Raw genomic sequence first — 144,179 nt, forward strand, 5'->3', positions numbered from 1 at the left:
CATAATACAGACTAAAATAATGTTCAAGTCTTTAAAATGCCGTCAATATTTTTATCATTACTCTAAAGGATGCCCACATGAAACAATCTACACAGAAGGAGATGATGTCCTCTCTCCTTTCACTGTGTAACAGTTTCCAGCAAATAGGCCAGTTCGGGGAACTTTTGAACCATCACAACACACTAAATTCCACTGAAAACGGCAACAACATCAACACCACTCTTGCCTCCCACAGGTTGCACATAGCCCCACACTCTTCCACGTCTAATTCTGCACCCTCCCACCCTGCTGTAACTCCCTGCAGTTATGGGAGAACATCCAATTCTATTACTTACAGTGCCAAATCTAGCTCCTCCCGGAGTGAACTCTCCACAGCTGGATTCAAATTACTTGCAGGTGCCTCTGTAGTCTACACATTAACTGACTCCCCATTCAGTTATTGAGAGGGCATCACCTTTGCCATTTTGAGGATCACAACTGGTGTAGCATACCACTTGGCAGGAATTGCGTTAGAGCAGCCCACCAGCATGAATCTGGGAACTACCAACAAAGGACTTGGTAAGTTGTTACGTGATTGCAAAGGCCACAGAGGATGTTTTACAAACTTTTGTGAATACAGTGGGGAGAAGTATTTGATACACTGACGATTTTGTAGGATTTCCCACTTACATAGCATGTAGAAGTCTGTAATTTTTATCATAGGTACTCTTCAACTGTGAGTGATGGAATCTAAAACAAAAATCCAGAAAATCACATTGTATGATTTTTAAGTAATTATTTTGCATTTTATTGCATGACATAAGTATTTTATACATCAGAAAAGCAGAACTTAATATTTGGTACAGAAACCTTTGTTTGCAATTACAGAGATCATACGTTTCCTGTAGTTCTTGACCAGGTTTGCACACACTGCAGCAGGGATTTTGGCCCACTCCTCCATACAGACCTTCTCCAGATCCTTCAGGTTTCGGGCCTGTCGCTGGGCAATACGGACTTTCAGCTCCCTCCAAAGATTTTCTATTTGGATCAGGTCTGGAGACTGGCTAGGCCACTCCAGGCCCTTGAGATGCTTCATACAGAGCCACTCCTTAGTTGCCCTGGCTGGGTGTTTCGGGTTGTTGTCATGCTGGAAGACCCAGCCACGACCCATCTTCAATGCTCTTACTGAGGGAAGGAGGTTGTTGGCCAAGATCTTGCGATACATTGCCCCATCCATCCTACCCTCATTACGGTGCAGTCATCCTGTCCCCTTTGTAGAAAAGCATCCCCAAAGAATGAGGTTTCCACCTCCATGCTTCACGGTTGGGATGGAGTTCTGGGGTTGTACTCATCCTTCTTCTTCCTCCAAACACGGTGGAGTTTAGACCAAAAAGCTCTATTTTTGTCTCATCTGACCACATTACCTTTTCCTATTATTCCTCTGGATCATCCAGATGGTCATTGGCAAACTTCAGATGGGCCTGGACATGCGCTTACTTGAGCAGGGGGACCTTGCGTGTGCTGCAGGATTTTAATCCATAACGGCGTAGTGAGTTACTAATGGTTTTCTTTGAGACTGTGGTCCCAGCTCTCTTCAGGTCATTGACCAGATCCTGCCGTGTAGTTCTGGGCTGATCCCTCACCTTCCTCATGATCATTGATGCCCCACAAGGTGAGATCTTGCATGGAGCCCCAGACCGAGGGAGATTGACCGTCATCTTGAACTTCTTCCATTTTCTAATAATTGTGCCAACAGTTGTTGCCTTCTCACCAAGCTGCTTGCCTGTTGTTCTGTAGCCCATCCCAGCCTTGTGCAGGTCTACAATTTTATCCCTGATGTCCTTACACAGCTCTCTGGTCTTGGCCATTGTGGAGAGATTGGAGTCTGTTTGATTGAGTGTGTGGACAGGTGGCTTTTATACAGGTAACGAGTTCAAACAGGTGCAGTTAATACAGGTAATGAGTGGAGAACAGGAGGGCTTCTTAAAGAAAAACTAACAGGTCTGTGAGAGCCGGAATTCTTACTGGTTGGTAGGTGATCAAATAGTTATGTCATGCAATAAAATGCAAAATAATTATTTAAAAATCATACAATGTAATTAGATTCTGTCTCTCACAGTTGACGTTACCAATGATAACAATTACAGACCTCTACATGCTTTGTAAGTAAGACAACCTGCAAAATCGGCAGTGTATCAAATACTTGTTCTCCCCACTGTACTTTTAGCTGAATATGAATGTGAAACACAGTAGTTCTAACTATGCTACAATTCTTATAAATGTCTTATTCAATATACAGTTGTTCAGGCATACATGAGCCCTAACATAGTGGAAGCTTGTAAATTTGGCATTGATTAAGATATGAGATTTAGGTGTAAACTACCGTTAAAAAGTTTAGGTGTTTGGGGTCACATAGAAATGTCCTTGTTTTCCCTGAAAACATTCATGAAATTAGTTTGAATAGGAAGTTTAGGAAAATGAAAAGGACATATAGTAATTGAAAAAGTTCAAAATAATGATTTTTAATTGAAATAATAATTGTGTCCTTCAAACTTTGCTTTCATCAAAGAATCCACGATTTGCAGCAATAATTGCCTTGCAGACTTTTGGCATTCTAGTTGTCAATTTGTTGAGGTAATCTGAAAATATTTCACCATATGCTTCCTGAAACACCTCCCGCAATTTGGATGGGCATTTCCGAACCATATGGTCAAGCTGCTCCCGCAATAGCTTAACAGAGTCGAGATCCGGTGACTATGCTGGCCACTCCATTATAGATATACCAGCTGACTGCTTCTTCCCTAAATAGTTTGGAGCTGTGCTTTGGGTCATTGTCCTGTTGTAGGAGGACATTGGCTCCAATCAAGCGCCGTCCACAGGGTATGGCCTGGCTATGCAAAATGTAGTGATAGCCGTCCTTCTTGAAGATCCCTTTTAACCTGGAGAAATCTCCCACTTTACCCCCACCAAAGCATGAATGTCCTTTGTGATCTGAACACCTCAAACTTACATTCAAACCTTATACAATTCATCTGTCCATAACACTTTTTTCCAATCTTACTCTGTCTAGTATCTTTGCTCTTTTGCCCATCCTTTACTTTTTTTTACTGGCCAGTCTGAGATATGGCTTTTTTTTTTTAGCAACTCTACCTAGAAGGCCATCATCCAAGAGTTGCCTCTTCACTGTTGACGTTGAGACTGGTGTTTAGTGGGTACTATTTAATGAAGCTTCCAGTTGAGGACATCAAACTAGACATTCTAATGAATTTGTCCTCTGGTTCAGATGTGCATCGGGGCCTCCCACTCCACTTTCTATTCTGGTTTGAGCCAGTTTGCACAGTTCTATGACAGGAGTAGTACACAGTGTTGTACGCGATAATCAGTTGTTTGGCAATTACCCATATGGAATAGCGTTAATTTCTCAGAACAAGAATAGACTGACAAGTTTCAGACAAAAGTTCTTTGTTTCTGGTCATTTTGAGCATGTAATCAAACCCAGAAACGCTGATGCTGAACTAGTCTAAAGAACAGTTGTATTGCTTTTTAAATCATCACAACAGTTGTGCTAACAGAATAGCAAAAGGGTTTTAACCTTCTATAATGATAAACTTGGAATTGCAAACAGTGTGCCAGTGGAACACAGGACTGATGGTTGCTGATAATGGGCCTGTGTACACCTATGTAGAAATTCCATAACAAATTTGTCTTTTCCAGCTACAATGGTAATTTACAACATGAACAATGAAATACACTGTATTTCAGATCAATTTGTTTGTAATGTAATGGACAAAAAAATTGCTTCTGTTTGGAAAACAAGTACATTTCTAAGCGACCACAAACTTTTGACTGGTAGGATTGTACTAACCAACTGTGGAACCTCCAAAACCTTAATTGCACACAGGTGGACTCCGGTGTAACTTCTAAAGACAACTGTTTATATTTTTAATTGATTTAGAACAATAAGCATATTTTATTTTTCACTTGGACATTATGGACTTATTTCTGTTGATCAGTTGCAAAGCCGATCCTAATTAAACCAACATAAAAAAAATCTGAAAGGGGTTTTCGAATACTTTTGAGAACCACTGTACATTTGATCAGACCTATACAGCATTTCTTTCCAGTAACCATGACAAAGTTGTCTGGTTACCAGAACTATGCTAACACGAATACTAGAATTTCTGCCTGGTAGCAATTATTTTTTTCTTTCCATTTTAACAATAAAATAGCAATTGACAATTCCATCTGAAGCCAAGCTTCTTAAGTCATCTTTACCAGAATGTGATAGTTCTCCTGCATGTTGAAATTACAAGATTTGCAATGCAAAGGTGTAAGGATACTTAATTTTGACTGGTCAAGGTTCAGTTACTCCATTTATGTCCAGAAACAGTCCCAGTGTAACAGAAAAAGATAACATATTGGTGACCTCTTACAATTACTGTATGGGCCCAACACGCCTATATACTGCAGGCTAAGCATGCCCCACTAAGTGAGCATTCTTATACAAGGAAACATACATTAGCTACATAGAACACCCAAATTTACATTATAGAAACACATTCATACTTTTAAGGTGTCATTCTTGAACCTTGGTCCTGAACATAAAACTGCATGATCTGGTGAAGCCACAACCAGAGATCTCTGTTCCTAAGATTCTGCAGGTTTTTGCTCTTACATTGTACTTGATCTTTAACTATGCCACTAATTGGAAAGGATCTCCCCTCAGCTGGTTGTATAGGTCTTAGCTGGGCACCGATTGAATGGGAAAAAACATGTTTTGACACCCACATCCCAGCTCATTGTGACGTTCACTTGTTTAGCCCTAATCACACAAGTTGAAGACTTCAATAACATGACATGGCAGGGTTATGTTCCTAAAAATATTGATAAAAAGCAGAGCAGAGAGTGTGGAATCTGGAATTTATATTTTAAAGTGTTACACTGATTCAGTTAATCATATGGGTATATTTGGTTTTATATCCAACCTGGTCTCAAGGGACCACACAGCCTATTTTACATAAATCTTCGACAGCTGAATTTGTAAGATATATAACGTTAGGTAAAGTAACGTTCGAGTAAAAATCCTGAAAAGAATATGGTGCTCTACCCATGGCTCCTGCAGGAACTTGCTGTAACAGGAGGTAAGTAGTGGTGCTACAACATCAATATGTTATAAGTTATTTTCTTTCTAACCCTAAACCAAACCCTAACCATAATCTTGACCCTGGTGCTGTGATAACTAACCTTAACCCACATCCTAAACTTTTCATTTTCTAACCTCACCGATTCAAGGTTTGTGCTCATAATGTTTTTGAAAATATGACATATCATGCAAAAAAGTATTTTATTTAAGGATAGTGATCATATGAAGCCATGTATTATCACATTGTTGTTTGCTCCTTTTTAAATCATAATGATAACAGAAATCACCCAAATGGTCCTGATCAAAAGTTTACATACCCTTGAATGTTTGGCCTTGCTACAGACACACAAGGTGACACACACAGGTGGAAATGGCAGTTAAAGGTGAATTTCCCAAACCTGTGGCTTTTTAAATAGCAATTAGTGTCTGTGTATAAATAGTCAATCAGTTTGTTAGCTCTCACATGGATGCACTGAAAAGGCTAGATACTGAGCCATGGGGAGCAGAAAAGAACTGTCAAAAGACCTGTGTACCAAGCTAATGAAACTTTATAAAGATGGAAAAGGATACAAAACGATATCAAAATCCTTGCAAATTCCAGTCATTACTGTTCAATCACTTATTAAGAAGTGGGAAATTCGGGGATCTCTTGATACCAAGTCAAGGTCAGGTAGACCAAGAAAGATTTCAGCCAAAACTACCAGAAGAATTGTTCAGGATACAAAGAAAAACCCACAGGTAACCTCAGGAGAAATACAGTCTGCTCTGGAAAAAGACGGTGTGGTTGTTTCAAGGTGACAATGAGAAGATACTTTAAAAAATTAGCTGCATGGTCGAGTTGCCGGAAAGAAGACTTTACTCCGCCAGTGCCACAAAAAAGCCTGGTTACAATATGCCTGACAACACCTTGACATGCGTCACAGCTTCTGGCACACTGTAATTTGGAGTGACAAGACTAAAATAGAGCTTTATGGTCACAACCATAAATGCTATGTTTGGAGAGGGCCTTTAGTGAAAATTCTAATAATTGTGAATATTATTAGAAAATGCATGTTATAAGAAAATACTGGCAGACAATTAGCATTCTTCTTCACGAAAGCTGTGCATGGGGCGCTCTTGGATTTTCCAGTACAACAATGACCCTAAGCACAAGGCCAAGTTGACCGTCCTGTGGTTACAGTAGAAAATCACAGTCTCCTGACCTTAATATCATCGAGTCACTCTGGGGAGATCTCAAACATCCGGTTCATGCACGATGACCAAAGACTTTGCATGACCTGGAGGCATTTTGCCAAGACAAATGGGCAGCTGCAAGAATTCGGGGCCTCATAAACAACTATTACAAAAGACTGCACGCTATCATTGATCCTAAAGGGGGCAATACACAGTATTAAGAACTAAGGGTATGCAGACTTTTGAACAGGGATCAGTTAAATTTTTTCTTTGTTGCCATGTTTTGTTTTATGATTGTCCCATTCTGCTATGACCTACAGTTGAATGTGAATCCCATAAGAAATAAAAGATGTGTTATGCCTGCTCACACCTTTTCTTTACAAATGGTACATATATTATCAATTCTCCAAGGGTAGGGAAAGTTTTGAGCACAACTGTGCCTTGGAGCCCTTTACCTTATAATTTCCATACTCCACATGACATTACTTCTGCCGATATATTTTCCCAGGAAAAAAAATCACTGTGCGCTCCAAGTGAGTACCTGAATTAGGGAGACTGGTGCCATGTACCAGGCAAGACTAGAGGCCCGGTATTTGAAGCAAGATAAATACTTGGATTATCTGCATGAAGATGATGCTTTAGCCAGTGCAGCAGAGATGGTCCACCTTCACACCTGTGCATGCAGTTTGTTCACGCTATAAGCACATTAGACAATATCACAATACTACTCAAGTACATACAGTGCATGTACAAACCCGATCCCAAAAAAGTTGGGACACTGTACAAATTGTGAGTAAAAAAGGAATGGAATAATTTACAATTCTCATAAACTTATATTTAATTCACAATAGAATATAGATAACATATCGAATGTTGAAAGTGAGACATTTTGTAATGTCATGCCAAATATTGGCTCATTTTGGATTTCATGAGAGCTACACATTCAAAGAAAGTTGGGACCGGTAGCAGTAAGAGGCCGGAAAAGTTAAATGTACAGATAAAGAACAGCTGGAGGACCAATTTGCAACGTATTATGTCAATTGGCATATTGGGAATAAAAAGAGCCTCTCAGAGTGGCAGTCTCGATCAGAAATCAAGATGGGCAGAGGATCACCAATTCCCTCAATACTGCGGCGAAAAATAGTGGAGCAATATCAGAAAGGAGTTTCCCAGAGAAAAATTGCAAAGAGTTTGAAGTTATCATCATCTACAGTGCATAATATCATCCAAAGATTCAGAGAATCTGGAACAATATCTGTGTGTAAGGGTCAAGGCCGGAAAAACCATACTGGATGCCCATGATCTTCGGGCCCTCAGACGGCACTGCATCACATACAGGAATGATACTGTAATGGAAATCACAACATGGGCTCAGGAATACTTCCAGAAAACATTGTCGGTGAACACAATCCACTGTGCCATGGCTAAAACTCTATAGGTCGAAAAAGAAGCTGTATCTAAACAGGATCCAGAACTGCAGGCGTTTTCTCTGGGCCAAGGATCATTTAAAATGGACTGTGGCAAAGTGGAAAAATATTGTGTGGTCAGACAAATCAAAATTTGAAGTTCATTTTGGAAAACTGGGACGCCATGTCATCCGGACTAAAGAAGACAAGGACAACCCAAGTTGTTATCAGCGCTCAGTTCAGAAGCCTGCATCTCTGATGGTATGGGGTTGCATGAGTGCCTGTGGCATGGGCAGCCTACACATCTGGAAAGGCACCATCAATGCTGACAGTTATATCCAAGTTTTAGAACAACATATGCTCCTATCCAGATGTCTTCTCTTTCATGGAAGACCTTGCATTTTCCAACATGACAATGCCAGACCACATACTGCATCAATTACAATGTCATGGCTGCATAGAAGAAGGATCCGGGTACTGAAATGGCCAGCCTGCAGTCCAGATCTTTCACCCAAAGAAAACATTTGGCGCATCATAAAGAGGAAGGTGCGACAAAGAAGACCTAAGACAGTTGAGCAACTAGAAGCCTGTATTAGACCAGAATGGGACAACATTCCTATTCATAAACTTGAGCAACTTGTCTCCTCAGTCTCCAGACATTTGCAGTCAGTTATAAAAAGAAGAGGGGATGCCACACAGTGGTAAACATGGCCTTGTCCCAACTTTTTTGAGATGTGTTGATGCCATGAAATTTAAAATCAACTTATTTTTCCCTTAAAGTGATACATTTTCTCTGTTTAATCTATGTTGTATTCTGAATAAAATATTGACATTTGAAACTTCCACAACATTGCATTTTGTTTTTATTCACAATTGTACAGTGTCCCAACTTTTTTGGAATCGGGTTTGTATGAAGTATTGAACAGATTAATAAATGTTCAATAAAACACAGATTCATATCTTAAGGTACTTTGAAATTAAAGCATGGAACAAAAAAATAATTTGAGACAAAAAAATAAATAATGGAATCATTTTTTTTAGCAAAATGTTACTCTTCAAAGTAGCCACCGTATGCAGGCATAAAAGCCGAACAGACTCATTCATCCTACAATTCACCCCAAACTAATGCAATGGGGTTTAAGCCGTTTTGGTTCAGGGTACCACTCACTCTTTGCAAGTTACTCTGGATCTAGCAAAAGAACACAAGACCATCACACTTCCTCCTCCATGTTTGAAAGTTGGTGTCACACACTGTGGAACCATCCTTTCTCCTACTCAGTGGTGTACAAAAACCCAGCTTTGTGAACCAAAGATTTCCAATTTTGTTTAATTGCTCCATAAGACCTTCCAGTCCTCAATAGTGCACTGAGGGTGTTTCATGGCCCAGACAAGCGTCTTTTTCTTATTTTTCCAGCTTAATAATGGCTGCTGCTCAAAGTCTTCTCTACACAGTTGAAACTGAGACTTGCTTACTTTGACCAGTTTTAAGCTGTGGTTGAATCTGTTGTACTGTTGACGCTCTGAAACTTGCTTTGGGTCTGCCAGACCTCTTCCTGTCAGAGTTTCCAAGTATCTTTTGATGGTGTAGGAAACTGTACCAACTGACTCCATAGCTTTCTTTTGCAATTTCTCTTAAGGAAAGACCAACACTTTTGAGAGTTTTAATGGTCTGTCTCCCTTTGTTGATTGCCTTTTTCTTACCATTAGAATAGCAATATACTACTTCCTGCAATTAAATACTGTCCAAATAATTTGTAAGAGGTTGTAGTAACACATATGTTCTAACATTGCTATTATACAGGCAGGTTATATTTTTGTAACCAACAAAAATTGGGACAGCTTAAGGAATTGTTAACATAAACTTTCAAATCTTAATTTACTACCATTGCTGCAGAACAGCGGTAAGTTGTTTACCCATTACTTGTTCCCTGAAAAAGTCCTTTTGTGAAATGCAACATTTTTTTCATGTGACCTAAACTTTTTTCTTTTACCTCTTACCTCTTAGTTGACCGCTTACCTTTGAACCATTTCAGGTTATTTAATGTACTTGAAATGCTTACATTTTGATAAAAACTGGGAAAATGTGAGTGTTCTAAAACCTTTGACCGGTAGTGTAGATATTTAATTATGATTGTACCGACGTTGTGGCACAGGTGTCAGGAACGATAGGCTTGCTCTTCTTAAAAGCTGAACAATACAGACAGATGTTAGTCATTGTCTGTAATAATCTAAGGCACCAGGAGCTAGCCATGCATTATTTAGGTAAATATATTTTGTTAATAATAAAAAAAATCTGCATTGATCACTGCTTTGAACAATGAGTAATTGCAGAACAGTGACACACACATATAGGTTATGTGCTCTGAGTGATAGTGCAGTAATGCACACTGGATGTATGGCTTTTACCTACATATAAAGTGCACTTCTGAGTTTCCCACTCACAAACAAATGATTAAAAGTATCATGTAGAATCAAATAGGACAAATTAGGGCTCCATCTTAAAAATGTGACACTTTTCGAAATAAACCTTATGGGTCATAGTGGGAAACAATAAACAACACAATAAAAACATGTTTTTTATCCATTTCCTCAATGTTTCGCAGACCACCTAATTAATTGTAGTGTCTGCCAAGTGGTCTACGTTTTTATGACGGCAAAGGTCTTGCAACAGGATATGTTTCAAAATTTTTAGCCTGAAAACTATCTGGTCTTTAACACTCAAAACCCAAATAATATTTGTGTATTTTCAGCCAAGATTAGTAGTTTGATTAGCTCTGAAAAATCCATGACAAGCAAATGCTGGAATGTGCAGAGGAGACCCATGGGAATAAAACATTGAGGGAATGGATAAAAAGTAAATGACACTTTATACGGATTCTATATACCCGAGTAAGTAACTCTCGAATGCCATGTTCCACTTTACAAAGTCCAATTTTTTTTTTAAAGAGTCTTGCACTGCAGCCAATGGGGGGGTGGCTTAGAAAGTGCTTCTGGCTATGCCCTCTATATTTTCCCAGATTAATTGAATCTTTACAGGATTCTTTAAACCCTAATGAGTAAATCATGGCATTCCAGATTTACTCATTAGGGTATAAATAATCCTGTCAAGAATCCAGTAAAGTCTTACATTGTCTATTTATTTTTTATTAGGCAATTTGCTTAGGCCAAATTTGGGTAAAGAGGGGTGTCAAACCGGTTCCACGGAGGGCCGAGTGTCTGCAGGTTTTTGGTTTTTCCTATAAATTGGTTCCTAGTTCATACCTACACAACCAGGTGAGGGTAGAAACTAACCAATCAGTGACCTAATTAACCAATCAAGTACAAGGAGAGAGCAAAAACCTGCAGACACTCGGCCCTCCGTGGAACCGGTGGTTGTTCAAATTAATTTATTTGAAACTTACATAATTATAATATTATTTGATCTTTGCATTCATTAGAAAAAATGCCATATCTTTAGACGTTACCATCTTAAAAGGGAGTAATTCTGTATGCAATATATTGACATTGGCGCTTTTATTCTGAAGGTTTCCTCATTACAATACACTCATGACGTCATCGGCAGTGCTACTGGCAGAGTGCTTGTGAGCACAACTCTTTCGGTCCGCTTCAGTCTCCATTGGCTCATAAGTAGTAGTGGGGCCATTACCGCCATCACCAGCGTTAGCGATTGATTTGGAATACAGTAGCTGGGAAATACATTTCATTTTGAGAAAGCATTTGGTATGTAATCGTCGCAGGGCAATTTGAAGGGAGTAGCTAGCGGGATGGCTAGTCTAGTGCCAAACTTAACGAACAGCAGTATTTGCTAGCTAGCTACAGTACAGTTCGGCTGTCCGAGATGGCTGTTCTTACGAAATGAGAAAATTGGCATGTGGTTGTCATGTCCAAAAACCTAAGCACGACACCCTACACCACATTTCGGAATGTTCAGCTATTTCATCTTTATGGCAACGTTAACGTATTTACTATGTCTGTGTCAAAGTGCACATCTAGCGCATGTGTAGCTCGGTTAAAGGTTTTTCAGAGTGAAAGAGGCGGAGCGAGATCCGCAATATAAATGAGGATCTCTCCACGGGGTGAGGCTAAAACTGAAATGACAGGTTTATTAATTCTGTTAAACAAAATGCTTTAGATGCGAAACGTTTCGTTCAACAGATTTTCTATGTGGTCAATTTTATGTTAGTCTCTTTCTATTTTATGTTTACACAAAACAGGGAATATCCAGGGACCTACCTGTAAGTGTACTGTAGAAACTTTGACATGTAGAACATTAATTGAGGTGTATTCATTCCATTTTCCAAGTATATTCGTTCTGCATTTATTGACCAAATAGTCATAATACCCATAAACCCTTGCAGCATACATTTTTGGTTTAATGCCATTGTTATTTTTTTCTATTAACAATTTGTTTCAATGTCACATTTAGTTCAGGCTGGAATGCGTACGCACCTTGGATGCAAAATAATTTAGGGACCAATGCAACGAGTCTGAAAATAATTAATGGAAACCAATATGTTTTCAATATTCTTAGTAATGATTTAATAATCCATGTAACTCATAGGCACTTGTTCTATGGAAATCTTTCAGTAAAAAAAACAAGTCTTTCCTAACAAGAGATGGGAAAGATTGGAATATGAAGAAACCGTAGTCCCACTGTTAAGGCTAACTAAGAGTAAATGCTACACTATATCATGCTTTACAGCCATCACCGAAACCATGTTCTTTATGTTTACTATTCCGGTGAACGAGTGTCAAAGATCCGTGGATCATCGTTCATTTTTTGTCTCCGTTTCTTTCTGTGAACGAGATTCAAAGAGCAATGAATCACTGTTCATATTGTTAATCCTTCCTTCCGGTGAATGAGATTCAATGATCCAAAGATCCTACTGAGATTAATCATGATTCACCAAAAAATGTGTTAAAAAAGAATGAATCGTTTGTGAATGCCCCTTCAATACAACATTGATTCTCAATAATAGGTCTGGGACAAGGATGTTGTTATATCCAATATCTCTGAGGTACCCTTGACTATCCTGGCTGATGGAATCCACTTGATTATGGGGATTTATCCAATTTTGTCACCTCTTGCATCCTATCTTCCATCCTCCAAAGGAGGGTGAACATGGAAGGAAATGCCCATGTCCTGTCATCGCCATTCCACTTCAAGCAAATTTCATTTAGCTATGCAAGAGAGTTTATGGAAGGACACAATTCCACTAGGCTACTAACAAATTTAAGTCTACTCTACCAGTCAATCTATTGTTGATTTCGGGATCATGGAAAAGTGCTGTCTGAAGACTTGAATTAGGAAATGCAACAGAGCTAATATCAGATGAATGTTGGAATTCAAAGTTTTGAGTTCTGGAAATGGTCCTCTAATTGGTCAAATGGTTCAAATGCTTGATTATATTCCTGGTCCATATGTGTTAAGAGAAGAAATTGAAGTCCTTCTCTTTGAAAATTACAAGCAGGTCTATGATGTGAAATTCAGATTTGTCCAGAGTGAACTAATACCACTACAGTTAGCTTAAACACACAATTGTGTCATGACAGATCTACAGTTCTATCCATGTTTAAGTTGCTTGTCCACGAGAGATTTAATTTTATTTTGCACAAGCTTACATTTTCACCGAATGAAATTGAAAGTAATTTCACATTCTTTCCACTTCAGATTGGGGGTGTTTACGAATACACTACATTGATTTATCAGGTTTATAGCTTTAGTTTGTAACTGGTTTGTTTGTGTGTGCATATCCAATGCCCTTGTCATTTTCAAACTCAAATGGCAAGGTAAAATCATAGTGCTTTCTTTATTAAAATATCTATTCAGGCATTGTAAGATCTGGCAGGTGACGGTAGTGTCTTAGCAGGGGAACACGGCCAAGCAATAACTGAAATGAGAGACACACATTGTTGCTATTTAGGAAAATGTGTGGAGATGATCTGTTAAAATTATCCAATCAAAAAATTATTTTATTTTATTGGCCAGCTACCATATGGTCCCAAAAGGAGATGAGTTCACAAATGACTGCTATGACTTCTCATCTACCAACAGGTATACACTGAGCTAAAACATTACGACCACTCACGGGTGAAGTGAATAATGTTAATAATCTCCTTACAAGGTCTGGGTAGATTAGATGGTAAGCGAACATTAAGTTCTCGGATAAAGTCTTGGATGCAGCAGAAATAGGTGGGAGTAAAGGCCTGAGCGACTTTGACAATGGCTAAATTGTTATGGCCAGATGACTGGGTCAGAGCATCTCAGAAGCTGCAAGACCTTTGGTGTGCAGACCATTCAGAGTGAACATGACCCCTATCCACTGTCAGAAATGGGCATGCGTGCATTGGAACTGGGTCAAGCCATTCATGTGAACATCAATTTGATACGTGCCACCTACCCAAACAACATTGCAGACCATGTACACCCCTTCATGGCAGTTGTATTCCCTGACGGTAGTGGCCTCTTTCAGCAGGATAATTTGCCCTGCCACACTGCACACACTGTTCGGGAATGGTTTGAGGGACATGAAGAACTCAAGGTGTTGCCCTGGCCTCCAAATTCCCCTGATATCAATCCAATTAAGCATCTGTGTGATGTGCTGGATCAACAAGTCCGATTTAACTCACAACTTCCAGGACTTGAAGGATCTGCTGCTAATGTATTGGTGCCAGATACCTCAGGACACCTTTAAGTGTTCATGCCTTGTAAGGTTGGCGCTGTTTTGGCAGCACGCGGAGGACCAACAGCATATTAGGCAGGGGGTCATAATGTTTTGTCTCATCAAGAGTATATTGTTAAATTATGTTTTTGTGGTATTTTATAAGAGCTTAAATGGCACACGTAGAGGCTGCAAATTGTCCCAGTTCTATAAAATGTTAATGTGAGTGGTTAAACTACAAGCCAAAACGTTTCAGCCTGATAACTCAGTAAATGTTGATCTGCAGGCATTTTATATGGTACTAATTTAGTACCATACAACCAACCTAAACTTTGTGACACAATAAAATTTAATAAATTAGCTGACACCCTTATCCAGAGAAACGAATATACATTGTTGTTTGAAATCATTTAGTACCTATAGTATTTAAAACATTCATTTATATTTTTGTTGCATGGAGGAATGTACCCATTGGAAGCCTGGGAATATTAGGTGGTTATCATATATGAGGGCCAATTTGGGGTTATCACCTCTACTCTTGACATAATTGCTATGGGACTTTTAATAATAACAGTCAGGACATCCATTTACAGTCCCATATGAAAAGGTGAGCACTAGCCAGGATTCTTAGTGGGTCCCCATGTTGCATATCATGCGTTGATATCGTCCAAACAGAATTCAGTAGATGGTTCATGGGCTTTACCAAGTTTGAAAGCTATTTTATCAGGTAATTGCCCTTCCATGGTGTAGTAACCTTTGGTTTTGACTTTTAGTGATTGTTAAATTATTCCGTTTAATTTAGAAAGTAATAGTGTAATTAGTGTCACCTAGCTGGAATCTTCCTGTAAAAAAAAACGTAGTCTACATATCATAGTGTTCTAAATATCGATAGGCAGTGAAAAAACTGTAGTATGGTAGAGTTTCTGGCTGGCTGGTGTGGAGATGGGTTGGGTGGGGGTTGCACATTGTTTTATAACACCATTATTTTATTACACTATCATGCTCAGAATTAACACTGGTCATTTCCATTAAAATCATGACAACCACCCCCTTAATTGCTGCTCTCCACAAAGTCTTGATTTATAACATATAACCTACACTTTCTAATAGTTTTTGGTGGAAGTGCAAATACGAACACACACACACACTCAAACTGACAGAAATTCAAATGTCAAATGAGACAAAAAATTTATTGTTGACAAAGGGATGTTAGGTCACAATCAAAATCAAAGTGTCTGCACCTTTTTAAGAAATTAAATGCGAAGACAATGAGGTAGAAGTAGATTTGTATGTGATTAAATACTGAAATGACAAAGTAATATGGTCTCCCGGTTGAACATCAGTTGCAAACGTGAAATGTAAAGCAGATGTATTGAACTAAATTGAAAATCTAATTTGCTTCATAACATTTTGATGCCTTTCTCTTTTGCTAGCCTTTGACATGGGATCCTCTGCAATAGAGGACACAGATGAAGCCCGCACAGAGCACATATACTGCTGTGGTGCTGTCACAGAGGTCCTAAAATTTGGCCTATGTAGCCTACACTCTGGCAGAATACTTTTTCTCATTATTCCAGGTGAGTTTCTTTAAAGCAATTTCTTAAGTCATGTGAATGCATTTCTTAACTCATGGTATACTGAGTTGTATTATTCTTGGTTTGTTTATTGCAAGATAATTATTAGATATGGCTTTTAGTAGCCGCTGATGTTCAGTGCAGGCCTACAAGGTTTAGCATTAGGGCTAGATTTTTAAGTTGATCTGTAACAAAAAGATTATTGTAAGTTTAATTTTATAACTTGTAGTTCAGTCAAACTATTAAAATAATTCCTTGCCATTTATTCCATCTTGTGTAGTTAATCACAGTTATTTTCAAGTGTTGAAATTTTGCTCTAACTTTTCTGTTACAAAAGCACTGTATTTAAAGGTGTACTGTGTTTTATTTTAAACTATGCACCTTTTTCAAGGTCAGTCCAAAAGACCAGGGTGTCACAGCCCTTAAATGTCAGCCCCCAACTTACCACAATAACTGGCAACATCTATTTGTGGCACATGTAAATCTAAATTAAAGGTTGCTGGTCTTTGATCCCATAATTCTATCATCTCCTTCTATTGTGCTCTTGATTAAGTCACCAAGTACAATAGCTGGTAGTTTAGGCTATTATATAGAACACATATCAGCCCCTCTTATCTGGAGAGCTGCTGTGGCGGCTGGCATTTGATTCAACACTGAATCACACCTAAGCTTTCCAAGATACCCTGCCGAATTTGCAAGTTTTCCTACTTACAAAGCATGTAGAGGTCTGTAATTTTTATCATAGGAACACTTCAACTGTGAGAGACAGAATCTAAAACAAAAATCCAGAAAATCACATTGTATGATTTTTAAATAATTAATTTGCATTTTATTGCATGACATAAATATTTTATCACCTACCAACCAGTAAGAATTCCGGCTCTCACAGACCTGTTAGTTTTTCTTTAAGAAGCCCTCCTGTTCTCCACTCATTACCTGTATTAACTGCACCTGTTTGAACTTGTTACCTGTATAAAAGCCACCTGTCCACACACTCAATCAAACAGATTCCAACCTCCCCACAATGGCCAAGACCAGAGAGCTGTGTAAGGACATCAGGGATAAAATTGTAGACCTGCACAAGACTGGGATGGGCTACAGGACAATAGGCAAGCAGCTTGGTGAGAAGGCAACAACTGTTGGCGCAATTATTAGAAAATGGAAGAAGTTCAAGATGATGGTCAATTTCCCTCAGTCTGGGGCTCCATGCAAGATCTCACCTCGTGGAGCATCAATGATCATGAGGAAAGTGAGGGATCAGCCCAGAACAACACGGCAGGACCTGGTCAATGACCTGAAGAGAGCTGGGACCACAGTCTCAAAGAAAACCATTAGTAACACACAACACTGTCATGGATTAATATCCTGCAGCGCACGCAATGTCCCCCCTGCTCAAGCCAGCGCATGTCCAGGCCCGTCTGAAATTTGCCAATGATCATCTGGATGATCCAGAGGAGGAATGGGAGACGGTCATGTGGTCTTATGAGACAAAAAGAGCTTTTTGGTCTAAACTCCACTTGCTGTATTTGGAGGAAGAAGATGGATGAGTACAACCCCAAGAACACCATCCCAACCGCTTAGCATGGAGGTGGAAACATCATTCTTTGGGATGCTTTTCTGCAAAGGGGACAGGACCACTGCACCGTATTGAGGGGAGGATGGATGGAGCCATGTATCGCGAGATCTTGGCCAACAACCTCCTTCCCTCAGTAAGAGCATTGAAGATGGGTCGTGGCTGGGTCTTCCAGCATGACAACAACCCGAAACACACAGCCAGGGCAACTAAGGAGTGGCTCCGTAAGAAGAATCTGTATGGAGAAGGTCTGTATGGAGGAGTGGGCCAAAATCCCTGCTACAGTGTGTGCAAACCTGGTCAAGAACTACAGGAAACGTATGATCTCTGTAATTGCCAACAAAGGTTTCTATACCAAATATTAAGTTCTGATGTATCAAGTACTTGTCATGCAATAAAATGCAAATTAATTACTTAAAAATCATACAATGTGATTTTCTGGATTTCTGTTTTAGATTCCGTCACTCACAGTTGAAGAGTACCTATGATAAAAATTACAGGCAGTGTATCAAATACTTGTTCTCCCCACTGTGTATCCTTTGTCTTTTAGGCTGAATGGGATCATGTGATGGCTTGTAAACATTAGCTTTCCTTGTGGATTGTTTATTAATTTCCCAAATTCAACCAAACACAAGGTTAGGCTACTTGAATAGGCAAACTCATAAGGTAGTTTTTATGTTCATATGCAAACACGCTACAACCAAGGTATTAGCATGTGGATTCGTGCACACGTCGTCTCAGGACTAGTTAGATCAGAGGATCAGAGTAGGGAGGTGCAGTTGGCCTTCTTGTCAGATTGTTTATTGAGACAGACAAAGGTGCGGGGATAGTTATTCCTATTCCCGACAACTTGGAACAGCGCATCCATTTTACTAACGGATGTGTGGCCTACTGTCGTTAGGCAGGATTAATGAACTAGTGCAGAGTAAACACAATTTACATGAATGCCTATATTGAGAAATAAATGACCTGTCAAGCGCTTTGGCCAGGTTAAGCACCAAAAATTAGGAACAGGGATTTTAAATTATTTACAAAAGTTCACTTTGACAGCCCCAATTGCTTGTATTATGCAAAATATCACTTCACCATACAATAAATAATGATAGTGCGAACTCAGCTATGTTTAATCATGTGAGTTTGTGCAGGTAGGCATTTCTTCTGTGCAACAGTGCGTAACCATGCATGTGTGCAGTTTAGAGAGAGTGTTAAGCTTTCTCACTATCATGTTACTATGTTAGTGTCAGTTCAAATAGTAGAACGCAAACATAGGTCTTGTGCCTTGATATGATTTTTTATATAATCGTTTTTTTTATGTGCATTGCTATTGAAAGCTTAACTGGGTGGGATTTCCTATGGGTTAGGAAGTCTTACTTGGATTGTAACCCTGACCGTTGGGGATAAACAAACGGATTATAGCCAATTAATTATAGTTTTGAGTAGGGCTGCAGAATTCCTGAAACTATTAATTGTTTCCTGCTTGTTTCTTCATGAATTTGGAATTTTGGAACGCTATCGTGAGCACACTTTCCATAACTGCAGATGGCAGTAAATAGCCAACCATGTTATTATACCTTTCAAACCACATTGCCCAGGTGACCGTATACACACTCTTAGTTTGTGTAAAACTCAGTAGTTGAACCAGTTGTATTAAATGTTTTACTTAAATATTTAGATTGCCTCATTGGTGCTGGCCAGGCACACACAGACGTCACAGTGGGACTGTTACACCAGGGATTCCACAAATGAGTGGGTCAGTGATGTCTTGTCATACAGATCCATCATGATATGACACCAGAAATGTGCTGAAGTGCAGGTAGTCATATGTATATTTGACACTGGCTCCAAATTCGAGAGTTTGGTCCTGGGATGAAATGTTTTCTGTTGCCTTGTGTTTAAATTAGGAAATGTTGAGAACGATGAGCTTTAGTTTCAAGGGGAGAAGCTTACTCATGCCATTGACCTTTGAAAGGTCGCAGTGACTGGAGCTCGTTCATTGCCCTCTAAATATCACTGACCATAGGACTCAATAGATTCTTTATGGTAGCCAAAGATACCGTGAAGGCCCTGTTATTGTAGACCAGCTGCCCTTTCCCTGTGATCAGAGGAATGATCTTTGGGTCTACCCTGTGTCCAACCTTAACTCACAGGTGCATCTGTATTCTCTGAGGTGTGTGTGTTTTGATTGACAGTAGAAAGGTTGGAAACACCTACTCATTCAGGGATATTTCTTTATTTTTTACTATCCTACATTGTAGAATAATAGTGAAGACATGAAAACTATGAAATAACACATGTAATCAAACCAAAAAGTAGCCACTCTGCCTTCATGACCGCTTTGCACACTCTTTGCATTCGCTCAACCATCGTCATGGGATAGTCACCTGGAATTAGGATGGACACGGTTAGTCGAATATTCAAATTACTGAAATTAACTTGGTATTCAAGTAATTGTGTGTGTATTAATTTTGCCCCCAAAATTGTTTTACATGTATTTATTTTTTGTTTTTGAAATAAATAGACCTCAACATAATTTGTCTAAGTACTATTACAGTTCCAATCTATGATGATATACCATGACATATATATAAAACAAGTATACATACATTTTAAGTAATTATTTTATGACATGCACTCACACGTGTTTACTCTTTACGTTTGTCAATAAAATGCTTAGTGATGTGGTGGCCCCATCAGAGTTATGGAGTATATGCTGCATAGCCTATTGTTACCAAGCGGATGAAAGTTAGCTTGAGATATTAAGAGTCCAATTGGAATAATTTATAAATTTCTCTGGGCTAAATCCAGAGTCTATTTGATTTTTGACTAGGTCAAAAGTATGACCAGATGGACAAGGACAGGGATAGCAACGGGCCCCCCAAACCAGGAACTCCGCAGGTGTGGACCAGGACCTCATCTCCTCCTAAAATTTTAAACTGGAAGAGACTGAGAAAAGTTAGATTGCATTCCTCATACCCCCCAGCATAATAATATAGCAGCGTAACACCTTGGAACTGAGACGGGGGGGTCCGGCGACACTGTGGCACTACCCGGGGGGGCCCCGGACAGGGCCCAACAGGCAGGAAATCAATCCAACCACATTGCCAGGCATCAACCAAAGGGACACCCACCAACCGCAACCCCTCTGAATGAGGGCCGAGTATTGCCAGCAGCCTACAGCCCAATTGCACAAGTGCGCTACAGAGAGTCAACAACAAGCAAGTGACCCCCGAAAGGCATTGGAGGGAGGGCATCCCAGTGGCGACGAGAGCCCACCTGGCAAGACAGCAAGGGTGGACAGCATCAAGTTTTTAATAGACACTTGAAAGTTTGCACTGAGTTTGCATTTCTAACCTTAATTGGCAGATCATTCCACAGTAGTGGAGCTTTATGAGAAAAGGCCCTGCCGCCAACTGTTTGTTTAGAAATTCTAGGTACAATTAAAAGGCCTGCAACTTGCGATTGTAGGTTACGTGTAGGTATGTATGGCTGGATCATTTCAGCAAGGTAAGTAGGAGCAAGTCCATGTATTGATTTATAGGTTAAGAGTAAAACCTTAAAATCAGCCCTAACCCTAACAGGCAGCCAGTGTAAGGACGCTAGGACAGGAGTAATGTGTTCCAATTTTTTTGTTATAGTTATGATTCTAGCAGCCGTGTGCAGCACTAATTGAAGTATATTTATATTTTTTTCGGGATAACCAGAGAGAAGAGCATTGCAGTAATCTAGTGTAGAAGTAACGAAAGCATGGATTAATTTTTCTGCGTCAGTTTTTGATGGAAAGATGAAAATAAGCAACTCTTGAGACATATTTTATATGTTCATCAAAGGAGAGGTCAGGGTCAAGGGTAACGGCAAGGTTTTTTACAATTTTTTGGGATACGACCATGCAGCCGTCGAGGTTCACAGTGAGATCTGCTAACAACGCTATTTGTTTCTTGGGTCCTAAAACGAGCATTTCTGTTTTCCTTGAGTTTAAGAGCAAGAAATTCTCTGTCATCCACTTCCTAATATCTGAAATGCATGCTTCCAAAGTAGCTTCTCCATGCTTCATTGAAATATATAACATTGTGTCATCAGCGTAACAGTGAAAGTTTACATTGTGATTTCGGATTACATTGCCCAGAGGGAGCATATATAGTGAGAACAATAATGGGCCCAGAACCGAGCCTTGAGGAACACTAAAGCATACCTTTGACTTGTCAGAGGTATGCTTTGTGCTATTTTTAGTGAATTTGGTACACATCCGGAGGAAATGGAGCAATTTATTATATTCAGCATTGGCTGACCTAGCACAGGAAATTGCTCCTTCAGTAATTTTGTTGGAATCGGGTCTAGCTGAGAGTTTGTGGGTTTAGAACTCATTACAAATTTAGTAAATGTGTCGAGCGATACGGTATCAACAAATTCAAGTGTCCCCATTGACACCTGGTCAGGGAAGTTCAGGACATTTTTAGTACAACTGAGATTTTGAGGATCATAACTATTTAAGGAGGAGTCAGTTATTTTTTTTCTAATGGTGATGATCTTTTCATCAAAGTAGTTCATGTATTCATTACAACTAAAGTGAAGACCCACTTCACTTGTTGAGCTTTGCTTTTTAGTTAACTTTGCAACTGTATCAAAGAGACATTTTTGATTGTTTTTGTTCACCTCAATCTGGTTGGAGAAATAAGCTGATCGAGCAGACGTAAGTGATTTTCAGTATTGTAGTGTACCATCTATCCAGGCTAGTCTAAATACATCCAACTTGGTGGAGCGCCACTTTCGCTCCAATTTTCTGGAGGCTTGCTTAAGTGCTCTAGTATTGTCTGTGTACCAGGTAGCAAGTTTCTTGTTGCGTATTTCTTTTGTTTTTAGTGGTGCAACCGTATCTAATGTATTTGCAGTATTGAGTTTAGATCCTTGATTTGATCGTTTACAGATTTATTTACTGTCGTTAATGAGCGAACTTGTAAGAATATCAAGGAATTTATTTGTAGTCCGAGAATTTATAGTATGGCTTTTGAAACTCATTGTTTGCGGAGCAAGTGGATTTCTTGTTTTAACGGTAAATGTAATAAGACAGTGATCTGATAATCCATGATTTTGGGGGGAAATTTTTAGATCTACAATATCTATTTCTCGTGACAGGACTAAATCTAAGGTGTGATTTCGGCAATGTGTTGGACCTGAGACATGTTGGATAAAACCCATTGAGTCAATTATGGCTTCAAAGGCTTTTTGATGAGGATCATTTGACTTTACCATATGAATATTGAAATCACCAAAAATTAGAATACTATCTGCCATGACTACAAGGTTAGACAAGAATTCTGGAAACTCATTGAGGAACAATGTGTATGGCCCGGGGGGCCTATAAATAGTAGCTATGTAAAACGATTTATCGGCCTGGTTAACTTTCATTAGTAAAATTTCAAAAGAATGAAACTCAGTGATATGTTTGAGAGTACATTTATATTTACTGTCATAAATATTAGCAACACCCCCTCCTTTTCGGGATGCACAAGGGATATGATCACTAGTATAACCAGGAGGAGAGGCCTCATTTAAGGCAGTGAATTCATTAGGCTTTAGCCACGTTTCACATAAACCAATAACATCTAGTTTATGATCAGAGATTAATTCATTTACGGCAACTGCCTTTGGAGCAAGGGATCTAACATTTAGGAGTCCCATTTTGAGATGCGAGGTGATACAGTAATTTTTATTTTTATTTGTGACCGAGGTGGAGGTTTTATCTTAATAAGGTATTTTTTGTTAGCACTACCTTGTTTAACTTTTCTCAGCCTGGAACGAATCACAGTGGCAATAGGTAAAGCTGTACCAACTACTCTGGCTATGCTTTCGACAGACTCCACTATGCTAGCAGGCTGGCTATTAGTCTGCGGCCTGACCTGCACCCTATCTCATGTTAGAAATAATGTTAGCTTCGAAAAAATATATATTTTGGTCCGCAAAATGGTATGTAAATGTAGCATATTAAATCTAAAGAGCTAAAATCTAAAAACCTAAAGTTGAGAGTGCGGAAAATGGTGAGTTAACACTAGGACCGCCAAAGGCCTACGGGAATTGGCATTTGATTTTGTAATTAAAATAAAACAGCCAATTTGAAAGCTACACCCTCCTTCCATGACTTTTCCTAAATAGGTGTACAGTTGTGCTCATAAGTTTGCAGACCCTGGCAGAAATAGTGACATTTTGGCATTGATTTTGAAAATGACTGATAATGTCTTTAATTCAAGGAAAGTGATCATATGAAGCCATTTATTATCACAGAGTGGTTTGGCTCCTTTTTAAATCATATAACAGTTTAATGATGATAACCGAAATCACCCAAATGGCCCTGATCAAAAGTTTACATACCCTTGAATGTTTGGCCTTGTTACAGATACACATGGTGACTCACACAGGTGAAAATGGCAACTAAAGGTGAATTTCCCACACCTGTGGCTTTTTAAATTGCAATTAGTATCTAAATATGTGTAGAAATAGTCAATGAGTTTGTTAGCTCTCACATGGATGCACTGAGCAGGCTAGATACTGAGCGATGGGGAGCAGAAAAGAACTGTCAAAGACCTGCGTAACAAGGTAATGGAACTTTATAGAGATGGAAAATTATATAAAAAGATATCCAAAGCCTTGCAAATGCCAGTCAGTACTGTTCAATCACTTAGTAAGAAGTGGATAATTCGAGGATTTCTTGATACCATGCCAAGGTAAGGTAGACCAAGAAAGATCTCAGCTAAAACTGCCAGAAGAATTGTTCAGGATACAATGAAATACCCACAAGTAACCTCAGGAGAAATACAGGCTGCTCTGGAAAAAGATGGTGTGGTTGTTTCAAGGAGCACAATATAACGATACTTGAACAAAAATTAGCTGCATGGTCGAGTTGGCAGACAATTAGCATTCTTCTGCACGAAAGCTGCGCATGGGATGCTCTTGGACTTTCCAGCACAACAATGACCCTAAGCACAAGGCCAAGTTGACCCTCCAGTGGTAACAGCAGAAAAGGTGAAGGTTCTGGAGTGGCCATCACAGTCTCCTGACCTTAATATCATCAAGCCACTCTGGGGAGATCTCAAACGTGCGGTTCATGCAAGACAACCAAAGACTTTGCCTGACCTGGAGGCGTTTTACCAAGACGAATATGCAGCTATACCACCTGCAAGCATTCGGGGCCTCATCGACAACTACTACAAGACTGCACGCTGTCATTGATGCTGAAGGGGGCAATACACAGTATTAAGAACTAAGGCTATGCAGACTTTTGAACAGGGGTCAGTTCGTTTTTTTCTTTGTTGCCATGTTTTGTTTTATGATTGTGCCATTCTGTTATGACCTACAGTTGAATGTGAATCCCATAAGAAATAAGACTGCTCAAACATGTTTTCTTTACAAATCGTACATATATTACCAATTCTCCAAGGGTGTGCAAACCTTTGAGCACTACTGTATATTACATTGTTCCGTTTTGAGAATTCTAAACTCACAAACGGAAAACTATCTAGAGCCTTTTACCGTTTTTCCACTTCATCGGCTAACAGCCCACAGCAATTAACTTTGATACCCAATGGTACCCAGGTGCTGCTAATCACCCCTCACTGAATGCATGATGTCAATGGGTAAATGCGTGACACTCCCAGATGATAGTTTTGGTTGAATTTGAATGAACTTACAAGATTTCCATAATCATTCAACAATTTAATTAGACTATTATTGAAACATAAAACAAACAAGTGTCTACTTGACATTTCATCATATGTTCACAAGTCACATGGTCACAAGTCATATGGTCACAAGTTACCATTTTCCAATAAGAGATTCAGCTAATCTAAAGTGTAAATCTAAAGAATTATTCACAGAGGAAAATACCTGATAGTTTTTTTACCAATTCAACAAACTTATTACACCGTTTACTGAAGAGTAAGATTCTACAAATGTATTTAATGCTAAATAATTATTCACAAAACCAAATACTATCAACAGCCTAATAAACTAATGAAAATATTATGGACTGTGTTCTTAAATCGTTCTATGTATTCTTTTTTAGTTGTTTTTTTCGTATGATAAGACCTTCAATACCAACACATTCTTGCATATTTTTCAAATCTATTAACCATTTAAAACAAACAAATTCTGTAATTCATTTTTTTTTGTGACTATTCTATATAGTTTGTGAGAACCCAGTAGATTAATTGATGTTCTGGATGGATGGGGATGCTGCAGAGGAGAATGTGTATGCTAATAGGGCCTATTTGTATGCTAATGACGAGAAACAGCGTTCGGTCTATGATTCTATATGTGTTATTACATAGATGTCTTCCCTAATGTTCTACAGTGTGGAAAATGGTAGAAAATACACTCTGTTTTTTCCAGACTTTTGACTGGTTCATAAAAAAACTGAATAGGTTTAATAGTAATGCTGTACAGTACATAGGCCACCACCCATCAATACATCTACCCACCATAACTCGAGGCCAGCGTCCATCATCATCATCACAGGTAAAAAGGTCACCAGCATCAAGTAAGGGTATTGCAATCAAATGCTACCTCCAGGTTACAGTCCAAAATCATACCACAAAATATTTCAGCAATGTATGAAAAAACAAAACCAATAACTTTGGCTGACATTCCAGTCTTAGCCCTCAATCCACCTGCCACAATGCTATTAGCAGTACCAGACATGTCACTATGAGATGAAACATCTGAATTGAGCTCCTATAATAAAAAAATGATTAAAATAAGTTATAATTCATATTTAAGTAGTGACTACAGTCTGTAAGACAAACCACTGCTCATTGATAACTACATTTTGCAGAGAGGGCTGACATGGTTAATGTGTTTGGAAGTAACTCAATTTCTGTCAGTACTGTGGAAGTTTGAAGTGGGCTGCTGGTGTGGGACTATATCATTCCTGCTGTAATTCAGTCACCCTGCCCAGAGGTCAAAGATGCTAGCGAGGAAGGTCTGTTTAGTGCTCAGCAGGCCCTAATGTAAAGGTGCTGGAAAAGCACAATTGCTATTGAGGGAAGTAGGAAGGCCAGACAATAAATTAAAATGGTAAGAAGGGTTGGATTTTTCTTGAATAAATCAAGTTTAGGGGGATTCAACACTAGTTGAGACTGAGACCATTTGGCCATTAGATATCATATTTAAACATGATATCTTAATCTTTAATAGGCCAACACAATGTGCTGTTGTTTTATTGTGCTTTTAGGTATTTTCCTGAGCATATGAAATCCTTAACTATATCAAAAATGTATCATTCCACCTCAGGATGTATTTTCTTATTATTAGTAGAGGTTAGTGATGCAGTGATGCACCCAAAGTCAACTTCATTTTCTTACTTTGCATTCATATTTTAACATTTATAAATTCTAGATTTTTAATAGGACTAACATAATAATGATGAAATGTCCTTTTGTTGATAAAGGCTGTTTTGTAATTATGAACACTGAAGAAAATACTTGTTTTAATTGATTTAACCAAGGAATTGCAATCGATACTATAAGGCACGTGTAGTTACAAAAAACCCACCTACACTTAATAGGTGTGTAACTTGAAATTCATTTGATGGTGAAATAATTTGTGCAATTGTGTGTCCCATCTATAGCACCAGCTACACCGGGTGGTCCAGCTATGGCCATGAAGTCAGCTTTGTTTCTTTGTGATGGCGAATGAGGAAACCAAATGATTAGTTGGACGTAATGGCGTCTGGATAGGGCATTTATTGTTTGATGTAATATTTTACTGTTGGTGTGGGATGATAGGAGAATTTCATACCACGATTATCCTGGCCAAAATTATCCTGATTTACGATTTTTATCCCGATTAATAACAGTCCCAATAAAAGTTATATCTCAAAACGGCTGATCAGATATTCTTCCATTACATAAATATTGTTCTTGTGCATTTAAATAGCCATTACAATAAAATAATATCAAATAAGATCTTTTATAATTAGCTAATACTATAACATGTAAATCTCAATGTATTTGGTTGCCAGCTTGACAATACATTGCAGAGGATGTTTAGTGGCATTTAGTAAGACATGCGGACCAGCATTTAAATAAAACAAGTAGTCTGGAACACTTCAGTGACTGGGAAGACATTTGAAAATCTATTTATGAAAATGTATTTATTTTCGGTACTGACCTGTGGGTGCACGCACTTCTGTGCGCATTTTATGTGCCTTATTAGCTAACGATAGGCCTATTTGATTTGTTGATTCTTCATAATAACTTTATAATTCATTATAACAGCTTCCCTAATGTGTGTGCATGTATGTATGGTCAATTTATACTCTATTTATACTCTCTTGTCACTTTCAGTCAGAAAGCGTTAACCATTTGCCTACAATATAAACAAAATTATAATTAGAAAATCGAAAGAGATGTGTAATTATGTATATCCTATTCATATTCATAGTTTGTTAAAAAAATTATATAAGTCTTCTAGGATATCATTGGGTTGTTTAAGCTCAACATTGTTTCAACTGATTATTTTGTAATGGACAGGGTTTTGTAGGCTACTGGTGTGGTTAGGCCAGTACTGTTGTAAAGGAATTGAAAACTAGTTTATTTTTTATATCATTACAGTACAAACCCAACTCATGATGACATTTAAGAATTTAATTTAGATTTTTATTATAATTTAGAAGATTCTTCTTTTTACGCTAACAGAGCCATTCAGGTTAATTGACAATACATTGCAGAGGATGTTTAGTAGTGTAGTACAATGTGATATGAGATGTTCGCTCCACTTGTTAAATAAAACTAGCAGTCAGGGAAACTTCAGAGGCTGGCAGTTGGAATTTTTCCACCATGTCACGATTGTTAAGTATTTTTTATTGCGATTAGTGCTAACATCGTCTATCATCCCTATTCTACTGACAGATGACTGAGATTTATGTAGTTTGGCTGCGCTACATAGCTGCATTTTCCCTGTGGCCAAGTTGCGTAGATTTGTCACAACATTGATCTCTGGTGTTATATTGGGTTGTTTCTGTCTGTTGGTGAAGTGACTGCTTCAATGGCTAGCTCTTCTATGATCATAATACCTTTGTGATTAAGGTAATACCTTTTAAAAAGCTCAGTGTCATTAAATGTTTCTAAAACCTCGACCAGATTGAGGCGTCGACCAGATTATGAGTTTCTAAAATGTTGACCAGATTATGAGGATTGTTTGTGACATGGTTTTATTGATTTAGGAGTCCTCTTGACTACTCCTAACTTTTCCCAGATTTAGCAGTTGGTTTTAGCCTCAAAACACTTTGTGAAATACTTTTTGGCCAAAAATGTAGGAGTCTTAAAGTAAGGACTGACACGCCCCTTGTTTTTTAAGAGTTACTCCTAAATTAGCAGGTTTGAAACTACTTTTAGCCTTAAGATGTTTTGTGAATATGGCCCCTGATCTGTTCTCAAGAGTCAGATTAGCCTAATCCTGCCAGACAACGGTTGTAATCATGTTTGTAATTGACTTTTCCCCTATGAGAGACATTCATTCATTCATACGCAGTGGGTTTAGAAAGTCATAACCACCTTTCAAAATGTTCACCTTGTGTTGCCTTACAGCATTGTTTCTCACCCATGCTCCTGGACGCCCCCCTGCCTGCATTTTTTAAATCTTTCCCTTATCTGTCACACCTGATTCAAATGATCAGCTCATTATCAAGTCTCACCAAGACTGTACATCATTTGCCCATTGGCTAATGATTGAAATTAATTATACATTTTCAACATACAGTGGGGAGAACAAGTATTACAGTGGGGAGAACAAGTATTTGATACACTGCCGATTTTGCAGGTTTTCCCACTTGCAAAGCATGTAGAAGTCTGTAATTTTTATCATAGATACTCTTCAACTATCAATCAATCAATCAATCAAAATTTATTTATAAAGCGCTTTTTACAACAGCAGTTGTCACAAAGTGCTTTACAGAGACACCCGGCCTTAAACCCCAAGGAGCAAACAACAGCAGTGTTGAATTTCAGTGGCTAGGAAAAACTCCCTAAGAAGGTCGAATTTTAGGAAGAAACCTAGAGAGGACCCAGGCTCAGAGGGGTGACCAGTCCTCTTCTGGCTGTGCCGGGTGAGATATTAAGTGTCCAATTGGAATAATAAATAAATTTCTCTTGGCTAAATCCAGAGTATATTCGATTTTAGACTAGGTCAGAAGTATGACCAGGTGGACAAGGACAGGAACAGCAACGGTCCCCCCAAACCAGGTAATCCGCCGGTGTGGACCAGGACCTCATCTCCTTCTAAAATTTAAAATTGGAGGAAACTGAGAAAAGTTAGTAGTACATCCCTCATGTCCCCCAGCACAATAATATAGCAGCGTAACACCTTGGAAACTGAGACGGGGGGGTCCGGTGACACTGTGGCCCTACCCGGGGGAGGCCCCGGACAGGGCCCAACAGGCAGGAAATCAATCCAACCACATTGCCAGGCATAAACCAAAGGGACACCCACCAACCGCAAACTCCCTGAATGAGGGCCGAGTATTGCTAGCAGCGTACAGCCCAACTGCACAAGTGCGCAATAGAGAGTCAATAGAGGTGGTCTGTGGTTTGGAGACGAACTGCATTATGGGATTGTTGACGTGCTGTACTCTGCCTGCTGTTACCTACCTGGCTACCTGCCAAACTTTTTCGAATTTACTCGATATAAACTAATTGGTCAAAATTCTATTTTAGAGTTTTTCGAACGCAATATTTATCTGTTGACCTCTTACCCAACTTTTCTACACCGGGACTCTTTTTGGACATAATTAACAGAACTACTCACCCCTGAACACCGGAGGCTAAGTATCATTACAATGCCTTTTCACTGTAATTGTTGTAGCAACAACACGGAGGAGAATGTTCGTCTTAAGTTAAAGATAGCAGAGTTAGAGGCTCGGCTTCTGACGCAAATGCCAGGCAAGGATTATGCTAGTGTAGAAATAGAAAAATCTGCGTCAGTGCCACCAGGTAGAAACGATAGTTTTGTTAGCCCCCCGGCACAGCTCCTGCAGCCGGGCAATAACTTTCTCTTGGTCACTGGGAAGAAATGCCGTCGACCAGTTAAACCTGAATCGTTGCTAAAACCAACTGAGACTTTGAACAGGTTTTCCCCACTGGAGTCGGAGTCAAGGCCCGAGCCGTCTTCGGAGGGGAATGGTCGGCAGGCATGTTCTACCGGTGGACTTGAAAAACTGAAAACTTTAGTCATTGGCGATTCCATCACACGCAGTATTAGACTAAAGAATCAGCCGGCGATCGTACATTGTTTACCGGGGGGCAGAGCCACCGACGTAGCCGCAAATCTGGGGTTGGTGCTAGCGAAGTCTAAAACTGGCAAGTATAGAGAGTACAGAGATATTGTTATCCACGTTGGCACCAACGATGTTAGGATGAAACAGTCAGAGGTAACGAAGCAGAACATAGCATCAGCGTGTAAATTAGCTAGAAAGATGTGTCGGCATCGAGTAATTGTCTCTGGCCCCCTCCCAGCTAGGGGTGGTGACGAGCTCTACAGCAGACTTGCGCAGCTCAATCGCTGGCTGAAAACGGAGTTCTGCCCGTCGCAGGAGGTAGAGTTTGTAGATAACTGGCCTTCTTTTTGGGACTCTCCCAGGAATAGGGCCAGGCCTGATCTGCTGAGGAGCGACGGACTCCATCCTAGCTGGAGTGGTGCTCTTCTTTTGTCTAGGAACATTGACAGGAGTCTCACTCCTATAGCTTTAACATGAGATAGGGTGCAGGTCAGGCTGCAGGCTGTTAGCCAGCCTGCTAGCATAGTGGAGTCTGTCAATAGCATAGCCAGAGTAGTTAGTACAGCTTTACCTATTGTCACTGTGACTTGTTCCAGGCTGAGAAAAGTTAAACAAGGTAGTGCTAACAAAAACAACCTTATTAAGATAAAGCCTTCCTCCACCTCGGTCAAAAATAAAAATAATTGTATCACTTCGCATCTCAAAATGGGACTCCTAAATATTAGATCTCTTGCTCCAAAGGCAGTTGCGGTAAATGAATTAATCTCTGATCATAAACTAGATGCTATTGGTTTATGTGAAACGTGGCTAAAGCCTAATGAATTCACTGCCTTAAATGAGGCCTCTCCTCCTGGCTATACTAGTGATCATATCCCTCGTGCGTCCAGAAAAGGAGGGGGTGTCGCTAATATCTATGACAGTAAATATAAACTTACTCTCAAACATATCACAGAGTTTCATTCTTTCGAAGCTTTACTCATGAAAGTTAACCAGGCCGATAAATCATTTTACATAGCTACTATTTATAGGCCCCCCGGGCCATACACATTGTTCCTCAATGAGTTTCCAGAATTCTTGTCTAACCTTGTAGTCATGGCAGATAGTATTCTAATTTTTGCCGATTTCAATATCCATATGGAAAACCCCAATGATCCTCTTCAAAAAGCCTTTCAAGCCATAATCGACTCAATGGGTTTCATCCAACATGTCTCAGGTCCAACACATTGCCACAATCATACCTTAGATTTAGTCCTGTCACGAGAAATAGATATTGTAGATCTAATAATTCACCCCCAAAATCCTGGATTATCGGATCACTGTCTTATTACATTTACCGTTAAAACAAGAAATCCACTTGCCCCCCAAACAATGAGTTTCAAAAGCCGTACTATAAATTCTCGGATTACAAATAAATTCCTTGATATTCTTACTAGTTCGCTCATAAATGACAGAGTAAATAAATCTGTAAACGATCAAATCGAGGATCTAAACTCAATACTGCGAAATACATTAGACATAGTTGCACCACTAAAAACTAAAGAAATACGCAATAAGAAACTTGCTCCTTGGTACACCGACAATACTAGAGCACTTAAGCAAGCCTCCAGAAAATTGGAGCGAAAGTGGCGCTCCACCAAGTTGGAAGTATTTAGACTAGCCTGGATAGACAGTACAGTACAATACCGAAAATCACTCACGTCTGCTCGATCAGCTTATTTCTCCAACCTGATTGAGGCGAACAAAAACAATCCAAAATTTCTCTTTGATACAGTTTCAAAGTTCACAAAAAAGCAAAGCTTAGCAAGTGAAGTGGGTCTTCACTTTAGTTGTAATGAATACATGAACTACTTTGATGAAAAGATCGTCACCATTAGAAAACAAATAACTGAATCCTTAAATAGTTATGGTCCTAAAAATCTCAGTTGTCCAAAAAATTTCCGGAACCTCCCTGATCAGGTGTCTATGGGGACACTTGAGTTTTTTGATACTGTATCGCTCTGTGAGTGACGGAATCCAGAAAATGACATTGTATGATTTTTAAGTAATTAATTTGCATTTTATTGCATTACATAAATATTTGATACATCAGAAAAGCAGAACTTTAAATTTGGTAAAGAAACCTTTGTTTGCAATTACAGAGATATACATATGTTTCCTGGAGTTCTTGACCAGGTTTGCACACACTGCAGCAGGGATTTTGGCCCACTCCTCCATACAGACCTTCTCCAGATCCTTCAGGTTTCAGGGCTGTCGCTGGGCAATACGGACTTTCAGCTCTCTCCAAAGATTTTCTATTGGGTTCAGGTCTGGAGACTGGCTAGGCCACTCCAGTACCTTGAGATGCTTCTTACGGAGCCACTCCTTAGTTGCCCTGACTGTGTGTTTTGGGTCGTTATCATGCTGGAAGACCCAGCCACCACCCATCTTCAATGCTCTTACTGAGGGAAGGAGGTTGTTGGCCAAGATCTCGCGATACATGGCCCCATCCAACCGCCCCTCAATACGGTGCAGTCATCCTGTCCCCTTTGCAGAAAAACACCCCCAAAGAATGATGCTTCCACCTCCATGCTTCATGGTTGGGATGGTGTTCTTGGGGTTGTACTCATCCTTTTTCCTCCAAACACGGTGAGTGGAGTTTAGACCAAAAAGCTTGTGCACGTCTACAATTTTATCCCTGATGTCCTTACACAGCTCTCTGGTCTTGGCCTGTCATGCGTTGCTGGAGTAACGAACCAGGCGCAGGCAGAAGGTAGTCGGTGTTGATCTTTTTAATTAAACAAAATATTGAGTATAACCAAATACCAAAAGAATGGGCTGACTTAAGCAGCCAAATGAAAGGTATACAGCAGTTGTCTTGACACTTGTAGACGGCAACACACACACAACACGTTAAACAACAATGATCCACAAATGGGGGCGCAGAGGGGAAACATTTAAACACTTACAAATGATGTGATAGGGACCTGGTGTGCATGGTTAAAGACATGTGACACAAAACAAGTCCGGAATGTGTTCATAAGTGATGGGAAGTGAGAGTGCACTGCTGCTCACCGTACCGTGACATGGCCATTGTGGAGAGGTTGGAGTCTGTTTGATTGAGTGTGTGGATATTTGTCTTTTATACAGGTAACAAGTTCAAACAGGTGCAGTTAAGCTCTATTTTTGTTTCATCGGGCCACATGACCTTCTCCCATTCCTCTTCTGGATCATCCAGATGGTCATTGGCAAACTTCAGACGGGCCTGGACATGCGCTGGCTTAAGCAGGGGGACCTTGGGTGTGCTGCAGGATTTTAATCCATGACAGTGTAGTGTGTTACTAATAGTTTTCTTTGAGACTGTGGTCCCAGCTCTTATCAGGTCATTGACCAGGTCCTACTATGTAGTTCTGGGCTGATCCCTCACCTTCCTCATGATCAGGTGAGATCTTGCATGGAGCCCCAGACCGAGGGAGATTGACCATCATCTTGAACTTCTTCCATTTTCTAATAATTGCGCCAACAGTTGTTGCCTTCTGGTCTTGGGCATTGTGGAGAGGTTGGAATCTGTTTGATTGAGTGTGTGGACAGGTGGGCTTCTTAAAGAAAAACTAATAGGTCTGTGAGAGCCGGAATTCTTACTGGTTGGTAGGTGATCAAATTCCTATGTCATGCAATAAAATGCTATTTCTTCATCATCATCTTCCGCTTATCCGGGGCCGGGTCGCGGGGGCAGCAGTCTAAGCAGAGATGCCCAGACTTCCCTCTCCCTAGACACTTCCTCCAGCTCTTCCGGGGGGACACCGAGGCGTTCCCAGGCCAGCCGGGAGACATAGTCCCTCCAGCGTGTCCTAGGTCTTCCCCGGGGTCTCCTCCCGGTGGGACAGGCCCGGAACACCTTCACAGGAAGGCATTCCGGAGGCATCTGAAACAGATGCCCAAGCCACCTCAGCTGACCCCTCTCGATGTGGAGGAGCAGCGGCTCTACTCTGAGCTCCTCCCGGGTGACCGAGCTTCTCACCTTGTCTCTAAGGGATCGCCCAGCCACCCTGCGGAGAAAGCTCATTTCGGCCTCCTGTATCTGGGATCTTGTCCTTTTGGTCATGACCCAAAGCTCATGACCATAGGTGAGAGTTGGAACGTAGATTGACCGGTAAATCGAGAGCTTCGCCTTGCGGCTCAGCTCTTTCTTCACCACGACAGACCGATCATTGACCGCATTACTGCAGAAGCTGCATCGATCCGTCTGTCAATCTCTCGTTCCATCCTTTCCTCACTCGTGAACAAGACCCCTAGATACTTAAACTCCTCCACTTGAGGCAGGCACTCTCCACCAACCTGAAGTGGGCAAGCCACCCTTTTCCGATTGAGGACCATGGCCTCGGATTTGGAGGTACTGATTCTCATCCCCACCGCTTCACACTCGGCTGCAAACCGTCCCAGCGCATGCTGAAGGTCCTGGTTTGAAGGGGCCAACACGACAACATCATCCGCAAAGAGCAAAGACGAAATCGTGTGGTCCCCAAACCTGACACCCTCCGGCCCCTGGCTGCGCCTAAAAATTCTGGGAACAAGTCTGACTTACTGCCGGCAATGCGGACCAAGCTCCTGCTTCGGTCGTACAGGGACCTGACAGCCCTTAGCAAAGGACCCAGGACCCCATACTCCCGAAGCACCCTCCACAGGATGCTGCGATGGTCACAGTTGAATGCCTTCTCCAAATCCTCACAACACATGTGGATTGATTGGGCAAACTCCCATGAACCCTCCATCACCCTGTAGAGGGTATAGAGCTGGTCCAGGGTTCCACGGCCCGGACGAAAACCTCCTGAATCCGAGGTTCTACTATCGGCCGTATTCTCCAGTCCAGTACCCTTGCATAGACTTTCCCGGGGAGGCTGAGAAGTGTGATCCCCCTATAGTTGGAACACACCCTCCGGTCCCCCTTCTTAAAAAGAGGGACCACCACCCCGGTCTGCCATCCCAGAGGCACTGTCTTTGACCGCCACGTGATGTTGCACAGGTGTGTCAACCAAGACAGCCCCACTACATCCAGAGACTTGAGGTACTCAGGGCAGATCTCATCCACCCCCGGTGCCTCGCCACCAAGGAGTTTCTTGACTACCTCTGTGACTTCAGCTCGGGTGATGGACGAGTCCACCTCTGAGCCCTCATCCTCTGCTTCCTCAATGGAAGACGTAACGGCGGGATTGAGGAGATCTTCGAAGTACTCCTTCCACCGCCCGACGACATCCCCAGTTGAGGTCAACAGCTGCCCACCTCTACTGTAAACAGCATTGGTAGGGCACTGTTTCCCTCTCCTGAGGCGCCGGACGGTTTTCCAGAATCTTTTCGAGGCCAGCCGATAGTCCTTCTCCATGGCCTCATCGAACTCCTCCCAGGCCGAGTTTTTGCCTCCACAACCACCCGGGCTGCAGTCCGCTTGGCCTGCCGGTACCCGTCAGCTGCCTCAGGTGTCCCACAAGCCAACCAGGCCTGATAGGGCTCCTTCAGCTTGACGGCATCCCATACTTCCGGTGTCCACCACCGGGTTCGGGGATTGCCGCCTCGACAGGCACCGGAGACCTTACGGCCACAGCTCCGAGCAACCGCTTCGACAATGGCGGTGGAGAACATGGTCCACTCGAACTCAATATCTCCAGCCTCCCTCGGGAACCAGTCGAAGCTCTGCCGGAGGTGGGAGTTAAAGATCTCTCTGACAGGAGACTCGGCCAGACGTTCCCAGCAGACCCTTACAGTACGCTTGGGCCTGCCGTGTCTGTCCACCTTCCTCCCCCGCCATCGGATCCAGGTGGTGATCAGTTGACAGCTCCGCCCCTCTCTTCACCCGAGTGTCCAAGACATACGGCCGCAGGTCAGATGAAACGACAACAAAGTCGATCATCGACCTGCGGCCTAGGGTGTCCTGGTGCCACGTGCACTGATGGACACCCTTATGCTTGAACATGGTGTTCATTATGGACAAACTGTGACTATCACAGAAGTCCAATAACTGAACACCAATAGAGCATCTTTGGGATGTGGTGGACTGGGAGCTTTGTGCCCTGGATGTGCATCCCACAAATCTCCATCAACTGCAAGATGCTATCCTATCAATATGGGCCAACATTTCTAAAGAATGCTTTCAGCACCTTGTTGAATCAATGCCACGTAGAATTAAGGCAGTTCTGAAGGCGAAAGGGGGTCAAGCAAAGTATTAGTATGGTGTTACTAATAATCCTTTAGGTGAGTTCAATAATGGGCCCAGAACCGAGCATTGAGGAACACCAAAACCTTCAGAGGATATGCCATCCACACATAGGAACTGATAACTTTTAGATAAATTTGATTTAGAGAAGGGAGTGATCAATAGTGTCAAAAGCAGCACTAAGATCAAGAAGCAACAGGATGGATGCTGAACCTTTGTCTGAGGCCATTAGAAGGTCATTTTTTACCTTCACGAGTGCAGTCTCAGTACTATGATGGGGTTTGAAACTGGTCTGGAGCATTTCATAAATGTTATGTCTTTAGGAAGGCATTCAGTTGTTGGGAAACAAATTTTTCTAAGATTTTTGAGGGGAACAGGAGTTTAGAGATTGGCCTATTATTGTTTAACATGTCCGGATCCAGATTAGATTCTTTGGTACACATTCAGATGAAAGGATGCAATTTATTATGTTCAACTGAGATTTTGGGGACTATAACTATTTAAGGAGGAGTCAGTTATTTGTTTTCTAATGGTGATGATCTTTTCATCAGAGTACAAACCCGATTCCAAAAAAGTTGGGACACTGTAATAAATGCAATGATGTGGAAGTTTCAAATTTCTATATTTTATTAACATATCAGAGTATGGGGTCCTGACATATCAAATGTTTAAACTGAGAAAATGTATCACTAAGGAAAAAATAAGTTGAAAAAATGTCGTGGCATCAACACATCTCAAAAAAGTTGGGACAAGGCCATGTTTACCACTGTGTGGCATCCCCTCTTCTTTTTATAACAGACTGCAAACGTCTGGGGACTGAGGAGACAAGTTGTTCAAGTGTATGAATAGGAATGTTGTCCCATTCTTGTTTAATATAGGCTTCTAGTTGCTCAACTGTCTTAGGTCTTCTTTGTCGCATCATCCTCTTTATGATGCGCCAAATGTTTTCTATGGGTGAAAGATCTGGACTGCAGGCTGGCCATTTCAGTCCCCGAATCCTTCTTCTATGCAGCCATGACATTGTAATTGATGCAGTATGTGGTCTGGTATTGTCATGTTGGAAAATGTAAGGTCTTCCCTGAAAGAGACACCGTCTGGATAGGATAATGGACTTTGCCACAGTCCATTTTAAATGATCCTTGGCCCAGAGAAAACGCCTGCGGTTCTGGATCCTGTTTAGATACAGCTTCTTTTTCGACCTATAGAGTTTTAGCCAGGAACGGCGAATGGCACAGTGGATTGTGTTCACCGACAATGTTTTCTGGAAGTATTCCTGAGCCCATGTTATGATTTCCATTACAGTATCATTCCTGTATGTGATGCAGTGCCGTCTGAGGGCCTGAAGATCATGGGCATCCAGTATGGTTTTTCCGGCCTTGACCCTTACACACAGAGATTGTTCCAGATTCTCTGAATCTTTGGATGATATTATGCACTGTAGATGATGATAACTTCAAACTCTTTGCAATTTTTCTCTGAGAAACTCCTTTCTGATATTGCTCCACTATTTTTTCGCCGCAGCATTGGGGGAATTGGTGATCCTTTGCCCATCTTGACTTCTGACACTGCCACTCTTTTTATACCCAATCGTGTTGCCAATTGACATAATAGGTTGCAAATTGGTCCTCCAGCTGTTCATTATCTGTATTTTTAACTTTTCCAGGCTCTTATTGCTACCTGTCCCAACTTCTTTGGAATGTGTAGCTCTCATGAAATCCAAAATGAGCCAATATTTGGCATGAAATTACAAAATGTCTCACTTTCAACATTCCATATGTTATCTATATTCTATTGTGAATTAAATATAAGTTTATGGGATTTGTAAATTATTCCATTCCTTTTTTACTCACAATTTGTACAGTGTCCCAACGTTTTTGGAATCGGGTTTGTAGTTCATGTATTCATCCCACTTCACTTGTTGAGCGTTGCTTTTTTGTTAACTTTGCAACTGTATCGAAGATACAATTTGGTTTGTTTTTGTTCACCTCAATCAGGTTGGAGAAGTAAGCTGTTCGATCAAACATGACTGCTTTTCGGTACTGTAGTTTACTGTCTATCCTGGCTAGTCTAAATACTTCCAACTTGGTGGAGCACCAATTTCGCTCAAATTTTTTGGAGGCTTGGTTGAGTGCTCTAGTATTGTCTGTGTACCAGGGAGCAAGTTTCTTGTTGCATATTTCTTTTGTTTTTAGGGGTGCAACCGTAAGTCTTTAGCAGAGTTGAATTTAGATCCTCTATTTCAGTGGTTCTCAACCGGTGGGGCACGAGTAGGCTACAGGATGGGATAAAAAAATTACATCCGAAAAAAGTCCTGGTGACTTTTGTGTCAAAAGCGACTAGCGACAAATCTAGTGACATGTATATAGCATATTTGTCATAATTTAAACAAGTCTCCCGAAGAGAAACGGTATCTCTCTCTCCCAAAACAATCAAAAATGGAGAGATTTCTAGTGAGGACCAACAAGGCAACCGACACACCACCAGCTGCAAAAATGATTCGAAGGTACGATGAAGCATATCTGCAGTTTGGGTTTACAGTCACGGCTGATCTGAGACCTCAGTGTGTCGTGTGTGCCGAGGTGCTGGCAAACGACAGCATGAAGCCCTGCAAACTAAAAAGGCACCTCGAAACAAAGCATGCTGGCATTAAGGATAAACGGGCTGAATATTTTAAAGAAAGCTTGATGGCCCCCATCAGCAACAGGCAACAATTTCAGTTCACAGCACTGTGTCTAAACAGTGTTTGGAGGCATCGTATGTAGTGGCCAAAAGAATAGCTAAACTGGGTAAACCGCATACAATTGCAGAGACTCTCATTTTGCCGGCCGTGCAAGACGTGCAGAATAATGATAGGAGATAGTGTAGCAGCCAGGCTCGGTGCAATACCACTGTCCAATGACACAGTCGCTAGGAGAATTTCAGACATGTCTAATGATATCAGAGAGCAACTGATAGAGTTCATAAAAAAGATTCCTTACTACGCGCTGCAGCTGGACGAATTCACTGATATTGCTGGGCAGGCACAGCTGCAGGTATCTGCGGGACAAGGCTTTCCAGGTGGCGGGTGTTACAGCGGTTGCATGAGCTGCGAGAGGAGGTGAAGTGTTTTTTGACAGAAATCATATCAGATCTGGCGAAGCATCTGGATGACACTATGTGGCTTGCGTCTCTGTCCTATTTGGTCGATATATTTGACCGCTTGAATGGCCACAACCTGTCTTTGCAAGGCCGCAAAACTCATATTTTGCTCCTTGAAGACAGAGTGGGAAAACTTGACCTCTGGCATGGCCGCATCAGTCGAGGGAACTGCGACATGTTCCCCAGCCTTGCAGACTTAATCAATTTGCGACATACATTAAAGAGGATTATCACTCTTTTGCGTGGATTCGAGATCAATTTGTGTGCACAGCAAACGAGCTGTCAATTGATATGCAGGAACAGCTTATTGAGCTGAAGAGTGACAGTAGGCTGAAGGAACTCTTTACCTCCTGCCCTCTTTCGTCATTCTGGGCAGCATTGATGCAGGAATACCCTCAACTCTGTGACGTCGCCTTGAAGATTCTCCTCCCTTTCGCGTCGAGATATTTGTGTGAGGCAGGATTCTCAAAAATGACTGCACTCAAAACGAAATACCGCAATCAGGCACAAATCGAGGATGATTTGAGGCTGTGTTTATCAGACATTGCGCCAACAATTGAGGATCTTTGCCAGGCAAAGCAGGCTCAGGTCTCACATTAACATCGCATACCTGCAAGCTTCTGTAAAAAATGCAGATGATATGCCTACTATTAGGCCTAGTAATAATAACAATAATAGAGCATACATTCATATCAGAGGTCTGGTGCCAATTCCCAATTATAGCAATAGCCTAGTAATGATAATAGGCCTACTGATGATGATTATAATAATAATAATAATAATTAAAGCTGCAAGCAGCATTTATCGGGGTTCAAGCTGTTAAGGCCTTTAAGCACCCAAACATCAAAATACATTACGTTTTATTTAGCAAGCATTTAACCACTGAAATAATAAATGGAAAAGTCCATTCACAGCCAATACAGGCATTGTAGCATTGGAAATGTACATTTTTCAAAGCTTTTTGACAGTTATAGTTGCACCTATTGTCTGATCTCCACAAAACTCTGCATGCTTCTTCACTATGTTATGACACATATGCTCATCTATTTTTGTGAAGTTTGGGGTTTTTCTATGGGATTTATTGGCTTTTGAGTGTATTTTGTCCTGCCACTTGAATAAATTATCCTGTTACAGCCAGGCAAATGGAAAAAATCGACTTTTTTTTGATAATTATTGATCTAGAGAGTCCAGAGAATCATCGTAGACCGAATTGGTTCCGAAAGGCCGAAAGTCCAGGTACTAGTTTGCGAAAGTAGGTTTTTAACATATTCGCGAATATTAAATGAACAGTTTGATTGACAGTAGTGGTTCTTGAGGCAAAGTTTTTCAGCATGAGGAGATCTATCAAGTGATATGCATTTTTTGACGAAATTTGTAACAACACGTGATTAGAGAGCCTTAAAACTCGTTAGCGCCAACTAGTGGCCGATTTCTTTCAAAATTCTTACAGACCTCTAGGACCTTGTGCCAAACATGCCCACCAAGTTTCGTTCTGATCAGAGTATGTCAACCTGGTTTAATAGGTGCTCAAATCTCATTGGCCAATGGCGGCCATGTTTTTTGAGATACGCCAAGGCATACATGGCCCCTTGGGCAAAGACACTGCATACCAAATTTCAAGTAATTTGGACAAACGGTCAGGTGTCTATACGTTTTTCGTATAATTTTTCGTATTATAGCGCCACCATGTGGCCAATCGACGCAGTTTTTTTACTGTGACCTCAGACTGACTTCTAACACATGTATACCAAGGTTGGTGAAGTTTACTTAACTACTTCTTGAGTTATAGCCTTTTTAGTAAAATAGGCTCCTCCCACAACTTTAATTTTGCGCCCCCTAGCGACCATGAATCGAAATTTAAACTTTGTTTTGATAATTATTGATTTTCAGACTCCATAGAACATTTCTACACTGGTTTGGTTCCGATCGGGCGAAAATCCAGGGACTAGTTCGCAAAAGTAGGTTTTTGACAAAATTCAAAATGGCGGAAAATCTATCATGGCGGAAATGAAATCGGAGATATACGTTTTGTTCGTCTTGAGCCAAGGATTACAGGGATATAAGACACTTGAGTCTACGACATACGGTCTAGGAGTTATGACCACTTTCGCGCTTTAGGTCGCTATAGCGCCACCTATGGGCCAATCGAGCTCATATTTTGATAACCTCTCCTCGATTTTTGTACTACCATATGCCAAAGTTTCAAAGCTCCAGCTCTTACGGTTTGGGCTGCACGATGCGTTTTACGGCAGAAGAATAATAATAAAAATCTGTACAATAACAATAGGGTTTCAGCACTTCGTGCTTGAACCCCTAAAAAAATCTGTACAATAACAATAGGGTTTCAGCACTTCGTGCTTGAACCCCTAAAAATCTGTACAATAACAATAGGGTTTCAGCACTTCGTGCTTGAACCCCTAATAATAATACCAACAATAAAGCATGTAACCTCATAATTATAGCAATAGCCTAGTCATGATAATAGGCCTACTACTACTCATAATAATAATAATATTAATAATAATGCCTGCAAGCTCACATTAAAAGTCTGGTGCTAAGTGCCAATTATAACAATAGCCTAGTAATGATAATAGGCCTACCTACCGCTACTGATGATAATAATAATAATAATAATAATAATAATAATGTGTGGGCCTAAAAATAATTTATCTATCTATCTATCTATGCAAGGTGGTGTAGAGGGGGTGGCGCCGGGAAGGGGGGCCCCAATTGCAATGAACCAGCTTTGGGGGGGCCCAGCTTGCAAAAGGTTGAGAACCCCTGCTCTATATTATCGTTTGCAGATTTCTTTACTCTGTCGTTGCTTGTAAGAATATCAAGAAATCTATTTGTAGTCCATGAATTTATAGTACAGCTTTTGAAACTCATTGTTTGCAGAGTAAGTGGATTTCTTGTTTCAACGTTAAATGCAATGAGATCTGATATTCCAGGATTTTGGGGGGAAATTATTAGATCTACAATATCTACTTCACGTGACAGGACTACATCTAAGGTATGACTGGGGTAGTGTGTTGGACCTGAGACATGTTGGATAAAACCCATTGAGTAAATTATGGCTTCATAGGCTTTTTGAAGAGGGTTATTGGACTTTTCCAGAAGAATATTGAAATCGCCAAAAATTTGAATTCTCTCTGCCATGACTACAAGGTTAGACAAGAATTCTGGAAACTCATTGAGGAACATTGTGTATGGCAAAACGGTTTATCAGCCTGGTTAACTTTCATGAGTAAAACTTCAAAAGAATGAAAACCAGTGATGTGTTTGAGAGTAAATGTATATTTACTGTCATAAGTATTAGCAACACCCCCCTCCTTTTTGAGATGCACAGGGGATATGATCTCTAGTATAGCCAGGAGGAGAGGCCTCATTTAGGGCAGTAAAGTAATCAGTCTTTAGCCATGTTTCACACATGCCAATAAAATCTAGTTTATGATCAGATATTAATGAATTTACTGCAACTGCCTTTGGAGCAAGGGATCTATCATTTAGGAATCCCATTTTGAGATGCGAGGTGATACAGACTGTATCTTCATTTTTTAGGCTTTATCTTAATAAGGTTGCTATTGTTAGCACTACCTTGTTTAACTTTTCTCAGCCTGGAACGAGTCACAGTGGCAATAGGTAAAACTGTACTAACTACTCTGGCTCTGCTATCGACAGACTCAACTATGCTAGCAGGGTGGCTAACAGCCTGCGACCTAATCTGCACCCTATCAATGTTCCTAGATAAAAGAAGAGCACCACTCCAGCTATGGTGGAGTCTGTCGCTCTTCAGCAGATCAGGCCTGGCCCTATTTCTGGGAGAGTCCCAAAAAGAGAGCCAGTTATCTACAAACTCTACCTCCTTTGAAGGGACAGAATTCCGTTTTCAGCCAGCGATTGAGTTGCGCTTGCCTGCCGATCATTCCCCTCCGAAGACGGCTCGGGCCTCTCCGACTCCAATGGGGAAAACCTGTTGAAAATCTCAGTCGGCTCTAGCAGCAACACAGGTTTAACTGGTCGACGGGCATTTCTTCCCAGTGACCAAAAGAAAGTTCTCGCCCGGCTGTAGGAGCTGTGCTGGGGGCCTAATAACACTTGTTTCTTCCTGGTGGCACAGACAAATTTTTTCAGTAACATAATCCTTGCCTGACATTTGCGTCTGAAGCAGACCCTCTAACGCTCCTATATTTACCTGAATAAGATAGTTTTCCTCCATGTTGTAGCAACAACAATTACAGTGATAAGGCATAGTTATGGTACATAGCTTCAGGTGTTCAGGGGTAAGTGGTTCCGTTAATTATGTCCAAATAGAGTCCTGGTGTAGAAAAAGTTGGGTAAAAGGTCAACAGATAAAAATATTGCGTTGGTAAACTCTTAAAGAAGAATTTAACCAATTAGTTTATATAGAGTAAATTCAAAAAGGTTTGGCAGGTAGCCAGGTAGGTTACAGCAAGCCGTATACAGCATGTCAACAATCCCACAATGCACTAGTACTTGCTGCCATTTTTGCTATGTTGGTCACTAGCAATTTGTCAACATCGATATTCATGGCGTATTTCACCTCTTCAATGAGCTTTGAAAAAAGCATTGCACTCAAGTCAAGTTTGTGTGAGATACAGATCAGGACTCTCCAATCTGACAAGGATGCTATGAATTCATTAATTACAGTAAATCAATTCTAGGTATGGCTTGGTGTTTGGTTGCATAGTTGGGTATCCATGTCTTATATAAAAGTATGTGTGGTAAATTTGTTTTCTGCCATCATTTATTGTCTTAAAACAGAAAAAGGTAGGGGAAGATGTGTTGTAAGAGCGCTTGTAGATGTGTTGACTAACACGTTCACTTGCCAGACTCCAACATTCAGCCTATGTTGAAACTATGCCACCATAGTTTCCACCTTGGAAAATTAAATACAATTTCTCTAAGATAGTAATTCCAAATTCCCTTGGTTTTCAGTTGGCTTTCCAGAGCCAGAAGAAATCATTGACTCTAGCCATTGGCTCAGTCGGCAAACTCTAAACAACCACACTCCCACTGAACACTCCCCGTCAGGGTCCAAAGTTAACACCCACCAAGCACCAAATGCGGGTTAAGTTTTTCCGTTTGGAAAGTAAATCTCAGAAGGATATCCACCATACTGGTGGGTAAATGTTTTATACCAAAATAGTCATGTAAGAAAATATCTGGCATGGCTCGGAGGAAGTTACTCAAGTTACTCTACTCGCCAGCCATAGACATTCTCCTATGCTCCTAGTTTTGCGGCACTGATTACTGTACGGGACATCCGCTGCTTGACATTGCTCACTTGCCACCAGTCTGCTGCTAGCTACTAGAGATGGATCGTTCTTGAATGAAAGTCTCTTTTTGAATGGCTCTTTTTGGTGAATGTTGGGAACCAAATTGCATTGGTGAATGGAGCAGTTAATTTGTTTCCTTAATTTCCAGATGTTTTTCTGCTATAGAAACCCTTGGGTGGGCCACCTAAATGGCCTGTCCTTGAAGAAAATGACAAATATACATTGAATTCCACCCATTACATCCGTGAGAAAATCTGTGTGCATTTTTGAAGGATTACAGCTCTAAGGAGCGAATAGCAAATCCTGTCTTCCTTCGGATCTTGAAGGAAGAAATATCTGGAAGCTACTAGCTAGGGCCGTAGTAAGATTTTTGTTTCTGTACTGACATATGGAGGAATTTTAGAGACTTTATTGTATCAATAAATACAAATCATGATATAAATTAAAAGGGAAATATATAATTTAAATTATAAATAAAAGATTGAGTAAAAAAACATGCATTTCTACATTTAATGATTTATTTCATTGTGAAATCTATTATTATTGAATCCATCATTAAATCTGTCACTTTCAACATCAAAGTTGGAAGGGCGTGTTCTACCAAATACAGTTTTTTGATGGATTGATGATGGATTCAATGATGAATGACAGATTTCACAATGAATGCAACCATGAAATAAATAAATTGTGAAATATGAAATTGTGAAATAAATCGAATGTAGAAACACACCATTAAATATGTTACATGTTTTTTATTCATTATTTTATTCATAATTTAATGTTATATTTCTCTTTTATTGAATTATTTCATGGTGTGTATATTTATTTAGTAAAGTCCCTAAAATTATTTCATACTGACAGCTTAAAAGCTTGATGTAACATTTGTAAAAACCACCACTGCAACACTATTTGCTTTACACTTTACTCAAACTACTGTGTTTGTCAATTTGAGTGTTCAGAGGGCAGCGGAACGAAGACAATACACAGTCTGCCACGTAGAAAACCGCGGATCGAAACCAACAACATTCATCCCTTCTAATTGCAGGCCAGCTGAACTAGGCTTGCATGATTCCTTTTCTGGTTTTTTCACCTGAAAGATTTTCATCCAGTACACTGACAGCATGACTCGGCGTGCAGCTGAACACTCTGGTCGTTATGTTGGTCCAAAATTAAACAAACAAAAAAACAATAATAACAGTATAAATAGAAATAAATATTTTGACATTGTTGGGTATAAAAGAAACTAGGATCCACTTGTTTTTCAACATTACTCATCTCCGTGATGAAGGACAATGTGGTCCTGTATGCAAGGTTGCCAGATTTTATTGACAGTAAACTGACAAATCTCCCCCAGGCCCCACAAAAAAACGCTCAAATGCAATTTTTCTCTATACTACACTTTTTTTCCTAGATTTTTCTCTATACTATCTGTAAATTAACCCGCCCAAGCCCATTAAAATAGCCCGATTCTGGGGGACCTCCTTATCTGGCAACACTGGAAATATGAAACAGGTTTTACATTCACTGCATTATTTTGCTGGTGTTTTTTGTATGATCGCAGTATCATGTTTTACCTTGCCGACACACTGAGGCCGTGCGAGATTTTGGGAAGGCGGTTGCCTTTGAGTTTGAATGCAGGAAATAGACTGATCTTGATTCACATCCAGATTCTTTACATGGTCCTGACAACATTAGATACTAAGGGATACATTTATAGTATTGTGTCTGCATTTGCTAGATATTTACTATCTATTTTATACTCTCCCAATATACAGTGGGGAGAACAAGTATTTGATACACTGCCGATTTTGCAGGTTTTCCAACTTACAAAGCATTTAGAGGTCTGTTATTTTTATCATAGGTACACTTCAACTGTGAGAGACGAAATCTAAAAAAAAAATCCAGAAAATCCCATTGTATGATTTTTAAATAATGAATTAGCATTTTAATGCATGACAGGTATTTGATCACCTACCAACCAGTACGAATTCCGGCTCTCACAGACCTGTTAGTTTTTCTTTAAGAAGCCCTCCTGTTCTCCACTCATGACCTGTATTAACTGCACCTGTTTAAACTTGTTACCTGTATAAAAGACACCTGTCCACACACTCAATCAAACAGACTCCAACCTCTCCACAATGGCCAAGACCAGAATGCAACATCTGTTGGCGCAATTATTCGAAAATGGATGAAGTTCAAGATGATGGTCAATCTCCCTCGGTCTGGGGCTCCATGCAAGATCTCACCACGTGGGGCATCTATGATCATGAGGAAGGTGAGGGATCAGCCCAGAACTACACGGCAGGACCTGGTCAATGACCTGAAGAGAGCTGGGAATTACTTACAAATCATACAATGTGATCTTCTGGATTTTTTTTTCAGATTCCGTCACTCACAGTTGAAGAGTACCTTTAATAAAAATTACAGACTTCTACATGCTTTCTAAGCGGGAAAACCTGCAAAATCGGCAGTGTATCAAATACTTGTTCTCCCCACTGCCCAAAACATGGAACACTTTATTATAAGTGAGTGTGTTTCTTACATTTGTCACATCAAGAAATATTCCAACATTTTACTTTGGCAAATCCAACAGCATTTTGTAAATTTGCCCAGGTAATTTTTTCTACAAAAACAAATTCCAATATTAATCAAACCATTAGATGTATTTTTTATCAGTGGTGTGTTGTTGAGTGCTGATTGGCTATGTGTTGTTTTTGACACTTCACCAGCTTAAAAAGAGACGGCTTTATATTCTTCCACAGATTGCATCTCTCTCTCTCAGCACCCTCACAGTGAAGCATTGATAAATGGAAAGGGCATCAACTCATGTCATAACAGAGCTAATTACTGACCTCGTGGCCTGAAATTGTACATGCAGGCAAAATTTTGTCATAATTTTCAGCTGACCGGGACAACAGGCTATGGCTGCATTCTTTCAAGAAAGCAAATAAAACCTTGTGTCCTTCTAATTCACTTACAAGGTATTGTAACATAGTGTACACAATAATACTCACCCACAATAATGTCTCACACAAGCACTATACAAAGGACCTACTATATAAACACACACAGAGCTTGTCACATACTACTGATACACACTAAGAGTGCCGCACTCAAAAAGACAGACCACACAGAGTAGCCACTTCATTTACTGCTTATCATTTTTTTATTTTTTGCCTTATCTCTCCCTGCTTGGCTGAAAAAAACAACAACCCTGCACCAATTCTTTTCAGCTGTGGAATAAAACCATTAGTTTTGTTACAAATACATAATATTATGTATTTGTAGTATTATCTATATTATGTGATCTTGGTGTTGTTTACACACAAGGGGACTGTATTTCTATACACATGTAGAACTATCTGGGTTACAGATGTGGGAGGGATGTCATTGTCTGCATGCATTCAATCCCATAAGTCCACTCTGAGGGGAAGTGAGGAGACAGCGGCCTGCGCAGGAGAATAATCAGGTGTCCTTCCCTATAAGAACATGTTCCCTAGCAACCAATCATGTGTCATTTCACACAGGTCAGAGAGAGTTTGAGAGGCAGGGTTATGGTACCTTTACACTTTAGGGCACCAGTCATGAAGGATGGAGAGTGGGGTGTGTATTTGGAGGATGGTTTGTTATTTGTGTATTTACAGAAAGGTAGAATCCCCTACAGGCGCCCACTGTGTCAAGGCAGTTCTAAAAAGCAGTTAAGGAGTGCCATTTTATGTCCATGAGACAGGTACTACAAGGCAGGGCTAGTCTATGGATGCAGACAAGTGTCTAGTCAGGGGCTGGAATGGCTCCCAAACAGAGATAGGGCATACCCTACAGATATGGCCAGGAGTGCCCTTTAGGCAGGGTCAACAGGAAATCAGTCTGGTGGCAGTGTCCCCAACTGAGGCAGGCAGGTCTCCCTTTGTCGGAACCAGGGCAAGAACCAAAGAAGGGACAAGCAACAGTGCGGGCCCCAGTGTGACTTAGGGCTGAAACAGGACTCAAGCCAGGACTAGAACGGGTGATGGATCAAGCGGTGTACACTGAGCAGGGGCATCACACACCTCAAACCCAGAGCTCTGGCTGAGACGTGAGAAGCTTTGTTGTCAGCAGCTGGTGACAGTGGTATTGTTGGGTCCTCTGATGTGCCAGTCAGGTCTGTACTGTCCATTGGAGGTGGCAGCAAAAGAAGGTTTACTCACAAAGGGATCTGTGGCTTGTCATAATCAGTTTTGGCCTCTGTACCAACTTTGTTTCTTGCTACAGCAAGGGGTTTAAAGCCATCCCTTTAAGTGGCAACAGTGCTGGCGAGCACCAAGCCCGACTACCTTTTTTTTCTGTAATTCAAATGAAAATGTGACGCCTTCATATATTCTAGATTTATTACACGTAAAGTGAAATCTTTCAACCCTTTTTTGTTTAAATCTTGATGATTATGGCTTATAGCTCATGGAAATCAAAAATCCAGTATTTCAAAATATTATAATAAAACATTTACAATACAGAAATGTTGACCTAAGAAGAGCTCTAATCAGCTAATTAACTCCCTTTGCCTTCAATCTCTCTGTCTGGTTCAGTACACATAACCATAATCATGGGGAAGACCGATGACTTGACAATTGTCCAGAAGACACTCTTTGACACCCTCCACAAGAAGGGTACAGTAAGCAACAGAAGGTCATTGCTGAAAGGGCTGAGTGTTTGCAGCGTGTTGTATCAAAGCATATTCATGGGAGTTGACTGGAAGGGAGAAGTGTGGTAGGCAAAGGTGCACAAGCAACTGGGATGACCGCTGCCTTGAAAGAATTGTCAAGAAAAGCTGATTCAAGAATTTGGAGGAGCTTCACAAGAAGTGGACTAAGGCTGGAGTCAGTACATCAAGAGCCACCACGCACAGACGTGTCCAGGAAAGGACTACAAGTGCCACATTCCTAGTGTCAAGCCACTCCTGAACCAGAGACAACGTCAGAAGCGTCTTCCCTGGACAAAGGAGAAAAATAATTGGATTGTTGTTTAGTGGTCAAAAGTCCTCTCTTCAGAAGTACATTTTGCAATTCATTTGGAAATCAAGGTCCCAGATTCTGGAGGAAAAGTGGAGAGGCACATAATCCAAGTTGCTTGAAGTTCAGTGTGAAGTTTCCACAGTCAGTGATGAGTCCATGTCATCTTCTGGCTTTGGTCCACTGTGTTTTATCAAGTCCAGAGTCAATGCAACCGCCTAACAGGAGATTTTAGAACACTTCATGCTTCCATCTGCTGGCAAGCTTTATGAAGATGCTGATTTCCTTTTCCAGAAGGACTTGGCACCTGCCCACAGGGCCAAAATGACTGGTAACTGGTTTGCTGCCCATGGTATTAATGTGCTTGTTTGGCCAGCCAACTCGCCTGACCTGATCCCCATAGAAAATGTGTAGGGTATTGTCAAGAGGAAAATGAGACACCAGATCCAACAACACAGATGAGCTGAAGGCCGCTATCAAAGTTTCCATAACACCTCCATAACACCTCAGTAGTGCCACAGGCTGATTGCCTCCATGCCACGCCGCATTGGTGCAGTAATCCGTACAAAAGGGGCCCCGGCAAAGTATTGAGTGCATAAATTAACATACTTAGGAAACCTTTGCTGGTGTTTTTAGATCATTAGTTGATTAGAGCTCTTCTCAGGTTGACATTTCTGTATTTATACATTTGTTATATTTTGAGATACTGTATTTTTGATTTCCATGAGCTGTAAGCCGTAATCATCAAGATTGTGGCAAAAAAGGCTTGACATGTTTGTGCAATTTATGTTTGTGTAATTGGGTGTATTGAATGTATAATGTCCACAAGAAACCTGTATTTCCTTCTCTGTAGGTCGTTATGTTGGTGCTAGCAAAGTCACAGATCAATACAAGAGAACTTGCCGTTAACACACAGCAGACAGGGAATAGATGTGGGAAAGATGTTCTTTCTGCAGTCCATCCCACAAGTGTACTCAAAGAAGAAGTTGACAGTGGCCTGTTCAGAATAATCAGTTGTCCTGCCCCTTATCAACTTGTCCCATAGAATCCAAGCTAACATAAGTTAAAAAGTCAAGTTTATGGAACACCATTCAAGGCACTTTTTATGGGGGGAGATTGCATGAAATATGCTGCTTATAAGTAGTTCTGAGATGCTAAGAGTCACTTACATGGAACTCAATCACAAGAAATGTAATCATGTAAAAATAAATTGGTAGGTTTGACTGTCAAAGTAGATGTTTTATATTTTAAAGTAGTTGTTTTTAAATGTCATGTAGCCTGCCTTATATATTGTCATGTGGTTTTACATTCACTAAGCTCTTAATATTATAATTATGATATTGAACTGTGTTTTTGTCTCTACAGGTAATCCAGGGGTGGTTGGTTTCTACAAGACCTTCATGCAGACGCTTTATCAGGCATTTGACCGACGCTGTCCTGTGTGGGCAGTAAGCCATGCTGGTCACTGTGAGCCTCCTGATACTATGGACATGATTGACGGTATGTAACACATTGATATCTCATATTGAAAATTCTTTGCACAAATTGGCTCAGCAGTCTAATGTTGCCTTGATTTGTCGCACTCTTTGTAGCACCTGCAAATTCAGTTGTGGTTGATTACAGGGAGGTGAAATCTCATTGAAGCGCATAGGTTTCAGCTGACCTTCATGAAAAGCAGGCATTGTAAAGAGGCAGAACATCCTGGCAGGATGTGCATTAGGGATGCAACAGTACAGTGGTCCCATGGTTCGGTACATATCGCAGTTTGTGGGTAACGGTAAGGTTTCATAGCCAAGAGCCTTCACCTTCTCCAGCAAGCAGAATTCATAAAACAATGAGAAGGCTTTCATTATGCCTGATATGTGGGGAAGATATTATCAAGCCCACATGGGAAATAAATTAAATCCCACCCAGTTGGAACACACACTTTTCTTTGGGTTCAAGAAATCGATCCAGTTTGGATTCATTCATCTTCAGGAGTAGATACAACAAATATATTCATTTTTAGCATTTGTAACTCTGGTCAGAATGTGTAATACAGTGCAAATGTACTTGTGCCACATTGGTTCAAATCCGCCACCCTATGCTTTTCTGCAGAATTCCACACCCCTGCAAATACGTTCTTGTAGTTACTTGCCAGGTTGGCACTCATTCACATGTGGTCATGGACTTTTAAGCCAGAATTAGAAATGCTCTCTCCCTGGATTGCACTTTTCCAAATCCAAAGTCTAAATAATAGTCCAGAAACACAGTAGTCCGACTTCCCGTTATGAAATGCATTCATATGATAAAGTACATCTCCCGGGATGTTTTTTTGCTGGAGCGCGTAAGTAGTCAACCTAGAAGATCGAATGTTTCTTACTGAGTGAGTGCCTGAGAGACTGACTACCCATTGTTAAATAACGTTGTGGTTAGAGACACGGACCGCCATGTAGGTGACTGACGTTCAATCCTCGCCAGGGACAACACTAATTAGACATTAGGATTTGTTGAGGATAAACAAAAACTTTGCTGGCTACAAGCTTCAGTAGCTACATCATAGTAAGCATAAAATAAAACTGTTTACGGATATATTGCGATGGACGAACTGCACCATCAAGTAACATATTGTTCCCGATTTACGTAGTATAGTTCACCTAGCATTTTCAGCTGTCATTGTTTTCAATACGGGAAGAAACCAGCCATGGAGATTGGAGTCATTCTTTTCATTATAGGTACTGTATTGCCAGACTAAAACTTCACTGGCTACCGGCTTCAGTAGCTACATTATAGTTAGCCGAAAGTAAAACTGTTTATGGTTATATTGCCACACCCTGTAATGATTCCACCCACCACCAGGTGTTCCCAGTTTCCCCTCTGTGTATTTAACGCCTGTTCTCTGTTCTGGCAGTTGCCAGATTGTCTTATCCTGTACAGTAATTTCCAGTGTTCCTTGTTACCAGTCGTTTTCCCGTTACCCATATCATATTTCTGTCTTCCCAGTTTTCGATCTCTGCCTGTTTTGTCCCCGACTACGAGACAAGCGATTTTTTTTTAAATCATTGCAGGAGGGTCCATCCTTTTATATAGATTAGGAAGTTGGTCTGGTTTTTGTCTTAAGCATATGTGTGTGGTAAGACCTATTTGTAATCCTTCAGAAGAAAGTATATTGATGCACATGTGTCTGGGAGGGGTTACAAAGCCATTTTCAAGCAATTCAAACAAGATTAGGTGAAGAAAATTCCAGTGGCACTCTACATACAACAAGGCATCCCACCACAGTAAGCTGTCTGAAAGGTGCTTGGAAGAAGTCTCTAAGAACCCAAGGGATCTACAGACCTCTCTTGCCACAATCAGTGCCTTAATACATGAGTCAACTCAACTATCAGGAACATATTGCCCACACTTGGCCTACATGGGAGGTCTGGAAGAAAGACGCCTCTGCTCTCAAAAAAGAATATCAAGACACAACTGACATTGGCCAGACAACACATGTGAACACAAACTTCTGGAGCAATGTGCTCTGGACTGATGAGACAAAGTTGCAGTTATTTGGCCCAATGCCTGATGCCATATTTGCCAAAACAAAACACTGCATTTGAATAGAAAAACCTGAAACTAACTGTAAGGCATGGAGTTAGTGGCATTATGTTTTGGGGCTGCTTTGCAGCTGTATGACCTGACCAACTTACCATTATTCAGTCAACAATGAGTTCAAAATTGTGCCAGAGATTTCCTGGGGATAATGTGAGAACAAAGCTGAACTGAACATGCGTCTTGCAACAGGTCAGTGTTTCAAAACACACAGGCAAAGCTACACCACAATAAAGAAATTAAGTGTAATGGAATGGCAGAGTCAAAGCCCAGAGAGCAATTAAATGCTTAAGCGGGGCATGGATGCAAGAATGCCTTCGAACACGACACAGTTAAAGCAGTTTTTTAAAGCGAAAATTCCTCACAGATTATGTAAGAAACTGATAGATTTGTATATATTATAGCCAAACGGGAGAGAATCAGCTTTTGAAGCTACAGTAATTACTTATTACTGTACTTATTACTGTACAGTAATTACTTAGTACTTCCGCGCTAAGAAATTGCATTTCTGTAGATTTTTTATGATGAACAAATGCTTGCAAAGTAAAATATTTCAGTGTCTTTAGGTTAGCTCGAACTGTCACTGTTGTTAAACAGACTGGTCATTCATTTGACATGCACTGTTATTAAACTGACTGGTTGTTTATTTGATATGCACTGTTATTAAACTGACTGGCCATTCATGGGATATGCACTGTTATTAAACAGACTGGTTGTTCATTCGAATTAATTTGAGCTGCCAGAGGCATAAATCAGGCACTTTTTCCTTCAAAAAAGGCATAGAGTTGTTTTACCTGTTATTTTTACTTTCATACTGTATGTCCGTAAACAGTATGCTATTGAATGATGCAAATATCAAAAAAAGTATGTCTACGATCACATTACTGTCACTGCAAAGTTCAATTTTCTAAATATAATTTTTCCTCAATTTGTTCCAAGGGGGCCCAATAATGATATATCTTTTTAACCCTATTCTGCCAATTAAATCCATGCCTTGTTTAACCCTTGAATGCTTGCCATTGATTTAAAACTATAGCCTTTGGTTCATTAGGGAGCAGCGACCTCTGAAACCTACAGTATGGGACTTTTAGGTCAAAGGCCTCGCTAATATAGAGAAATCCCAACAAAATTGAATGAGCCTCTGAGATACCAATGGCTTATGCAAATAAAAGACTGGCAGTTATCATTAACATTTTATTCATATAATTGTTTTTTTAAAACAAACAAAATGCGGAGGAAGTATTCTGGTGGCATGGTAGTTTGTCCATGATGCTTTTGATGACTGTACAAATCTGTTAATGTAAACACAGAGAACATTATTGCTGCGCTAACAATAATTGAATGCCAGGTCATGGGATCTCATTCATATTGTCAGACCACTAACTTTTTCTGTTCAATATGGATAAATTACACAGTTACTGTTCAGATTACTGAAGCATTCATTGTGAAAATTGTATTTGCTGTACTAGTTATTGGTTCACCAACCAAGGTCTATTATCAAAGGAATAGTTTTCTTGTACCACTGTTGTTGGTCAGGACTGCAGCACCATGTGATGTTTGCCATGGATTTTGGTTGATTGATTGAGTACATTATTAACTTTATATGTTAACATTTTGTTCTGATGCCTGTAGCTTCACTATCTGATAAAATTATTTCCAGACAACCTCCACTTTAGCTTATCTTTATTGTAATTTGATTGTTTCAAGGTCAACAACTGTGTACTACCAGCCGATACTACCACTCTTTTACTACTTGAAACCTGCTAAACAAATAATTCCTAAGGAGGAATTGAACATGTTCATTTAAGTTCATATTCAGGTAGGTAAAATTAACCTGTGGATAGATTACAGTAGCAATAGCAGCAACGTCTGTGCTAAGTTTGAATTCTGAGTGTGATCCTGGTGTTCCCCACTATGTTTTTTGACCCGTTCTTAAAAGGAAAAATGCAATTTCCGCTTAGGGGTTACATTTTGGGTACATTTAAAACATTTGTTAGTGTGAGAATTTGGGTGAGAGGAGCTGCAGATGGCCAGAGTTTGGTGGGTTATTAATCTTAAGTCTCATTGACTTCTTTGCAGCAACTTGGGTGCCGGTGAGATTGGAGAATGTGCTCCCTTCTATGTGTAAAGGTTAGGGTTTTCCTGGTTGAGCATTCGGGATAAAGGACTTCCTGGTTGAGTAGCAGTGTGGTAAGAACCAGAATGGCATTTGATATGCTTCGGTCAGAACTTATTTTACATAATGTGGCCTGATTCCGCTAAGAGATCATGTGACGAAGGGCCTTAATTAAAAATGTTATATCACGAAATTGTGGAAAGTAACTGAAGATGAGAATAGGCGGTAGGCCTATGTTAAGTTCTTTTTTAGGATAAGTTCATATTGTCACTTTGGGGATAACGTCATCAATGCACTAATGAAGCCTATGATTTCGGTGGTAAACCTTATCATTGTAATCAGATGAATCCCAGAACATTTTCTAGTCTGTGTTTGTAAAACAGTCGGCATATATTCAACCCCTTGATTATTGAGCAGTATACAGAAGGCTATTTCTATTCACTTTATGATCTCTTTCTTCAAAAACTACACAGAGATGTGTCCATTTGGTATACTTGCTAGCTTCATTATTGGCATTTGCCGCATTATTAAGAGGTCTACAAGCTTTCCAATTGCCACCACACCCATAGGAGAGCCTACACCTCCCATTTTGTAATCAGTAACACCACAAGTGAGATTTCTTTTGACACATAGGAAATCAGTTACCTTTTTCACTAGAAGGACAAAAAATGCAGCACACATTTATTACCCATTTGGGAGAAGGGTTTAATCGCTTTACAGTCTCCCCCCTTTCTCTTGCAACGACGATCATTATTCTGTGTGGGGGAATTTCTCTTTGCCATATGTTATTCTTTATTGACCCATTAATCACAATTTGCGCTCATTTTGTTTTTCCATTATACTGTAAGCATACTCCGAACCCCCGCAGCCTTCCCAACCATATTCCTCCCAATGATATCTGTGCAGAACGGCTGCACCAAATTCCACTATGAAAGAATGAAACATCAAGTCTTTCACCAAATATGTTTCATTCTATGGGAATTGATGTGTTAATTAATTATTTTTTTTACAATTTGCCAAGTCCCGATCACCATCTCTAATTCACTCTTTCATTCTACATTTTTTTCTGTCTGTTTACTCATTTCCTTTTCTAAATTTTCTTGGATTTGACTGCTCTACAATGTAGAAAAATGTAAACTCTTCCTTAAAAGCTTTGTTCTGAGGCTGGATTTACAGCAGTATATGATCAAGTATGGCTAAATATCTTTCCAAAGTGATTACAGAAATGTAATCAATGTTTTTGGAATACTTCCCAACTGTGATTGCCCCTGTTGTTTTATTTCATGACTACTACTAATCAATGAACATTACCATAGCATGATGTCCCCGTTTTTATTTTGGGGTGCCACGTGCTGCTTTGACAAGATGCAAATATACGCTGTCTTGTGTACTGATGCATTAATGTAAAAATACTACAGTATTTAGCTTTCATTCCCTTGTTTAGAATTATTTGGGGGATGGTGATACATTATGTCACTAACTAATAACGATGAAACTTGTTCTTTGCAGATCCATCCGTGATGGCAGCAGGGGACGTGTTTGGTCTTAACGGGCAGGTAGAGCACAAGCTGGCCTTCCTCAGGGATTACGTCACCAGGGATACTCGCCTGGTTCTTGTTGGCCATTCCATCGGCTGCTACATCATCCTGGAGATGATGAAGAGGGATCCTGAACTGCCGGTGAGTCCCCACTTTGATTCACATTCTCTCAGCCACACAACTTTGTAACTCTGTAATTGATTGTTGGCCCCTCTGTGGTTTCTCTAAAGAGTTTCCTTCTTGTTTGAGTTTTGAGGGCCAAAACTTTATTGACTGTGCATGGGTGGTGTCATGCAAATTCCATTTGCTTTATCTATGTTCACTGGGATATAGAAACACACACTTATTAAACACTATTATTTAATGCCTTTTTCTCAACTATTGGGGGTTAGGAATTGAATAAAAACACAATCATCATTGGATTTGAAATTCTTACCATAACAATGGGGCTACATTTTAGAATGTCAGATTTAATTAAGTGCATTTGTATCCATATCAGATGAGCTATTTAGATATGACAGCACATTTTGAATAAATGTCCCCCATTTTAGGGTGCCAAATGAATTTGGACAATTGGCTTCAGAGCTGTTTCTTATTAGGCAGTTGTGGGATTTTGCAGCATTAGAGCATGCGCAAGAGAGCTATCAATATCTAATGTTATTCTAGACTTGGTCATTTGGGTCTGAAAATCTGAGGAACATGTCAATACAATTTAAGCTAACTATCATGATACAGACAAATTACAAATCATTCAATTGGAGATCTGGAACTGTTTGAGACATTTTAAAAAGAATTAAGCAAATACTGATCACCGCAGCAATGGCAATGAAAGTGGTCAATGCTCAGGTGTCTTCCTCCGTCGGGTTCCACATCGCTGGGGCAGTGCGGCGTGTGGCGTCATGGACGTGTGCCTTTTAGCTTCTGCGACTTCATCTGCTTTTCTTTGTGCCTCGGCTCAAAGCTGCTACTTTGGGCCCTTAATATACCTGCCCTGATGAGGTCTTGATGGGAGGCAGCTGTGCCGGGGATGGGCTGGCCCTGCTAGCTGCCGGCAATTTCCCTTGGGTGTGTGGTTGTGTTCGCACAACCTATACCAGAGGGATGGCTAGAGAAAAGTGTGTAAGAAAATAAAAGAACTGTCATACACTCTCATTTGTAAACTATAGTGAAATATATTTTGGGCAAGAATGTCTGTCGATGGAACTGGCTCACTTGTCTTGATGTAAAACAACAGTGTTTATTCTGAAGTGAAGAGAAACACATTTTCTTCTCAGATACAAGCAAATGCCTCTTAATGAATTTGCCTGCACTTCAATCATGCAGCAAAACAATGACCCCAGTCACATTGCCATAGCCACTTGATTTGAAATCACAAACTGGAATTATGTCCTTATGCATACAAGAAGTGTGATTTATCAAAAAATCCTCGGAGCGTTTTGTTCACTTGGTTTGGTATGGTACTTTTTTGGCAAACTGGGGTCCCTGTATTCTTCTTTTCTTTTCTTCATGTTGATAAATGGCAAATAAACCCCTCTTGACTTCCACCTGGTGTGCGATGAAAGTGTATTTTCGTTTTGCTGATGATTACATCCAAAACTGCGGGCGTCAATCAGCTGATGGTGGATGAGATGCCAGACTGATAAGCTGGCCCTGTCATATTCTTCTTGTCAAGAAAAGAATAAGGAGAAAAATACTTCCTTTCCCACTGAAGATTGCAGACTGCCAAGAAGCAAACACAAGCGATTATGTCTGTAACATATGATGTGTGATAATCAGAAACTCATGTTCCTTTGGGCCTCAGATATTTGTGTTGGAATGATGTCTTGCCTTATGAGTTGGGGCACCGGCGAGGCATAGGTAAGTGGTGGCAGAGGTTTTAGTGTACTTATGGACGGAAAAGTAGGCTGAGTTCAGCTTGTAGCTGGGACCAGCCTGGGGTGAGTTAGCACTTCCAGAGGACAGCATCTGGCAGGCTGCAGGCCGCAGAAAATGAGATGTGGGAGGAAAGGTTGAAGAGAATGACTGGATTATGCCCTTGCTTTTCTCCAGGTGCAGTATGATGTCTAGGCTATAGGTTTGGCCTGGTGTTTCAAATGTGTTGTTCATAGAGTACTGCAAGTTTTGTTATACATCTGATGCATTTTGAAAACGAGAAAAGGAACAGGGCAAGCCTAGTTCTGCCGGCCCACGATTAGAAATTATAAATGTTGTTGCTCTCACTGGATTCGAACCTGAGTGTCTTTAACTACACCACAGAGTTACACGCTTGCCTGCTGTCAGAGTAGCGTCTTAACATTAGATCATTTTGTCACACATTAACTTTACACCAAGTTTGAATATTTAGCACCATTAATCGTTGTGTTAAACAGACTAATGTTTCTTACCTCCACCACAAATAGCATCTATGAACTGTTTGGCTTTTGCCACTGGCCGTTTTAACTGATTTTTTGCCAGTAATAGGCTTACCAGTATCTACTAACGTACTTATTCGAATAATCATAAGAATTGAGCAATTTCTAGCGAGACTGAAAATAAAATGTTCCCTGCTAAAGCTATTTCATTTCAAGGCACAACAGCGTTAGTTTTTTCATTCATAAATGACATTGATACAATAACTTTCAATAAAGGTGATGATAACTGATAACTTTTTTCATCAAGTGAAAACACGAGAGAATCGTTGAAACCCCTACTCTTTTACTACCCATGGGAATGTGATCTTGCCTATGTTACCCCAAAAAGCATTCACAAATGCGTACTTTGAAAATCCTCCAGAAAAATTCGCAATATATCCTTAAAAAGTTTCATTTTAGGCTTACAATAACGTAGCTACTGAAGGTTGTAGCCAGCGAAGTTTTTGTCTATCCTGACCCTAAAAGCGTGCACGGATGCATTCTTTGAAAATGCACCAGAAATATTCACAATATAACCGCAAACAGTTTTATTTTAGGCTTACATTAACGTAGCTATGTAGCCAGCTGAGTTTATGTCTGTCCTGAACAAATCCTAATGCATAATTTGTTTTAACTGTAACGTGACTCGAATGTGGAACCTCCGGATTGGTAGTCCGTGTCTCTAACCACTATGCTATTTAACAAGGGTAAGTCAGTCACTCATTCACTCAGTAAGAGATATTTGCTCTTCTTGGCTGGCCCCGCTTACGCGGTCCGGTAATAAGTTTATGTATTGTTGTTTGCATACAGTATGTGCAGGGCTCCTGACCAGGGCTGCATGATTTGGATAAAATACTGAATTGTGATATCTTTGACAGATATTGCAAATATAGTTTTGATTAGCAATTTTCAAACAGCGTAGATAATCTCACTTAAAAATAGAGTTCATAGCCTACATAATGTGCTATTAAACTGAAAAAAAAAGAAAGTTCAGTGTTTTCTATTTTAAACTTATTACCAATTTAAGAGGAGCGGCCTGTGTCGATTTATTCGTTTAACTGCTCATTTAATGCAATGGCGTTTGCAGCATTTGCCATGTTTGTGCCATTGCCATAGCTGGTTAGGCAACATTTCTCAACCCTTGGTATATTTTCTCCCTAATTAAGTTTGTTTGTAGGCACCGAAATTGAAGCCGAAACTTTTAATGCGGGACAATATCTTGGTGCCACTCGCTAACTTGAAGCAGATATCTTCACTAACAGTTTTAGTGTTAACTCAAACTAACATTGAAAAACCATCAAGTATTTAATCAACCAATCACATGGCAGTTGCTTCAATGCATTTAGGGGTGTGGTCCTGGTCAAGACAATGTCCTGAACTCCAAACTGAATGTCAGAATGGGAAAGAAAGGTGATTTAAGCAATTTTGAGCGTGGCATGGTTGTTGGTGCCAGACGGGCCGGTCTGAGTATTTCACAATCTGCTCAGTTACTGGGATTTTCAAACACAACCATTTCTAGGGTTTACAAAGAATGGTGTGAAAAGGGAAAAACATCCAGTATGCGGCAGTCCTGTGGGCGAAAATGCCTTGTTAATGCTAGAGGTCAGAGGAGAATGGGCCGACTGATTCAAGCTGATAGATGAGCAACTTTGACTGAAATAACCACTCGTTACAACCGAGATATGCAGCAAAGCATTTGTGAAGCCACAACACACACAACCTTGAGGTGGATGGGCTACAACAGCAGAAGACCCCACCAGGTACCACTCACCAAAATTGGACAGTTGAAGACTGGAAGAATGTTGCCTGGTCTGATGAGTCTCGATTTCTGTTGAGACATTCAGATGGTAGAGTCAGAATTTGGCGTAAACAGAATGAGAACATGGATCCATCATGCCTTGTTACCACTGTGCAGGCTGGTGGTGGTGGTGTAATGGTGTGGGGGATGTTTTCTTGGCACACTTTAGGCCCCTTAGTGCCAATTGGGCATCGTTTAAATGCCACGGCCTACCTGAGCATTGTTTCTGACCATGTCCATCCCTTTATGACCACCATGTACCCATCCTCTGATGGCTACTTCCAGCAAGATAATGCACCATGTCACAAAGCTCGAATCATTTCAAATGGGTTTCTTGAACATGACAATGAGTTCACTGTACTGAAATGGCCCCCACAGTCACCAGATCTCAACCCAATAGAGCATCTTTGGGATGTGGTGGAACGGGAGCTTCGTGCCCTGGATGTGCATCCCACAAATCTCCTTCAACTGCAAGATGCTATCCTATGAGTATGGGCCAACATTTCTAAAGAATGCTTTCAGCACCTTGTTGAATCAATGCCACGTAGAATTAAGGCAGTTCTGAAGGCGAAAGGGGGTCAAACACAGTATTAGTATGGTGTTCCTAATAATCCTTTAGGTGAGTGTATATGTGTTAGTTAGTGTGTTTGTATAAGGCAGCCTATATAGGTTTAAAAAACACAGTTGGCTCTTCCTGGCATCACCTTCAGTTTCTCCTTACTGACACAGGGTGCTTTTTTTATCCAGCTCACTTAACCCTGTCCCTTTCCAATCTCTGTACCTGTCATTCACTCACAAACACCATTTCACGTTGATTTGACAGCAGATGGCTTTCCGTCCTGCTATATACAGTAGGTGTCTGAATAAGAAGTCTCTGGTGATTCTTGAGTCAGAGGAGAGTTCTTAATCTAAATCATTTTCAGCTTTGGGGCTGGCAGTTCTAACTGGAATCCTATTGATGTGAAATGACAGGTCAGACCATGTTGGCGTGAGATAGCCATCAGATCATGTTGTATACATCTAATATGACTTTAAGGAAACCAGCTGCCTCAAAATGTGTTTAGCATGGCAGCTCTCTCTTCCTACTGCCTTTCACCACAAGACTCGTTGTAGTTCCGCATTAACTCATGGCTCTGTGGTTGCCATGTCGCCATAAGGCAGCCTAAACAGAGAGCTCTGTAAATTGTGTAAATATTTTAGATGCCTTTGAGTGCTTTTATCTGGTTTTTATCTGCTTTTCTTTACTTTGTAATGAATTATTGAGTTGTTTTGGTTGCTTTCACCAATAGAGGTACAGGACTGATGGCAAGATGACTTGTTTTTTTGCGTTTAAAAGAATTGTTTTAAACATGTGTGAAGAACTACTGCTCTGGCTTTTTTGCTCTGTAGTGGGAGCACTGTCATCATCCATGTGTATCCTACAAGTTGGTTGAGCTGGAGTATCCAGACTACAAAGAGGCTGAGCTAAGGACCACATCAGGTTCAGCAACCCAACTAAATAATCGACTGGATCATCATCATCTACCATCCACCTCGGTTTACAAGACTGTTCTTAGCTATTGACGTGTTTTACTGTCCTTAGCAAAAATGGCATGCATGATATCTGAGTACTGGACACAGCACATCAGGTTACACTGAGCCAAATTTGCTTTTTTGAAATGTCAATTTTCTCAATGTTTCCACACTGGCACTTTGGTTCATTGAAGTAAGGCTTGCACTGGATCATTCTGGCTGCCCATCACTAAGTAAATTCATTTCCATGACTCCACCTACATAAAGTGATATATAAAGACATTTTACATTTCTTATTAAAAATTTGTATTGTCAATTGTGATTTGTTTTTCTTAATATTAGTATTTCATCCATTTTGTATGCATTTTTATTGTTGTAATATAGAGCTCAGCTGTGAAAGAGACTTTGGTCTCAGTAGATTTTTCTTCATATCTAAAGGTAAATAAACATAAAGATGATTCTATGCCGTATATTGACATCGGTCTTTCCTTGTCCATCATTGTCCAAGGCCAAGACTGAAAAACACAGCTACCAAGAGAGTCTCTGTGGGGAAGCCACACTATTGAGATGTACTCTTTGAATGAAAGCATTTATTCAAACCAGCATGTTTTTGCATTTGTTTACTGTCTGCCCCCCATGTTTATGCTACTGTGCAAATACTACTTAGGTTTTTGTTGCCTGAACTTCAGAAGCGAACAGTGGGATGCAGTAGCAGGGGATAGCTGGAACACTGCAGGAGTGCCGGGCAGATAGCCTGAGGGGTCAGGGGAAATATGCAGCAAGAATGTAGCCTCACAACCCACTGCAACAGGGGGTGCTGGAAGCTGTGAAAACAATGGTTGCACACAGTTCGGGGGCAAACTCAGTGGACCGCAGTTTATATTTGAGTGTGTCTTTGTTTTCTGTGGGCTATTGACTGCAATAGATCAATACTGTGTGTGTCTGTTTTTATTTGTTGTTGTGTAACCAAAAAAGGGATGGGATGCTATATTCAATAGAAAATAGTACAAAGAAACTGAAAATGTTTATTGTTTTCTGAAAAATATATGCCCATTTTGAATATGATGCCAGTAACACATTTCAAAAAAGCTGGGACAGGGCTGCAAACGACTGTAAAATGTGTGTAATGCTATTAAGAACTTGGTGGAACATCTCACAACTAATTAGGTTAATTTTCAACAGTCAGTAACATGATTGGATATAAAACAAGCGCATTAGCCAGTAATAAGCTTTACCGGTATCTACTAACTTACTGTAACTTATTTCATTTCATGGCATAAGAACGTTTTTTTTTTCCATGGCGCAACAACATATTTTTTCTTACATTTGTGAATTACATTTACACAATAACTATCAATAAAGGCGACGATAACTAACCTTTTCATCAAGTGAAAAGACGAGAGAATCTTGGAGTCTACCAGAAATAATTAATAAATGTTGTTGCTCTCAATAGATTTGAACTTAGGTCTTCCAAATGAGAGGCACTGTCTTTAACCACTACGCCACAGCATTACACGTTTCAGTAGTCGATAGACTCCGTTGAGGATTGTGTTAAACTGACTAACGTTTCTTATTACGTTTACCTCCACCATAGCGTCTATGAACTATTTTGCCACTGGCCGTTTTAACAGCTTATTAGCCAGTAATAGGCTTACTAGTATCTACTAACTTCCTAGGAATAATCATAAGAATTGAGCAATTGCTAGCGGGACTGAAGATGAACTTTTCCATGCCAGAAACAGTCGCAATATAACGTTACACAGTTTAAGTTATGGCTTACTATAACGTAACTACTGTATGCTGTAGCCAGCAAATGTGTTTGTCTAACTTGACCCAAAACATGTGCAAGGATGCGTACTTCGAAAATCCACCAGATACAGTCGCAATATAACCGTAAATTATTTTATCCCGCAAAGTCTTTAAAGCGTACTTCGCTTCGACTGTGAGGAGATACGAACTTGGGACCTATGGTTCACAAGTCCACTTCTCTAACCACTAAGCTATTTAACAATAGTCAGTCCGTCAGTTTTAACTTGCACTGCATCCACAAGTGCAAGTTAATACTCTACCATACAAAGAAGAAACCATATACAAACAATATCCAGAAACAACGCTGCCTTCTCTGGGCCAGAGCTAATTTAAGATGGACTGAGGCAAAGTGTAAAACTGTACTGTGATCTGATCAATCAAAATGTGACATTTTTTGGGGGGAATCATGGGCACCACATCCTCCGGACTAAAGAGTAGAAGGAACATCCTGCTTGTTATCAGCGCACAGTTCAAAAGCCCGCATCCGTGATGGTATGGGGGTGTATTAGTGCACATGGCATGGTTGACTTGCACATCTCTGAAGGCACCATTAATGCAGAACAATATATACAGGTTTTGGTGCAACATATGCTGATGTCTTCTTCGGGGATGGCCTTGCTATTTCAGCAAGACAATGCCAAACCACATTCTGCATGTATTACAACAGCATGGCTCCGTAGTAGGAGTCCAGACCTGTCACCCATTGAAAACATTTGGCGCATTATGAAATGAAAAATACGACAAAGGAGACCCCGAACTGTTAAGCAGCTGCAATCCTATATCAAGCAAGAATGGGAATACATTTCACTTTCAAAACTACAGCAATTGGTCTCCTCAGTTCCAAATGCTTACAGAATATTATTAAAAGAAGAGGTGACACAGTGATAAACAGGCCCCGTCCCAACATTTTTGAAACATGTTGCTTGCATAAAATTCTAAATGGGCATGTATTTTTTCAAAAACAATAACATTTCTCAGTTTGATATGATTTTGGTTTGGTTCAACATTTGATATGTTGTCTTTGTACTATTTTCAAATAAATATAGGGATAAATTATTTGCATATCATTGCATTCTGTTTTTATTAGCATTTAAAGCAGTGTCCCAACTTTTTGGGAAATGGGGTTGTATTTTGAGCGTGTGAATTCCATCTGCCCTGAACTGTCTTCTTAGTATGCTACATGGTGATTGTGATTTAGCACTGTTTGAAACAACATTGGAAATGATATGCCATAACAGGGATTTAACTGTTGACCACTGATGACTTGTTTATTTTAATCTCCAGGGGCCCATTATCAGGCCAGACAGACAGCGTATTGGCAGAGAAATAAAGACAGTGTGGAAAGCACTTCCCACATAAATAATTAGACAAGAAATGTGAGAGAAATGTTAGGAGAGAGATGTTGATTGTCGATTTCTGGACCAGGTTGCATATGTCTACAAGATGATGTATGGAGTCTCTGGCCTATAAGCTATGGGTGGTCAAACAGGGTAACTTACTCCACCACCTTCAGTTTTGTGTTCTGTTACCTCTAGACTCTGAAAAAGGAATGTGGTACTAACTGGAAAGGACACAGTTACTTCTAATTATCCAGCATATAATCGCTGTTTAACACAATCTATGCCCTTCATTTCCAGTTTCTACAAAGCTAACATAATTAACAATTATTTGTTTCCCATAATAATATGTAGTCATAAAAAACGATTGAGAAGAGTCCGTACAAACAAAAAAAGAAGACAATGGCGCCAGGCATTTAACTCTAGATTTCTTAATCATGTCTATGTTACAAACAACCATTTGTAGTAAGGATAGGACATGGATAGGACCTGAATCTTTCCCATACCTGGCACCATAATATTGGGACTCATATTGCTACCTCTTCCCATAGCCATATAAAATGGAACCACCACCAATATGAAAACCACTAATCCCATAAATATTATAACAACAGGAGCCAGGAGCCCACATTTTATTTAATTTGATACTATATCAAAAAGGTTGTGAATCCCACATTGTTATGAATGACCATTAACATGTTTGAGGCTCTGGGATACATGCCTTGAATGTCTCTTAGAACTATGGTGTGATTACCAATTGTGGCACAATCTCAAAACACAGGCCTCTGGAAAGACATCTGGCTTAACGTCTAATTTTTTCCAAGGTGCTCAAACAGACCCAGCTGTTTTTCCCTGTTGAATGACAATATTTGATGACACCCATTATTGATGGATTTGACTCAAAGCTCTACATGTCCAACAGGCTCAGAACCTATGACACATGAAAGTGTGAGGCTGCAGTTAGAAATGAAAACATCACAGATTTTGGGGGTGGATGAGGAAATCAAGAGAGTAATGGCCAAAGGGTTTGTACCACACCTAATATATTGAGTTACTTTAGACATGGGTTGGAGAGGTTGTTAATGCCTTTTAATGGAGATACGTGTATCATTAATGCTGACTGTAGCTGGAATATCAAAGTAAATGAACCTGTGGCCAACCCAAATGTCTGGAGGGTTGTATGTTGGTACAAAAAGTAGATTGTTCTCTGTTTATTTAGGCTGTACTACTTAACCCCATTATCTTCCATTAATTGCCTTGACTTCATTAACAAGCCGTTTATACAAGCGTGGGCCTGGTGTGTTCTCTGATTGTCATGTTTTACCCATGCTACCCATTTTTTCTGTACAATGTACTTTATATAGTGTAATGTAGGTTATTGACGGCTTGCTCTGGCAAATAAAAAAAATTGATGTGGATAATAAAAATACGATATTGATACATCAATGAATACATCAATTCATGAAGCAAGAAACATAATTTCCATCTCTTCCCTGTGGCTGGAAGAGGCAATTAATGAACAGTTAATATACAAGTGGCGAGTACATGAAGAAAATGAAAACAAGTGGGGTCAAAGGATGGGATCGATCCCTCCTGTCTGAGTTGTCAGCAGTGGGAAGCCCCAACTGCTGGCCCAAATAGATTTTCCAATGATGGGAAAGATCACACCCCACCACGCCTGGACGGGGCAAAGAGCCGAGTACATAGACATCAACAACTTCTATTGTCTGACATTTTGACAATTTCCCTCACTAGTTTTTCTCCCTTTCCTTCACCCTTCCCTTTTTCTTCACACCTTATTTATGATTTCTTACATATAATTCCCACCTTTCCTACCCTGTAGGGTGGGGGCCAGTGCACATTAAATTATTTCTGTTTTACTTGATATGTGGTTCCTCACCCTGAACATTTGGTCCAAGAAAAACGTATCCATGGTTCACTTGGACTTTTCCCTTAAATTCAACTAAGCTACTGTAATTCTTTTAGGATGATCATTAGCATTTTGAGTTTTAGGTACTATGTATTTTTTTTGCAATTGCAGCATCAAACATTACATGGCTAAACAGATTTTAAGTCTCATGTTGGCTATAATTAGGTAGCTAGAGTTACGTTAAGTTTTTAATGGTTGTTTAAAGAAAACGGAATTAATAACAGTTTCTCTCTGCCCATATACATTTTTCAGGGTAAGGCGCCATCAAAAGATGAAAGATTTAAGGAAATTTAGAACATCTGTACCCATCTGTGTGGGACAGCAGGAAGATATATGAATATTTATTTGTGAAATTTTTTCCTGGGTTTTTTCCAAATAAGGCTGTGAATGTGTTGGTTTTAGTTGTTTATTGGCAGACACTGGATAGATTATTAAAAATGTCGCACTAAAATTGGGATGAGACGGACTTTCCTAGAACATATGATATAATGGGCCGGAGCCTGATGGCACAGCGTCCATGTCTAGTTCATATTTCTTTCCATCCTGCTTTCTTGAGAGATGCAGAAGGCCAACTGTCTTAAAGTAATATTATTCATTAGTATAATTAATACAAGATTGCCTTGTGTACGCTAACTGCCACATTTTCGTTCTCCCGTGTTTCTGTCTTGAGTGGTGACAGACTTACCATGCTCTGGATGAAGTTCTGGAGATCAATAGAATCCCTGGGTGGAGAATTGCTTTTTCTGATGACAGCATTGCTGTAAAGGTTGACCTCTCATTACCTTTCTCTGTCTTCATGATTCATTCAATTTCGACCTTCCCTATAAGCGCGCCCTCACTAAGGTACCTGTCAAGTTGTCTGGTCCTGAACGATACCTTCCAGCTTAACTCACATACCAGCCAAAACTGCTGACACCCACAGACACCCCATCGTCACCACGGAGACTATGAGTGAGCCCGGAGTTTACTCCCAATGTTACCTGTCTCCAGCCCACTCTTTCCCTAGTCAGGAAACCCAGCAGAGCAGGCAAGACATTCGGGCGTATGAATGGAGCCTGGGGAGTCTCAAGGCTACTGCTGTCTCTCTCTTATGAGGTGCGAGAGAGGTGCGCGAGGAGAGCTTTAGTGCGGCCCTTAACCCAGGCTCTGTCACGTAACAGCTGCTGCTGCACAAGGCCCTGCACGCGCACCACAGCCAGGTGGCCTACACGCCGGCATTTTACGACCAGAACACCTGCTGTCTAACAGTGCACTGGGTCTGGCCTGGCACCGAGTGGCTTGTCGGCCCATTGGACCTCGTTTACAGAGTGTTTAAGGGCGGGCTCGGCACCCCCGACCAGCGTTCCATGCTGTTCCCAGAACCTTCTGCGATCCTCCCTTCTCACTTTTCCTACAACTTATTTTTTCTCACCTCTGCGAGTATAAAGAAGGGAGGCAGGTTTGGAGGTTTAGTCATTGACAAATTGTTCCCGTTTCGGAAAACCATTTGGTTTCCTTAGTTCCAGGATAAAGCTTGTCATCTCTGAGATTGTGTGTTCTTTACAAATGTTTCACTGCGTCAAGAGTTTAACTTCAGAAGTTGACTTCATTGTACAGTGTGTGCGCTTGAGCATGAGTGTATTTTTTTTTTCTTCCATGGACTGAACACACACCCAAGTGAAATGTGCGTGTAGGGTTGGCTGAAGCTCCAGTGCATCTGTAGAACATTAACATTCTTGCTCTGTCACATTTAGAGCTCAGAAATCACCCCTTTTTCACTGTGACATCTTAAGTCCACTCCGTTCATCAGTCCTTTTTCTGTCCAGCACCACCAGATGTGTTACAGCTCTGCTGCGGGTTTAAAGACACCCTTGACCTGGTTTTAGTGACCAGTTGTGTTTCCGTGTGTTTCCTTACTGAACATGTTGTAATTGCGGGGTAGACATGAAGCTTGTATATGTGTTGTTCTCTATGGATTAGTTGGTAATGCATGGCTCATGCAATGGCAATATAGTGGGTTCGCTCTCTAACATTTATGCATGCATGACTGTTCTGTAAGTTGATTTGAATAATAGTGTTAGCTAAATAACATGTATCATATATGAAAAAGCGGAAGAGTCAAGGTGTATGTCTTTGCAAGTGTGTGTAGTGTTTTATGTGGGTTAAGTGCTTGAATGTGTAATTAGTTGGCATGTTAATCAGTATCATACTTTCATTAGCATTTGTGTGTCAGCCTGAGTCTCGGTTCGTGTTGAAGGGCCAGCCTTTTCTTTCTACATTCTTCAGAACATTCCTCTGTTCCTCTGGAAGAGGAGCTGCTTCCCATCAAAACTACCGCTTTACACTTCAAAGCTCACCTGTGTCCCACTGCGCAGACCCTTTTCTTCTTGTCTCTCTTTTGCTCTCACACACAACATTTTCTATCACGCTCACAACATCACATATTGGTATCTTTCAACAGCCCCATTAATCTATATGTGATACATTTTAAAAGATTGCCATAGCAGACCACGCAATTGGAAGATTAATGATGAGGAAACATTGATTGTTTTCATAAGAGAGCGCTTCTAATTAATGTCGTGTTTCACAGCAGTAGATTACACTTAAACTAGCCATTATGTTATCTCTGAAGTATGTGATCACTTGCCCCTGTCACCCTCCCTGTGTCAAAATCTTCCAACTGCCCATCCTCAAGGGGAAGCCTAAGTCTTTTAGTTAGTGTTTCACTCTCATTGAAGACTGCCTGTTTCTCTATCACTTTCTCTCTCACCCCCTCCCTTTACCCCCTCCCTTTACCCCACATCCATCCCATGTCCCAGTGTAGTCCTTGAGAAGGTGTTAAACGCCCGGGCTAAGGCTAGTTAATCAATCAATCAAATTTATTTATAAAGCCCTTTTTACATCAGCAGTTGTCACAAAGTGCTTTTACAAAACACCCGGCCTTAAACCCCAAGGAGCAAACAACAGTAGTATTGAATTTCAGTGGCTAGGAAAAACTCCCTAAGAAGGCTGAAATTTAGGAAGAAACCTAGAGAGGACCCAGGCTCGGAGGGGTGGCCAGTCCTCTTTTGGCTGTGCCGGGTGAACATATTAAGAGTACAAATTGTAATAATTAATAAATGCATGTGGGCTGAGTCTATTTAAACTTAGTCCAGGTCAGAAGCATAACCAGATGGACAAGGACAGGGAGAACACGGGGGTGGGGGAGGTGTCAGCACAGTGGCAGCTGAAATCGTCAGGTATCGTCTTGATCTGCAACACAACCAGGAGGTCTTAGATCTTGCGATCTAAGGTTACATGTAGGTATGTATGGCTGGATCATTTCAGCGAGGTAAGTGGGATCCATGTATTGATTTATAGGTTAACAATAAAACCTTAAAATCAGCCCTAACCCTAACATGCAGCCAGTGTAAAGAGGCTAGTACTGGAGTAATGTGTTCAAATGTTCTTGTTGTAGTTAGGATTCTGGCAGCCGTGTGCAGCTCTAATTGACATGTATTTATTGATTTGTCAGGGTAACCGGAAAGAAGAGCATTGCAGTAATCTAATCTAGAAGTAACAAAAGCATGGATTCGTTTTTCTGCATCAGTTATTGATAGAAAGTTTCAGATTTGTTGCAATGTTTCGAAGATGAAAATAAGCAACTCTTGAGACATATGTTCTTCAAAGGAGAGGTCAGGGTAAAGGGTAACGCCAAGGTTTCGTACAGTTTTTTGGGATGCGACCATGCAGCCGTCGAGGTTCACAGTGAGATCTGCCTACAAAGCTCTTTGTTTCTTGGGTCCTAAAACAAGCATTTCTGTTTTTCTTGAGTTTAAAAGCAAAAAGTTACATCACCCAGAGTCAGCATATATAGTGAGTACAATAATGGGCCCAGAACCGAGCCTTGAGGAACACCAAAACCTTAGATTTTTTCAGAGGATATGTTATCCACACATACGAACTGATATCTTTCAGATAAATACGATTTAAACCAGGCTAGAACATGTCCACGTAGCCCAATATGGGTTTCCAGTCTCTCTAAGAGAAGGGAGTGATCAATAGTGTCGAAAGCAGCACTAAGATCAAGAAGCAACAGGACGGATGCAGAACCTATGTCTGAGGCCATTAGAAGGACATTTGTTACCTTCACGAGTGCAGTCTCAGTACTATGATGGGGTCTGAAACCGGACTGGAGCATTTCATAATGTTATTTGTCTTTAGGAAGGGAAATGTGTGTTTGGTACACATCCGGAGGAAAGGGAGCAATTCATTATGTTCAACATTGGCTGACCTAGCACAGGAAATAGCTCCTTAAGTAATTTTGTTGGAATAGGGTCTAGCTGACAATTTGTGGGTTTAGAACTCATTACAAATTGTGTGAATGTGTCGAGCGATACAGGATCAAAGAATTCCCCATTAACAACTGGTCAGGGAGGTTCAGGACATTCTCAGGACAACTGAGCTTTTGGGGACTATAACTATTTAAGGAAGAATCAGTTATTTGTTTTCTAATGGTGATGATCTTTTCATCAAAGTAGTTCATGTATTTATTACAGCTGAAGTGAAGACCCACTTCCCTTGTTGAGCGTAGTTTTTTGTTAACTTTGCAACTGTATTGAAGAGAACATTTGGATTTTTTATGTTCACCTCAATCAGCTTGGAGAAATAAGCTGATCGAGCAGATGTGAGTGCTTTTCGGTATTGTAGTGTACTATCTATCCAGGCTAGTCTGAATACTTCCAACTTGTTGGAGCACCACTTTCGCTCCAGTTTTCTGGAGGCTTGCTTCAGGGCTCTAGGATTGTCTGTGTACCAGGGAGTTTCTTGTTGTATATTTATTTTGTCTTTTGATTTCTTGTTTTAACAGTAAATGTAGTAAGAGAGTGATCCGATAATCCAGGATTTTGGGGGGAAATTATTAGATCTACAATATCTATTTCTCGTGACAGGACTAAATCTAAGGTATGATTGTGGCAGTGCGTTGGACCTGAGACATGTTGGATAAAACCTATTGAGACAATTATGGCTTCAGAGGCTTTTTGAAGAGGGTCATTGGACTTTTCCATATGAATATTGAAATCGCCAAAAATAATACTATATATGACTACAATTTATCAGCCTGGTTAACTTTCATGAGTAAAACTTCAAAAGAATGAAAACCAGTTATGTGTTTGAGAGTAAATTTATATTTACTGTCATAAATAATAGCAACACCCCCTATTTTTCAGGATGCACAGGGTATATGATTTCTAGTATAGCCAGGAGGAGAGGCCTCATTTAGGGCAGTAAATCAATCAGGCTTTAGCCATGTTTTAGCCAATAACATCTAGTTTATGATCAGAGATTAATTTACTGCAACTGCCTTTGGAGCAAGGGATTTAACATTTATGAGTCCCATTTTGAGATGCGAGGTGATACAGTCATTTTTATTTGTGACCGAGGTGGAGGAAAGCTTCTTAATCTTAATAAGGCTGCTATTGTTAGCACTACCTTGTTTAACTTTTCTCTGCCTGGAACGAATCACAGTGGCAATAGGTAAAACCTTACTAACTACTCTGGCTATGCTATCGACGGACTCCACTATACTAGCAGGCTGGCTAACAGCCTGCGGCCTGACCTGCACCCTTTCTCATGGTGAGGCTATAGGAGTGAGACTCCTGTCAATGTTCCTAGATTAAAGAAAAGCACCACTCCAGCTAGGATGGAGTCCGCCGCTCTTCAGCAGATCAGGCCTGGCCCTATTTCTGGGAGAGTCCCAAAAAGAGAGCCAGTTATCTACAAACTCTACCTCCTGCGACGGGCAGAACTCTGTTTTCAGCCAGCGATTGAGTAGCGCAAGTCTGCTGTAGAGCTCGTCACCACCCCTAGCTGGGAGGGGGCCAGAGACATTTACTCGATGCCGACACATCTTTCTAGCTACTTTACACGCTGATGCTATGTTCTGCTTCGTAACCTCTGACTGTTTCCTCCTAACGTCGTTGGTGCCAGCGTGAATAACCATATCTCTGTACTCTCTATACTTGCCAGTTTTAGACTTCACTAGCACCAACCCCAGATTTGCGGCTACTTTGGTGGCTCTGCTCCCCGGTAAACAGTGTACGATCGCTGGCTGATTCTTTAGTCTAATACTGCAGGTAATGGAAGACTAAAGTTTTCAGTTTTTCCAGGCCTCCGATAGAAAATGCCTGCTGATCATTCCCCTCCGAAGACGGCTCGGGCCTTGACTCCGACTCCAGTGGGGAAAACCTGTTGAAAATCTTAGTCGGTTCTAGCAGCGACCCAGGTTTAACTGGTCGCAGCATTTCTTCCCAGTGACCAAGAGAAAATTCTTGCCTGGCTGCAGGAACTGTGCCGGGGGGCTAACAACACTTGTTTCTTCCTGGTGGCACATACACAGTTTTTTTCCAGTTCTACACTAACATAATCCTTGCCTGACATTTGCGTCTGAAGCCGAGCCTCTAACTCTGCTATCTTTAACTGAAGACGATAGTTCTCCTCAGTGTTGTTGCTACAACAATTATAATGTTAAGGCATAATAATGGTGCTTAGCTTTGGGTGTTCATGGAGAGGTAAGTAGTTCTGTTAATTATGTCCAAATAGGGTCCTGGTGTATAAAAGTTGGGTAAAAAGTCAGCAGATAAAAATATTGCGTTGGTAAACTTTTAATGTAGAATTTAACCAATTAGTTTATATAGAGTAAATTCGAAAAAGTTTGGCAGGTAGCCAGGTAGGTCACAGCAAGCAGCGTACAGCACGTCTACAATCCCACAGTGCACTGAACACCAAACATCCCTATGGGAAAGATCAATCCCTACTTTGAATTGGAAAGAAAAATAATTTTGGCCTTTACAAAAGAATGGTTAGTGAGTTCACATCCGATTGGTGTGCCTTGCACTCTCTGGGTCGAAGACCGACTGTTATGTAGAGGTTTATCACTCTTCCCGCCTGCTGCTGGCCAAACAGTGGCAGGTGCTTCCTGTTTCCTAGGACTTGTGTTCTGACACATTTATTTCCCTCTGTCTCTCTCAGATTCTTTCTAAGTCTCTCCTTCTGTCTCTTTTTGTCTTTCTCTCTTTTTCTCCCTCTCTCCCTCTCCTGTATGTCCTCTTTCTCAATTTCAAAATTATGTTGAGTAACAAAGTGAAATCAAAATGGATTTAACTAGGTGTACTAATGTTGCTTTCAAGTCGTTTTAATGTCGGTTGAGTCAAAGTGAAAAATAAAATCTATTAATAATACTGAATTACAAACAGAAAACAGAAAAACTAAATTGCAGAAGTATTTTAGCCCCTATGCCATGACACCCCTGAAGGAGCTGTGGTACAACCAGTGTATTTAGAATTAATTAGTTGAATGGAGTCCATCTTTGTGCAATTCATGTGTTTCACATGATTTCAGGTTAAATACACCTGACTCTGGGAGGTCCCACAGTGGGAACAATTTCTAACAAAAACTATGTGATGAAGACAAATGAAAATGCAAAGCATATCCAGAATAAGATTTTTTTAGACACCAATCATTGTTAAGCTATAAAAACATTTCTATGTCATTGAATATTCCCCAGAACACAGTATATTCCGTTATTAAGAAATCGACACAATATGACACTACTATGAATCTGTCTAGAATAGGCTGTCTTCAAAAACTGAGTATCTGGGCTAGAATTGCACTAGTCAGGGAGGCTATCGCTGAGCTGGGGGACGCTGCACATACTGCTACAATAGCCTGGGTGCTTCACAAAAATTGCCTCTATCGGACAGTATAAAAAATCCTGTCTAGAGATTGTCAAAAGCGATGTGGAAGACAATGGCCCTCATTAATCATTCTTGCGTAGAAACGGGCGTATATGTTGGCGTAAGATTTTGCTTACACACCTCTCACCGCCTGATTTATAAAGCTGTGCGTACCTTTAAAATCCAGGTGTACGCAATACCTTCCCTTGATAAATGCCGCGAGCTGAAAACAATCGTCATTAGAATAACACGCCCCTATATATTCAAGTCTCCGCATCCCCCACGCCCTCATTTTACGCCATGGACACACGGAAGACGGCAAAAAAGAGAAACTTCTCTGACGTGGAGTTTGAGACGATCACCAGGGAGGTAGAAAGCAGTTTAAAAAAGCGGAATAAAAGATGATGATGTGATGTGGAGTGCCATTCATTCACATTAATAATTGCATTACAATTTGTAATATTCGTCTTATTATTTTATTATATTTATTATAAATGACGTTTATTGTTATTTAGAAGAAGAATGTCGTTCCATCCATCCATCCATCATCTTCCGCTTATCCGGGGCCGGGTCGCGGGGGCAGCAGTCTAAGCAGGGATGCCCAGACTTCCCTCTCCCCAGACACTTCCTCTAGCTCTTCCGGGGGGACACCGAGGCGTTCCCAGGCCAGCCGGGAGACATAGTCCCTCCAGCGTGTCCTAGGTCTTCCCCGGCGTCTCCTCCCGGTGGGATGGGACCAGAACACCTTCCCAGGAAGGCGTTCCGGAGGCATCCGAAACAGATGCCCAAGCCACCTCAGCTGACCCCTCTCGATGTGGAGGAGCAGCGGCTCTACTCTGAGCTCCTCCCGGGTGACCGAGCTTCTCACCCTCTCTAAGGGATCGCCCGGCCACCCTGCGGAGAAAGCTCATTTCGGCCGCCTGTATCCGGGATCTTGTCCTTTCGGTCATGACCCAAAGCTCATGACCATAGGTGAGAGTAGGAACGTAGATTGACTGGTAAATCGAGAGCTTCGCCTTGCGGCTCAGCTCTTTCTTCACCACGACAGACAGATACATCGACTGCATTACTGCAGAAGCTTCACCGATCCGTCTGTCAATGTCGTTATTATTATTATTTCTATTATTATTATTTAAAAGAAGAAGAATGTCATTTTTATTATTTTGTCAGTCTGAATTATATTTTGGTCATTAAAAGCCTTTTTTTACTGAACCCAGTCCGTGCGCAACTGCCGGGCCTAACACTGAAACGTCATGTAAAGCGCACAGGCTCGCATCTGAAGGAATACATATAAATCAAATGCTTTGGTAAAGTCACACAAATTAAACATTGAAGTCCATGTTGCACAAAAATAAACACTGAAGTTTGTAATTATTATGTTGTTGTTTTTTTTACTGTGGGTCATAATATATCATATCTTTTAGTTTGTCAGTGCGTTAGGATTTTTTTTTCTGCGCATTTCCGCACTAACTCAAAACGTGCGTACACCACCTCCTGAGCTGGCGTAGGATTTGAGAGTGCCGTACGCCAACGTCCATATTGATAAATCTCAAAGTCACCGTGGTTTTGGGTGTACGCCAGGTATACGCTGGAAATTTGGTGTACGCACTTTTGATAAATGAGGGCCATTGTCTGGACTTTCCACCGAGGTCGCACCAACGGAAACACCTAGACACCTCTCCTGACACCCCTGAGACCACCGTCAACACTCTCTGCGACCAGGAAATCGTTGGGTTGTGTCCCGACAACCACTGAAGACCCAACCCCACAGGGAAAGCAGGAGAGTGAATAACATGAAACTCAATTTGTTCTGTATGGGCGTGCTGTATAGTCATAGTGAGGGGCACTGTGACGTTTTCAACTGGACCAGTACCCAGTGGTTTGCTGTCTAAGCCCGTAATGGACCTAGGTCTAGACAACGGTACCAGCGGAATGCGCAGTCTCTGTGCGTAACCGCTGTCTATAAAATTCCCAGCTGCGCCTGAGTCTACGAGCGCCTTACACTGAGAATTAGCAAGGAAATCAGTCTTGTGCACCTCCCCGCCTGAAGTACACAAGACGCTTGCCGACCTCCCTGCCATCGGGCGGATGATCGAAAACGGCCAGAAAGAGGCCGACGAACGCCTCGTAATGGGTCAACTCCGGCCCGTTAGCGGACCAAACGGAGTTGGCCCAGTCCAACGCCTTGCCCCTCAGGCAGGAGACAAGGGCCGAGATCCTCTCCCTATCCCCCGGGTGAGGGTTAAGGGAGGCGAAATAAAGCCCCAGCTGCTGTAAAAATCCGGAGCAGTGTGCTGCGTCTCCGTGGAATCCCTGGGGAAGGCTCAGCTGTATGGTCCTCGTCTGTGGCGGTGGAGACGATGGCAAGGGCACCTCGGCCGGGTTGATAGCTGGAGGCACCTGCTCGGCTGGCATTCTCGCCTCCAATCGCTGCATCGCCTGGACCATATTGGTCATGGCCTCCCCCTAGGACGCGATCATGTCCCCATGCTGTCGCAGCAGGTCGCTCCCTGCTGACTCAATTTTCCAGGTGAGGTATTCTGTCAGAATGGGTGTCATTGTGGTGTGCGTAGAATGAAGGAGTCAAACGCAGGGAGGCGGTTAACGTAACTTATATTAATACTTAAATGGCACGCAGAAAATCAAACGCTCAAGTGCAACAACAAGCGTGCAAAGTTTCTTGTACTACACCAGACATAGAACAATACCTCACAAAGACGCCCAGAAACACAGGAACTAATATAGGCAACCTAATGAGGGAATAGACACCAGGTGCGTGCAATAACAAGACGTGACAGTGCCGTTGGAGGAGGGGCGGTGTGACTAGAAGGCCGGCGATGACGCACGCCAAATACCACGTTGGGAGGGATGGCACGAGTCTTCCACGCGCGTCCTCATTACACTAACCCTGATTCATTCTTTCACTTACACAAATGTACATGAACAACTATTAGCCTAATGGTTAAAATTAAATAGATCTAACAACAATGTTGACTTTTTTAGTTTTGGTCAGTGGCAAAAATGTCAGATTAAATCCTTTTTCATTTAAAGTTGTGTAGTAACACAATATAATGTGGAAAAGTCCAAGGGGATTTAATCATTTTGGGAGTCACTGTACCCGCAAATTGTCAAAAAGTTTGAATCAATCCATGTGTGTAAACTTATTAACAACATGATCCCAAAAAAGTACAATAATGCATCTTTAAACTGAAGCTTTATTACTTATCGCATTACCTGTTGATAAGAAACTAATTGAAAGAATGCAGGGAACATATAGTTTGGTGTAAGTAATATCCTTTCTTTTACACAACCTTTGGCAGGTGAGGAAGTCAGTGATGCTGTTCCCCACCATTGAGCGCATGGCGGTGACCCCTCAGGGCAGGGTCATGACACCATTATTGTGCCGACTGCGCTATATGGCCTACCTGCCCATCTTCCTCCTCTCTCTTCTGCCTGATTTGCTCAAGTCTTTCCTGGTGAAGCTGGTCTTCCGAAGGCTTCGATCACTGGACCACTCAACTGTGCTGCCTACTGTTAGTCTCATTAACGTGGACACTGCAGGTGAGTCTCTCCTGTTCTATTTAGTTTTATTTCATTTCAGGCGTAAGCTGTGAACTCAAGGTTTGTAAAACTAACGCTCGTCACGATCAACCTGTTCACGGAAAGACAATATACAATCAATCAATCAATCAAAATTTATTTATAAAGCGCTTTTTACAACAGCAGTTGTCACAAAGTGCTTTACAGAGACACCCGGCCTTAAACCCCAAGGAGCAAACAACAGTAGTGTTGAATTTCAGTGGCTAGGAAAAACTCCCTAAGAAGGTCGAATTTTAGGAAGAAACCTAGAGAGGACCCAGGCTCAGAGGGGTGACCAGTCCTCTTCTGGCTGTGCCGGGTGAGATATTAAGAGTCCAATTGGAATAATAAATAAATTTCTCTTGGCTAAATCCAGAGTATATTTGATTTTAGACTAGGTCAGAAGTATGACCAAGTGGACAAGGACAGGAACAGCAACGGTCCCCCCAAACCAGGTAATCCGCAGGTGTGGACCAGGACCTCATCTCCTTCTAAAATTTAAAATTGGAGGAAACTGAGAAAAGTTAGTAGTACATCCCTCATGTCCCCCAGCACAATAATATAGCAGCGTAACACCTTGGAAACTGAGACACGTTTTCGATACAACCGTGCTCTGTCAGTTATGGTATCTTTTCTATAGTCTGTAATGCTCATAACTATGTGTATATCATCCTACAATGGTCTCTTCTTTCCAGTTGTTACTTTATCAATAAACCTTTGCATCTGAATCTTATATAACTTTGTTTCTGAAACTCATGTAGTGTTTCGGCACTGAATCAGTTTAGACATACAGTGAGGGAAAAAAGTATTTGATCCCCTGCTGATTTTGTACGTTTGCCAACTGGCAAAGAAATTATCAGTCTATAATTTTAATGATAGGTTTATTTGAACAGTGAGAGACAGAACTACAAACAAACAATAATGTTTTTACATTTTCATGAGTGAAATAATTCTTTCATCCCCTCTCAATCAGAAAGATTTCTGGCTCCCAGGTATCTTTTATACAGGTAACAAGCTGAGATTAGGAGCACACTCTTAAAGGGAGTGCTCTTAATCTCAGTTTGTTACCTGTATAAAAGACACCAGTTCACAGAAGCAATCAAACAATCATATTTCAAACTCTCCACCATGGCCAAGACCAAAGAGCTGTCCAATGATGTCAGGGACAAGATTGTAGACCTACACAAGGTTGGAATGGGCTACAAGACCATCGCCAAGCAGCTAGGTGAGAAGGTGAGAACAGTTGGTGCGATTATTCCCAAATGGAAGAAACAATCTCCCGTAGTCAATCTCCATCGGTCTGGGGCTCCATGCAAGATCTCACTTGTGGAGTTGCAATGATCATTAGAACTGTGAGGAATCAGCCCAGAACAACACAGGAGGATCTTGTCAATGATCTCAAGGCAGCTGGGACCATAGTCACCAAGAAAACAATTGGTAACACTCTACGCCGGGAAGGACTGAAATCCTGCAGCGCCCGCAAGGTCCCCCTGCTCAGGAAAGCACATGTCCAGGTCCATCTGAAGTTTGCCAATGAACTTCTGAATGATTCAGAGGAGAACTGGATGAAAGTTTTGTGGTCAAATGACACCAAAATCGAGCACTTTGGCATCAACTCAACTCGCCATGTTTGGAGGAGGAGGCATGCTGCCTATGACCCAAAGAACACCATCACAACCATCAAACATGGAGGTGGAAACATAATGCTTTGGGGGTGTTCTGCTAAGGGGACAACACATTAAGGTCCTGGAGTGGCCTAGCCAGTCTCCAGACTTTAATCCCATAGAAAATCTGTATGAGGGAGCTGAAGGTTCGGGTTGCCAAACGTCAACCTTGAAACCTTAATGACTTGGAGAAGATCTGTAAAGAGGAGTGGGACAAAATCCCTCCTGAGATGTGTGCAAACCTGGTGGCCAACTACAAGAAACGTCTGACCTCTGTGACTGCCAACAAGGGTTTTGCCACCAAATAGTCATGTTTTCACTCATCCATCCATCCATCATCTTCCGCTTATCCGGGGCCGGGTCGCGGGGGCAGCAGTCTAAGCAGGGATGCCCAGACTTCCCTCTCCCCAAACACTTCCTCCAGCTCTTCCGGGGGGACACAGAGGCGTTCCCAGGCCAGCCGGGAGACATAGTCCCTCCAGCGTGTCCTAGGTCTTCCCCGGGGTCTCCTCCCGGTGGGACGGGACCAGAACACCTTCCCAGGAAGGCGTTCCGGAGGCATCCGAAAAACAGATGCCCAAGCCACCTCAGCTGACCCCTCTCGATGTGGAGGAGCAGCGGCTCTACTCTGAGCTCCTCCCGGGTGACCGAGCTTCTCACCCTATCTCTAAGGGATCGCCCGGCCACCCTGCGGAGAAAGCTCATTTTGGCCGCCTGTATCCGGGATCTTGTCCTTAGGTGAGAGTAGGAACGTAGATTGACCGGTTAATCGAGAGCTTCGCCTTACGGCTCAGCTCTTTCTTCACCACGACAGACAGATACATCGACCGCATTTCTGCAGAAGCTGCACCGATCCGTCTGTCAATCTCCTGTTCCATCCTTCCCTCACTCGTGAACAAGACCCCTAGATACTTAAACTCCTCCACTTGAGGCAAGCACTCTCCACCAACCTGAAGTGGGCAAGCCACCCTTTTCCGACTGAGGACCATGGCCTCGGATTTGGAGGTACTGATTTTCATCCCCACCGCTTCACACTCGGCTGCAAACCGTCCCAGTGCATGCTGAAGGTCCTGGCTTGAAGGGGCCAACACGACAACATCATCCGCAAAGAGCAGAGACGAAATCGTGTGGTCCCCAAACCTGACACCCTCCGGCCCCTGGCTGCGCCTAGAAATTCTGTCCATAAAAATTACGAACAGAACCGGTGACAAAGGGCAGCCCTGCCGGAGTCCAACATGCACAGGGAACAAGTCTGACTTACTGCCGGCAATGCAGACCAAGCTCCTGCTTCGGTCGTACAGGGACCTGACCGCCCTTAGCAAAGGACCCAGGACCCCATATTCCCGAAGCACCCTCCACAGGATGCCGCGAGGGACACAGTCGAATGCCTTCTCCAAATCCACAAACACATGTGGATTGGTTGGGCAAACTCCCATGAACCCTCCATCACCCCGTAGAGGGTATAGAGCTGGTCCAGTGTTCCACGGCCTGGACGAAAACCACACTGTTCCTCCTGAATCCGAGGTTCTACTATCGGCCGTATTCTCCGCTCGAGAACCCTGGCATAGACTTTCCCGGGGAGGCTGAGTAGTGTGATCCCCCTATAGTTGGAACACACCCTCCGGTCCCCCTTCTTAAAAAGAGGGACCACCACCCCGGTCTGCCATCCCAGAGGCACTGTCCCCGACTGCCACGCGATGTTGCACAGGCGTGTCAGCCAAGACAGCCCCACAACATCCAGAGACTTGAGGTACTCAGGGCGGATCTCATCCGCCCCCGGTGCCTTGCCACCGAGGAGTTTCTTAACCACCTCTGTGACTTCAGCCCGGGTGATAGACGAGTCCACCTCTGAGCCCTCATCCTCTGCTTCCTCAAAGGAAGACGTGACGGCGGGATTGAGGAGATCCTCGAAGTACTCCTTCCACCGCCCGACGACATCCCCAGGAAGGCGTTTTCACTCACTAAAATGCAAATCAATTTATAACATGTATGTGTTTTTCTGGATTTTTTTGTTTTTATTCTGTCTCTCACTGTTCAAATAAAACTACCATTAAAATTATAGACTGATAATTTTTGTCTGTGGGCAAACGTACAAAATCGGAGATCAAATATTTTTTTCCCTAACTGTATCATCATTTATCCAATCTTTAGAAAAAATAAAAGTATCTGTTTTTTTGGCAAAGGATGCAGTATATTAATGTAGCAACAGGAGATAAAATGTTTGTAATTAGGTTTACATAAAGCTAAGATAATCCCAGCCAGGATAGACTGCCAAGAGGACGGTGGCATATTTCACTGTCACTGATTAGATGTTTTTTAGTAGAACTCCTAGAATAGATCCCCTCCTCTTAATTTGCCAGATGATGGTGGAGGATATGGGTATGAGTGGGAGTAATTAAGAACGCTCCTAGGAGAAGAGCTGGCTGTATCTCCTTCCTACACAGAGTTGAGGGAAGCTTAGCTTGGCTCTGTCCAGCTTTTCCTCTGTGTTGTGCCCCACTCCTCACAGCTGCCCTGGGAGGAGAGAGATTGATGTTTTGGCGGCCTGAGAGCCTGTGCCAAAAACACTCTCTACAACCAAGTAGCCATGCTGGGTCTCAATTTCAGAAGCCTCTTCCCCCAATCTCCCTCAATCTCTCCTGTGAGGTCAGAAAGCCTCTTCTTCTTGTCACTGCTAAGCATGTTTTTAATCATTAGTACTTTCCTTAAATTTGGTTTTGGAATTTGTATTCCCTTATGGTATTTTTTTGGGGGGGTTTTCCTGCATAATTTATCTAAATAGTTAAAGACTGAAAAAATCATAAATTCCCAATATTTGTGTTCCTGGTTTTAAAAAGAGAACAACAATTATCTCTGATTTAAAAAAAAGCATGGTGTTCTTTATTAGTTTTGCACAGTTGAGAATTGGCCCCTGGCTACAGATGGAAAGCTGTAGTGGTTCTCTGTCGTGTGTTACATATATAATAAATGTCCAGTTGACAAGCTTAATTAACAAAACATGTTGCGATTAGATGGAACTTCCTGCGTACATTTCAGCGTTTATTTTTCCTGAAATCCAGCCCGCATGGAAGTGGAGAACGTTGATCGGCCAAAGGAGGGTTCTGGGTGCTCAGTAGCGGCGGTCACAGACCGCCATCATTCTTCTAATACTTGTGGGGGGAATGCAATAGCCTGAGCCCCATTTCTTATTGTTTAAAATATTCTTATGTATATCTCAGTATATCTTACTTCATAACTTTACTGTGTCCTAAACACATCCCAACCAGCCTCTTGTAATTATAATTTTTGGTTTTTTTTTCAACTTTGTGATACTCGTCTCATTGTTCTCTTATCTGTGAATGCCTTCCCTGTTGCTGGTATTCCTCCCCGGTTCACTGGTGAGTTGGCAATCTAGTCAGAGCCTCCGCAGCCTGCTTCTTCAGACTCTGGGGCCGAGCAGAACGAATTTAGCAGCACATACATCAGGAGCACAGCAGGAGACAGTCCTAAACTCCTCTAAGAAAGCAACCTCGCACAAGGTAGAGCAATGTCATCACTCAGCAGGAGAGAGTCTGGCCTTGTTTCTGACACCTGTTTCTGACAACTACGTCCAAGCAAAACAGTGAACAATATCCTCTCTGCATACACCATACTGGGAAGAGGGGTATGCCGCACAAATACAGACTCTTGCACTGACGTCATCAAGTGTAACACTCAGTGACTGGAAATCGAAACTTCATCACGGCACTGTTCTTTGACAACTGTGTGAGATTTTCTCTTCCACAGTCTATTACGCTACAGGTGTATTTCCAGCTCGTTATAGGAAGACTCTATAGTTACTTCTCAGGGCTGGGAGCAATAGTGTGACAGTAGTTTTGGTCTGAACAATCTTACTGATCCTTTCCAGCCTTATCTCCTCAGCCAGTTACTAACGAGACACATGTGTGAGAATCTGTAAATTGGGCTGGAATGTCAAGCCCTACCAAGTACAACCCCCATTCTCCACTACTAGAGATAAGGGAGCTATCTACAGCTGGGGATGTCTCCTCCAACAGATCTCTGCTGCAGATTGGCACATTGGATTTTCCCTCTTCTGCTGTCATCTCTCCCTTTCGCAAAGTTCCTTTTCTTCACATCTGTATGTGTTCCTGTTAATCTTACTTTCTTTTGTCATCCCATCTGTTTTCCCTTCTCTGCTCTAATTCACCTTTTACTTACATGCAACTCAAGCTGCATCACAAATCTTCCATTGACATTAGGCAGGTTTCCACTAACCCTGGTTACTCAACAAAAATCAACAATGGAAATGTCATATATTGGAGAAATGTAGTGAATAATGGCCACATTCTTCTGTTGGACAGGGTGGATTTTAATTTTGTCCAGCTTTCTGTATTGCGATAATTACAAATGTTGATTGAAACATTTTCTTTTAATAAATGACAATTGGCTAATAGGGCTATGTGGGGCACATAATGTCCCTCGCATAACTATCAGCTTCATTATAGATTGCATTCTAAATACCTGCTGCTTGAAAAATCTTGTTCTTTTTCAACTTTAAAAATAATAAATATGTTTTATCAGTAGAACAAGGATTGTCACATTGCCTTGCTTTACTTGTTGGCTGGATGCAAATTTCACAATGAAATGTAGATCCACAGGTGTGCAGGTTTCTCTATGACGCATCAGGTTGGTCCATGATAATTATTAGAATATGGCAAATATTAATAAAGTCTTGCATTCTATCCATACACCTGGCCTACTGGGTTTTGTGAACTAGCCAAATGAGACATGAAACAGATTCACTGGTGGGAGGGCCATTTGTGAGACCAACATCCAACCCAAATTAGGATTTGAAATCAGGTTGTATTTGTGTTGAGGCAGGTGTTTCTTCTGTAACCATATTCAGAATATAATATTTTCTACAACAACAAAGTGGACCTGACATAGGTGAAATATGTTTTATTTGAACCCACACTGTCAGATGTGCACACCGTCAAAGAGGAATATGCTGGAAAATGTATTTTGATACTGTTCTAGGCTGTGTAACAAATGGTACATTAACCATGTTTGAGCGATTACACAATGTTGCGATTTTTTTCCCTAACAAGGTTAAAGGTCTTTAGAACCATGGGTATGTTCTCATGAAATAATTTACGTACTCGGAAAAGCAGGATTTTACAGAGTCAAGATTTATGGAGAGAGTTAAAGTTGTGTGTGGAATGTAGGAAGCAGCTCATAAAGACCCGGGTTAGCACTTCAAGATGGGCTCCCAAACAGGAGTTACTGGTAGAGTTGTTCTAGACAAATAGTTGCTGATTAAGACAGGGTTACCATGAGATTTCAGTGTGTCCTATCATTCAATCTTTTATTGTTTTCCACTTGTTTTTTGAGTCTGACTAAAAGCTGTCTCACAGAAGCTAGGGTTGGACCTTAGATTAAAAAAAAAAATTGCCTGTTCAGTAGCAAAACGATACAGATATAGGCTACAGTTAATTCTTACATTTAATATAATTTGTAAAGCTGACTATATTTTCGCAACATATTTCAGGCACATCTTTTGATCAGGTTTCAGTGTGTCAGACATTTTTTTTTTTTCATGAATTCAGATCACACACAATGCCTGCATTCACTAGTCCGTTCTCTCCTGTCAGCCATCCCAATGCAGTATAAATTACAGAGCTTTAGTATGGCCCTCTTCTTGCCGTGATGCTGTTGAAACCCCCAACACACCGGGATCTCTGGGAGACGTACAAGCTGCCTTTCAACCCTGGGTTAAGCCCACCAAATGTAGGAAATTACCTCAGAGACTAAACAAACCAGTGATATAAAATAATCATACCCTTTTTACTGACTTGGACCTTTTCCTCTTTCACTCTTTCTGCCCCTCACCCTTAGCCTTTGGAATGGAAATAATAAAAGCATTCTTTCTCCTGTCATGTATCAGGTACAAAGCGTTTCAAAGCCGGAACTTACAATACAAGGTGACACAACTTACAGATTATGATTAATATATGCACAAGCAGTACGGATGTGTAAACGGACACTTGGAAATATGAGGACCTACCTAAGGGGACTCCCCTGTTTCCCACCCCTTTACACCCCCCCCCCCCCCCCCACACACACACACACACACGCACAGACACACACTAACCCCCCCACTACCACCTATTCCAGAAAGGGACTGTGGCAGTGAAGAGATAGGCGTGAGTGATTGCTAACAGAGCAATGGACAGGAGGATATTCATACAGGATATATTCCTCCCCAGCTGCCCACTGGACGCCCACTGGCCGAGAGTATGCTCTCAGCTAAAAAGAGATTGTCTAGTAAGTTTGATAACTTTGTGTGTGTTCATATGCGTCTGCGCGTATTTGCGTTCATGCATCTTGCGTGTCTGAGTTATGGATGGACTCTCACAAAAGTTCTGAAATAGCAGCAGTATTTTCCAGCGAGAGCACTTTGAAAAAAGTTGCCCTCAACTAATGTTTTTAATAAAAAGTACATGCTGCTGAAAGGGAAATGTAATGGAAAGTAGGATCAAAGGCATTGGGTTACGCTGCTCTCCGGAGAGGGGTTTTCTCCTTGTTTCACTCACATTTTACCGTTATCATTTCTGTGATCCAATGAGCCATCCATCTCCCCTTGTGTAAGTTTGAAATGGATAATTGGGAGGTAGCGGGAAGTGGAGATTAAATACATTTGTATCGCCGATTAAATACATTTGTATCGCCGAAACATCAATTGGTGGATGTTTCTTTTACATTTTGGGACAATGATACTGTATATGCCTTCGTGATACTACATATCTTTTTGTGAGCTTGGGAGACAGCATTATAAGAAGCAGCTGTAAAATAATTGTAAGACAGGTTTTTCTCCTTTTATTTCAGCCAATGCTATGTACATGGCGAGTCAAGAGATGTTAGAAGTTCTGGAGAGAGACAACACTACCATCAATCAAAACCTTGACAAGGTACAGTAGGACTCTCCTCCAAGTGTGCTGGTTCCAGCCTACTTCCTGGTTGAGCAAGCTGTATTATTAGAAGCACAACAGCTTGGCAGGATATGCTTCAAAGGACACGTCCATATCTTCAACACTGGCCTGAGGCAGGGCCATCATCACAAAGTAAAACCATTGTATTTGCCAGATCATTCTGCTGTGTATACACAGATCAGCCATAACATTATGACCACCTGCCTAATATTGTGTAGGTTGCCCTTTTCCTGCCAAAACAGCTCTGCCCCATTGAGGCATGGCACTAGACCTCTGAAGGTTTGCTGTGGTATCTGGCACCAAGACGTTCGTAGCAGATCAGCAAGTCAGGTAAGTTGCGAGGTGGAGGCTCCGTGGATGGGATCTGTCTGTACAGCACATCCCACAGATGCTCAATTGGATTGAGATCTGGGGAATGTGGAGGCCAAGTCAACACCCTGAACTCTTTGTTGTGTTCCTCAAACCATTCCTGGACCATTTTTGCTTTGCAGGGCACATTATCCTGTTGAAAGAGGCCAATGCCATCAGGGAACACTGTTGCCATGAAAGGGTGCACGTGGTCTGCAACAATGCTCAGGTAGGTGGTACGTGTCAAAGTAACATCCACATGAATGGCAGGACCCAAGGTTTCCCAGCAGAACATTGCCCAAAGCATCATACTGCTAGCTTTCCTTCTTCCCATAGGGCATCCTGGTGCCATGTGTTCTCCATTTAAGCGACTAACACGCACCTGGCCATCCACATGACATAAAAGGAAACATGATTCATCAGTCCAGGCCACCTTCTTCCATTGCTCCGTGGTTCAGTTCTGATGCTCACGTGTCCATTGTAGGAACTTTCGGCAGTGGACAGGAGTCAGCATGGGCACCCTGACTGGTCTGCGGCTACGCAGCCCTATACGTGACAAACTGCGACGCACAGTGTGTTCTGACACCTTTCTGTCAGTACCAGCATTGACTTTTTCAGCAATTTGAGCTACAGTAGCTTGTCTGTTGGATCGGACCACACGGGCCAGCCTTCGCTCCACACGTGGATCAATGAGTCTTGGCCAGCCCATGACCCTGTCGCTTGTTCACCGCTTTTCCTTCGTTGGACCACTGCAGACCGGGAACACCCCACAAGGGCTGCAGTTTTGGATATGCTCTGACCCAGTCGTCTAGCAATGTGACAACTGCGACCTCTGCTGGTTCACCTCCCCCTGCAGCGGGCGGGCCCCAGCGGTCGACGTCACCGGCTTTCTGACACCACCGTCTCATCATACATTTCACCTGTGTCTCGTTTAATGCACCTGTTCCTCATCATCGCTGTTTCCCCCGGTATATATGTTCCCTCTGCTCCCCCTGTCTTTGTGTGTAATTGTCTCCAGTGCCAAAAGGAGCTGTACGACGCTTCGTCACCTATATATATATGTATATCTATCTATATTGTATATTTCGTAAGGACGCCATTAAAAGATCCTTCCACCACGCCTTCTCCTGCTCCTCCTTGTTCACCCAAACCCCGAAGCCGTGACAGAATTACACACCTACCACTACAACAAGGATATGGAGCAACAAGGAGCCACAGGCGAGGCCGGTGTTGCGGAGGCGGTAAAAGTACACTCAACCTTGCTGGCCAGCCTAGGCGCCGCTATGGACACTGTGTTGAAAGCGGTGCAGCGCCTAGAGCTGAGCCAGTGGAACCCCGCAGCACCGGCCGTCTCTCCACCTCCCCAAGTCGCGCCGCCCAGCATGGGAGCGATGCCCATTCCGCTGCCCAGGGCCTACGACGGGGCGGCGGACCGCTGCCAGGGTTTCCTGCTGCAACTGGACATCGCGCTCCAGGCGATGCATCCTGCGCCGACCGAAGCCCAGAAGATCTCTTCACTCGTCTCCTGCCTGTCCGGGAAAGCCCTGGAGTGGGCCACCGCCGTTTGGAACATCGAGCAGCCCACCCAGGGCAGCTACGCCGAGTTCACCCGCCGCTTCCGAGTCGTGTTTGACCATCCTCACGAAGGGAGAGAGGCGGGTGAACGACTGTTCCACTTACGGCAGGAGACGAGATCGGCGCAGGAGTTCGCTCTGGAGTTCCGGACCCTGGCAGCGGGATCGGGGTGGAACGAGCGGGCTCAGATCGACCACTACCGGTGTAGCCTTCGCGAGGACGTCCGGAGGGAGCTGGCTTGTCGAGACATGTCCCTCTCCTTTGACCAACTGGCGGACATGTCCATCCGTCTCGACAACCTGCTAGCTGCCCGAGGACGTCCCGGAAGAGGCCCGCCCGTTCCACCCTGCCAACCAGACGCCACCGTCCCCATGGACCTGGGGGCGGCTGCGCTATCGGGCAGGTGTAGGGGAGGAGAGGTGCGGAGTGCCTCCAAGAGGAAACAAGGCCGTACAACCGCGACGCACCGCACCTCCCTCCCCGAGTCGAGAGGTGACAGGCAGGGCACTTCCGCATCACCCCAGGTAGCACATGCACATTCGCCACTAACCTCTTCCCTCTCTATGTGCACTGTCCCTGTTAGGTTCCCCGGCTTTCCGCTGCTTTCCCGGTGTAAGGCGCTGGTAGACTCAGGCACCCCTCCAGGCCCTCGACACCCCCCTGCCCGTGAGAGCTCTAGACAGCCGGCCACTAGGGTCAGGTCTGGTCACAAGTTGCACTGTTCCCCTCCTCCTGGTTACCGACAACCGACACAGTGAAACCATTTCATTTCACGTGATCGACTCACCCACGTTCCCAGTCGTTTTAGGTTTCCCCTGGTTGTCCCTACATGAGCCCATCATCTCCTGGTCTAGTCGACATCTGTCGGGGTGGTCGCGGAAGTGCCAGGGTAGGTGTTTGGGTGTTTCCGTTGGCTCGACCTCGGTGGAAAGTCCAGACAGTGCGCCCGCCGTGCCCATTCCCCCCGAATACAGGGACTTGGCTACGGTTTTCTCCAAGGCCAAGGCTGCTGTGTTGCCACCACACCGGCTGGGGGATTGTGCGATAGACCTCGTTGACGGAGCCGCACTCCCGAAGGGTCACGTGTATCCACTGTCCCGCACCGAAACGGAGACTATGAACGCCTACGTTACGGAAGCGTTGGAACAGGGCTACATTAGGCCCTCCAAGTCACAGGTCTCCTCGAGTTTCTTTTTTGTGAAAAAGAAGGACGGTGGTTTGCGCCTGTGCATCGATTACCGGGCGCTGAACAAGATCACCATTCCGTTCCGCTACCCTCTCCCTTTGATCTCTGCGGAGGTGGAGAGGATGCACGGGGCCCGCTTTTTCACTAAATTAGTCCTCAGGAGTGCCTATAACCTGGTGCGTATCCGGGAAGGAGACGAGTGGAAAACTGCCTTTAGTACCACGTCCGGCCATTACGAGTATTTAGTGATGCCGTACGGGTTGATGAATGCTCCTTCAGTCTTTCAGTCCTTCGTCAACGACGTATTCCGGGACTTGTTGTGCGAAGGCGTGGTAGTGTATATTGATGACATCTTGATATTCACTGCCACCCGCGCCAAACATGTCTCGTTAGTGCGCAGAGTGCTGGCTCGACTGCTGGAGCATGACCTGTACGTGAAAGCCGAGAAGTGTCTGTTTTTCCAGTCGTCTGTGTCCTTCCTGGGATATCGCTTTTCCAGCACAGGTGTGGCTATGGAGGAGCCTCACATTGACGCCGTGCGTAATTGGCCGACCCCAACCACGGTGAAGGACGTGCAACGTTTCTTAGGCTTCTCTAATTACTACAGGAGGTTTATCCGGGGCTTTAGCCAGGTCGCGGCTCCGATCACCTCCCTTCTGAAGGGGGGGGCGACCCGGTTGCGGTGGACCGTGGAAGCGGAGCGGGCGTTTGTGGAACTGATACACCGTTTCACCACCGCTCCGGTCCTGGCCCATCCCGACCCGTCGCTCCAGTTCATCGTGGAGGTGGACGCGTCCGATTGTGGGCTCGGTGCCATCCTCTCCCAGCGGACGGGGTGTCGTAACATGCTCCGTCCCTGTGCCTTCTTCTCCCAGAAGCTCAGTGCGGCGGAGCGGAACTACGACATTGGTGATCGTGAGCTGCTGGCCGTGGTTCGAGCTCTGTCGGCGTGGAGGCACTGGTTAGAGGGGGCTAAACACCCTTTCCTTGTCTGGACTGACCACCGGAACCTGGAGTACATGCGGGCAGCGAGGAGGCTGACCCCTCGCCAGGCAAGGTGGGCTATGTTCTTCACCCGGTTTGTGTTTACTCTTACCTACAGGCCGGGGAGTAAGAACGTCGGGGCTGACGCGCTGTCCCGCCAGCATGACACGGAGGAGAGGCCAGTGGATGATGCTCCTGTGCTCCCGGAGTCATGCATCGTGGCACCAGTGGTATGGGAACTGGACGCGGACATCGCCAGAGCGCAGCGCGACGAGCCCTCTCCGCCCACATGCCCTGAGGGCCGTACGTATGTGCCGGCGTCTGTCCGCGACCGCCTCATCTACTGGGCGCATACATCTCCCTCCTCCGGTCATCCTGGCATCGGGCCAACAGTGCGCGCCCTGGCCGGTAAGTACTGGTGGCCCACTTTAGCCAAGGACGTGAGGGTATACGTCTCTTCCTGCTCGGTATGCGCCCAGAGTAAGGCACCCCGGCACCTACCTGTGGGCAAGTTGCACCCCTTGCCCATTCCACAACGACCATGGTCCCACCTATCTGTTGATTTTTTGACTGATCTCCCCCCTTCCCAGGGCCATACCACCATCCTGGTCGTTGTGGATCGGTTCTCGAAGTCCTGCCGCCTCTTGCCTCTGCCCGGCCTTCCTACTGCCCTACAGACCGCGGAGGCCCTGTTTACACACGTCTTCCGGCACTATGGGGTGCCCAAGGACATCGTGTCTGACCGGGGTCCCCAATTCACATCCAGGGTGTGGAAAGCATTTATGCAGCACCTGGGGATCTCGGTCAGCCTGACCTCGGGCTACCATCCCCAGTCCAACGGGCAGGTGGAGCGGGTAAACCAAGAAGTGGGTAGGTTCCTCCGGTCCTACTGCCAGGACCGGCCGGGGGAGTGGGCAGAGTTTCTGCCGTGGGGAGAATATGCACTGAATTCTCTGCACCACTCCTCCACGGGCGTGACGCCATTCCAGTGCGTACTGGGCTACCAGCCGGTCCTGGCGCCCTGGACGCCGAGCCAGACCGGTACCCCTGCGGTGGACGACTGGTTCCGGCGGGCAGCGGGCACATGGGAGGCAGTACAATCCCGCCTCCGGCTCGCTGTCCGCCGTCAAAAGACCTCTGCGGACCGCCACCGCGGGGAGGCCCCGGTGTATCGGCCGGGCGACCGGGTCTGGCTCTCGTCCAGGGACCTGCCCCTCCGCCTGCCCTGCCGGAAGCTGGCCCCGCGGTTTGTGGGGCCCTTTAAAGTCCTGAGGAGAGTCAACGAGGTAACATATCGGTTACGCCTTCCCCCCGACTACCGTATTAACCCCTCATCCATGTGTTTCTCCTAAGGCCGGTGGTGGATGGTCCCCTTCAGGGGTGTGAGGTGCGGGAGGTTCCCCCTCCCCCTCTGGACATCGAGGGGGCCCCGGCGTACTCTGTCCGCTCCATCATCGACTCGAGGCGCCGGGCGGGGGGCCTCCAGTACCTCGTGGGGTGGGAGGGGTACGGCCCGGAGGAGCGGAGCTGGGTTCCGGTGAAGGACGTCCTGGCTCCCGTCCTTGTCCGCGACTTCCATCAGCGTCGGCCGGATCGCCCTGCTCCGCGCCCCCCGGGTCGGCCCCGAGGCCGGTGTCGTCGCGCGGCTGGAGCCGCGCGTCAGAGGGGGGGTACTGTGACAACTGCGACCTCTGCTGGTTCACCTCCCCCTGCAGCGGGCGGGCCCCAGCGGTCGACGTCACCGGCTTTCTGACACCACCGTCTCATCATACATTTCACCTGTGTCTCGTTTAATGCACCTGTTCCTCATCATCGCTGTTTCCCCCGGTATATATGTTCCCTCTGCTCCCCCTGTCTTTGTGTGTAATTGTCTCCAGTGCCGAAAGGAGCTGTACGACGCTTCGTCACCTATATATATATGTATATCTATCTATATTGTATATTTCGTAAGGACGCCATTAAAAGATCCTTCCACCACGCCTTCTCCTGCTCCTCCTTGTTCACCCAAACCCCGAAGCCGTGACAAGCAATCACAATTTGTCCCTTATCAAAGTCGCTGAGATCTTTACGCTTGCCCATTTTTCCTGCTTCTAACACATCAACTTTGTGGACAAAATGTTCACTTGCTGCCTAATATATCCCACCCACTGACAGATGCCATGATAACAAGATTGTCAGTGTTATTCACTTCACCTGTCAGTGGTCATAATGTTATGGCTGATCGGTGTATACCCTCATGTTATTGTTTCTTATTTGCTGACTTGAGAATGCACATAATTAGCGTTTTGTGCATTCTCACATATACGCATTATTTCTCTCATAAACACAAACATCATTGACACATAATAAACATTCAATGGCTTATACACCCTATATTTCAAAGAGATGGCAGAGGTGAATGTCACGTTCAATGCATTTTATTGAAATGCATTCAGTCCAGTGAATAACCTAAAATGGTACAAAGGTAAGCAGTAAACTGCCTGAGATGCAAAAAGTAAAATAAAAAAGGTTAAGTAACCAAAAACTGAAAAGTGATATACATTTCAGAGTTATAAAAAAAAGGCCTTTTTCAAAGATCAAGTAATGGGTTAATAACTTAAATGGCAGTTAGTTAAGCCTTGAACGTTGATGCTAATAATGCATACTGGTGTACCAACTTTTGTTGATTACTTGAAAACCCTCTGTCTCTATAAAATCAGAGTCGGAACAGACTGTTTTAATGCACATCTTAAACGTTATTTGGACAGTATTGTACTGCAGGAAGTATTAAATTGCTATCATAATGGCAAGAAAAAGACAATTGACAAAGGAAGACAGACAGACCATTATAACCCTTAAAGGTCTGGGTCCATCCTGTAGAGAAATGCAAAGAATGCCAAGGTGTCAGTCAGTACCGTTTCCCCACACCATCAAAAGGCACTTGGATACTGGAGGAAACTCTGACAGGCAGAGGTCTGCCAAACCCAAAGCCATAACAGAATCATAAGACAAGTTTCTGAGAGTCAACAGCATACGTGATAGATGGCTCACATGACAATAGCTTCAAGCACAGCTTAACACTGATCGACGTAAGCAACTCTCAGTTTCAACTGTGAAGAGAAGATGTCAGGCTCCAGGTTTGACAGGTTGAGTGCCAGAATAAAACCATTGCTATGATGGAAAAATAAGAAAAAGAGGGTTGCCTGAGTCATGATGCACCGCCAGTGTACTGAAGACTGGAATAAGGTCTTATGGACTGATTAATACAAATTTGATATCTTCGTTTCATCACGCAGGATTTGTATACACCTTTGAGTAGATTAAAGGATGGTTCCTAATTGTGTGACAGCAACTGTCAAACATGGAGGAGGAAGCATGATGTTCTGGGGCTTTTTTGCTGAATCCTGAGTCGGCGACTTGCACAGAACGAGTGGAACCAAAACAGCTGCCACAGCATTTTGCAGTACCATGCAGTACCCTCTGGTGTACACCTAGTCGGTCAGGGGTTCATCCTACAGCATGATAATGACCTAAAACGTACCTCCGGACTATGTCAGAATTGCTTTAGAAGATAAGAACAAGATGGTAGGCAAATCATGAAGCCAGCACCGTCTCCAGACTTAAACCCCATCAAGCTGGTTTGGAATGAACTTGGCCGAAGTGTGAAAGCAAAGTGCAACACATTTGTGGGAACTTCTGCCACAGTGTTGTGAAGACCTTTTAAACAATATTAGATTTTCATCATGAAAAGAATTCCACAAGTGTGTTTGGCTTTTAAATCAGCAAAAGGGGGCTACTTTGATGTGTCAAAAATTTTGATAACATTTTGTTTAACAAAACAATTCCATAATTTCTTAATTGTTTATTTGTTTTATCCTTTAATGTCACAGTACATTAAGACACACTGTGTGAATTTCAATGAAAACTGGAAAAATGTAGGTGTTCTTAAACGTTTGACCGATAGTTATGTAATCACTAAAAGTTTCTCCCTCACAGTGCATGTGTGTGTATGCATAATTGCTTGTGTTCTCTCTGTGTCTTTCTTTGTCATGCTAACCAGAAGCCACATCCTTACAGAGGATGCACAGTGGGATATTTGTTTGATTGTCTTTGGACTTAAAGGGATAGTTCGTCCAAAATGAATATTCCACATATAAGTCCACTTACCAAAAGATATTCCTGAAGGCACATAATTATTTTTTTTTCAAACCGTCAGCTCTGTCTCAGTCAGTGATTAGCATAATTAGCATCGTCCAGATTCATGAATGGAAACAGTTTGTACCACTATTGAAAAGCTGCATTGCAAGTAGAAAACTACTCCAAAAGAATTTGGTGAAGCCAAACTGGCACTAGCAAACTATTTCCTATAGCCACCATACACAGCTTTTGTTCTTCAGCAGTGATGTCATTGAGGTGAGCGTGAACTTTAGATTAGATTAGATTCAACTTCATTGTCATTGAACAAGTACAAATACAGTCCAAAGAAATGCATATTACGTCTAACCATAAGTGCAAATAGAGGAGGGCAGAACATTTTCAAGCATTAAGTATATGTATGTGGAGTGTATAGATATGCAATTAATGCACAGGCATTACATATTGGAATTATAAATGTGCAATGGAAGCAAATAGAGGAGGGCAGAAAATGTAAATGTGGGATAAATAGTTGTGCGGGTGGCAATTCTCAATGGCATTCTGAAGGAGTAGGGTAGCATGTGCAACTGAAATGCAGGGATAGCAGCAATTAATTTCCCTAAGGCAGACATACAGTGGGGAGAACAACTAATTGATAACCTGATGATTTTGCAGGTTTTCCCACTTACAAAGCATGTAGAAGTCTGTCATTTTTATCATAGGTACTCTTGAACTGTGAGTAACGGAATCTAAAACAAAAATCCAGAAAATCACATTGTATGATTTTTAAGTAATTAATTTGCATTTAATTGCATGACATAAGTATTTGATACATCAGAAAAGCAGAACTTAATATTACAGAAACCTTTGTGCAAACCTGGTCAAGAATTACAGGAAACTTATGATCTCTGTAATTGCAAACACACTGCAGCAGAGATTGGCCCACTCCTCCATTCAGACCTTCTCCAGATCCTTCAGGTTTCGGGGCTGTTGCTGGGCAATACAGACTTTTCAGCTTCCTCCAAAGACTTTCTATTGGGATCAGGTCTGGAGACTGGTTAGGCCACTCCAGGATCTTGAGATGCTTCTTAAGGAGCCACTCCTTAGTTGCCATGGCTGTGTGTTTCGGGTTGTTGTCATGCTGGAAGACCCAGCCACGACCCATTTTCAATGCTCTTACTGAGGGAAGTAGGTTGTTGGCCAAAATCTCACGATACATTGCCCCATCCATCCTGCCCTCAATACAGTGCAGTCATCCTGACCCCTTTGCAGAAAAGCATCCCCAAAGAATGTTTCCACTGCCATGCTTCACGGTTGGGAAGGTGTTCTTGGGGTTGTACTCATCCTTCTTCCTCCAAACACGGCGAGTGGAGTTTAGACCAAGAAGCTCTATTTTTGTCTCATCAGACCCCATGACCTTCTCCCATTCCTCCTCTGGATCATCCAGATGACAGGCCTGGACATGCGCTGGCTTGAGCAGGGCGACCTTGCGTGCGCTGCAGGATTTTAATCCATGACGGCGTAGTATGTTACTAATGATTTTCTCTGAGACTGTGGTCCCAGCTCTCTTCAGGTCATTGACCTGGTCCTGCTGTGTAGTTCTGGGCTGATCCCTCACCTTCCTCATGATCATTGATGCCCCACGAGGTGAGATCTTGCCTAGAGCCCCAGACCAAGGGAGATTGACCGTCATCTTGAACTTCTTCCATTTTCTAATAATTGCACCAACAGTTGTTGCCTTCTCACCAAGCTGTGTGTCTATTGTCCTGTAGTCCATCCCAGCTGGGCAGGTCTACAATTTTATCCCTGATGTCTTTACACAGCTCTCTGGTCTTGGCCATTGGTTGGAGTTTGTTTGATTGAGTGTGTGGACAGGTGTCTTTTATACAGGTAACGAGTTCAAACAGGTGCAGTTAATACAGGTAATGAGAGGAGAACAGGAGGGGTTCTTAAAGAAAAACTAACAGTTCTGTGAGAGCCAGAATTATTACTGGTTGGTAATCAAAATACTTATGTCATGCAATAAAATGCAAATTAATTACTTAAAAATCATACAATGTGATTTTTTGGATTTTTGTTTTAGATTCTGTCTCTCACAGTTGAAGTGTACCTATGATAAAAATTGAAAGACCTCTACATGCTTTGTAAGTAGGAAAACCTGCAAAATCGGCAGTGTATCAATTACTTGTTCTCCCCACTGTATGTATGTAACACTTGAAAATGCAAGTACAATGGCGGTTCTAAATGTGCAATGAAGGCAAATTTAAGGTGCAAGTCAGCATATCAAAATTAAATACTGAAATAGCAACAATGACATGTACCTGTAGATAACTGAAAACTTCCTTATCAGACTTTGTAAGGCAGTGACAAAGTCCAGTAGTACAAGGGTGGGTATGATTAGTGATGTTGTCTTCAGACCTGACCAAATAGTGGACAGAATAGTGGAGGATTCCAGTAAGACCAAAGGAGGTTGGCTGTGGATTTATGTAAACATAACATGGTGTACAGACATGAACATAACCAGGAGTCACTGCTCAACCAATCTGGAGTACCTGATGAATAAGTGCAGGCCTTTTTACTTGCCTCTGAGGTTTGCATTTATGGTTACTGCAACCTACATATCACCGGATGCTAATTCTAAACTAGTAATGGAAGAGCTGCAGGCTGCTATTAGCAAGCAGCAAACTGTCCAACCGGATGGTGCCTTAATTTTAGCAGGCGATTTCAATCACAAAATATCTTCTACCCCAACCGAGGAGACAATGGACCAGGTGTACACAACCATTCCAGAGGCCTGCAAAGCCATTCCCTTCCCCCACCTGGGTCAGTCTGACCACCTTTTATTGTTCCTTCTCCCCAGGTATTTACCGGGTGAAACCATCAGTGATGTCAGTCAAGTGTGGCCAGAAGGAGCAGAATCACTACTACGACACAAGTTTCAACACACAGACAGATTGTTTGCCACTAAAGCCACCATTGACTCCCATACGGACATTGAAACATATATATATTTTATCAGCACCTGCACCAACAACGTCACCAGCCATAAACTAATAAAGACCTTCTCCAACCAGATGCCTTGGATAAAGAGTGAGGTCTGACAGCTGCGAAAGGCATGTGACGCTGCGTTAAGATCCAGCGATGCAGAGGCTTGCAGCTCATCCAGGGCAAACCTGAAAAGGGGCATCAAGATGGCAAAAAATTACCACAAACTGTGGATTGAAGGGCGCTTGAACAAAAACTCTGAACACTAACGCATGTGACAGGGCATCCAAGTCATCACCGACTGCCGGCCAAAGAACCACACCCCCACAGCCAGCGACGTCTCCATCACAGACGAATTAAACAGGTTTTACACTCGTTTCAACTGGGAGAACAAAGAGCCAGCCATTAAAGCTAAACTCCCCTCAGACGCCTTACTTACACTTTACACTCTGCACTGACAAAACCAGCATCTATGTGAGAATGCTATTCATAGACTTTAGCTCAGCATTCAACATGGTCATCCCCTCTAGGCTGGTCAACGAACTCCATGACCTGGGGATCAGCCCCTCTCTCTTCAACTGGACTTTGGACTTCCTAACCAACAGACCCCACTCTGTCAGGTTAGACAACTTCATATCCTCCACCCTAATCCTAAATAATAGTTTTCCACAAGGCTGCGGGCTGAGCCCCCTCGTGTAATCCCTCTTCACCCATGAATGCCTTCCTGTACACAGTTCCAACACCATCGGCAAATTCGCAGACGACACCACAGTGGTAGGCCTGATCAATGCATAGAAGACCAAGGAACTCATTGTGGATTACAGGAAGTCTAAAGGCTGCAGTCACACCCACGTTCTCATTGATGGCACTGAGGTTGAGCGTGTCCATCTTCAAATTCCTGGGTGTCCACATTTCCGAGGACCTTTCCTGGACCCTGAACTCCTCAACCCTGGTCAAAAAGGTGCAACAGTGCCTGTACTGAGAACCGCCCAGCTCCCAGCCATCGTGGACCTTCAGCACAAGCGGTTTCTGTGCAGGGCGCGCTGCATTATCAGGGACCCTTCACATCCATGCCACAAACTATTTACCCTCCTACCATCAGACAGGCGGTACAGGTCTCTTCATTCCCGCACCAGCAGGCTCAGGAGCAGCCTCTTCCCATATGCTGTAATGAAGCAGAGCCCTGTGACCCATGTGACGGTAATTTTATCGATCAGAACTCTTTTAGAAGGAAGGACAGAGACGAAATTCTCTGGGCACAATTAACAGTCTTTATTAAAATTATTTGCAAATAAGAGAGACGCATCAAACGCTTACAGACATAATCATCAGAGGAGTCTCTAAAGCATTGGTAAATACATTCAATACTTATAAAGTATGGTTGGGGTTAGGAATCCACATGGTCGCACCATAAAATCACCTTCCTTATCCTTCCTTCCCCTGTTGTGTATCTTCTCCTATCCTGTCCTAAAACCCATTGATCTGTATCTACTCCCGTCCTGCTGGAGCTTTATGTTTACCTCAACACCTCATACTTCCTTTCCCACAGCACAACCAACATTCCTTTTCTCATCTAAACAGTTGCTCAGTTGTTTAATCAGTTAGAATACATTATTAAAGAAATTTCCCTGACACCCATCACTAACCATACCCATCCGCCCACTGCTTAGTACTGCCTCTCAGGGAACTTGTTGCACTACACCCTTGTACTACTTGCAGGGATACTACTATCTCTGCATTTCAGTTGCACATGCCACCTGGCACCTTCAATTTGCCTGCACTGCACATTTAGAATTGCCATTTCTAGTTGCATTTGCCTCATCGCACAACTATTAATTCCCACTCATACATACATATACTTAATACTTGTAAATTTGTAAATGTTCTGCCATCACCTATTTGCCTTCATTGCTCATTTAGAATTGCCATTTAGCACTGTATTTGACTTCATTGCACATCTATACATTCCACTTGTAACGTACACTTCACTTCACTACTTGTACATTTCTTGCCCTCCTCTATTTGCACTTCTGGTTGGATGCTAACTGCATTTCATTGTACTGTAGTTGTACTGTTCAATGACAATAACGTTGAATCTAGTCTAATCTAAAAAAATTAAGTTTTCACCATTGACCCCCTTTAGCTGCTGTCCAAGCTTCTATTCAGTCAGTTCATCATCTGTGTATTATGGTTACAACAAGTATGGTTCCCCAGAAAAAATGAATCCTGTTCGTATTTAGAGTTAGACATGATATATATATATGTATTTTCCTGTCTCTCTCAAGCATGTTTGACTGTCTGAAGTGAATATCAAAGATGAAATAGTTAACTTACTTTATGGCTAGCGAATACTTACCTTTGTTTACTGTGATGTATACACTTACTCTTCCCGAACGAATGAGTGGGTTGATACAATTGTGAACAAAACTGACCGGTAAACATGGGAAGTACCCGTTTATTTGAAATTAAAATTATTTTGCAAAAATGTTAACTTTATTTTGAGGAATACAACATCGTTATGTACTCTGAGGTAAATCACTGGTGGTGATTTGAGTTAAGTCACCACTTATTTTAGAGTGTTATACACTCACCTAAAGGATTATTAGGAACACCATACTAATACTGTGTTTGACCCCCTTTCGCCTTCAGAACTGCCTTAATTCTACGTGGCATTGATTCAACAAGGTGCTGAAAGCATTCTTTAGAAATGTTGGCCCATATTGATAGGATAGCATCTTGCAGTTGATAGAGATTTGTGGGATGCTCATCCAGGGCACGAAGCTCCCGTTCCACCACATTCCAAAGATGCTCTATTGGGTTGAGATCTTGTGACTGTGGGGGCCATTTCAGTACAGTGAACTCATTGTCATGTTCAAGAAACCAGTTTGAAATGATTCAAGCTTTGTGACATGGTGCATTATCCTGCTGGAAGTAGCCATCAGAGGATGGGTCAATGGTGGTCATAAAGGGATGGACATGGTCAGAAACAATGCTCAGGTAGGCTGTGGCATTTAACCGATGCCCAATTGGCACTAAGGGGCCTAAAGTGTGCCAAGAAAACATCCCCCACACCATTACACCACCACCACCAGCCTGCACAGTGGTAACAAGGCATGATGGATCCATGTTCTCATTCTGTTTATGCCAAATTCTGACTCTACCATCTGAAAATCTCAACAGAAATTGAGACTCATCAGACCAGGCAACATTCTTCCAGTTTGGTGAGCTCGTGCAAATTGTAGCCTCTTTTTCCTATTTGTAGTGGAGATGAGTGGTACCCGGTGGGGTCTTCTGCTGTTGTAGCCCATCCGCCTCAAGGTTGTGCGTGTTGTGGCTTCACAAATGCTTTGCTGCATACCTCGGTTGTAACGAGTGGTTATTTCAGTCAAAGTTGCTCATCTATCAGCTTGAATCAGTCGGCCCATTCTCCTCTGACCTTTAGCATCAACAAGGCATTTTCGCCCACAGGACTGCCGCATACTGGATGTTTTTCCCTTTTCACACCATTCTTTGTAAACCCTAGAAAAGGTTGTGTGTGAAAATCCCAGTAACTGAGCAGATTGTGAAATACTCAGACCAGCCCGTCTGGCACCAACAACCATGCCACGCTCAAATTGCTTAAATCACCTTTCTTTCCCATTCTGACATTCAGTTTGGAGTTCAGGAGATTGTCTTGACCAGGACCACACCCCTAAATGCATTGAAGCAACTGCCATGTGATTGGTTGATTAGATAATTGCATTAATGAGAAATTGAACAGGTGTTCCTAATAATCCTTTAGAGTAGTTTTCCGCTTGCAATGCAGCTTTGCGATAGCAGTACGTACTGTTTCCATTCATGAATTTGTACGATGCTAATAATGCTAATTACTAACTGAGACAGAACTAAATAATGGACTGTTTTAAAAAATGACTCTGTGCCTGAAGGAACAACTCAAGTTAAGGGTACCGTCACCGACATATGATTTTTGGACGAACTATCCCTTTAACCTTCTGTCATTAAAAACTATACACTGCATAGTGTGAGAACAGGTTTGAGTCATGCTTGTGGATGTGGTGCCATTGGCCATGGGGTTAGTAATGAAATTATGCTTTAGTCACAAATTGCATGTTACAAAATTGGGGAGAAAGGCATGGTAAAGTACATTTAAAAAAAACAGTGCACAGGAGTAAGTTAATTAAAGTGTTGAATTGCTGGGAAATGGGCCAAGTATATCCAAAGATAAAATTTAATGGTAAATTAATAATGAAATGTGTTAATATGGTATGTCGGTTATGGATATGTATTCATTCTTCTGTTCAGCTCGTGTTTTACTATGGAGAAACTGACCATTGGTGCCCGGTGCAGTATTACCAGGAAATCAAGAAGGACTTTCCAAATGGAGACATCAGACTGTGTAGTCGAGGGATTCGTCATGCCTTCGTCCTGGACGCAGGAAAGGAAGTGGCTGATATGATTGTTGAATGGATCCGTGGTGATTTGCAAACATGGAGTTAGTTTCTAAATTTATTCTTCAGCCCAACAGTGCAACCGTGTTGTAATTAAAATGCAATCAAAATAACATTTAAATAAGGGCAATTAACAGAATTACACAGATATTATATATCGAATATGATTTAATGATTGCAAAGTTAAACCATCCAACTACAGTGGGGAGAACTACAGATTTTGCAGATTTTCCTACTTACAAAGCATGTAGAGGTCTGTAATTTATCATAGGTACACTTCAACTGTGAGAGACGGAATCTAAAACAAAAATCCAGAAAATCACATTGTATGATTTTTAAATAATTAATTTGCATTTTATAGCATGACAAGTATTTGATCAACTACCAACCAGTAAGAATTCCGGCTCTCACTGACCGGTTAGTTTTTCTTTAAGAAGCCCTCCTGTTCTCCACTCATTACCTGTTTTAACTGCACCTGTTTGAACTCATTACCTGTATAAAAGACACATGTCCACACACTCAATCAAACAAGGCTCCAACCTGGCCAAGACCAGAGAGCTGTGTAAGGACATCAGGGATAAAATTGTAGACCTGCACAAGGCTGGGATGGGCTACAGGACAATAGGCAAGCAGCTTGGTGAGAAGGCAACAACTGTTGGTGCAATTATTAGAAAATGGAAGAAGTTCAAGATGACGGTCAATCTCCCTTGGTCTGGGGCTCCATGCAAGATCTCACCTCGTGGGGCATCAATGATCATGAGGAAAGTGAGGGATCAGCCCAGAACTACACGGCAGGACCTGGTCAATGACCTGAAGACAGCTAGGACCTTAGTCTCAAAGAAAACCATTAGTAACACACTACGCCGTCATGGATTAAAATCCTGCAGCGCACGCAAGGTCGCCCTGCTCAAGTCAGCGCATGTCCAGGCCCGTCTGATGTTTGCTAATGACCATCTGGATGATCCAGAGGAGGAATAGGAGAAGGTCATGTGGTCTGATGAGACAAAAATAGAGCTTCTTGGTCTAAACTCCACTTGCCGTGTTTGGAGGAAGAAGAAGGATGAGTAAAACCCCAAGAACACCATCCCAACCGTGAAGCATGGAGGTGGAAACATCATTCTTTGGGGATGCTTTTCTGCAAAGGGGACAGGACGACTGCACCTTATTGAGGGGCGGTTGGATGGGGCCATGTATCGCGAGATCTTGGCCAACAACCTCCTTCCCTCAGTAAGAGCATTGAAGATGGGTGGTGGCTGGGTCTTCCAGCATGATAACAACCCAAAACACACAGTCAGGGCAACTAAGGAGTGGCTCCGTAAGAAGCATCTCAAGGTCCTGGAGTGGCCTAGCCAGTCTCCAGACCTGAACCCAATAGAAAATCTTTGGAGAGAGTTGAAAGTCCGTATTGCCCAGCGATAGCCCCAAAACCTGAAGGATCTGGAGAAAGTCTGTATGGAGGAATGGGCCAAAATCCCTGCTGCAGTGTGTGCAAACCTGGTCAAGAACTACAGGAAACTTATGATCTCTGTAATTGCAAACAAAGGTTTCTGTACCAAGTATTAAGTTATGCTTTTCTGATGTATGAAATACTCATGTCATGCAATAAAATGCAAACTAATTACTTAAAAATCATACAATGTGATTTTTGGGATTTATGTTTTAGATTCCGTCACTCACAGTTAAAGGGTACCTATGATAAAAATGACAGACTTTTACATGCTTTGTAAGTGGGAAAACCAGCAAAATCTGCAGTGTATCAAATACTTGTTCTCCCCACTGTATATGTGCAAAAAACTGACTTTTCCACAAACTGTTTGTCAAAACAACACTTGAAGAAGAGTGCAGATGGTTTAAAGATTTATAACAGAATGACTGTGCTGTCCTGGTTACCAAACTTCAAATGTATTTTTTTGTAAACTTTCTTTGTAAAAACTTTTTTTGGTTGACATACATTTATAGTAACATCTGAGTGTCACTGTCTCAATCTGGAATTGTCCATAATTATATTTTTGTATAATAGCATGTTACCCAAATCATTTTAAGTAGTTGACAGTACCTGATTGTGGGGATGCCTCTAGGTATCTCTATGTTAAGTTTTTTGGTCCCCAATTAGAGTCACCTGCCTTGTGCCCTTGAGTTCTGGGTTGCTGCTGCGCCTTATGTTGTTTTGCGAAGATCCCATTAAATGGTATGTTTTTCTCTCAACCTTGCTGCGCCTCGGTTCCAACCGTGACAGGAGTGATGACATCTGGGCCCAATGTTTCCAGAAGTTATCTGGATATTGACTATTTTATGTCTCTAAATTTCATTAATTTAGCAGAGTCACGATTTACGGAAGTTGTTATGGTTATGTGCTTTGCTCAATGGGATGACACCCTTTTTTTCACTGTATCAGCTACAGTATTCAAACCACAGTTCTCTAATCTCTAGATTAACTGATGCTCCTATGCCATAGGATGAAATGCACATAAATATAATTCATTGAACTGGGGTTGCTTTTCATGTCAATGACATGTGAGTTCTTGTAATTATTATTAGTATTTTTATATGAATTTAATCCTATCCTATAGAGACAACAGATAGCCTAGTCTATAGCCTATCTATTAGAAATTCAGATATATTTTGGAAAACCAGCCTCTTGTAGTAAATTGAAAGAAATGTACTTTTATTGTTTTTTGATCCCAAACTTGCCATCTTTCTTTTTGACATTGGACCAACCAATTATTTCTGTCAGTTTTTTTTATTCCTATTTTAAGATTTGTTGATGCACTGATGCATAATGACCAAATCACTGATTAGATATTTTTTTTTGTATTGATTTGCATACCACTGTTTCTTTATTTGTCTACCAATCATGCACATTTATTTGCTGAATAAATGCCTGTAATGATGATGGAAAATTGTGAAACTACAGTTTCTAAAGTAATGGTATTGGTTTGCAGAAATGGACCCAGATCTGGGTCCTCTGGAAACATTAGATTTGTTCATAGGTTCTTATTTATTGATTTTTCAAGCCAAACAAATATAATACAAATTCCTTTTTGTTCTACAAAATTGGACTTGCTCAAAAAAAGTCAAAGGCATTATAACTCAAATATGCTTTCCTTCAGCATGGAAATAAATAATGCTATTTTCTGAATGGTCCCAGACACAGTGGTTGATTGCACATAGCAAAATGTGTTGGCACATCAACTAGATTGCTTTATTTTGATGTTTCTGTGTTCTGTCTACACAGTGTTGTACTGATACAAGACACTGCTTGTCTCCATTTCCTGCTGTATTATGCAATACTCAAACAATGTTTTTACAATAGTGCATTTTTGATTGAATTGAGCTTTATACCTTTCATAAAACAATGAAAAGGCATGCATGGTTATCATTCCAAAAGGTTTACGCCATCAATAATTCAATTTCCTATATTATGGAAATCTGAGAAACCATATTTCTGACAGAGAAACCTGTAGAACCTGTAGGTGTTCATATTTGACCTTCACACTCAAAGCACTAATTCCACAGTTGGCCACCAGCCACTACTGATTTTCCCCAGTGACAAGAAAGCTCTCTTTAAAATACTTTCTTGATGTGTTTGAGAGACAATTTCTAAATCTGGATTTATTAGTTTACAGTATGTAATGTATCTATTCCTTATCTGTCTACTTTTAATGTCGTTTTCAAGGGGTAAAATAAAAGTATATTTCTACCTTAGAAATGATGATTCTTATGAGGTATAATTCCCTTGGTTCTGTGGGGTCTTCTTTTTTTTCTGAGAAGTTCTATATAATTTGAGAATTATCGTTGTTTGCAGTAAAGACCAGAATTGTAGCTGTATCAAGGAGCTAGACCTGCATCTTTCTAGTCTTCCTCACAAACAGGGTCTATTAATAATGTGTTACAGTTCCTATGAAGTGAATTCATTCTTTTACACTCTTGAAACAGTTTCAGTTTAGATCTCCACAATAATATTATAAAGCTGCATGGACTTGTACACCCATCATACAAGCAAATTAGCATATATAATGACATGAGAACTGTAACTAATTCATTGTGTAGAATGTACTTAGGCCTACTTAGTTCTGTGTTTGTTACACATAGCTATCTTTTAATGTATGCACTAACTATAAGTCAATGTGTGTTAAAATTAGACTCAAAATGACATTGGAATTGAGCAGCACCTCAGATATTAAAATGAGCACATACACTATGTGCACATGTGCACAGGTTTGCTTTAAACTGTTAAAGCATGGTAGCCAACAGACAGACCCAAAACAGGAAAAGTTGTCTTAGTAATATATACCAAATCCTATCTTACAAAATGTTCACAACAGAAATTACATTTTTTGTAGAAAAATAAAGCAATGCACTGTTGGAAACAAAACTTTGGCAAAGGTCAGCCTGTGGATGGGTATGTGAGTTGATCTGAAAATGTGTGTGTGTGTGTGTGTGGTAATGTTCACTGTTTACCCTCAAAATAAAGCTGACAGTCTGCACTTCAATTACCTCTTAGTCACATACCTTTGGACTGCACTTAACTTGGCAGTAATCATTTACTGAAAGTCTGTGGACATCTGCATGCCCAATCAAATATCTATTTTAGATAAATGTCACATGTTACCAAACTCCAAGATACATTTTAATTATGAAGACATAGTGAGAAACATCTCTTAGAGAAAACCATCACCAGCTGCATTGTGTTGATATTAAAGGAAAGAATCCATGTGTAAACTAATCCTACTCCAATTCTCCCTTTTTTGGCCATTAAAAGGAATGACACAACCCCTATCTAACTCATGCTAAACCATGACACAGGTATTTTGTGGCAGGAAATTGAATAATGCTACCCTGGTGGATTTAAGTGTGGCAATTACATCAAATCATCAAAGCTGGTCCTAGCAATTGACAGAAATATTGTTTTCACGTTAAGATAACTTTCCTTCAGCCTTCCTGAAATTATGCAATTTTTAAATAATACAACATCAACGTTAACTGTCTAGAGGTTAGGCCATCGGACCAGGAAGCTAAAAGTTGCTATATTGAGTCTCTGAGTAAAGTGAGAGCCTGCTAAGTGAACAATCTGCCATTTTGTCTCTGAGCAATGCAGTTTACCCTAATTCCTCCCACATCCTTTTGGAAATTGAGAATATGTTTTCTGTCAACTGGTGAACTAATGGTAAAAATGTCAAACAGTCTGGTCAAGGTAAAAAAAATTTAAATGTTGCTTATGGTGTACAGGAAAGATCATACACTGTTTTTGATTTAACTTGTTTTACTAAATCTCTCAGTGTAACTTATAGTCATGAGAACTCACATGATGGTTGTACATATTATTACCAATACAATATTTAATAAAATAATCATAAATATGAAAAAACAAGTGAACATGAAATGAGGATACAAAGTGTGCTTACATATTTTGTTTAAAATATTTATTACTATAAAATACTTAAAAAAAAAATGTTTTACAGTTAATTTACAATTACATTATTTACATACCTTTATAACCAATAGAATACATAAAATAGGGGGAGAAAGTCTGCATTGTTGAAAAAGGGGAAAGGACTGAATTAATTGTAACACTGAGCTATAATATATGCAAAATAAAAAAGGAAATTATATTTTCTCCTGATACAATTGTGCACATAAGTACATACATTTTCTTTAACAGGTAAATGGGTTATGTATGAAGGAATGGTCCAAGATTATTTTCAAATTGACTCAGTGCTGTTATTCTGAAAACAGAGGCCTCATTTTTAACCCTAACTTTTTGTTTGATTCTTCCATCAAAGGTATATAAACTTTCTCACCCTACTAAATATATACATACATATACATACATACACACAGTGCATTTTACATGAACTAAACAGTATTAAGCCATCAAACGGTTAAATTTACTTTCTCAACAACACTTGACATTTTCCTAAAATGTACCAATCTTTTAAAAGAACATTCATACAAAAGCATACATATTATTCAAAATATGTAGAGGACTTAAGTACAATTTCTTTCATAATTAGAGAATTTCCCTAAAATATATCAAATTTGAATAGGTAAGCGCAAAATGATGGAAAATGCACATTGCATAGGTGTTGTTAAGTTGGTTGTTTCACATGTTCTGTGCCTTTTGAGAATGCTTGGGCAGCTGTCATTAAGTCTACAACTTGGAAACATTTTTTTTTTCCACATCTCAATAGGTTTATAAAAACAAAAGCTAACCTAGCAAAACATCAGATATAATAAAGGCATTAAATGTCCCATGAGGTCTAATGACGTTCCAGGGACGTCCTTAATGTTTGCAGGGATGTGCCTATTAAATGTCAAGTATAGTAACAGGGTGGATGATTAAATTTTAAATCAACCATAAATCCCCTCTTGACAAGGGGAAGAGATGCTTATTGGGTGCAAGATGGAGTAACAAGTGTAATGGAAGCTTAGACAAAACATTTAAACATTTCCAGCCTGCCAATGTGTAACAGGTGGGTTATGCTCTGTTTCTCACCACAAAACAATGGAAAATTACCCAAACCGTAGGACCTTCTTTTACTCTGATGATTTTACTGTTGCATACATAATACATTAAAATGAATAGGTCAACCAAATTAAAATGAGAGTTCAGTTCACTTAATAACGTCAACCTTAAAATGAATAAATAATCATGATAAATAAATATTAAGCTTCATAAATGTAATAGCACCAATATAACTATGGCTTTATAATGATGGTGAAACTTAGGGACATTCATAGAAACTGTTTGTTGAAATCTTCCATAAAAGTGACAATGGGTTGATGTTAGGATGCTGAATTTAAGTCTTTATATTAAAGGAATGCAAAAGGTACTCTTCATGGAACGACCCAAGTACTAGGAATTTCTTTAAAAAAAACATCAAAAGATTTGACTTTAAATAATTTTGTCAGTGGTAACAGAAACTAACTTAAACTGACAAGATCAAACTGATGATATAGTTAAACTTGATTTAAGCATGCAGATCTCAAATCAGAATACCGTACACACTTTTTGTAACAGAGACCATCCTTGAACAGGCACATTGGGTTCGATCAGGCATTTACAACGCTTTGTACTCATGAGCATGTGCACTGCTTTCAGCTTCTTTTGCTTATGAATCTGGGATTCTGTGACATTTCCCCCACTGATTTCAGCTACACTTCAAACGTTCAAAGCACATCCCAAAACATCTGTTGATGCACACAAACTGGGACAACAAAAAATGTACATCCAATCAAGCCAGGGCATACCAAAGGATATAGTCTCTGGACTAAATTAGCTTTTAGAATGTATTTTCCTGTGTGTTTTTTTATTCTTTGTTGTATTTATGTTATTTAGATAATCCTAAGCAAAAAAAGTAATGTGTGCAACAGAGGAGTTAACGAGAAGTTATATCATTATGTCCCCCATCACTGTGATACTTGAGCAATATAATGATTTAATTTGATTAACTATTCAATATTTGGTGAATAATAAATTTGAAGTGCTGGAAACTTTGTAATGTCATATAAATATATTATAGTAGCTGCATTACATGTTCCCATGTATAAGCATCCTGAAAATGATGTGCAACTTATCGCTGTGGTTTAAAAACAAAACACAAACAGAAATGTTCTTGTGGTTCGTTTGTTTTGAGTATATTTCTCAGTTCAAACAGCCACTATTGTTTGCTGGATTTTGTTATAATGATAAATAACTTAACTGGTGAACATAATCATAAAAGAAACCATAAAAAATAAACATCTGGTTTGGATTAAAACATTTAGAACAAAATGTAAGTAATCTGCTTCTGATTTTGTTTTTTAACAAAGAATTCCAAACAAAAGCAGTAAACATTCAAATCAGAAATCATATTGTAAATATGTTGTATTGTAAATCGGTACAAATACACTTCGTACATAGAAATGCTCTAGTCTGTAGTCATAAATCATCAACTATTTGCTTTTTGTGAAAAAATTTGGGATTATATCTATTTCAAAAAATAAAACAAATAGTTATGAACCTCAACAGAACACACAAGGGGTCCAAGAAGAATAGTTTGGTGATTTAAAATTAAATTAAATTATATTTGTTTGAAATTTGGAATAAAAGGTAACATAATTCATTTTAAACAAAGAAGTGTTAGTCATTATCAGTAAATGTTGCTAACAAGGATATTACAAAGAAACTGTGAATCAAAGGATGGTATATTTTTCCAAACTACACTATACACATCTGTGTGGGAGTTCTCTCCTGGGAACATTACGTATGCACTTTGTTTACATGTTGCAAGTGGTTTAGTTTGACTGTGAACAATTATTGTTCATATTAATCCACTGGGATTAAGTAAATAATACACAATGAGGAATTGACCCTTAATTAAAAAAATGTCAAAGCAGAAGTATCATGATACTTGTGTTTGGTGTGAAAATGAACCAACACCGTCAGGAAGGTTTGACTGAAGGGCAACATTTTTAATCACTTGGGACTTCACTAAATATGTTTTAAAAATTGAATCAAAGACATCCAAATGACCTTCCAAGACTGACATAAGGCTGTGTGATCAAGATTATTTTTTCAAAATAATATGCTTTGATAATTTAGTACTTGGAGTACAAAATAGTGTATTTCAATGTTTTGTTTCCCTGAACTACAGTGTATAATTTTGGACATTATATTTAAAGGGAACAGTATCACCATATCAATGATAGTGAGCATTGTATCTTAATGTTTAAGTCATATACATTACCAGCTGCAGTAAATAAACGTTTCTCAGTTGTACATGGTAATAAATTCATCTTCAAGAGTCATGCCATCTTTCAAATTTTCATAGTCTCTTTTCATACATACCTCTTGTTAAATGTTTCATATCAAATACCTCTGACATTAGCAAAGTAATGACATTAATGAAATAAAATGCATTATGACACACAGCCATTTTGTTAACTGTTTAAATGGGTCCTTTACCATATCCCTAACAAAACAGGTTTCTACAGCAGATGATTCCATAAAATGGGAAATGTTTTCTGTCCTGCGAAACAGATGTATAACAATATCCAGATTGCTCACAATACTGGAAACAACAAATATCTACAAAACCTCTCATTTGATAATGTCCAAGAAATGATTGTTCGGTCTTAAGTAAGAAGTACCAAGTGATTGTGTCCTTACATGTTGTGTCCCATACATGTTTTCTTAGTTAACAGCATACACAGTGGAATTGAGTGGACATATCTTACTATGTGTTCAGATAGTTAAGGATATCAAATATAATTACAAAGCAATATGTCCCTTTCTTGTGGGCATATAGCTGGTCAGAATATAAAAAGTAATGGCTGAGTGGCCAAGGGTAGTCCAGAAGCCTAACATGCTGTATCATGTATACATGAAGCACGTACTGCTGCAGCATGGGTTCATATCTGGCCCACTGCTATTCAAGCAAAAACATCTTCCTTTATCCTCGATTTTCCTCTACAGTAAAGCATCAAAATGCCTGATTTATTTTTATGTTACAGCCTATCATAACTGACTAATAATTTTGTAGAACCCAAGTTTAAGAATAGCAGTTGTTTATGAATGGAATATTTTAAAGTTGGCAGCATGGAACAACTTTCTGAGAAATAGACACAAAGATTAACCAGAGCATATTATGAGTACATTTCTGCTAAAGAGGTCATCAAATTAGCAATTCAATGAGAAATTCTAATAAATTAAGCAGCAAATGAGAATATGTTCCACTCAAGCAGAGGCAGATCAGTATTTAGCATACGTCTCTACCTTTTTATCAGCAAATCACAAAATACAGTTGGTTAAAGGGGAACAGAAAAATGAGGCTTGTGTTGGTAAATGTATCAAACCACCAATAGATTTTTCCACAAGACATTTGGATTCCTGTCTTTGCTAGTCCAAGCCCAAAACAGGAATGCAAAATTTTTCAGAGTTCAAAGTCCAATAACAAGACTTGCGCCATGCAAAACTAGTTTACTTCTGTCTGTTGCTATGCTACCTGCAGCCACAACTCTCTACCACCATGTCCTCATATTGCTTGTAGACCACATTGTTGCCAGAGTCGATGTACAGGATGCTAATTGGGCTAAGTTTGGAGGGGACACAGCAGCTGGGTGGGCTGGAGTCAGGGTCCATGGAGTTCATAAGTGTCTGAATGATGGCGTGATTCGTAGGCTCCAGGTGTGAGCGTAGTGGAAAGTCGCACACACCCTCACAGTGGTGTGCCTCGTAATCCAGGGGTGCGATGATCCAGTCATCCCAGCCCAACTCTTTGAAATTAATGTGGAGAGGCCTGCGACTGCAGCGAGTCTTTCTGCGGCCGCTGCCTCCACCCTTTCCGCTCCCTCCTCCTCCACCACTGTCGCCTCCCCCACCTCCCCCTCCAACTCCACCTATAGATCGGCTGGTTATGGCAGTCCGTCGTCGGCGTTGCCTGGGTTTGTGAGCAACCACATCAGAAAGATCCAAAACATCCAAAGAACCCACATCTCTTCGCACTGCTTTCATCTGCTCCCTAATCTCCTTGAAAAGGTTCTCTTTCCTGCGGGTTCGAGAAAAAGCCACGAGCAAAGCTCGCTCCTGGGGCTGCCGAAACTGGCGTGCCAGCCCTACTGTAAGAGGGTTGGCTGCCTCTTTGGTCAACTCTGAAATGACCACTAGGTCAAAGCAGGCTACAAGACGGTTTTTGCCTGCTTTTGTCCTTTGGCTCCTTCGTTGAGCCTTCATGCTTGCCCAGACATCAAAGACATCCCATTTGGAAGGCTCACCATCCAGAATGTCAATTGTAATGGAGTCTAGCAGCTGTCTCCCAGAGTTCCCCACAGAAGAACATGTGTAGAGAAGGAGTTCATAAAGGTTCCCGCCCAACAGCACAGGAAGGTTTTCCAGCGCTGGCTTTCTCAGGATCCTCAATTCTGCCTCCACAAGCTCATCTGTCCTGGACAAACTGGACAAGTCGAAGAGATAGCGCTGGCCACTTCCCCAGGAGGAGTGATCTGGAGCAAAATCAAAAACAGGCTAGTCACTTGAATCTCAAACCCACACTTACTGTTCATATACGCAGTTTATAACTATTTGTAAAGAGTTTGAGGAAGGTAAATCTAGTACTGGAAATCTAGTGCTGACTTTAAATTCTGAGTGTCTGCGGCCATATTTCCATCTTTGGCAGCAACTCCCCTTTGTTCAAGCGGGTCTTTACAGTACAGAAAGGATGCAGCCATGAAGCCCTCTGTCTGTTTTACTCGGTGGGAATAACAAGTAGCACCCCACACATTTTTAGAATAGATACAATTCTACTTTAGTGTCAACAGTACAGTACAACAAAATGCAGTTTGCGCCTAACCAGAAGTGCAGGAATTCAGGTATTAAGTATTAAGTATATGTATACTGTATACAACTGGAATGCATAGGTGTGCAATTAATGCAAATGCATTACATATAACAATTATAAATGTGCCATGGAAAATTTACAAATTTACAGACAAACAGGTATTAAGTATAATGTATGTACAAGTGAGATAAATATGGCATTCTGAATTTGCAATCGAGGCAAATTGAAGGAGTAGGATAGAATGTGCAATTGAATGTGCAGCAATGAGGTTCCTGAGTCAGACGTGAGAGTAACAATTGAAAATGCAAGTACAATGCCAGTTCCTAATGTGCAATGAGGGAAAGTTTAAGGTGCAAGTCGGCATGTGCAAATGAAATACAGTAATAGCAGCAATGACACGTAAACTGAAAAATCGTATCAGACGATTTAAGACGTAAGGCAGTGACAGAGTCCAGTAGTACAAAGGGTGGGTATGGTTAGTGATGGAAAGTCACAGAGTTCAGCAGGGTTACAGCAGATGGAAAGAAACCTCTTGAGCCTGCTGGTGCGAGAACAGGGGAGACCTGTACCGCCTGCCTGATGGGAGGAGGGCAAACAGCTTGTGGCATGGGTGTGAAGGGTCTCTGGAGATGCTGCGCACCCTGCGCAGACACTGCTTGCGCTGGATGTCTACAATGGCTGGGAGCTGTGAACTTGTGATGTGCTGGGTGGGTTTCACCACCCGTTGCAGGGCCTTCTGGTCAGCTGCGGAGCAACCACCAAACCACACTGTGGCACAGTTAGTCAGAATGCTCTTGATTGTGCAACAGTAGATGTTCACAAGGATCTTAGAAGACAGACGGGCCTACTTCAGCCTCCTCAAGGAGCCATCGATGAGAACTGGGGCGTGACTGTGGCCTTTATATTTCCTGTAATCCACAATGAGCTCCTTGGTTTTCTTTGCATTGAGGGCCAGGTTGTTGTCAGCACACCATACCGCCAGGCACTTGACCTCTTCCCTGTAGGCTGAATTTGGTCATTAGTGGCACCACTATTAAGGACTATTAAGGACGATACCTTAATGTACACTACCTTTCAATGTTTGGGGTCACTTACAAATTCCATTGTTTTTCAGAACAACAATTTTCAGAACAACAAAGATACATCTAAAGGCCAGTTCAGATCAATGATTTGCAATGACACTGGATGCAACTTGCAAAAGAATCTCAGACTTTCTAAAGCTGCACTAATACACTTGACATGGCGATTACAGTAGGTACGTCCCCAGGGCCCAGCCAATGATTTCAGATGCTCTGCAACTAACCAGCTCACCGCTGCAATTTTCTCTGCAACATTCTAAAACCATGTTGTCTCAAATTATTGATCTGAACTGGCTTTTAGGGTTCCGCTTCCACCCTTTGTTCACTGCCTGTGCACATGCTATGTATGTACTGTTACTCTTTGTAGGCTAGTTTTAGCTTAGCTAGTTACTAGCTTAGCGCGCTACATTTCAAAAAGCTAAAACCAGAGACAGATAGATGCTTTTGAAAATCCCCATAATAAAACATATACCTCTATACTTATTTCTAATTTCTTCCTCATCTTGCCCCTTCTTTCTATACAGTGCCCCTGATGGTTTTGATATATTCATATGGTGGCCTATGGATGAACTGTCAGCTGGAGCACTCGATTCACCCACCGTCCACACCTGGCCAAACCCTCCCTTACCGTCTCAATATCATCTCCCTCATAACAAATATATAAGTCTTGTCTTAGTTATTGGGCCCCCCTGCAGCCGGCACCCTAGTTTGCCTATGCCTTGAAATGCCCCTGTAGCCATGGATGATCTTCCTACACCTCTGTACTGGCAGTTTGGCCCACTCTTTTTGTGCAAACTGCTCCAGTTCTCTGAGATTCAAAGGGAACCTCCCAACTGCTGTTTGCAGACCTCTCCGCAGGTTTGCTTGCCACTTCAAAATAGTTTAGGATTTGTCTTGAACCATTCCTCTGTGCTTCTTTAAGTGTATTTTTGGGTCAATCCCTGCTGGAAGACCCATGGTCTGACATTGGGTTCGACATTGCACTCAAATATTCTGTAGTATTCTTATGTTTCTATGATGCCATGCACATGGTACACAGAACCAGAGGCCGCAAAGCAACCACAAATCTTTGACTGTGGGGAAGGTGTTTTCTTTTCTTTAAAGGCTTCATTTTGTTTTCTGTTAACATACAGATGTTGTGCTTCACCAAATATCTCTAATTTGGTCTCATCTTTCTACAGAAGATTGTCCCAGAAAGATTGTGGAATGTTCAGGCATGTTTTGGTAAATTGCATATGGGCATTCTTATGTCTGTCTCTCAGCAGTGTCTAATTTCCCTGAGTTGGAGATAGATAGTGTGAGTCAAAATATGTCTCACCTGATGTCTGAAGGTCAGCTTAAATCTGTGTGGCTGTTAAATAACAACACTGCTTTCTCTACAATTTGAACAAGCCTTTGGTTAAATCTTTCAGTTTTCTCTTGCGGCCACATCCAGGGAGGTTGGCTACAGTGGCATATAGGTTTAAACTTAATAAATACAAAGGAATATCTCTGGAGATGAACTTGTTGACTTGAGATTGTCCATACTTGGCTACTATCTTGTGACTGACCTCAGAAAATTTTTCTGGTTTTCTTTCTTTTCACCATGCTCATTGCAGGACATATAATAACACAAAACAGGAAAATGAGTCCATTACTCTATTCAAACTGTTGAATGATTTTCATATTAAAGGAACATGTAACTCATCACAGGTAAGTTGAATCCTTAGATTAAGGAAAATCATTTGCTTGAAATTAATTATTATTATTATCACGAAAATACAAAGATATTGTTTGGGTCTTTTTAGGATTTCTTAACAGAGCAGGCCAGGATGGAAGCGCTTCGCTGACCTGTAGGCAGGCCCAAACCCATGACAGTATGTGCTAAATACACTGATTGATTGTGAAGAGGACTTGGCAAGAGACTGGAGAAACTCAAACTGAAGTTGCCTCAGTTTCTCCCTCTCTTCTTCCTTCATATATTTCTCACAACAAAGTTGTAGATTTCAGAGGCGTGGTTTAGAAATTTGAACACGTCAAAGTGAAAGGAATTTCATGCTGGGTGCATGTACAGCTGTAGTCTACGAACAAGACAGTGACATGGCATTCTCCTCCTGGCGAGTATTTAAAATAAAGTGCCTGAAAATAAAGACAACATACAGAATATCTTTAAATAACTGATATCTATCTGTTGTCTTAGGCACGTCCTGCCTGGAGAATTCAGATGGACCCATAACAGCTATTCACAGTATCAGCCATACCACAGTTGCAACCATGACGAGAGATGTGGGATGTGGCAGGGGAAAAGCTGGCTAAGAGGGAACAGACTGTTGCCTAACTTTTAAAAGTTTTGATGTTGACTTCCAGCCCAAGCAAGAGGTCTCGGGATACAGTGCAACCTGAGGACGAAACCACAGTTGCATGGTTAAAACATGAAGGGACTTTCTTCTCCAATACAGATGGGTAGCATAAGAATCCATGGCCAGACTGTGGTGTCGTGTCATTGATGCATTATGGAAGAGACCTCAAAATAAGACTTAATTGTACACAGTGAGGCTCCTGCTAGAAAAGAACACACAACCCTTTGGTGAATGCAGGGAATCTCTACCCCTTGTTCTCCTGTGAGAAAGACCAGCCAGGCAGGCTTAAGTGGAATACCCAGACAATAAAAGGTGAAGGGAGCAATTTGCTAGGAAGCACTATCCTAGCAAATATCCGCTTGCTTGACAAAAAACAATGACATAACCCAGACTCCTGTTGTCTCTGTGAATAAAAGTTCAAGTTGCATTTTTTTCATCAATTTTGTATCTGTGTGTATCTTAGCTGAACTTGCACTCAGAGTGATATGGGCTGAATGAATAAAAAAGTCAATGCACATTCAAACTTCTATAGGCCTACTAATCGGTGACTCAAAAGACAATAATTTATTTGAAAAGACAACGTTATATGCCATCTTTGATGCATTACAATGATATGCATTAAAACATAATATATTCTTTTTTTGCGCTCTAATTTAATTACAATGTTTAATACACTCTACTTTGACCTCCTCATTGTGTTTGTTCATTAAAACAAATTTAGAAGTGTCAGTAAGATGATGTAGCTTAATGACATGGAGAGAGTTTAAGTTTTTACATTTTTCAACACCTATTCAGAAATGGAAATATAGTATTCTTATAAGATATCTACACATATTTAAGATTGTTATGTATCCCTGGAAATCCCTTTTTGGAAATCATAACTAAAACAGTGACATGTCATGCCTATTGGGTAGCAGCATAATGTAGTGGTTAGAATATTTCACCTCAAACTATGAGGTTACTGGTTCAAATCTGTTGTTGTATGCTTGAGCAAGGTACGTAACCTGAACTACTTCTGAATTTCGCTCTGGATAAGTGTCTCCAAAAATTATTTAATTTAAGTTGAGCATATTGTCAGGATAAGTTGCACTGTTTCCACTTTTCTGCACTGAAAAAAGTATTACGACCATCTTCATTATTATATATAATATTACGGCTATTTGTCAAACACTTTTACCTCGTCACAATTTCACAGTTCATTCAGAAAATGCCACATATTAGTTTAACCATTAACCATTTATTGGAGACATGCACACCAATGCTTTTACAGGTCTTCTGCTAGGTTCTGCTCCTCTGGAGTAACTCACTGCCATCCCATGATCATGTATACGATGCTACTAATAACAACATCAACACCAAAATATAATTAATAGCAATCCCATTAGGAAATTAGTTACAAAATGAACACAGGTCCAAACAGGTGGAGGCAGGGATAATGCGAGGAGGGGGGTTACACCAGCATGCTAGTGAGACCAGTACACATCATACTGAGTCATCTTACAATTAAACAGACAGTATTAAATCTGATGTTGTGATTGGAGAGATCCCTGGCATCAGCAGACTTTTCACATACTGTACAGAAGTCTTATGCCATCTAAGAAAATTATTTTTAAATAGAAAACACTATTTATATGACCAGTCAGTATTTATATGCACATAAGACACTCCATAAATGAAAATAAATATAAATAAGCATTAAAATGTGACTATAATGTATTTTGTTGTCCACAAGGTAATTGCTATCTGGTAATATAAATGCCATGAATAAATTTGAAGAAACTGGGCTTCGTCAAGGCAGAAAATGCAGTAGAAAACCAAAAAAAGCTATCTGCATCTGACGAACAGTACTTAAAGGTCACTTCCTTGAGGGACAGAACGAAATCCAGTTATGTGTTTGCTCAGAAATACTGCTCAGATATCAGACTGAGGCTATATAAACAAGCCTAGCCAACAAATGTATGACATATTTTCTGCTGCTAAGAGTCTTTTCAGCTGAATCAACTGAATTAAATCAGTGGTCCTGTTGAGTCAGCAAAATAATGCATCTGTCTGATTAAAGGATTTGTTGTACATTGAGTGATGAAAAACTTACATAATGAAATGTAATAATTTTGTAAAACAGTAAGTTTTGGCAAATCCCAAACTCAAGTAATCAAGTATTCAGAATACTGACTGTGGCGTTGTTAGGCCTGGGCGTCCGGGGCTATAGCCCGGATCTTAGCACGGATATTTTATGAATAGCGTTCCATTATAATTAAAATTACCCCCTGATCTATTAATCTATAATTCCGATTGTGCATTATGATAAAGTAGACATGTCGGCCACTAGCATGCACATCAAAATGTTCCTCTTGTACATTTAAAACGCTGTACTTTCTGTCCTGGGGGGAGGGTTAAGCCCTGACTGTATTGTGATCCTAGGCTGAGACTCTCATTTAGAAGCACATTACCATACGTAACTCATGTTCTTCAGTAGACATTTCTACAACATTTAGAGATTGTGTAAAGACTCATAACATAGCATAGATAAAGCCATTTATTTAAACATTTGTAGCCTAACTCCTGGATGTTGCATTTTACGCAATTATTAATAATAATTTACAGCAAGTAAAAATATACCTTTAATAAAAAGTGAAGACAGAATATATTTTATTAACTATACTAAATGTATCACGCTTAAGTAGCTGGAATGTAACTAGTTGGTTAATACCAGTAATTTACCATGGATGACCCACATCAATATGGTTGAATGACATAAGTTATAACTGGAATATCACTTATAGCATTTGCTATGTTATACATGGATACGTCCCTGAAGATTCAGGTGTTGGAATTGTCCTAATGGTGTACAATTGTGTAGCTACCACATTTTGTTCCAGAAACTAGACTCCCTAGAGGTCAACTGCTACAGAGATGTGAAAGCTCAACTTACATTCAATCTCATTCTTTAAATTAAGCATTCCATGCATCAATGATGCCTGAGTCCCTTTTATAATTGGTGGCATATGAGTCCTACAAAGTTAATTTGGGCCTAAAAGAGGTCATGACAAACAAATGTGAGAAAGTTGAAAGATGCAGACCCTTAGACCTAGGGCATAATTATCAAAGACAACATGTGTTGTAAATAGCTTCCAAAATCATTGTATAGCTAATAGGTTCCCTCACTAGTGTCAGGAGATTCTTACATATTTTTTAGTAAACAACAAAATAAGACATGGAAAACAATCTCCACCACATACCTGCCAAAGGAGACGTGAAAAATAAATCTATGAACAACATCTATGAACGACATTTTATCTTTGAGAATAGTTAGTCTGCCTACATCATCAATACTTATCAGAACAACCTCATCCGTCAAGGAAGATGTGGGGTAGAAATGTTGTGCAGGACAGTCTGTTCCGTCTTTGACCAAAATAGGCTACGATACAAATTGTGTTGTAGCTTGACTCAAATGCTATTTCAAAAGCCAACAGAGGCTCAGGGAAATAAATGATTACATACAGTTTGAAGTTATTTTCCTTAAATAAACAGTGATTATACATACAGGGATGATGATTATTATTATTACAAAGACTGATTGGCAACTCAAATATATTGTGCTCAAATTGGCACACAGGACCTTTAATCAGCAGTTTTTGCATAAGTGGAGTTGCCATGCAAATAGACCAGTTCCAAACCTCTTTATAAACACCACTAGTTTTTTGGTTATGCTTCATTTCTGCTTCACTTTCCCTCACACTTTCGATAACCTAACCCGTTTACCACATTTTTTATTTGGTTTCCTCCTTCACAGACTTCATTAAATGACAAACTCTCCAAACATTTTGTGTTTTCCTAGAAGCAAGAAGTGGCTCAACTAACCCCACTCTCCCCTAAACAGTAGTCCTCTCCCCTACACACATTAATAACTTTATGAGTGGGAGTGAAGAAATAAGTCCTTGCCACATGTCCACACAAACACATTATTCAACATTATTGTTATTATTTAGTTATCATTATTGTTGTTTTATTTTATAGGTTTAAAATATAATAATATAATTTGACACAGTGTCATTGATATTACATTAAAATATATTCTGTATGTCCTGAATAAGATAACACAATGCAAAACGGATAATCAGCAGCAAAAAACTGATTTGGACATTGCCAAGTGATACTTGTGTTTTGAACACAGTAATGTATTCTTGCGATTTAATTTGATGGACCAGGCCTACTGGCAGAGTATGCTTTTATATATATATATTCTGTGACAATCTTTGAACACCAGGTTTAAATTACAAGTATGTTTTTATCAGCAACACCTGGATTGGGGGAAAGCAGGCCTTGTCGAAGTGTTTAGCTCAAGGTGCCAGTGAGGTTTATACATCACAGATGTTGGAAATCCGAGACATTTGACTTCATATTTCGTTGGAAGTATTTAGAGTATTTAGAAAACTCCCATATAAATGTGAAACAAATGTACAAATAATGTTTCAGTTGTAGACTACATTAACATAGACTTTGAATGAATCATTGTGACCACTTGGAAAAGGTATGTCTAGGAGGTCACCTTAAAATATGTAATGCCGAAGAAGTAAATTGTCAAGCAACTCGCTATTTAACTTACTATTGCAAATCGATTTTTTTTAGGTGGCATACTTTTTTTTGTGAATGCGGAGACATTACGTTTTTATATGTCAAATGGTATGTTTTTTTTTTTCTTTGACAGAACTTTTCCGAAATAACGTGTTGCATTTTGCCGTTCCAATCTCGTATTTATCATGTCCTTTCACAACACTGACTATTTTATGTACTGAGCTTTTTGCTAATACTCAATATTCATTTGCATTAGATTTTTTTAACTTGTCGATAAGGCTCCCCCTTTGTCATAATGAACATAACAAATGCATTAGAGACTGCTACTTAAATAGTCCTCAACCCCAGAATTAATGACAACCGCCATGGTAACAGTCGCCTTTAGTAATTATTAATAAGCCTAACGACCCACCTTGTCCTCGATCCACGAAACTGGTCACCGTGTTGGCGTGTCTTGCGGTCTGAGGAGCACTGCTGTTAAGCCGTCTGCTCTCTATCTCAGATAGTGTCCTGTATAAAGAGACCATATAGTCATGGGGAACGATAGTATCATTTATCGGAAGGCTTTTCCTGTACACCGTTGTCGGCTTTCTCCGAGCTTGCTCATCCAGATGTGAAACAAGCCCGTTATCATCCATGCCAGAGGGGTACTGCAATGATCCAAGTACCGCTGCCTCCAGAATATTCCCAAAGCAAAGGGAAAACCATAGCATTGGAGCAGCAGCCCTAATAGGATCCATTTTCAGTGGTCTATAGCTGTAAATGAGAAAGTTGGACGGGTTTGATGACTTTGGGAACTCCCCTTTGCTCTTTAGATTGTGTTAATATCATATATTTGGCTGACTGGCTGGATTGTCTCTTTATTGCATTGGGTTCAACCAGCGCCCCTAGCGTGGAGCAACAATTGTGGGCTTTTAAAATTTCCCAGCCAAAGTTTTATATCAATGACTCATCCATTCTATTTACTTTTAATAATGAGTGTATACTATATTTATACATTGTTAATCAATACCTAATAAATGGTTCACACAGTTTGGTTGCAGTTGTGTGCTGTTTTGTTGTTTGCCAAATAGTTTACAGTATGACTACAGTGTAGCCTATTGATTTATAGCCTGATATTTTATTTAATTCTTATTGCAAGTGCGTGAAGCTAATGACAAACACGTGCATCAATGTGTTAGCTTTTGCATAGTGTAGCCTATAAACTCTCTTGCTCTATATATATTATGGATGGATAGATAGATAGATAGATAGATAGATAGATAGATAGATAGATAGATAGATAGATAGATAGATAGATAGATAGATGTTTCAGATAAAAAATATTGTCTCTTTTGATGAAAATGATCATGCAACTTTTTGCATATTTAAGCTTCCATTTCACTTGACCTTGAAACAGTTTGTCTTGCCAATGTCATAGCTATAGTCAGATGACAAGAAAATTAAGCTTTTTAGCCATGCACATAAGTGGTGCTTTTGGCATTGAGAAACTGAAACATACACAGAAAGTTCCTTTTACTGGTCCTCGGGCACTTGTTAAGTTCAGTATGAACTACCAGGAACATTTAGCCAATGTCCTATATCTGAAACTTGGCTACAGGGGATCGACCAGAAAGAAAATAATCCCAGGTACACATCAAAATCCACAAATATATTTTTAATTGAATACAAACATTTTGTATGACCATCTCGTTCTCAAAACAATAAACCCATTTGGGGCTATCCATTACTCTGTTTATACCTGCATTGAAAAAAACAAAAAGACTCAAAATACCATAATTGTGTAATGTAACAATGAAAACTATTACACTCGAATATAAACCCAAATATTAGTGTAATGATACACAGGAAGTGTTTTAAAACAGAATGTATACATGAAAATGTAAAGAATATATGAATATAAGTAATATTGATGCATGTGGTGAAAACTCTTTTTGGTGTGTCACTGCATGTAAAAAGCACTATTAAAACATTTATTTATATATTCTGGGCTGAACTGAAATTATCGAAAACAAAAAAAAACAACCAAAGCATATAATTTATAAAAATGCTTGTTTCCAGAAAAGTTGTTTCAAGGATTTGTTAATAGGATTTTTTTAAAGTGAATAAATGGAATTTTACTAGCAATAAAATAACATTAAAAGATGTAAGAATATCATAAAATGCAAGCATACTTTATGAAAATATCAAAATATACAGAAAATATATTGAGTGAACTTATTCGAAGTCTAGCAATCTCCTTGCACTTCCTTATCTTGCCATATGGCTCTCTTTTCAGAGGACTGTGTGTGATTCAATGTTTTAAGATGCTGTAACTATTATAGTACTTAAAATACCTCTGTGTCATTATTAAGTAGCTCTTTGAACCTTGAAATGTAATGAATCATGATGCTTGGATATCAAAACCAACAGAAGACCCATATCAATATATCCAGCTTTTAAAGGTAGAGACTGATACAGAATCTTGCTTGCTGGTGGAGTGAGTGCTGGGCTCTGCAAAGCCTGCCAAAGAGGGTTAAATCTGTCTAAATTATGACATTTTGGTTTCTTTAAGTTGGTGGCAGCTTAAGATGGTTAATGTTAACCCCATAATCCTTGCACAAAGAGTACAGAGGTAACACTTTACAATAAGGATACAGTAATAATCAATATTAAATGCATTAATTGACGTGGATTCATGACTTATTAATGCATCTATAAAGCCTTGATTATGGGTGCATGTGTTAATAGATATATTAACTATGTATTAGTTAACTGTTGGAACACATATCAACAAACATTACCTAATACATTAAAACATAGTGTAAACTAATAGTTAATTAATGCATCTACAAATAATGAACTGTGTGTGGTTGTGTCAATAAACATGTTACTAAATGAATAGGTAACTAATAAAAGACATGTTAAAAAACATCAATCAATACATCAATATATTGCAATCCAAATCTTAATTGATGCAATTTATCATTGGTGTGCATGTGTTAATAAACATGAATATATCTAGCTAACTATTGAATGGCCCAATAACAAACATGAACTCATACATTAATTTTAATGATTCCATGATGACATAATGCAACTACAGATTCATGATTTGGTGTCACTCATCATAGCAAAAACAATTAAACGTTTATTATTGAACATAATCAGTTCAAATGAAGTCATTTCTTAGAAGGCAACATATAGAATAACCCTAATTCCTTTAACAAACAACACCTTTCCCCCTACTACTGTCATTTGTTGCTGAATACTGTCCAGTCACAGAAGCCAGGTTTTTGTCCTTCGTGAACATTACTTTACTTGTTACTCAGTGACCTATTCCTTACCTACTTGCTTTTTGTTGTGTCCATCATGAACAATAATAGCTGTTGTCAATCCTGTGTATTATTTCTTGTTGATATGTCATGATGTTCAAGAACTCATGTGTTACACTCCAAATGTATTGCTTAATTTTCACATGTATAATTCTGAACTGATTATGTTCAATAATAAACTTTTAATTGTTTTTGCTATGATGAAAGACACCAAATCATGAATCTGTAGTTGCATTATGTCATCATGAAATCATTAAAATTAATGTATGGATTCATGTTTGTTATTGGGCCATTCAACAGTTAATAAGACATATGCATGTTTAGTAACACATGCACACCAATGATAATTTGCATCAATTAAGATTTGGATTGCAATATATTAATGTATTGATAGATGTTTTTTAAAATGTCCTTTATTAGTTACCTATTCATTTAGTAACATGTTTATTGACAAAACCACATACAGTTCATTATTTGTAGATGCATTAATTACCTATTAGTTCACACTATGTTTTAATGTATTAGGTAATGTTTGTTGATATGTGTTCCAACAGTTAACTAATACATAGTTAATGTATCTATTAACACATGCACCCATAATCAAGGCTTTATAGACGCATTAATAAGTCATGAATCACTGTCGATTAATGCATTTAATAATGATTATTACTATATCCTTATTGTAAAGTGTTACCAGTACAGAGTACTGCTAAATTATTATTGTTAAATCGTTTTATCAGCAATTAAATTAGTGAAATTAATTTTATTTGCATTTATTATTTTAGTATTTTTTGCTAATATTTCTGGTGCCATTCATTTTGGGCTTGACTATACATAGGTTTAGGTCTGGCCTACTAACACTCTTTTATAGGTCCTTGAATGATAAAAAAGGCAAATAAGTGATATCATTGTCAACATTTGGAAATAGTCAGTCTGTCATAAATATTTTAGCTTGCTGCCCCTTCATCTGGGAACATGTTGGAAAAACATATTATTCTGATTGCTGATTTTGGATATCTGCTGAAGATACCTTTACTGTTCATTTAATATATTCATTTAATATCTTCTTTACATTAAAGTGTTGGGTTTTCTTGACCACGATTTACAAGTATATAAATTGTTATTTGCCAAACAAATGAATGGTATAAATGTCAACACAATTCATTCATTCATTCATTCATCTTCTTCCGCTTCATCCGGGGCCGGGTCGCAGGGGCAGCAGTCTAAGCAGAGATGCCCAGACTTCCCTCTCCCCAGACACTTCCTCCAGCTCTTCCGGGGGGACACCGAGGCGTTCCCAGGCCAGCCGGGAGACATAGTCCCTCCAGTGTGTCCTAGGTCTTCCCCGGGGTCTCCTCCTGGTGGGACGGGACCGGAACACCTTCCCAGGAAGGCGTTCCGGAGGCATCCGAAACAGATGCCCAAGCCACCTCAGCTGACCCCTCTCGATGTGGAGGAGCAGCGGCTCTACTCTGAGCTCATCCCGGGTGACCGAGCTTCTCACCCTATCTCTAAGGGATCGCCCAGCCACCCTGCGGAGAAAGCTCATTTCGGCCGCCTGTATCCGGGATCTTGTCCTTTCGGTCATGACCCAAAGCTCATGACCATAGGTGAGAGTAGGAACGTAGATCGACCGGTAAATCGAGAGCTTCGCCTTGCGGCTCAGCTCTTTCTTCACCACGACAGATCGATACATCGACCGCATTACTGCAGAAGCTGCACCGATCCGTCTGTCAATCTCCCGTTCCATCCTTCCCTCACTCGTGAACAAGACCCCTAGATACTTAAACTCCTCCACTTGAGGCAAGCACTCTCCACCAACCTGAAGTGGGCAAGCCACCCTTTTCCGACTGAGGACCATGGCCTCGGATTTGGAGGTACTGATTCACATCCCCACCGCTTCACACTTGGCTGCAAACCGTCCCAGCACATGCTGAAAGTCCTGGTTTGTAGGGGCCAACACGACAACATCATCCGCAAAGAGCAGAGACGAAATTGTATGGTCCCCAAACCTGACACCCTCCGGCCCATGGCTGCGCCTAGATATTCTGTCCATAAAAATTATGAAAAGAACCGGCAACAAAGGGCAGCCCTGCCGGAGTCCAACATGCACTGGGAACAAGTCTGACTTACTGCCGGCAATGCGGACCAAGCTCCTGCTTCGGTCGTATAGGGACCTGACAGCCCTTAGCAAAGGACCCAGGACCCCATATTCCCGAAGCACTCTCCACAGGATGCCACGAGGGACACAGTCGAATGGCTTCTCCAAATCCACAAAACATGTGGATTGGTTGGGCAAACTCCCATGAACCTTCCAACACCCCGTAGAGGGTATTGAGCTGGTCCAGTGTTCCACGGCCCGGACGAAAACCACACTGTTCCTCCTGAATCCGAGGTTCTACTATCGGCCGTATTCTCCTCACCAGAACCCTGGCATAGACTTTCCCGGGGGGGCTGAGAAGTGTGATCCCCCTATAGTTGGAACACACCCTCCGGTCCCCCTTCTTAAAAAGAGGGACCACCACCCCGGTCTGCCATCCCAGAGACACTGTCCCCGACCGCCACGCGATGTTGCACAGGCGTGTCAACCAAGACAGCCCCACAACATCCAGAGACTTGAGGTACTCAGGGCGGATCTCATCCACCCCCGGTGCCTTGCCACCGAGGAGTTTCTTGACCACCTCAGTGACTTTAGCCCGGGTGATGGACGAGTCCACCTCTGAGCCCTCATCCTCTGCTTCCTCAATGGAAGACGGGACGGCGGGATTGAGGAGATCCTCGAAGTACTCCTTCCACCGCCCGACGACATCCCCAGTTGAGGTCAACAGCTGCCCACCTCTACTGTAAACAGCGTTGGTAGGGCACTGTTTCCCTCTCCTGAGGCGCCGGGCGGTTTGCCAGAATCTCTTCGAGGCCAGCCGATAGTCCTTCTCCATGGCCTCACCGAACTCCTCCCAGGCCCGAGTTTTTGCCTCCACAACCACCCGGGCTGCAGTCCGCTTGGCCTGTCGGTACCCGTCAGCCGCCTCAGGAGTCCCACAAGCCAACCAGGCCTGATAGGATTCCTTCTTCAGCTTGACGGCATCCCTTACTTCCGGTGTCCACCACCGGGTTTGGGGATTGTCGCCTCGACAGGCACCGGAGACCTTACGGCCACAGCTCAGAGCGGCCGCTTCGACAATGGCGGTGGAGAATTTGGTCCCTCAGACTCAATATCTCCAGCTTCCCTCGGGATCCATTCGAAGCTCTGCCGGAGGTGGGAGTTAAAGATCTCTCTGACAGGAGAGTCGGCCAGACGTTCCCAGCAGACCCTTACAGTACGCTTGGGCCCGCCGAGTCTGTCCAGCTTCCTCCCCCGCCATCAGATCCAACTCACCACCAGGTGGTGATCAGTTGACAGCTCCGCCCCTCTCTTCACCCGAGTGTCCAAGACATACGGGCGCAGGTCAGATGAAACGACAACAAAGTCGATCATCGACCTGCGGCCTAGGGTGTCCTGGTGCCATGTGCACTGATGGACACCCTTATGCTTGAACATGGTGTTCGTTATGGACAATATGTGACTAGCACAGAAGTCCAATAACTGAACGCCGCTCGGGTTCAGATCAGGGGGGCCGTTCCTCCCAATCACACCCCTCCAGGTGTCACTGTCGTTGCCCATGTGGGCGTTGAAGTCCCCCAGTAGAACGATAGGGTCCCCAGTCGGAGCACTTTCCAGCACCCCTCCCAGAGACTCCAAGAAGGTCAGTTACTCTGCAATGCCGTTCAGCCCGTAGGCACAAACAACAGTGAGAGACCTATCCCCGACCCGTAGGCGCAGGGAAACGACCCTCTCGTTCACCGGGGTAAACTCCAACACATGGTGGCAGAGATGGGGAGCTATAAGCAAACACACACCAGCCCGCCGCCTCTCACCATAGGCAACTCCAGAGTGGTGAAGAGTCCATCCTCTCTCAAGGAGTGTGGTTCCAGAGCCCAAGCCGTGCGTAGAGGTGATCCCGATTACCTCTAGTCGGAACCTCTCAACCTCACGCACGATCTTCCCCGCCAGTGAGGTGACGTTCCACGTCCCTAGAGCTAGATTCCGTGTCCAGGGATCGGGTTGTCTAGGCCCCCGCCTTCAACTGCTGCCCGATCCTCTCTGCACCGACCCCTTATGGTCCCTCCTGTGGGTGGTGAGCCCACGGGAAGGCGTCAACACAATTCATTAAATTCAAAAGATTAGTCAACTTTCATGTCAATAGTTTAATGTAATGTGAAAAGAGGAGTGTCACTGGATTTATTTTTATGCCGAAACATAGCATTTGACAGACAGTGTTCCAGTGTTGATGCTTACAGTATGTGAACACATCCTATGCAACAGTTTATTAACCATCTGATGCTTATGACAATTTAATTTGTTAAATGGGAATAGCTAAGCATTAACAAATAAATACGTTAGTCAACCAATTGCTGTCAATGTGGAAAACTGAGGTACAACAAATTGATGGTTATATCAAATTACTGACAGACACACAGAATTACAATTTAGCCTTGTTCAATAGGCATGGTAAGACAGATAAAATGACAGAGAATGACAGAAAGGCAAATAGAAATATACAGTACCAGTTAAAGGTTTGGACGCGCCTACTCATTCAAGTATATTTCTTTATTTTTACTAGTTTCCACATAATAGTGAAGACATCTGAACTATGAAAATCACATAAAATCATGTAGTAACCCAAAAAGTGTTAAACAGATTAAAATGTATTTCAGATTTTAGATTATTCAAAGTAGCTACCCTTTGCCTTGATGGCAGCTTTGTACAATTTGGAATTGTGGAAAATAGTACAAATAAGGAAATACCCTTAAATTTGCATACCACCCTAATAGATCTATGAACGATGCTGTCAACCTGACAACACACATCACACAGTCCCACCTGGAAAAAGGCAACACATGTGAGGATGCTGTTCGTGGACTACAGCTCAGCATTCAACACTATTGTGCCCGCTATGCTTGTTCCTAAGGTCAGGACCCTGGGACTTAACACCTCCATTTGCAGTTGGATCCTGGACTTCCTTACAGGCAGACCCCAGCTGGTGAGAATGGGCAACCTCACCTCCTCTGCACTGACAAGGAGCACCGGAGCTCCCCAGGGCTGCGGACTCAGTCCCCTCCTGTACTCCCTGTTCATGTATGACTGCAAGGCCACACACAATTCCAGCACCTTACTTATCTGCGGATGACACATCCATCCTGGGTCTCATGAACAACGATGAGACCACTTGCAGATAGGAGGTAAATAACCTGGCAACATGCCAGGACAACAACCAGGACAACAACCTCTCTCTCAATGTCTGCAAGACAAAGGAGATGATCATGGATTTTAGGATGATCGTGGACATCAACGGAGCATCAAAGATTACCTCACTTGGTCCAGGCAAATGAACTCTGCAGTGAAAACTGCCCAAAAACGACTATACTTCCTGAGGAGACTCAAGAAGTTTGGCATGTCTGTAAAAACTCTCACCAACTTCTAGAGGTACACCACTGAGAGCATCCTCTCAGGCTGCATTACTTTCTGGTATGGCAGCTGCTCCACTGCGGATTGCCAGTCCCTTCAGAGGGTGACCATACACAATGCCTTTGGAAAGCACAGAACATAATCAAAGACCACAGCCATTCAAGCAATGGTTTGTTCACACTGCTGCCGTCTGGTAGATGCTACCGGAGCATCGTGGGCATGCACTTCCAGGCTCACAGTTTTTCGTCTCAACCAGCAACACTGGTCTATGATCATACTGATCACACATGAACATTCCAGATGCTCTTTCATTCAACATTCAGATGTCTTTCCATGTACATTAAATGTACATAAAAATATTACTTTGTATGTACCATTCATAGGCATTTTAAAAGAGTAGGATGGGGAATAAGAACAATATGGGTAGAAGTTTTGACAAATATAGATATCTATATTTTTCAATACTTCTACCCATATTGTTCATATTCTCCATCCTGCTCTTTTAAAATATCTGCTAGTGTACATTGTTATGTATGTCATTCCTATACTTGCTATATCTAAAATATTCAATACTTCTACCCATATGGTTCATATTCCCTATTGCACACTTTTTTAAGTTGCTGGTAATTTACAATGTTATGTATATCATTGTATTTCTTTGTTCTTACTACGTAGATGTCGTGTGCCATTTCACAAGAATTTCATTGTGCAGGATGACGCTGTGTTATTTGGTGCATTTTATAAAAGAACTTGAACTTGAATGAGTAGGTGTGTCCATACACTCACAGAAATGTTCTTCCTTCTCAAAAATGTATTCATAAAAAAATAAAAGAAAACTGGTGAAAATTCGAAAAAACGTCTTGTACTATCGTACTACTCTATGAGATTTCTAGTTTTCGAGAACACTTCCCAATTATCAAATAAATTCTTCCAACCGCAGATAACAGTGTCCAGCTCTATCTGTCAGTTGGTCACTGACTTCCGGATCAAACAAAACACACAACGTAAAGATGGTTAAGCACATTCTGGACTCTATCCATCAGCATTGACTCGCTGAAATGATGTGTGCCCTTACCAATCCTTTACACTGACTTAACTACCAGCAATGTCAAGGTACTCCAGATTTTACATTTGTATTTATGAGGGTCTAGTTATACAAATGTCTTAGATGCCAAAGAACAGAAAGATATACAGTTGTGCTCAAACGTTTGCATACCCTTGGAGAATTTGTAAAATATGTATCATTTGTGAAGAAAACATGAGCAGGGGATTCACATTCAACTGTCTGCATACCCTTAGTTCTTAATACTGTGTATTGCCCCCTTTAGCATCAATGACAGAATGCAGTCTTGTGTAATAGTTGTCTATGAGGCCCCAAATTCTTGCAGGTGGTATAGCTGCCCATTCGTCTTGGCAAAATGCCTCCAGGTCATGCAAAGTCTTTGGTCTTCTTGCATGAACCGCATGTTTGAGATCTCCCCAGAGTGTCTCAATGATATTAAGGTCAGGAGACTGTGATGGCCACTCTAGAACCTTCACCTTTTTCAGCTGTAACCACTATAAATTGTCTGGCAGTATTTTCTGATAACATGCTACATTCATCTTGCCATTAATTTTCACAAAGCCTTAAGAGCTCACACACCCCCAAAACACCAGTGAGCCACCACCACACTTCACAGTGGGGATGGTATTCTGTTCACTATAGGCCTTGTTTACCCCTCTCCAAACATAGTGCTTATGTTTGTAACCATATTTGTGGCATTTGCGCAGTAAAGGCTTCTTTCTGGCAACTAGACCATGCAGCTCATTTTTGTTCAAGTATCATCGTATTGTGCTCCTTGAAACAACCACACCGTCTTTCTCCAGAGCAGACTGTATTTCTCCTGAGGTAACCTGTGGGTTTTTCTTTGTATCCCGAACAATTATTTTGGTCGTTTTGGTTGAAATATTTTTTGGTCTACCATGGCTTGGTATCAAGAAACCCCTGAATTTTCCAATTCTTAATAAGTGATTGAACAGAACTGACTGGCATTTCTAAGGCTTTGGATATATTTTCATATCCTCTCCCATATTTATAAGGTTTGATAACCTTGTTACCAAGGTCTTTTGACAGTTCATTTCTGCTCCCCATAGCTCCGTATTTAGCCTTCTCAGTGCATCCACGTGAGAGCTAACAAACTAATTGACTATTTATACACAGACACCAATTGCAATTTTAAAAGCCACAGGTGTGGGAAATGCACCTTTAATTGCCATTTTAACCTGTGTGTGTCACCTTGTGTGTCTGTAACAAGGCCAAACATTCAAGGGTATGTAAACTTTTGATCAGGGCCATTTGGGTGATTTTTGTCATCATTATGATTTAAAAAAGGAGCTAAAAAATTATGTGATAATAAATGGCTTCATATGATCACTATCCTTAAATGAAAACATATTTTTTTGCATCGTCAGTAAAATTTTCAACATCAATGCCAACATTTCTGCCAGTGTATGCAAACGTATGAGCACAGTTGAACATGTATCTACCCTTTTTCCAAAAATGTTGTGAGGCTGTGTATTTTACAATAAAATGAAAACAATAGAATAAAAACAGAAAGCATATCCCCAGAATGCAATAAAAACAGAGTGCAAATCATTTCCCCCTATATTTAATTGAAAATAGTACAAAGACAACATATCAAATGTTGAAACTGAGAAATTATAATGTTTTTGGAAAAAAACATTCCCCATTTTGAATTTGATGCCCGTAACATGTTTCAAAATTTTTTTGGACAGGTGCAATTTTACCATTGTGTTGCATCACCTTTTCTTTTAACAATACTCTGTAAGCATTTGGGAACTGAGGAGATCAATTGCTGCAGTATTGAAAGTGAAATGTTTTCCTGTTCTTGCTTAATATAGGAATTCAGGTACTCAACAGTTTGGGGTCTCCTTTGTTGTATGTTTTCAATGCAAGCAAGTTTATTTATATAGCACAATTCAAACATACGTGCAATTAAATGTGCTTTACAAAGAGTATGAAAAAGTATGAAAATACAAGAGAATAAAAACAAATATTAGAATAAAATCAATAAAATAAGGGGGACTCTAACCACCTTAAATAGATCAAACTAATAGCGATAAAACTCCACCCCATTTAAAGTGTTTTTAATCTGGCACAGAGAAGGCAGCGGTATTTCTGGATCTTGTTTGTATATGAATTCTTCTTTGCATGGTAGTTTTAACTTGCATTTGTGGGTGCAGTGACGTACTGTGTTCATAGACAATGATTTTCAGAAGTGTTCCTGAGACCATGCAGTGATGTCCACTACAGATTCGTGTTTGTTTTAAATGCAGTGCCGCCTGACGACCAGAAGACCACAGCCATCAATTATTGGTTTGTCCTTGTCCTTTGTTCTGTGGATTCTTTTAATCTTTTAATGATGTTATGTACTGTTGATGATGAGATTCCCAAATTCTTTGCAATTTTAATTTGAGAAATGTTATTCTTAAATTGTTGCACTAGTTGCCTGTGCAGTCTTTCAAAGAGTGGTGAACCCCTCCTCGATCTTTACTTCTGAAAGACGCTCTGGGATGCTCTTTCTATACCCAATCATGTTAATGACTTGTTGCCAATTAACCTAATTAGTTGTGAGATGTTCCACCAGATTTATTTTTTAGCTTTACACAACTTTTCCAGTCTTTTGTTGTCCTTGTCCCAACTTCTTTTAAACATGTTGCTGGCATCAAATTCAAAGTTTGCACATCTTTTTCAAAAAACTATAAAAGGTCCCTGTTTCAACATTTGATATCTTGTCTCTATACCATTTTTTATTGAATATAGGGTTTCAATTATTTGCACATCATCACAATCATATATATAAAACCTTCCTTCATTTTATGTATTTGTATAATATATAATACAGTGGATATTAAAGTCTACACACCCCTGTTAAAATGCCAGGTTCTTGTGATGTAAAAGAATCACCTGTTTGTAACTGTGTCATTGTAGCTGTCAAACCTATCAATTGATTTGTTCCTAAATAATACCTGAATAGATTCATAGAATAAATTTTAGGTTGAACTACCACTTTGAAAGGATAGGAAGTGCTGGCTTCGCCCTTCACTAATTACAGACATTCCACCAGGCCTGGTTCTGGATTTTCTCCTGCCCTTGTCTACCTTCTGTATCGGTTTTGATCTGTTGTCACAGGTGTCTAATTGCATGTTTTACCACAAAATGCAATTTGATTGGATGGTTGTGTGATTTTAAACATTGCATTTAAACTTGTTTGAGGTGGCTACCCAGAGGAAGGGATGAAGTCTGGGGGCATGATGGATCTTGGTATGATGCAGATGTTTGGTGAGAGCACAATGCATCCAAACATTGCTCCATGAGAATATGGAGCAATGTTGGATGCCTGCCTCCTGGATTGCATTGCTTCCTGTAACACTTTTTGAGTTGTGTGTTAATTGTATACAGGTTTTAGATAGTATGTGTCTCTACATTCTTGGGGCCTGAATCGGTCATGAGCGATCTACAAAATTCTATCAATAATTATGGGCTCTCCGTTTCCTGTGTCTGTGAGTTGGAGACAATCACACATGTATTTGTAGAACTAAGAAACTTGTAGGTATTTCACTTGATAAATGGGATCATTATATTATGATCACATTTTCTTATGTAACATCAAGAGGGGGAAAAGTGATAGAAAAAGACCTAATGTGGTGAATAATTTAAATTAATGTAATATGCTATATAAATGACGCTGTGAGAAGTTGAAAAAAGGAATTTTAAAAGTTCAGCATAACATAGGTCTGAAATATATAGGCTAGTGTAGGCACCTAATGAGAAATGTTAGATTTTTTTGACTGAATGTTGGAGTTCTGTCTCTCCAACAGTGCTTTGGTGAGGTCAAGCAAAGTATTTTGGCAAGTACTGCACTGCTTATCATGTGTGTGTGTGTGTGGGGGGGGGGGGGGGGGGGGCAGCATTGTCTTTAACAGCTCATATGATACATGGTGAGATGTGAAAGGGGCCAACATGATATGAAGTGTTGTTTTGCTGAAGGTGCCTCATGGTCAATTTAGCTCAGGAACATGCTCCCCTTATCAGTCTGGTGCCCTAGGCAGGCCCCTCAAAGGGTTAGCTGGCCCTGCATGAAATTTTTAACCCACTCTACTTGTTGTTTTGCCGGTTTTATATTACAAAATATTTTCATGTTCCCTGTTGCTCGAAACAGTGGTCCACTACAAGAAATGCTCACTGGTATCTTAGCTTATAGAAAGACCTTACACAGAATTCCATGTACAGTTTAATGTAAATAGTTACCCATTTTCAGTTATGAATGCTGAGAAATTTCAGAGAGTAAGGTGCTGATCTGTTTTGTGCAAAATTCATTAATTCTGTTTATTATCAGACATGCAAAAGATGCTGTGCACAACAAAATTACGCACAAATTAAAACTTACGTTTTGGTCTTCACTTATGTTGTAGCCTACATTGCCATCTGCTGTTTCATGAAGGAGTTTGCATTTCAGAGTCATCTTTTCACTTTTAATTAACAATGTAACCATGTCTTGTCCGCATAAGTAGTTGGTTGGCTATGCTTTTGCCTTTTTGTATTTCTATCACTTTTTGTTGTTTATTTTCAATGAAATCATAGCCAACATATAGTATTTTGTGTGAGCTAGTATACTGAGCACCATTACTATTATTGTTCTTCTTCTTACTATTATTATTGAGCAACAATTTAGATAATGAATATTTATATATGTACAGAATTTTACTTGGTGTAAATGGCCTGTTCGTGGCAGACAATATAAAATACACCTAAACTATTTGTGTGATCTTTTGAGGTTGAATGTAGAGAGGTTAAATGTCATGTTGGCATAGCTTAATCATGTTGGTTTCGTCTCTCCAGCTGAAATGGTTGTAAAGATACTGTTAGAAGGTTAATTAATGCTAATTATGCAAATAACATTAATATAGTCACAGGTGATACACCTTTAATAGTTTTAAGTTGGGATAGCATCAACATGAGAAACTAAATTTAAACATTCAAGAGAGATACTGTTTTAGGGTTAATTATTGCCAATTATGCAAATATATGTAAATGTATTTAGTCAGAGTCAATATGCATTTTAAGTTGGGATTCCCTAAACATGTGAAACAGTTGTTTTGGTCTTTCTAGCATGAACGGTTGAAATACTGTTTTAGAGTTATTTCAAGCATAATATGCAAATTAATTATAATTAATGTTGTCATAGTCAATACATGTTTAAGTATTGTAAGTTGGGATAGCCTAAAAGTTTGAAACAAAATAGTTTGTGTCTCTAGCATCAATGGTTTAAAAGATATTGTTTTAGGGTATAAAATGTGTATTGTGTAAATTAATGCTGGTTAATGGCATTTTTGTCAATATAAATCTTTGCTTTTTAAAATGAGATTGCCAAAACAAGTAAAACAAAGTTTGTTGGATCTCTCTAGCTTTAAAAAAAAAATCAAGAGATACTGTTATAAGGATAATTAATGCTCATTATGCATATGTACACTACTGTTCAAAAGTTTGGGGTCACTTAGAAATGAATAGATGAGTTGAGTTTCAGATGAAAGTTTTTTGTTTCTGACAATTTGGGCCTGTTATCGAAACCCACAAACGCTGATGATCCAGACAGAATTAGCATAAGGAAGGCCAGTTTTATTGCTTCTTTAAACAGCACAACTCTTTTCAGCAGTGCTAACATAATCGCAAAAGGGTTTTCTAATGATCAATTCGCCTTTTAAAATGATAAACTTTGATTAGCAAACACAATATGCCATTGGAACAGAGGATTGATGGTTGTTGAAGATGGGCCTCTGTAAGCCTATTTCCAGCTACAATAGTCATTTACAACATTAACAATGTCTACAATGTATTTCTGATCAGTTTGATGTTATTTTAATGGACAAAAAAATGCTTTTCTTTCAAAAACAAGGAAAGTTCAAAGTGATCAAAAACGTGTATCATAGTTGACACAAGATGGCAAGTATTTCATATTGAGAAATATTAGAGTTTGGTCTCTGTGGACATCAGAGACCAGGTTCCACTAAAACAAGACTTTGTAAATAAGTTCACAACTGGTCAAACTGGTAAAAAATAAATAAAAAAATGCTAACATCTCCAAATGGAACATTTGTGAAAAAGTAAACAATTCAGGAGTTGGGAGCTGTAGAATAAAAGAAAACCACGCCGGTCAGTCAGATTCTTAATTTGACGTTATTTGTTGGGAAATTTATTTAAGTTTTTTTTCTGGACATGTTTTGACTTCAAAATAAACGTCTGCTATTGAAAGTTAAACAGACAAACAGTGAACAAATGTCATTGTTGGACAGGAAAATGCAAAATAAGTTTGTTTTAGCAGTATCTAGTCCAAACATTTGCATGATTACACTGGTCGTATCTGTTTTTATAGGAGGACGTTTATTTTGAAAGTGAAACGCAGACTCCGACCCTGTTGCTAGCTTCACGTCTGCATTTTGCCATTCCAATCAGAACCCCGATTAGCGTCATGCTGGAAACATTAGAGATTCCGTAGCAACAATAAGACTTCCGGTTTTCGGATTTTGCCTTCAAAATAGAAGTCCGCAGGAAAAAGGCGATTTTAATAATATTAAATGTATCGATTTTGACACTTTGCTTAGTGTATATTGTAAAAATTTACTCTAGGAAATTTTCAGGAGAGTGGGTAGAATAATTATATGCAAAGAAATCAAGGGGCACTGTGTATTTGCAATTGTTGCTGGTGTTTTACTCTGCCCACCCCATTGGACATAATGTAACTCAATGCATATGAAATATATATTGGCCAATAAAAAAAAACTGTTCTATACGCCGCAGTGAATGTATTGTAGGAAATGTTCAGGAAAGTGGATAGAGTAATTATATGCAAAGAAATCAAGGGGCACTCTGTATTTGCAATTGTTGCTGGTGTTTTACTCCGCCCACCCCATTGGCCATAATGTAACTCAGTGCATATGAAATATATATTGGCGTATAAAAAAAAAACTGTTCTATACGCCGCGGTGAATGTATTGTAGGAAATGTTCAGGAGACTCTATAGAATGATTATATGCAAAGAAATCAAGGGGCACTCTGTATTTGCAATTGTTGCTGGTGTTTTACTCCGCCCACCCCATTGGCCACAATGCAACTCAATGGATATAAAATACATATTGGCCTATAAAACCACTTGGTGATTACTTAACAATTCAGCCAATGATCTAATGTAGTTGTCAATTACTTATATTAACTGGCCATTAGCCTGCTGTATCACCTTTAGAGATGTAGATGTAGGATTTTATCTGTAATAATATAAAATTTATGTTTAATGTGTGAATGTGATACTGAAAAGAAAGTTTATTTTTGCATACTTTCTCTGTAAGATGTTTTTGTTCCAGTTTTTAGCTCCATCAGAACAGTACCAAATGTTTTTACTACTGAAAACACCAACATGTAATTACAGTGGGGCAAAAAAGTATTTAGTCAGCCACCAATTGTGCAAGTTTTCCCACTTAAAAAGATGAGAGAGGCCTGTAATTTTTATCATAGGTATACTTCAACTATGAGAGACAGAATGAGAAAAAGAAATCCAGAAAATCACATTGTAGGATTTTTAATGAAATGATTGGTAAATTCCTCTGTAAAATATGTTTTTGGTCTCCTACAAACAAGCAAGATTTCTGGCTCTCACAGACCTGTAACATCTTCCTTAAGAGGCTTCTCTGTCCTCCACTCGTTACCTGTATTAATGGCACCTGTTTGAACTTGTTATCAGTATAAAAGACACCTGTCCACAACCTCAAACAGTCACACTCCAAACTCCACTATGGCCAAGACCAAAGAGCGTTCAAAGGACACCAAAAGAGCGTTCAAAGGACAAACAAAATTGTAGACCTGCACCAGGCTGGGAAGACTGAATCTGCAATAGGTAAGCAGCTTGGTGTGAGGAAATCAACTGTGGGAGCAATTATAAGAAAATGGAAGACATACAAGACCACTGATAATCTCCCTCGATCCGGGGCAACACGCAAGATCTCACCCCGTGGGGTCAAAACCACACGGGGGGACCTAGTGAATGACCTGCAGAGAGTTGGGACCAAAGTAACAAAGGCTACCATCAGTAACACACTACGCCGCCAGAGACTCAAATCCTGCAGTGCCAGATGTGTCCCCCTGCTTAAGCCAGTACATGTCCAGGCCCGTCTGAGGTTTGCTAGAGAGCATGTGGATGATCCAGAAGAGGATTGGGAGAATGTCATATGGTCAGATGAAACCAAAATATAACTTTTTGGTAAAAACTCAACTCGTGTTTGGAGGAGAAAGAATGCTGAGTTGCATCCAAAGAACACCATACCTACTGTGAAGAATGGGGGTGGAAACATCATGCTTTGGGGCTGTTTTTCTGCAAAGGGACCTGGACGACTGATCTGTGTAAAGGAAAGAATGAATGGAGCCATGTATCATGAGATTTTGAGTGAAAACCTCCTTCCATCAGCAAGGGCATTGAAGATGAAACATGGCTAGGTCTTTCAGCATGACAATGATCCCAAACACACTGCCCGGGCAACGAAGGAGTGGTTTCGTAAGAAGCATTTCAAGGTCCTGGAGTGGCCTAGCCAGTCACCAGATCTCAACCCCATAGAAAATCTTTGGAGGGAGTTGAAAGTCTGTGTTGTACAGCGACTATAAAATGAACTTGTGCTATAGTTATCCCAATCGTCCTTTCAGTTGCCAGGTAGCATCTCGTTCACAAATCTCTCATTTGATAGGCCTGTAATATATAACCAGGTTAGTAGGACCAACCCCATTTGCAGACAGTCCTTGTTTGGACTCTGCTTGGATTAGCTTACATTTACTGAATCACTGTTACATTTTTTTAAGAGGCTTCGTTTCTTCATCAGGTTGGCAATTTCTTCTCAATGTGTTGGTTTTGCTGTTTGATTCATGTTGGTATGCATATGTTGTTAATTTCATTTGCCTGAGCAAAATTCTGATTGATTGAATGATTTTTATAGCCAAATGTTGAGACAGAAAATCAATACACACAGCTTCTCCTTATTGGCTTATTTAGATTATTTACAATAAAACTCTTAAAAAGTATTCATAGCAATATTCCCAGAGAGGTCTTTAAAGCACCATGGACATCTCTATGTTAACAAATTTATAGCATATGTCTGCCCTGAATGTTGGTCGCGTAGGGCCAAAACCCAGGTCTTCATTCTCACATTTCTGACTTATTTTGACCGGGGATACCATCTGAGTACAGTTGAGTTGGGCTGAGTGCTAACTTCCTCTAAGAAACAAAACAGAAAAGTGTTTTGCCCTTCCAGGACCAACATTTTGCAGTCCTGTAATATATTTGTCTCCAAGCAAATATTCTCGTTCTAGACAGCCGGAAATAATATTGACTTTTCAGTCATGACAGGAATGTCATGACTGCAAAGAATTGGCCACATTCGTAATACAATGCCCATCCTAAGCATCATAAACTCTAAGACAGCCAAGACGGAAGGAGATCAACTTTGGTAGAAAGTTGAGTAACTGGTTTGATTAACTGTATGTACTGTGTACCCTATCCTGTTATCATTTAGTACATCATCTTTTATATTGCATGTTGTTTGATGTAAGTTTGGAGTTGTTATGCCCCATATTGGTTGTATTTAGATAAAACCTAACAGCCCACATTCAGAATTTACTATGAAGGTTTTAGGATGTGCACATATTTTCAAATAAATATATATATAATTATTGGGATAAATCTCTAACTTTCTTTCCTTATAATTTGTCCTGGTCATTGGTAATTCTCATCTCCGTGCCTTAGTGGATAACATTGTCCCCATGCCAAATCAGATTGATTCCACTAGTCAATCTACCATGGCTTTTGGCTTCATGTCCACTCCTGGAGCAAGAGTTTCACATCTGATGGCAGATGTTCGTGGGGAGGTGTTACCCAGAGGCCTCATCCCAGTCATAGTATGTCTGATCATTCCTGGTAACAACCTTGAAGCCAGCCCATCCATCTCCCAGTCAATTACCAAGAACTGCTGGCCCTGGAGTATGAAACCCAAGCATGGGATCTGGATGTGACTTACGGATTGGAGTTGACAACAACATTAGATTGTTGGCTGAATTGTTAGGTAATCACCAAGTGGTGATAATCACCTCCATTAACAAAAGGAATAATGGATCTAAAGGCTATTCAGCAATTTGGAATGTGGCCAATGGAATGGGTGGAGTAAAACACCAGCAACAATTGCAAATACAGAGTGCCCCTTGATTTCTTTGCATATAATTACTCTATCCACTTTCCTGAACATTTCCTACAATACATTCACTGCGGCGTATAGAATAGTTTTTTCTGTATGAGTCAATATGTATTTCATATCCATTAAGTTACATTGTGGCCAATGGAATGGGTGGAGTTAAATGCCAGCAACAATTGCAAATACACAGTGCCCCTTGAGTCAATATGTATTTCATATCCATTAAGTTACATTGTGGAAAAAGAGGGTGTGGAAATATTGTGTTGCTAGATGTAGCACACTGTTCCCCATGATTAGACAGGTTTGTCTTACTCTACACATTCTCCTGGACATTTCCTACACTGCTTTCTCTGTGGAATATTCAATAGTTTATTAGTTATGAGGCAATATGTATTCCATATTCTGTCATTGGCATTGTCTGAATTTTACCCTTGGAACGTGTTTTAACACCCACTTTTTATCGAAATTACTCTTAAATATGATCATATTTGAATTGTTGTCAATGTTTTGAGAGGTACATGTTCTCAAACAATTAATCAACTTAATTTATCTCAGTTTTTAAGTAATTCGTTGGTCTCTTTTATTTTGAAAAATCTTTCCAGATTTTCGTGACCCGGAAGTGTTTCTTTAATGTTGCTCACAAGACGCAGATGGAACCCCGGCTTAGATGGTTAAATTCGAAATAGTTAACAGAGAAGGACGGAGACGCATCTCAAATATAAAGCAAGGTAAATACGAAAGGAATGTGCTCAGCTACAAACAGCGAAGACTAGTCAGTTTTATTACAGATTTCTGGTAATATATGTTTATCTTAGTTAGCTACTGTAACTTGCTAGCTCA

General features: G+C 41.1%; 3 protein-coding genes across 11 annotated transcripts in view; 2 read left to right on the forward strand and 1 right to left on the reverse strand.

The window, feature by feature from the left end:
- The first annotated feature begins 11,260 nt into the window (after window positions 1–11,260).
- Window positions 11,261–104,177, forward strand: ldah (lipid droplet associated hydrolase). 5 transcript variants are annotated; one of them, XR_002197864.3, is made up of 8 exons: window positions 11,261–11,421; window positions 15,797–15,940; window positions 51,744–51,878; window positions 57,577–57,746; window positions 79,396–79,636; window positions 88,183–88,265; window positions 88,505–88,616; window positions 88,778–88,816. XR_002197864.3 is itself a non-coding variant. In XM_013132209.3 (7 exons), the coding sequence occupies exons 2-7, from the start codon at window positions 15,805–15,807 to the stop codon at window positions 103,972–103,974; spliced, it is 960 nt and encodes a 319-aa protein (XP_012987663.1). In that variant the 5' UTR covers window positions 11,261–11,421; window positions 15,797–15,804; the 3' UTR covers window positions 103,975–104,177. The 5 variants fall into 5 exon arrangements, 4 of the variants coding, with proteins under 4 accessions (XP_012987663.1, XP_034153485.1, XP_019909349.1 ...); XM_013132209.3 differs by lacking the exons at window positions 88,505–88,616; window positions 88,778–88,816 and adding an exon at window positions 103,780–104,177; XM_034297594.1 differs by lacking the exons at window positions 88,505–88,616; window positions 88,778–88,816 and adding an exon at window positions 103,780–104,177 and having other exon boundaries at window positions 79,543–79,636.
- An 8,270-nt stretch (window positions 104,178–112,447) lies between these two features.
- Window positions 112,448–124,106, reverse strand: gdf7 (growth differentiation factor 7). Its single transcript, XM_020053908.3, has 2 exons — window positions 123,649–124,106; window positions 112,448–114,908 (listed from the first exon to the last, which is right to left on the reverse strand). Exons 1-2 carry the CDS (start codon window positions 123,974–123,976, stop codon window positions 113,908–113,910), a joined length of 1,329 nt encoding a protein of 442 aa, XP_019909467.1. The 5' UTR covers window positions 123,977–124,106; the 3' UTR covers window positions 112,448–113,907.
- Window positions 124,107–143,957: 19,851 nt separating this feature from the next.
- mtres1 (mitochondrial transcription rescue factor 1) overlaps window positions 143,958–144,179 on the forward strand; it is a 5,319-nt gene continuing 5,097 nt past the window's right edge. For 2 of the 5 annotated variants that reach the window (XM_020054441.2, XM_010903542.3), the window contains exon 1: window positions 143,962–144,067. In XM_020054441.2, coding sequence (XP_019910000.2) covers window positions 144,007–144,067 — 61 coding nt within the window. In that variant the 5' untranslated portion in view covers window positions 143,962–144,006. Of the gene's footprint in view, window positions 144,068–144,179 lie in introns of all 5 variants that reach the window. The other 3 variants (XM_020054443.2, XM_020054442.2, XM_010903543.3) reach the window with 3 other exon arrangements.

Source organism: Esox lucius, chromosome 15 (genome assembly GCF_011004845.1).
Source record: "Esox lucius isolate fEsoLuc1 chromosome 15, fEsoLuc1.pri, whole genome shotgun sequence".
In the NCBI taxonomy this organism is placed as follows: Eukaryota; Metazoa; Chordata; class Actinopteri; order Esociformes; family Esocidae; genus Esox; species Esox lucius.

What these genes read in the sequence shown, in the direction of transcription:
- ldah (XM_013132209.3), top strand. Translation starts at nt 15,805, where the DNA reads ATGGGATCCTCTGCAATAGAGGACACAGATGAAGCCCGCACAGAGCAC. An exon ending in ACTTTTTCTCATTATTCCAG is followed by an intron (nt 15,941 to 51,743) that starts GTGAGTTTCTTT and finishes TTGTCTCTACAG; the next exon opens with GTAATCCAGGGGTGGTTGGT. An exon ending in TACTATGGACATGATTGACG is followed by an intron (nt 51,879 to 57,576) that starts GTATGTAACACA and finishes TGTTCTTTGCAG; the next exon opens with ATCCATCCGTGATGGCAGCA.
- gdf7 (XM_020053908.3), bottom strand. Translation starts at nt 123,976, where the DNA reads ATGGATCCTATTAGGGCTGCTGCTCCAATGCTATGGTTTTCCCTTTGC. An exon ending in TTTCGTGGATCGAGGACAAG is followed by an intron (nt 114,909 to 123,648) that starts GTGGGTCGTTAG and finishes ATTTTGCTCCAG; the next exon opens with ATCACTCCTCCTGGGGAAGT.